The following is a 144,179-nucleotide window of genomic DNA, read 5'->3' as shown; positions in this document are numbered from 1 at the left end:
GCAGAAGGCTGTGGAGGCCAAGTCACTGAGTGTCTTTTAGACAGAGATAGATAGGTTCTTGATTAATAAGGGGATCAGGGGTTTGGGGAGAAGGCAGTAGAATGGGGATGGGAAACATATCAGCCATGATTGAAAGGTGGAGCAGATTCAATGGGCTGAATGGCCTAATTCTGTTCCGATGTTTTATGGTGATACATTTTCTACATTGCAACAGTGACTACACTTCGAAAGTATCAAATTGGTTGCAAAGTGACCTCCAATGTCCATGAAAGACACTATATAACTAAAGGTAAAGTCGCCATAGTCCCAAATGACTATCGGCTGCTTTCCCCTTTGAGGGGGAGAGCTGAGTGATGGTGATCACCACACCTCAGGTGAGAGGCAAGGTTGAGAAGGGGTGGCCTTTATGAATAACCTCTTAGGGCCGGTTTAGCTCACTTGGCTTGACAGCTGGTTCGTGATGCAGAGCAAGGCCCACAGTCCAAAGATGTGCGGGTTAGGTGGATTGGCCATGCTAAATTGCCCGTAGTGTAAGGTTAATGGGGGGATTGTTGGGTTACGGGTATACGGGTTACGTGGGTTTAAGTAGGGTGATCATTGCTCGGCACAACATCGAGGGCCGAAGGGCCTGTTCTGTGCTGTACTGTTCTAAATTTCTAAAGGCCAACAGCACAGATTCAATTCCTGTACCGGCTGAGGTTATTCATGAAGGTTATATAAACGCAATCCCTTTCCTTCTTGCTACCATAGCAGATTTGGAATACTCCTCAAGATTTATCTTTTCCACAATGTTTAATATCACTACGTTTCACACGTAGCCACCTCCTGCTGATTGGTCTTGAGATTATCCATTAACACCTACAGAACATAAATACTTTATTTCCATTTCAGTTATAAAGAGATGCGTGATCACAAACGGCATTGTACAGTTTTTATCTGACATCCTTCAAATTACCATTTCTATTTCTTGAGCAATATGGTGTTTCATTCTATTTTTACTTGTTAATTGTTATCACCCGGTGAGTAGGTTACTAACACCCCCATAATTCTCTCGCATTCTGCCTCAGCTAGACTGGCGATGTGCCTTCACCCACCTCACTGATTAACTGATAACACTTTGCGTCTCCTTTCACAGCACTGCAAGCTGCAGAAACCTCAGCTTTCGCCGGGTGATTCTTTTTTCCATTCTGTTGTTGGTGGGTGCTTAATCACAAGCCCCCACCCTTGCTTCGCCGCCACAAAGCCGCGCCTCTCCTCAGTGCCACGCTGTGACAACTGACCATGCAGCTCTTGCCAGGGGGGGGGTCACTCTTGATGTGGTTTGAGCTTCAGGTTCAAACGGAGAAATTGGGCTCCGATGCGCTGCTGAAGCCGGTTCTGCAGAAACGTGGGAGCCGATAAAATGGCGCGTGCGGCACCTCCAGCTTGGTACAGCCCGTGCAGCGAACCATACTCAGTGACTTGGCCTCCACAGCCTTCTGGGGCAAAGAGTTCCACAGATTCGCCACCCTCTGGCTGAAGAAATCCCTCCTCAACTCTGCTTTAAAGGATCGCCCCTTCAGTCTGAGGATGTGCCCTCGGGTTCTAGTTTCTCCTAATAGTGGAAAGATCCTCTCCACATCCACCCTAATCGGATTCTGCGAGGATACGAGCGCGGGCGCGCCAAAACATGGACTGGAAGTGTCAGGAGAGATCAGATGATTTCGCCCACCGTTTACAAGCTTGGATTACACTGGCCTAGCGAATGTCGGGCATAGTTATTGCCAGCTGAACAGGCTGCCTAAGGGACCCGGTCCAATGCTATTTAAAGGTCTGGCCTTGCGACTTCCATGTGATGTGCTTTTGACTTCTGCCGTTGCAAAGCTTGTGGGGTGTTTTTGGAAGTTCTGCGCTGAGTTGGTGCATCCACATGGAGACTTCCTCCCCTGTACACACCCGAGTCTTCAACAGGCTGCCGATGCAATGCCTCTGGGTCTGAAGCGCTACCCACAAATGGAACAAGGGTTGAAGAGACAGGAAGCTCTGCACAGAGGGAGGAGGCGGGCTCTCCACAGGAGACCCAACATGTGGTAAACACATGAGAAATGACGCTACAGAAGTCTATTTTAAAATCTGTGCACATTATCGCATGACAAATTTATTCCAAGATATTTCGTAAATGCACGAATTAACCCTCCCTGACCTTGAGATATTTGTTTCCAGGGAGAATACACCCCATATATGGACAATGCATGAGGATCTCTGATCCAAGAAGAAGGCAGTCACAGAGCTCAACCAACTCCAGCATCAGGACATTCCAACCTTACAGCAAAGCGAGGAAAGCTCTAACTGTCAAGGTAACTATCGCCCTGAAAATATACAAGATCTGAACATGGAGTTACCAGAATTATTATGGAGCAAACCATTGACATGGTTAAGCTATGGTTCCAATGCTTGGATGGTACTGGGGAGCCTTACAGGACTCTCCGAGAGCATGCATCGTAATTCATGATCGCAATGTTATGCTCAACGCAGCAGACTAACAAGAGGATGCAGCCAGTTCCACCCAGCATCCAGCAGCTATGTCAGGAGAAAGAGGAGGGAAGGATGAAGAGAAGGCATCCAGGTCTGTACACTCTGGGTGGGTTGTTCTTGAACCCTCATGGAGATTGTTCTCCCCTTAGCAGATCATCCCTTCATCTCCATGGTTCCACCTTCCCATCTATCTTAGAATCATAGAATTTACCGTGCAGAAGGAGGCCATTTGGCCCATCGAGTCTGCACCGGCTCTTGGAAAGAGCGCCCTACCCAAGGTCAACACCTCCACCCTATCCCCATAACCCAGCAACCCCACCCAACACTAAGGGCAATTTTGGACACTAAGGGCAATTTATCATGGCCAATCCACCTAACCTGCACATCTTTGTGACTGTGGGAGGAAACCGGAGCACCCGGAAGAAACCCACGCACACACGGGGAGGATGTGCAGACTCCGCACAGACAGTGACCCAAGCCGGAATCGAACCTGGGACCCTGGAGCTGTGAAGCGATTGTGCTATCCGCAATGCTACCGTGCTGCCCTATCTGAGACATCCCATCATAGCGTCCTCTTGGCTAAGGTTCTGCAATAAAAGATACCGCCAAAAACCTTTCCATGATATACTTATCCAATCACTATTCCAATTAAGCAAACGTTACTGAACTATTCACAATTGTCCATTCACTTTCGTGTCTATTTTATCGGCAGCTTTGCTTGTTCAGGCGCTCCGATGCAGTACCACCCCAGTTGCTGCATGGTTGATGGATGGGTGCAGACATACACTAGGGCAGACTGCAGATGGCCTTTTGGGGTTCTCTCGAGCAGCTCTGGTCCTTGAACATCCGGCTTCAGGTGGCACCACCTTGGCAAGGGTGGCAGCTGAGTGAGCTGTTTGCCTGAGAGGCACCAACAAGGTCAGTTACAGGGTTGCAGTGATGGGAGCATTGGATGGTATCATCCTGAGAAAGGACAGCAAGTTGCCACTTCACGGAGTCACTGTGACTGCCGTGGGCACGGCCACATCAACCTCTGTAACCTGTGGCAGGAAATCTGCCATTCTTCCCTGGTCTGGCCTACATATGGCAGTGAGATCCTGCAAGCCACTTTGGGTACTGCGATACGGGGCCCAGCGTAGATCTCATGACCGCAGTCTCAGGTTCCACAGCAATACCGGATGGCTTCTGCCTGGGCTGCAGTTGAAGCTGAGACCTGGTTAGCTGCACAAGACCAATCATCGAGTGGGCCTTATCAACAGCAAAGCTTGGGGAAATGAAATGCACAAGCAGCACAATATTTTTAATAATAGATCGTGTTATTTCTCTGACTCGCCTGTTCATTAGATTTGTTTTTACAGGAAACCTGACCATTGGCAGCAGTTCTAATGAAAGATGCACGCACAAGCATCGATAAACTGCCTTCTCTCTTTACATAAGCTGACTAAGCCCCTGAGTGTTTCCAGCATTTACAATTTTCTTCCGCTTTTGATTGCCGCTCACAGTTGAATTATTAGTTGATCTGTACATCCAATGAGGAACTGCCTCAATGAAGGAGAAAAGAACTGTTTATCTGAAGGGCCCATGCTCAAGGAATTTGAGTCCATTGTCGAGACTGGCAGGTGCAGTATTGAGGCAGTGCTGCACTATCAAAGGTGCCCATTTACTGTACTAAAACCCAGGGCTCGTCTGCCCTCTCAAGGTGCCGCATAAACTTGAAGGAGAGCAGATGTTTTCTCCGATGTCCTGGCCATTATATATCCCTCAACCAACGTCGCAGTAAACAGATTATCTGTCATTATCTCCTTGTAGATTGCAGAATCTTGTTGTGCATACTTTGGCTGCCACATCTCCTTACCACAGTCACTCCGCTTCAACAAAAGTAGCTCAATGGTTTTAAAGCACTTTCAGACGTCCTTAAGTTGTGAGACATCGCTGTGAAAACAAACATATTGCTCAGAAAATAGATATGTTGTCAAAGCTTTTCGCCTTGGACTCGTCAGGACAAATGAAAGAATGCCAAATTTCAAACAATCACAACTATTTATACTACAGGAGGAAAGGGTGCTGATTGGTTGGCTCTAGCTCCTCGATTCTTTCTCCATGGCAATGCCTCGGCCAATCAGAGTCAACGTGCCAATCAGACAACGCCCTTTTGTCCTGCAGTATAAATCGTCGTGATTGTTTAAAATTTGGCAGTCTTGCGCCCGTGCTGATGAGCATAAAATCTAAAGCTTCGGCAATATGTCTCTCCGCTATAAGTCTGATCCGCTACCGCTGTCAGCGAGGAGGGAGAATTTGACACTCAGCCAAATCTCCCATTCATTTCAGCGGGACCGTAGAATTCCGCTGCTATGAACGGACGGAGAATCCCACACTTAGGGCGCGATTCTCCCAAAACGGGAGAAATCGTAAGGCTGGTGTCAAACCCGAGCGGGTCTGACGCCAGCGCGCCCCTTCCCGACCGGGAACCGATTCTGGTCCCCGGTCGGGGCTAGCAGCCCGACGCCGTAAGCTCCGACATCACGGGCTTAACGAATTTCGTTAAGCCCGCTTGCCGGAGTTAACGCCGGCTGACGCGTCATATGACGTCAGCCGCGCATGCGCGGATTGGAAGACTCCAACCCGCGCATGCGCGGATGACGTCATCGCGTATTTGCGCGAAACCCGCGCATGCGCGGGCCAGGATGCCCCTCAGCCGCCCCGCGAATGGATACTGCGGGGCGGCGGAAGGAGAAATAGTGCGCGGGCATCGGGCCCGCTGCCCGCGATCGGTGCCCACCGATCGCGGGCCCATGGCACCCTTGGCACGGCCGTGGTACTGCCGTGCCAATCGGTGCCATGGTTATAAAAAGCGAGTTGTTCCCGCCGTTTTTACGAACGGCCAGACCAGGTCTGTTTGCCGTTCGTAAAAACAGCGTAAAGGGCTGGGACTTCGGCCCATCGAACAGCTGTGAATCGCTGCCGGCCGTAAAAAAACGGCGGCAGCGATTCATGTCGGGAGTTGGGCGGGGGGGGGGGGGAGAATAGCGGGAGGGCGGGAAAAATGTCGGGAAGGCCCTCCCGCTATTCTCCGACCCGTCGTGGGGGGCGGAGAATCGCGCCCCAAATCTTTTCTCTTCCACTTGCATGTTGACATCAGATCTGACCTGCCAAGAAGGTCACCTGCTTCGAATTGTTCTAACTTGAGGACGACACCGACCATTCCTATTGCAAAACTGGCTCAATGAGTACATTCCCAACAAACCCAATAGGGGCTGGTTTAGCACAGTGGGCTAAACAGCTAACTTGTAATGCAGAACAGGGCCAGCAGCGCGGGTTTAATTCCCATACCGGCCTCCTCGAACAGGCGCTAGAATGTGGCGACTAGGGGCTTTTCACGGTAACTTCATTGAAGCCTACTTGTGACAATAAGTGATTATTATTATTATTATTATTAAATAATAAGTTCCTTGGCACGGCTTTCTTCCGTCTCAGAGAATGCAGATTTCTGTTTCTTATAGAATCCCTACAGTGCAGAAGGAGGCCATTTGGCCCACCGAGTCTGCACTGACCCTCTGAAAGAGCACTCCACCCAGGCCCCATCCACTGCCCCACACCCATTCCCAGTCTTTGGACACTAAGGGGTAATTTAGCACGGCCAGTCCACCTAACCTGCACGTTTCTGGACTGTGGGAGGAAACCGGAGCACCCGGAGGAAACCCATGAACACACGGGGCGAACGTGCAGACTCCGCACAGTCACCCAAGGCCGGAACTAAACCCGGGTCCCTGGTGCTGTTAAGCAGCAGTGCTAACCACTGTGCCACCGTTCAGCCAGTCCTTAATTCCCACAATTCCATATCTGTGGATTTATGAATGGGAGCAGGTCAACTATTGATAACGGAACACGCAAGAAGGAATTCCATGAAGATATTTTGTTAGAAATGTGCATGCCCAACCATTTGTTTTAAACCCTCTGTGTATCAACATAGCGTAGATAATAGGTCCATGAATGAGTGTTATCAGAATTCAAACAGGACACTGTAGCTAATGGTCTATGCTTGAAAGATTGACAATCATTCTTTTCTGTTTACAGACCTGTTGCGTGTTTTCAACATCTTCTAGCCTTCACGCTGCTGGGAAGAGCAGCCAGCATTGAGGTGTATAAACAAAGATGCTCTCCTGAAGTTTGGAACACAGCATGAATTCAGAGGCCGGGTCAAACACCCATTCTCCACATAAACAAGTTCTGACAGGCAGTCAATCTTGTTGTTTGTTTTTCAAACTGACCAAGTCCTTTCTTTCTATCCAGACTAACATCGTCTGGCATTTGTTTTAATCCCCCAGCTTGGAAAACAGTCAGCTCTCAGTGCACCTCCATGTCAGGGGTCAGCAAGTTCTTTATGACTTGAAAAACAGACCTTCGGCATAGACAAGGCCTGTGTGAGACCTCCACCTGACTGTAAATAAGTTAACCTTCTAGCTACAGGCATTGCTGTGGAAAGGTTTCCAAAATAACTCGGTTTAAATTGGAAAAATATTAGTCGGAACATCAGACTGTGACAAACAGTATTCCTGTATTCGCCATTCAGAGTTTCATCGTCAATCTGAAGTTAGCGCTGTTACTTCACAGCCCCAGGGATCTGGGTTCGATTCCCGGCTTGGGTCACTGTCTGTGCAGCGTCTGCACGTTTTCCCCGTGTCTGCGTGGGTTTCCTCCGGGTACTCAGGTTTGCTCCCACAAGTACCGAAAGACGTGCTGTTAGGTGAATTGGACATTCTGAATTCTCCCTCCGTGTACCCGAACAGGCGCTGGAATGTGGCGACTCGGGGATTTTCACAGTAACTTCATCACAGTGTTAATGTAAGCCTTCTTGTGACACTACTAAAGATTATTATTATAAAATCTTTGTGGTGATTCACTGTGTCATTGTGTGTGTGCCTGTATTAAGGGATGTACAGTAGTAGCTATACTACAGGTTCGCCGGTAGCCCCTGCCGCCTAGCTCCGCCCACTAGGAGCCGTATAAATATGCATGAGTTCTCCTGATCAGCCATTCTACCAGCTGCAGCCGGAGGACAAACATCTAACTGTAATAAAGCCTCTCTTGTACCCATTCGAGTCTTTAGTACAATTGATAGCGCATCAATCTTATAGGCTCAAAGTCACAACTTAGATTTGTACAGCGCCTTTAATGGTATAAAACATCCTCAAGGCGCTTCACAGGCCCGCAAATCAGAGCCACTGTCAGAAGTATGTTCAAAGGGGTAGGTTTTTAAGTACGTCTGAAAGGGGGGAACCAAATTAGAGAGGTGGAGAGTTTAGTGGGGAATTCCAAAGCTGGGGGTCCAGGCAGCTGAAGGCACAGCCGGTAGAACGATTAAAATAAGGGATGCTCAAGGGGCTGCCAACAACACTAACTTGCATTTATGTAGAGCCTTTCATGTAATAGCTCCACAGGAGTGTCACTGTTGACCTGGCCATGTAAAGAGATAGTAGGCCAGAGCTGGGTTTGAGAGGAAGGTGCGAATGCCCTGAAGACGAGTCACTCGGATTTGAAACGTTAACTCTGGATGGAACTTTCCTGCTCCTTCCCGCCGTTGGCGACTCCCTGCGGCGGGGTTCCCCCATCGCGGAAGGTGTGAGACATGCAAAACCCCGGAGGCATCAGTGGGGCCTGAAGATCCTGTCAGCAGCTAATGGCAGGCTGCCTCCGCTCCGGGAAAACACACTTTGCTTTGGATCGACAAATCAATAGAGTAAATAAATTGTATACACATCCTCCACCCCCCCCCCCCTCCCATGTAAAGCAAAGAGTAACAACATATTACAAACAAGTAATAAAACACCCAATTAATTTGTTTTCCAATTAAGGAGCAATTTAGCGTGTCCAATCCACCTACCCTGCACATCTTTGGGTTGTGGTGGTGTGACCCACGCAGACACGGGGAGAACGTGCAAACTCCACACGGACAGTGACCTGGGGCTGGGATCGCACCCGGGTCCTCGACGCTGTGAGGCAGCAGTGCTAACCACTGCGCCATCGTGCCGCCCTTTGCATTTCGATTAATAACTTTCAGGGAGGATCCACATGTTAAATAATATGATCAGGTCTCAAAGTTACCAAGAGTTCCAAATGACGTGGCTTGAAGCTTTATTTATAAATTATTGATATCTTATAATCATCAAGAATGATCATTTCTAATAGTATGACTGATTCCTACTTGCCTCATAAACATGACAGATCCAATCCACATTGTACAAAAGGTCGGTCACCTTTCGATGTGGCTTGAGGTTTTTCACCTGTTTGGAACAGCAGCAGAGAATGAAGGAATTTCAACTGAAATGCCGTTTCTCGTGAATGAATTGACACAACACTTTCCCTCAACAAGCAAACACTCGCTACCTGTGACTAGTTGGCAGCGCTCTCACATGAGTCAAAAGGTCAAGTCCCATCCCAGGTACTGAGCACAAAATCTAGGCCAGCGCGTTAGTGCAGTACCCGAGGGGGGGAAACCACCTTTCAGCTGAAACTTTGAACGGGGGTCTTGTCTACACTCTTGGGTAGACGTGGGCAATCCGAAGGCACGATTTCAAAGATGAGCAAGGGACTATGTTCCCCCTGCGCACCTCCCTCCTCCCCCCCCCCCCCCCCAACCTATCCCCATTGTGACCCGACCAACGTTAATCCCTCAATCGACTTCACAAGAAACAGATGACCTGGCTGGTGATTGTCACATTGCCGTTTGTGGGAATGTGCTTCGTACGTATTGGTGATACATTCCTTACCTCACACCAGTGCTTCAAAGGTGCACCAATGACTGTAAAGTGCTTTGGGATACGGAAGTCGTGGAAAGTGCTCTATGAACGCAGGTCTTCTTGATTTAAGCACCTCTATAATTCTGACCAAGCAACCTGTCATTGATTTCATACAACTGAACTACAACCGAAATGTAACTATAGCACTATAACTGAATCACATTGGCCAATCAGTCAACTTGCCAACCAATCAACGCCCCTTTTCTCCTACAGTGTGAATTATTGTGATCATTTGACATTTGGTATTCTTGTGTTTGTTCTGATGAGTGCAAGATGAAAAGCTTCGGCAACATGTAAAATATTCACATTCTGTACACAAAGCAACTGTTTGAATCATAAATATACCCAAACAACGTAGTCAATTTGACTGGCCCCAGTTAATCAGACATACCATGGCAACTCACAGGCTGTTTTTGCAATGCCAGACTGGAGATAAATTGTCTTGCATTAAAAAAAATTTTTTAAATTAAAGTGCCCAATGTAGTCATATGGATGTATGAAGGTATATAAAGGGTTAATGATTACATCATAGTGTAAGACAACCACTAGATGGCAGTACTAGATTCATGTAGATATATGTGGACTCAAAGGATCTTGGGTCTCTTCGAACCAGGAGTGACTAGACAGCAGAGTGTTAGAGAGATAATAGTTAGCATGTGTAGTTAAATATAGTTAATACTTATTCTGAATTACTTTATCACCAGTTATAGTTCTGTAAGAGTAAACAAACTCAACTCAACATTATTTAATTAGTTATTCGTAAAACCTATTCCCTTTAAGTTGAAGATTGGCAGTTTCTTCTGAATCTCACCATCAGACCATTCTGGAAGTGTAAATCATAGAATTTATGGTACAGAAGGAGGCCATTCGGCCCATCGAGTCTGCACCAGCTCTTGGAAAGAGCACCCTACCCAAGATCAACACCTCCACCCTATCCCCATAACCCAGTAATAAGGGCAATTTTGGACACTAAGAGAAATTTATCATGGCCAATCCACCTAACCTGCACATCTTTGGACTGTGGGAGGAAACCGGAGCACCCGGAGGAAACCCACACACACACTGGGAGGATGTGCAGACTCCGCACAGACAGTGACCCAAGCCGGAATCGAACCTGGGACCCTGGAGCTGTGAAGCAATTGTGCTATCCACAATGCTACCGTGTAAAGCAAAGAGTAACAACATATTCCAAAAAAGTAATATGACACCCAATTAATTTGTTTGTCAATTAAGGAGCAATTTAGCGTGGCCAACCCACCTAACCTGCACATCTTTGGGTTCTGGGGATGAGACCCACGCAGACACGGGGAGGATGTGCAAACTCCACACTGACAGTGGCCTGGGGCTGGGATCGCACCCGGGCCCTCGACGCTGTGAGGCAGCAGTGCTAACCACTGTGCCACCGTGCCGCCCTTTGCATTTCGTTTAATAACTTTCAGTAGGGTGGTAGAAGTAACTCAGAAGCAGCAGATAGACACCAGCCCTTTCTCCTCTGGTGCCCGGGATTCAGACCAGTCTGAATTGATAAAGATAATCCTCTCCTTGCTGCTGCCTATAGAGAACAAAGAAAAGTAAGGACGACAACCAAATGCTGTGCTGAAGTATATTCGCATCTGGAACTATACAAGAGTACAGAAAAAATTAAATCCACTGCGATTTCATTTGAGCGCATGTCAATTATTCAAAAGAGTTCCTAACCAAAAAAAAAACAATCTCTTTGGAGTAGAAGAAACAAGATTTAAAAAAAAAAAAATTTTATTCAAGTTTTTCAGCAACGAATTTTCTCCCCACAGTTAAAGTAGACAAGGTGTGGTTCTACACCGAAACAAGAAAATAACTCCCCCCCCCCCCACCTCAAACAGAATAATAAATAATAACAAACAACAATACAAGTAAGAAGAAAATAACAAGCCCGCCGTCGCAAAAACAAACCCCCTTAACCAGCCCCGAACCACCCCCACCCCCGTACCTCCCCCCCCCCCCCCCCCTCCCCCGGTTGCTGCTGAGACTGACCACCCTCTACCCCATCGCCAGGAAATCAAGAAAGGGCTGCCACCGCCGAAAGAACCCTTGTACCGACCCCCTCAGGGCAAACGTAACCTTCTCCAGCTCGATGAACCCAGCCATGTCGTTGACCCAGGTCTCCGAACTCGGGGGCCGCGTATCCCTCCACTGTAACAGAATCCTGCGCCGGGCTACTAGAGACGCAAAGGCCAGGATGCCAGCCTCTCTCGCCTCCTGCACTCCCGGCTCCGAAGCTACCCCAAAGATCGCGAGCCCCCAGCCCGGCCTGACCCTAGACCCAACCACTTCAGAGAAAGTCCCCGCCACCCCCTTCCAAAACCCCTCCAAGGCCGGACATGCCCAAAACATATGGGTGTGGTTTGCTGGGCCTTCCGAACACCTCCCGCACCTGTCTTCCCCTCCAAAGAACCGGCTCATTCTGGGCCCTGTCATGTGCGCCCTTTGCAGCACCTTCAGCTGAGAAGAAACAACATTTTGAGGACCAAATAATCTTTATTTTTTGAGGTACAAGAATGAAAATTTTTCTTAAAGTGGATCTTGTCAGAATGGATAGGAACCATAATGGTCTGAATGTCTGTTCCCGGACTGTGGCCAAATCATCACATTTTAGGTACATTGTGAAAAAGTCGGTTAAAAACCTTTTTTTAAAAAAATCATTAAACAGAAAAAAAGACTTGTTTCTTTATTAAATGTTTTTTCAAATTTATTCATAGGGCATGGATGTGACTGACAAGGCCAACATTTATTGTCCATCCCTAGTTTCCCTTAAACTGAGTGACTTGCAAGGCTATTTCTGAGGGAGTCACTTGTAGGCCAGACGGGGCAAGGACAGCCATTTCCTTCCCTTTGAAGGGCAATTTAGCGTGGCCAATCCACCCCCACAACCCAAAGATGAGACCCACCCAGACACGGGGAGGATGTGCAAACTCCACACGGACCGTGACTTGGGGCCGGGATTGAACCCGGGTCCTCGGCGCCGCGAGGCAGCAGTGCTAACCACTGCCACCAAATTTCCTTCCCTAAAGGGCATCAGTGAACCAGATCAGGTTTTACATCAATCGCCAATGGTTTCATGATCGTCATTGGGCTTTTCATTCCAGGGGTGGGATTCTCCAACCCCCCGCCGGGTCGGAGAATAATCGGGGGCAGGCGTCAATCCCGCCCCCGCCGTGTCCCGAATTCTCCGGCACCGGAGATTCGGTTGGGGCGGGAATCGCTCCGCGCCGGTCGGCAACCCCCCCCCCCCCCCCCCCCCCCCCACCCCGCCCCCGGAGATGCGATTCTCCGGCCCGCATTGGACCGAAGTCCCGCCGCTCTCATGCTTCTCCCGCCGGCGTGGATCAAACCACCTACCTTACCGGCGGGAGCAGGCGGGCTCCGGGGTCCGGGGGGGGGGGGGGGGGGGGGCACAGGCCGATCTGGTCCTGGGAGGGGCGTGGGGCAATCTGGCCCCGGGGGGTGTCCCCACAGTGGCCAGGCCCGCGATCGGCGGTTGGGCCTGTGCCGTGGGGGCACTCTTTTCCTTCTGCCTTTGCCATAGTCTTCACCATGGCGTAGGCGGAAGTGACCCCCTCCCCTGCGCATGCGCGGGGATGACATCAGCAGCTGCTGAAGCTCCGGCGCATTCTCGGACTTCCGCCGGCCCGCAAAGTCCCTTCGGCCCCGGCTGGCGGGGCGCCAAAGGCCTTCCACGCCAGCCGGCGGAGCGCCAACCACTCCGGCGCGGGCCTAGCCCCTCAATGTTAGGGCTTGGCCCCTTTGGGGCGGCCCGACGCCGGAGTGGTTCACGCCACTCCATCAGGCCGGGACCCCCCGCCCCGTCGGGTAGGGGAGAATCCCGGCCCAGATGTTTATTATTGAATTCAAATTTCACCATCTGCCACGGTGGGATTTGAACCTGGGTCCCCAGAGCATTACTCTGGGTCGCTGGATTAGTAGTCCAGTGATACATGAATGAATGAAAATTATTGACGATAAATCCTCACTGGTGGAATGCATATTGTGTGAGGTCTCGGTTCCTTTGGTGATAAAAGGTGTGGATGAAGTAGACGTGGAGCAGATGCTTCCTCTTGTGGGGCATTCTGGAACAAGAGGTCATAGTTTTAGGATAAGAGGTAGCAAATTTAAAATGGAGATGAGGAGAAACTACTTCTCCCAAAGGGTTGGGAATCTGTGGAATTCGCTACCCCCGAGAGCAGTGGATGCTGGGACAGTGAGTAAATGTAAGGAAGGGGTTAGACAGATTTTTAATTGGTGATGGGTTGAAGGTTTATGGAGATCAGGCAGGACGGTGGAGTCAAGGCCAGAATGGGATCAGCCATGATCGTTTTTGACGGTGGAGTGGTTAATTGTTTACTCCTGCTCCTTGTTCATGTGTTCTAAGGAAGAACTAATCTGGCTTATTTCACCCTCCAGCTCTTTGGTCTGTTGTACTGTAGGTAACAGCACCCCAAGCACAAATATGGTCTTCATGATCAATAAGATGATTTCTAGATTAAAATGAAGAGGAGGGGTTACGGGGAAAAGGCAGGAGAATGGGCATGTGGAACAGACCAGCCATGATCGAATGGAGGAGCAGACTCGATAGGCCAAATGGCCTAATTCTGCTCCCATACCTTATGAACTTATAAGCTTAAATATCCCTGTGGGAGAACTAAATTCACCATATGGAGCTGACAAGCTGTCTCTGTCTGAACCAGATGTTAACCACTGGGTTGTTTTGTTTTGCATTCCAAGATGTCCCTCCTGATCGATGAGTATGTTAAAAATGGACAATTAGGTAGCTGCACTCCTGCATTCCCTCATACTGGACAGCAATTGTCCAAAGGAGATTGATCACAGCCATTTGCACTTTGGAATTATTGTACTGTTAGATAATGCATTCAGGAACAATGCTCCTCCTCCTTAGGCAGTCCCTCAGGATTGAGGGTGACTTGCTTCCACTCGGGTCGATGAGTTCTGAGATGGCTGAGCAGTCCAGTGTGTGATCTGCAGACTCTGCCACGTGCAGGGCAGGGTGTGACTGGAGAATCGGGTGGCTGAATTGTTGGAGGTTTGTGCGCCGTCTCCCATTCCTCGACCTCGCCTCAACGTGCATTTCCGACAAAGTCTCCCGTTGTATTCGGTGACTTCCCAAATGAATCTTCTCTATTTTAGTTCAACGCTGGCCAGGGTCCCCCCTGGAGAGGTGGAGATGTTTGACCACTTCCTTTGCCATCTTGAGGACAGCCCTAAAACAATGATGCTGTCCTCCTGGGAGCTTTTCCTGCCACAAGTGAGTTCTAAATGGAACAAAAGGGAAAATGCTGGAAAATCTCAGCACATCTGGCAGCATCTGTAGGGAGAGAAAAGAGCTAACGTTTCGAGTCCCATGACTCTTTGTCAAAGCTAACGACAGAGAGAGTGGGAAATATTTATACTGTGGAGTGAGAATGAAAGTTGAGTCACAGAAACCCAGGGAAACCGGGTGCTAATGGCCACAAATACAAAGGGGAAAGAGTGTTAATGGCAGTCCCCAGAGAGGACAAAAGATGTGAAAGGTCAAACAGCAGGGAAACTAACATCAGAGGATGAACTAACATCAGAAATGGAACATTTGCTTTGGGACTCTGGTGTCCAACCCTGTCCCACGAAGCTGGTTTTGAGTGATTAGCGCCTCAGTGCTAGTATATTTACGATAATGCACTACACGATCAACCTGTAGTACATTGGGTTAAAGGAAATGGATATGCTAATCCATAGGCACATACTATGCGGCATTGCTATCAGGTAATCATGTGCCAGGTTCTGTGGAGGGCAGACACCTCTTGAGGGGCGATGTGCCTTCCCGATAACTCACCGTGTACATACTTCAAATAGTGTAAATGAACTAGTTCTTAAGTACCCTGTTATGCCTGTGGATCCTGCTGGCTACAATCCTAGCACCTTCTACAACATGGTGGCAGCGATGGCGGCACCAATTTATTCCATTGTTGGTGCCACATGACCAATATCTGCGATCCCAAACCGTGGGCCTGCTTGGCCAAGATGCCTGGTCAACCCATCTCAGTGACACACCCACCATAGTGTTCGGAAACCAAAGGCTGTTTTAAGAGATTTATATTTGTATTGCTAAACATTAGAAATAAGATCTAGTTTTAGGTGGGTTTAATTTAATGTTTCTGTGCCTGGCAGGGACCCATAGTTAGATTCCTGCTGGACAAAGGTGGTTGTGTGTGTGTGTGTGTGTGTGTGTGGGGGGGGGGGGGGGGGGGGGGGGGGGGGTTGGTTTCAATTCCAATTGGATTCTATTATGATAGAGAGAGTTACAGCATAAAGAATAATAATAATCTTTTACATTGTCGAAAGTAGGCTTACATTAACACTGCAATGAAGTTACTGTGAAAAGCCCCTTGTCGCTTTTTCGGGTACACCGAGGGAGAATTCAGAATGTCCAATTTGCCTCACAGACACATCTTTCAGGACTTTTGGGGGGAAACCGGAGCGCCCGGAGGAAACCCACGCAGACACGGGGAGAACGTGCAGACTCCGCACAGGCAGTGACCCAAGCCGGGAATTAAACCCGGGATCCTGGAGCTATGTAGCAACAGTGCTAACCACGGTGCTACCGTGAATAAATATAGTTGCTAAGCAACTAGAGGCCCTTGTAAGAAAAAAAGCTTTCCTTTGTTCTTTAGTTTTAGCTGGTAGTTACAACAGTTGGAATGGAATTGCTCCGCTGTGGGAATCTGCTCCGCTGTGGGAATCCGCTCCGCTGTGGGAATCTGCTCCGCTGTAGGAATCTGCTCCGCTGTGGGAAACCACTCCGCTGTGGGAAACCACTCCGCTGTGGGAATCTGCTCCGCTGTGGGAATCTGCTCCGCTGTGGGAAACCACTCCGCTGTGGGAAACCACTCCGCTGTGGGAATCTGCTCCGCTGTGGGAATCTGCTCCGCTGTAGGAATCTGCTCCGCTGTGGGAATCAGCTCCGCTGTGGGAATCCGCTCTGCTGTGGGAAACCACTCCGCTGTGGGAAACCACTCCGCTGTGGGAAACCACTCCGCTGTGGGAATCTGCTCCGCTGTGGGAATCTGCTCCGCTGTGGGAATCTGCTCCGCTGTGGGAAACCACTCCGCTGTGGGAATCTGCTCCGCTGTGGGAATCTGCTCCGCTGTGGGAATCTGCTCCGCTGTGGGAATCAGCTCCGCTGTAGGAATCTGCTCCGCTGTGGGAATCTGCTCCGCTGTGGGAATCTGCTCCGCTGTGGGAATCTGCTCCGCTGTGGGAAACCACTCCGCTGTGGGAAACCACTCCGCTGTGGGAAACCACTCCGCTGTGGGAATCAGCTCCGCTGTGGGAATCTGCTCCGCTGTGGGAATCTGCTCCGCTGTGGGAATCAGCTCCGCTGTAGGAATCTGCTCCGCTGTGGGAATCCGCTCCGCTGTGGGAATCTGCTCCGCTGTGGGAATCTGCTCCGCTGTGGGAATCTGCTCCGCTGTGGGAATCTGCTCCGCTGTGGGAATCTGCTCCGCTGTGGGAATCAGCTCCGCTGTAGGAATCTGCTCCGCTGTGGGAATCTGCTCCGCTGTGGGAATCTACTCCGCTGTGGGAATCTGCTCCGCTGTGGGAATCTGCTCCGCTGTGGGAATCTGCTCCGCTGTGGGAATCAGCTCCGCTGTGGGAAACCGCTCCGCTGTGGGAATCAGCTCCGCTGTGGGAAACCACTCCGCTGTGGGAATCAGCTCCGCTGTGGGAATCTGCTCCGCTGTGGGAATCTGCTCCGCTGTGGGAAACCACTCCGCTGTGGGAATCTGCTCCGCTGTGGGAATCCGCTCCGCTGTGGGAATCTGCTCCGCTGTGGGAAACCACTCCGCTGTGGGAAACCACTCCGCTGTGGGAATCAGCTCCGCTGTGGGAATCTGCTCCGCTGTGGGAATCCGCTCCGCTGTGGGAATCTGCTCCGCTGTGGGAATCCGCTCCGCTGTGGGAATCTGCTCCGCTGTGGGAATCTGCTCCGCTGTGGGAATCAGCTCCGCTGTGGGACTCAGCTCCGCTGTGGGAATCCGCTCCGCTGTGGGAATCTGCTCCGCTGTGGGAAACCACTCCGCTGTAGGAATCTGCTCCGCTGTGGGAATCTGCTCCGCTGTGGGAATCAGCTCCGCTGTGGGAAACCGCTCCGCTGTGGGAATCAGCTCCGCTGTGGGAATCAGCTCCGCTGTGGGAATCAGTTCCGCTGTGGGAAACCGCTCCGCTGTGGGAATCAGCTCCGCTGTGGGAATCAGCTCCGCTGTGGGAATCTACTCCGCTGTGGGAATCTGCTCCGCTGTGGGAATCTACTCCGCTGTGGGAATCTGCTCCGCTGTGGGAATCAGCTCCGCTGTGGGAATCTGCTCCGCTGTGGGAATCCGCTCCGCTGTGGGAATCTGCTCCGCTGTGGGAAACCACTCCGCTGTGGGAATCAGCTCCGCTGTGGGAATCCGCTCCGCTGTGGGAATCTGCTCCGCTGTGGGAAACCACTCCGCTGTGGGAATCCGCTCCGCTGTGGGAATCAGCTCCGCTGTGGGAATCTGCTCCGCTGTGGGAAACCGCTCCGCTGTGGGAATCTGCTCCGCTGTGGGAATCTGCTCCGCTGCCATTTTGGAACGTTTGCCCTCACAGCACGAGTGGCAGGATTTCCCAGGGGGCACAGTGTTACGGATACAGCAGGGCGGTATGTTAGTCACGCTGCTCTGCTGTTTTGCTGCTCTGTTAGAGTCTCCAACAACAGGACAGATTACGATGCCACCAGCAATCACCACACTTCATAGGTGACGTTTACAAGCATTCCCAGGTCTTCTTGTCTGTCATTTTAGAGGTCAGAGTGTTCCCAACATGCATCCAACCTGACACAGGGACAGGGTATGTGTACTAGCTGACCTCGCATGGCACCGTATAATTCCCCTTCAGCATTGCACTATGAAACTCCAGGGGCCGGGTTGAACAAACTACATGTTATTGGTCAGCTCGCCGCCACACTGTGCCAGAAAAGTCGACAGATCACTGAAACCTTTTATGCCATCCACAACCAAGTCATCGCCCTGCTGAACAGGAACTCATGTGTACAGTTAAGCATCATGCAAAAAGTCAATGAGATTCTTCAATCTGACAACAGGCCCTCTTCCGTCAGGAATCTAGGTGGCTAATGGCCTTTAGCAATCAGGTCGATTTTGTTTTAGTTGCTTCCCTTCCAAAATTTCATTCACCCCAGAGATATTTCAACACATCATGTCACCAATCCTCGAGGACAAACAGGGGACTATCCGAAATATGAACATCATCCTCACACATGGTTCTACAAGAGCTGAACCTTGACATCCTCAAGGCATTCTAGCAAGCAGGTGTCAAGTGTGCGTTTGCCAGAGCCACAGAAAATTCCTCGGATGCATCACCCACTCGTCTGGCATTACAGTCGATCCAGAGAACATGAAGGACTGAATTCCGCCAACCGACGTGCATCACCTATACTCGCAACGTTTCCTGACGATGGTGAACCTGATGAGAAAGTTTATCCCTAACTTGGCCACACTCACAGGACCCTTGAGGGATCTCCTGCGGAAGGGCCAACAATAGTTCTGGGGTGTGGAACAAATCAAGCCCTTTCAACCCGGGGCAGCACGGTAGCATGGTGGTTAGCATAAATGCTTCACAGCTCCAGGGTCCCAGGTTCAGTTCCCGGCTGGGTCACTGTCTGTGCGGAGTCTGCACGTCCTCCCCGTGTGTGCGTGGGTTTCCTCCGGGTGCTCCGGTTTCCTCCCACAGTCCAAAGATGTGCGGGTTAGGTGGATTGGCCATGCTAAATTGCCCTTAGTGTCCTAAAAAATAAGCTTAATTGGGGGGAGGGGGGTTACTGGTATAGGGTGGATTCATTGGCTTCAGTAGGGTGATCATTGCTCGGCACAACATCGAGGGCCAAAGGGCCTGTTCTGTGCTGTACTGTTCTAAATCTAAATCTAAACCCATTAATGGCCAACTAGTGTCCTGGGATGTCCTGCTGCACTATGACCTCACGGACCTGTGCGGAGTCTGCACGCTCTCCCCGCGTTTGTGTGGGTTTCCTCCGGTTGCCTCCGGTCATCACTGCAGAGACTTCCTCTGAGGGCCTCAGGAATGTGCAAACCAACTATAAGAGAACGGTGAAAGACAACCTGCCAATTCCATTTTGAGAACTCCCACGGAAGCTGAACGAAGATATGGCAGTATTGGGAAAGTGGCACTGGGGGTTACATGGGCGGCTGAGCCCTTTTAAGATAACCCTATGGGGCTATTCTTCCATATGGAAACAGACTACACGCCCCTCATAAGACTCATCAATTCCAAGAAGGTTGTTAAGATGTCTATCCACATTCAACAATTTTGCCGCCAGTTGATGTGGTACCAATATGCAGCAGTCTATCCCAGGTGAGGCTCAAATCATGGTAAGTGCTCTCTCCAGAGCCCTGGCCGACCAGGCTGTCGCCCTTAATTCCACATTGGTGTCAGTAGTGAAAGCAGTTTTGAACATGCAAACTTGAGCATTAGGAGTAGGGCGCTGGGCCCCTCCAGCCTGCTCTGCCATTCAATAAGTGGGGCACGGTAGCAAATTGGTTAGCGCAGATGCTTCACAGCGCCAGGGTCCCAGGGTCGATTCCCGGCTTGGGTCACTGTCTGTGCGGAGTCTGCACGTTCTCCCCGCGTTTGTGTGGGTTTCCTCCGGGTGCTCCAGTTTCCTCCCACAATCCAAAGATGTGCAAGTTAGACAGATTGGCCATGCTAAATTGCCCTTAGTGTCCAAAAAACTTGTAGGTGGGGTTACTGAGTTACAGGGATAGGGTGGAGGTGTGGGCTTAGGTAGGATGCTCTTTCTAAGGGCCGGTGCAGACTCGATGGGCCGAATGGCCTCCTTCTGCACTGTGAATTCTATGATTCTATGATTATGGACGATCTGATTGTAACCTCAACCCCACACTCCTGCCTGCCCCCGATAACCTTTCACCCCTTGTTAATCAAGAAGCTATCTAGCTCTCCCTCAAACATATCCAAAGATATGCTTCATTGCCTTTTGAGGAAGAGAGTTCCAAAGACTCAAGGCCGTCTGAGAAAAAAATGTCCTCATTTCCGTCACTAAATGAGTGATCCGTTATTTTTAGACAGTGACCCCTCAAGTTCTCAATTTTCAGGCAAGAGAGAAATCATCTCCACATCCACCCTGTCAAGACCTCTTAACCTCTCCTGCCCACATCTGCATGAAGCTTCAGGATGTTTGATGCATCCAAAGCGAAGATATCAAACATGTTAAAGTGCAGGAGTTCGGTCTCCAAGGATGCCCAAATACAGCCACACCGATCACCTTACCTCCAAATAAGGCCGGGCATCACACAACTGGTCCAGGATTGTGTCCTATCCTGCCACCTTCTCCAATAACACTCCAGCACCAGTGGGACCCCAGTACCATCTGTCTTTCCTCACCGCCCATGGCAATAGTTAGGCCCCGATCTCATTGATTTCCACGGGAAGACGTGCCCCATGGTTATTATTATTCTTGAAAAATGTAAGATAATCGGGCTTCATACAACCACAAGTGGAGTTAGTCATCAACGCATTACCAACCATTTTTTACACCCTCAGGCCCTGCGATGAAATTATTCCAGATAATGGGTCTCAATTCTTCAACGGCCATTTACAGCAGTTCACCGTTCAGAATGACATCTCTTGGGCGGAATTCTTCCCCCCCCCCCCCCCCCCCCCCACGCCGGGTGGGAGAATCGCCGGGGCGCCGCACGAGTCCCGCCACGCCACCCCGGCACCCGCACGAGATTCTCCCACCCGCCCCCCTCCCCAAACCGGCGCGGCGAGATTTACGGCTGGCCGCTGGGAGGATCGCCGCTCGCCGTTTGTAACGGGCGAGCGGCGATTCTCCGGCACGGATAGGCCGAGCGGCCTGCCCAATACGACGGGTTCCCGCCGGCGCCATCCACACCTGGTCGCTGCCGGCGGGAACAGCGTGGGGACGCTGGGGGGGGTGGGGGCCTGTGGGGGGGGGGGGCCTGTGGGGGGTGGGATCCAGTACCGGGGAGGGCCTCAAAAGGAGTTTGGTCCGCGGTCAATGCCCACCGATCGGCGGGCCGGCCTCTCTGAAGGAGGAACTCTTTCCTCCGCCGCCCCGCAAGATCCATCTGACATTTCTTGCACGGCGGCCGCGGGGAGGACGGCAACTGCGCATGCGCGGGTGATGGCATTTCGCGTAATTTACACGGCGGCGCTTTTATGCGGCGCCAAGGCCCGGCGCGCATAAATGACGTGGCGCCGCTCCTAGCCCCCTGGGGGCGGGAGAATAGGGGGCGAGGAGCGGCCTCCGACACCGGAGTGAAACACTCCGGTTTTCACTCCGGCGTCGGGACTTAGTCTCCCGATGGGAGAATTTCGCCCCTTATGTCACAAGCTCTCTTCATCTACAAGCCAATGAGGAAGCAGAGTGAGCAGTCTGGACCAGTAAGGACCTGATATCTAAGAATTCGGGCAGACTTTCAGCTCTCAGGCTGGGCTACTCCCCTGGCCCATGGATTCCCTCCAGCCAGACACCTTATGGGTCATCGTTTAAAAATGCAGGTTCCAGTTTCTGGCAGGCGTTCGGCTGCATATCATGCTCACTGACCATAATGCAGTGAGGCTGATAGACTGAACCTCCAGGAGGAACATAGCCAATGGCACAGAGCAAAAACATGGCCACCTTTGACTCCAAGCCAGCAAAGTCTGAACCCAGGACCGAAAAGCTGAAAGCCTCACTCTCACTGGCACAGGGCGCCCGCACTTTTATTTCATCCAAACGCCATCTGCTACTACCCGAAGAAACAGAAAAGAGCCCTCATCACACTCATACCCCCAGTCCACAGGGTTCCGACTGCTATCACGTGTGGCCGAAAGAACCCCAGAAGATTCGAGATGCAAGAGTTAGTCCTCCAATCCTGTGCGACAATTGCCAGGAGAGTTAGAGTAGCGAAGGCTCCTCAGAGACTCAATCGGTTATTGAGATACCCGGGGGGAGTGGACATCAACGTAAATAGTTTGAAGACAAAGGTCATCTCAATCGTTTCATTTTGTTGCTAAACAGAAAGCATACTGGGAGGAGATGTAATATAAAGGGTTAACAGAATGGATATCCTGATCTATGGGGAACATGATGATGTGGCACTGGTGTGAGGCAGTCATGTGCTTATTTTCTGTAGGGAGCAGATGGGAAGCCCTGAAGGGCTATGTGGTAACTCACTGTGTACATACAGTGAGTAGTGTAAATAAGCTAGTTTTTAAGTAAATACCCTTGCGGCTATTCCTTGCTACAATCCTGTCCTACCGTCTTCGACAAAAAACCCACTCAAAATGCCACTCACTGGGATTACCATGTATTGTGGGTTAAAATTTCAACTCATTTGATCATTGTCCCTCAGAAACCTGAAGCACAGCTGGGGCATTTAGTGGGCAACTCAGCCCGTGTCTTTCAATCCATTGATGGGCAAATCTAGGTAGTTATAACAAGTTAGAAACTTATTACTGGATCAATCATGTGGGTTGGTAAATCCCAATAAATTGGGCTGCACAAGGCAGTGGTTGATTAAGTTTTGAATCTGTCTCTTTCCTGATTCTCCCGCCCACGCTTTTCTGAATAAAAACTCTTGACAGAAATATTGTTCACTCCCACACGGTTGCATGTGTTTCACTGATGCAGCTGTAGGGTTCTGGAAATAGAACTTTTTCACATACGCAGACTTTAGGGAGACAAAATAAAAAACGAAACGCCTGGTTTTCATCACACTGACACTGAAAATTAAAAGTGAGCAACTAAGTGCACCGGTGCATGCAGCCAACGTGATCATAACCCATGGACAAAAAATATCGTTATTTATGCCTCAGCAGATTTTCCGAAGTAAAATATGAAAAGAACTTGTATTTATCCATCGTCAGGATGCCCCTAGGCGATTTATAGCTGATTAAGTACTTTTGAAGTGTACAAAGCATGGCACAGCAAGATCCCCCAAATACCAATGTGGAAAGGGCGAGGTAATGGTCGCAATTGTCCGGCTGTTCGCTGGAGGTGGGTTTCTCTGGTCCCACTGGCTGAACACGCAGCTGGAGGACCGGAGAATTCAACCCAATATCTTTTTTCTTTTGGTGATGTTAGTTAATGGATAAATGATTTCAGGACATCGCGATGCAGAGGGGAGATGACCTGCTGCAGGAGGCGGAGGGAGAAGCCAGTGGCAGTGGTTCCAGCACAGAGGAGGAGGAGGAGGAGGAGGAGGAGAGGGAGGAGGAGGAGGCTGGTGGAGTGGCGGGCGCAGCACGCAGACACGACCCAGGTGCTGGTGATGTCTAGGAGGCGGCACGACAGACCCGGCGGGCACGCGACGCCTTGGTGGCAGCACGGTTCACGCATCGCATGTGACGTCCCCGCTGAACACCAAACCACCACCTGCATCGCTAGTCGTGCAGAGGGTCAACACACAACTTCCACCACAACCCCCCCCACCCCCTCTCAGTGTACCCTGCTCCACTTCGACATCACCCTTACCACTGGGTCCAGACGGTATGGCACAACATTGATGGCTGTGTCAGCGGGTGTGATCAGTGCCATGTGGAATGATGACAGCCTGCTCTGCGATGAGCTGTGAGCTCAGAATCGTTAGAGAAAGTCTGACCCATGGCAATAACTGAACCATCCACCTTGGTGGCCGCTGAGATCGTCACTGACACTCCATCATGTGCCCGCGTGGGCTAGCTGTGGGAGGGGTTGTTGGGGGGGGGGGGGGGGGGCCAGGGACTGCACACCCGGCACCGAAGTTTCACCACTCGTCAACCCCAGCGACACTCGGTCACCATCACAAATCCTGTGGCTGTGGAACAATCACACGGTATTACAAGTAAGGTGGAACAGTGCGTTTAATGTTAACAATTATTTACAGGTGCCCTAGCCCCTACAACTAAACTGTGCCCTTCACCCGTGCCAACTTACTCAGTGTCTATCTTAGTTGCCTTACGGGCCCTACCACTACGTCTAAGTGACTCCCCAGATGATACAGCAGGAGTGGAGGAGAATTGCTGCGAATCGCCCCCCTCGACTCGTTTCTCCTTGGCCAAGCGTTTCCTGGGGCAACCCGGCCTTGATGGGCCAGGCTGCTCTGCGGGCGTCTCGGGTGACGTTGTGCCACCCTGCTCTGCCCGCTGCCCACCCGAGGCACCAGGGATGGGACGGGGGGAGGCCGAGAATTCCGGGACGTCCCATGATGGGCTTAATGGGACAGGCCCCGAAACCTCCTCCTCCCTCGGGGAGCCCGGTGGCCCCCGGGCCTCACTTTGGGACAGAGGTGCGAGCGGGGAGGTGCCCCGTCGCACCACCGACACCTGGCGCTGCCAGTCCTGGAGGCCTGCAACGGTATCCACCAGGATCCGAAGGTTTGCAGAGACGGAGTCCAGGGAGTTAGACATTCCCGCCAGGGACTGTGCGATCTCAACCTGTGAGTGCACGACGCCATCCAGCACATGTGTCAGGCGGTTGATGCTCTCGGCGACTGACTGCTGCGACTGGCCAATGACCTGGTGAGACTGGGCCAAGGCCTGCAGGGCGCCGGCAATGTCGCGGCTGGAGGACCGGAGAATTCAACCCAATATCTTTTTTCCTTTGGTGATGTTAGTTAATGGATAAATGATTTCAGGACATCGGGGAGAACTCTCCTACTCTTCTTCAGATCCCCCTGAGATCTTCAGGTTCATGCTTCATCTGGAAGATCGCACCTCCGACAGTGCAGCGCTCCCTCACTGCTGGGCGTGTCAGCCTCGATTTTGCACTCGGGCCTCTGAATCAGAGGCAACGATGCTAGCAACTGAGCTGACATTCTGTGGGACTCGACACCAAAAGGGACAATCTGAAAGTCATGTAAATTGTTCTCAAGTGCATATTCAGGGACTTTGTAAATGCAATGGAGATTTTTGCCTCTACCACCGTTTCCGGCAGCTCATTCCAGAGTCTCACCTGCCTCCGGGTGCAAAGATTCTCAATTCCCTTGACAACTGAAGATGCTTCAGTTGCAGAAGGATCTTGGTGCACATGTGCATAATCTTAATCAGGATATGTTGGGATATGTAAAGCTTGCAGCATCCTGGAGTTTATTCATAGCAGCATAGAGTACAAAAGCAAGGAAGTTATATTAAACTTGTAATGAACACTGGTTCAGCCTCAACTGGAATATTGCATCGAGTTCTGGGTGCCACACTTTAGGAAAGGTGTGGAGGCATTGAGAGGATGCAGAAAAGATTGACGGGTTAGCCCTAGAGATGAGGAACTTCAGTTACGAAGATAGACTGGAAAGGTCAGAACTGTTATTTTGAAGAGAAGGTTGAGAGGAGATTTGATACAGGCATTCAAAATCATGGACAGAGTGGATAGGAAAGTAATTCTCTCTTTGGTAGAGCGATTGAGATCCATAAGGCACAGATTTAAGGTCGGGGGTAAAATGGGTTGATGATTGACTAGCTAACAGGAAACAGGATCTTTTTCTGGTGGGCAGGATGTGATGAGTACAATTTATGGGCGAAATTCTCCGACCCCCAGCAGGGTCGGAGAATCGCCTGGGGCCGCCGAAAATCCCGTCCCCCACCGTGGCAGAGATTCTCCGCCACCCGGGAAGTGGCGGTGGCGGGAATGTCGCCACTCTGATCGGCGAGGCCCCTGCGGTGATTCTCCGGCCCGGATGGGCCGAAGTCCCGCCGCTGGGAGGCCTCTCCCGCCGCCGAGGTTTGAACCACCTCTGGAACGGCGGGATCAGCGGCGCGAGCGGGCCCCAGGGTCCTGGGGGGGGCAGGGGGCGATTGAACCCCGGGGGGGTGTCCCCACGGTGGCCAGGCCCGCGATCGGGGCCCCCCGCTCAGACTCCGGGCCAGTGCCCTGGGGCACTCTTTCTCCTTCCGCGGCCGCCACGGCCTCCGCCATGGCGGAAGCGGAAGAGAAACCCACATTGCGCATGCGCCGGTGGTGACGTCAGCGGCCAGCTGCCGCTGGCGTCACTGCCGGCGCATGCGCCGACCGGCGAAAGCCTTTCGGCCAGCCCCGCTGCCGGGGGTGCCGGTTTTTTGCGCCAGTCTTCTGGTGCCAACCGCTCCGGCGTGGGGCTGGCCCCCAAAGGTGAGTAGTTGCCGCCACTCCCCTACGCCAGGGCCCTCCGTCACGCCGGGTAGGGGAGAATCCAGCCCTATATAAATGACTTGGATGAGGGACTGAAGGTATGGCTGCTAAATTTGCTGAGACACACAGATAGATAGGAAAGTAAATTGTGAAGAGGACGTAAGGGGGTTACAAAGGGACAGAGATAAGTTAAGTGAGTGGTCAAAAATCTGGCAAATGGAGTATAATGTGGGCAAATGTGAAATTGCCCATTTTTGGCAAAAATAAAAAAGAAGCTTATTGTCTCAATGGTGAGAGATTGCAGAGTTCCTGGGTGCAGAGGGATCTGGGCGTCCGAGCGTATGAATCACCAAAGGCTAGTATAAAGGTAGAGCAAGTAATTAGAAAATGCAAATCGAAATTTTATTGTTTATTGTGCAGGAAAATGATTGCAAATGTTAGGGAGGTTATGCTTCAGTTGTGTGCAGTACCAATCTCCTTATTTAAGGAAATATGTGAAAGTGGTAGAAACATTTCAGAGAAGGTTTATTAGGCTAATACCAGGAATAGGCAGGTTATCTTATGAGGAAAGGTTGGAGAGGTGAAGGTTTGTATTCACTAGAGTTTTGAAGAGTAAGAGGCAACTTGATCGAAACCTGTAAGATCCTGAGGGGTCTTGACAGGGTGGATGTAGACAGGATGTTTCCTCTTGTGGGAGAATCTAGAATTAGGGGGTCACTGTTTAAAAAACAAGGTTGCTCATTTCAGACAGAAATGAGGAGAAATCGATTCTCCCAGAGTGTTGTGAGTCTCTGGAACTCAAAAGGCAGTGGAAGCAGCAGCTTCAGGAAGTGAAAGGTTAGCGGACGTTAGGCAAGAACGTGAGGTTGGGGTGACAATCCGATCAGCCATGATCTTGTTGAACGGTGAAGCTGGCACGGTGGGCAGAGTGACCCCTCCTGCCCCTGCGTTCGTATGGTAATCGGCAAAAGAAGAAATGGCAAGATGAGGGGGGAAACCTTTTCAGACAGAGAGTGTGCGGGCGTGGCAGAAGGAGGTTCAATCGAGGCATTCAGGAGGGAACTGGGTTCGGGGGGACACGGCGGGGGGGGGGGGGGGGGGGGGGGGAGTGGCACTCGGTTGATTAATCCTTCGGAGGGCCAGCACTGATACGATGGGCTGAATGGCCTCCTGATGTACTGCAACCGTTCTGTGATTCCCCTCTAACGCTTCTACCAATTTATTTAAGTATGTCTCACCTGATTAATTAACTTTTTACAATGAAATTGTTCCGTCCTCTCCAGGCTCCTCATAATTTTATCCAGCTCAATTAAATCTGCCCTCAGCCTTCTGTGTTCCAAAATATACAACAACCGCCTGTCCAATCTTTCCTCAGAGCTGCCATTTATCAGTCCTGGCAACAAATGACTATTGATGTCAGTGAGTTCATGCTAACCTCCCTCTGCCCACTACTTTAACATGGTTATTTGTTCGAGGCAGAGGAATTTCAGACATGTTAAGCACCTATTATTATCACCAACAGTGTAAATAGTGCTAATCTGGGCATGAGTTCTTTATGTTCTAGTTTCTTTGTAAATGTTTTTGGTATACAGAGGAATACATTGTTATACATCCTCCTCAGAGTGACATTTCCAGCCTTTGCTCACCTTACCACATACCTCAGTGTCATATTTTGTTGTACAAAGCTCTCGTGGTGCAATTTTGGTCCGGGAAAGACGCTGTGAAAGACGCCATGAAAGTTCCTGTACCAGCCTCCCCGAACAGGCGCCGGAATGTGGCGACTAGGGGCTCTTCGGGGCCGGTTTAGCACACTGGGCTAAATCACTGGCTTTGAAAGCAGGCCAGCAGCACAGGTTCAATTCCCGTACCAGCCTCCCCGAACAGGAATGTGGCGACGAGGGGCTTTTCACAGTAACTTCATTTGAAGCCTACTTCTGACAATAAGCGATTTTCATTTCATTTGTATTTGCAGATATGCAAATCTTATTTGAAGGGGAATGAAGGGGGAGCCATGGGGGAAGAGCTCTTACAAAGAGCTGGCATAGGTACACTGGGCTGAAAGGCATCCCTCTGTGCTGTAAAATTCCATCATTCTTTATTGCGCAACTTCTGACACCAGAAACTGGTTAAACCTCATGTCTTTCCCATGTCACAATTAGAGATCAGGTTCCACAGCTATAAATTGGACTCTATTGTCTAAATATATTCTACCGTAAAACTGCACGCCCTGTTGCAAAGGTTTTAATCCTTTGTAAATCCCCACTCAGATGATGTCTCAGGGCTTTCTTGACCTTCCAAAAATGCAATACATGCAATACAGGGGCCTCTCAAAGGAGGGGAGGTAGTGAGGCAGGGAGGTTTACAACAACAACTTGTATTTGTGCGGCGCCTTCACGGACCAACTGTGCACCACGAGAGCATTACACAACAAAATATGACACCGAGGTGCATAAGGAGGTATGTGGTAAGGTGAGCAAAGGTTTGGTCAAAGAGGAAGGTTTTGAGGAGTGTTTTTGCAGAAGGAAAGCAAGCTGGAGAAGTGAAAGATTCGACAAGAACAAGAGCAGAAGAGAATAGGATCAAGAATAGCGTGTTGAGCCTGCTCCTCCATTCAGTACCACCATGGCTACCACTAGTGGATGGCACGGTGGCACAGTAATTAGCACTGCTGCCTCACAGCGCCAGGGACCCGGGTTCGATTACGACCTTGGGTGACTGTGTGGATTTTGCACATTCTCACGTGACTGCGTGGGTTTCTCCCGGGTTCCACAATTTCCTCCCACAGTCCAAAGATGTGCAAGTTAGGTGGATTGGCCGTGCTAAATTATCCACAAGTGTCCAAAGGTTAGGTGAGAATACGGGGATAATGATAATAATCTCTTTATTATTGTCAGAAGCAGGCTTACATTAACACTGCAATGAAGTTACTGTGAAAATCCCCTAGTTGCCACATTCCGGTGCCTGTTCGGGTACACAGAGGGAGAAATCAGAATGTCCAATCCACCTAACCGCACGTCTTTCGGGACGGCGGGGATTGGGCTTCTGTAGGATAGTCTTTCGACTGGTCGGTGATGACTCGATGGGCCGATTGGCCTCCTTCTGCACAGTAGGGATTCTACGATGGCTGATCATGGATTTCAACTCCACTTTCCTGCCCAGTCCTCATATTCCTTCAGTCCAAGAGACCAAAAAAGCTATTCCAACCTTGGACAAAGACAACAATGGGGCATCCACAACACTCCGGGGCAGAGAACTCCAAAGATTCATAACCCTTTGAGTGAAGATATTTCTCTTCATCTCAGTCCAAAATGACCGGCTCCTTATCTTGAGACTGTGTCCGTGTCCTAGGTTCCCCAACCAGTGGAAACAACCTATGCGGATGACATCTCATTCGCTAATTTTATAGGAAGGGTATTCCAGATCTTAGGACCTAGTCAGCTGAAGGCACGGCCAGTGGTGAAGCAATTATAACTTGAGTAGCTCAAAGGTCCTGAATTAGGGGAAACCGAGATCTGGAGATTGTGGGGCTGGAGGATATTGTCAAGGTAGAAGGTTAAGACTTTGAAGAGATTTGAAAACAAGAATGGGAATTTTAAAATCATGATGTTGCCTAGCCTGGAGCCAGTGTGGGTCAGAGAGCACAGGGGTCATTGTTCAACAAGACTTGGAGCACAGCAAAAAATGATCGGCAGAGTTTCAGGTGGCCTCAAGTTTAGGGAGGTTAGCCTGTGGGAGGACAGCCAGAAATGTTTTGAAATAGTTAAGTACAGAAGGAAAAAGGCGATGAGCAAAGCAACATTGAGCAGAGACAGGGGAGGAGGCCGGCGATGGATATTATAGATGGTCTTGATAATGGAGCAGATTATTATGTAACAGCCTGGTGATTTGTATATGTCCACGTCTTATCAAGTATTTCCTCCATCTGCCTTCTAAAGGTTTGAAACAACACTATGTGTCACAATCTCAAGGTGATGCATTATTATATCCACAGGCTACACTATCGTTTGTGATAGATGTTCCGGCATTGCGAGTCAATTCTGGCACATATTAGGTTTGTGATTCACTTATGGGAACAACTGACATCACTAAATCACTAAAGGCAAAATATTATACTGGCAACATAATACATTCAAATATTTTTAATTTTCCCCAGAGGATTTGTTTATCACTAGCTGTCTGGAAATGGCCTTCGAATTTTGAGGACTTCAAGTTACAATGCAAAATCTGGTACATTTCTTCTTCATTGTATCCAGTGTTGCACATTGATTGATATTGGGTGTGACCTTGAAATTTATATTAAGGATGTATCGCAGTATTTACAAATTTATCAGTGGCAACTTCGCTTCCCACTCTGCAAATGTTTAAGACTCCAGCTCCCTCTAATGGACGGTCCCGCAGACATTGGGAAGTGTGAAGCCATGAACACGAGCCTGCCAGTTTTAAGATTTGCTGGATTGGGAAGCAATGTAAATCAGGGGGCAGGGTTGAATGACTGCAAGTTAAAATCTGAGGGGTCTGTTAGAAGGGCTCAAGGGTGGAAGATGGGTAATTGGCCAAGAGAGTCAAGCCTCTTCGGAGGGATTCAGGGGCAGGTAGTCTAAGGAAGACGTAGAGATGGTTGATATTACAGAGATGGAAGTAGGTAGTATTGGTGATGCTGAGAGGATGTGGTTGGAAGTTCATTCCAGGGGCCTCAATAGTTGCCCGAAAGGGGCCTGGAGTCAGTTGTCCTTTTAATAGCTCAGTAAGTATATTCTGAGCAAAGCCATATCATACTGACCTCCCCCATTTCCACACTGCTTTCAACTGTTCACAATCTCATTTAATGTGCAATTTAAAAAAATAAATTGAGTATCCAATTATGTTTTTTCCAATTAAGGGGTAATTTAGAGTGGCCAACCCGCCTACTCTGCCGATCTTTGGGTTGTGGGGGTGAGACCCATGAAGGCATGAGGAGAATGCGCAAACTCCAAATGGACAGTGACCCTGGGCCAGCAACGAACCCGGGTCCTCAGCGCCATGAGGCAGCAGTGCTAAGCACTGCCCCACCAGTGTACCATCCTCCTTTAATGTGCAATAATGCTGATTTACATTGATGATAAAAGAAAAGACTGTGATGAATCTGTTCTATTCGTACCCGTTAAAATTCTTATTGTTCTGTTCAAATTTCACTGAGGCCTCATTGTCTCGACATCTGTAATCTCCTTCATCCCTAAACCCTGCTCCATCCTCCTGTTCTCCAGCTCTGGCCTTGTGCACATCCCTGAGTAAATGACTCTATCTCCCTCCCTAGCAGCTCTGACTGTGAATAAGAGCATTCGCAGCATTACCATCCCTGAGCTGAACTTCGAACTGGATATTCACACCTTCACCAAGACTGCTTACTTCCACCTCCGTATTATCACCTCTCTTTCCCTGGCCTCGACAACCCATCTGCTTCTGAAACCCTCACCCAAAACTCCGCTGGCTGGCTACCCATCATCGGCCCTCCATGAGGTTGAACTCTTCTAAAACTCTTTTTCCCATACCCTAACTCAGACCTATTCCGTTGTCACCCCTGCACCCCTACATTGTATCCCAGGCCAGAACATTTGTAAATTCTCATTAGAACATAGAACATAGAACAGTACAGCACAGAACAGGCCCTTCGGCCCTTGATGTTGTGCCGAGCAATGATCACCCCACTCATTCTCATGCTTAATTCCAACCACGACTACTCCCATCTCTGTAGCCACCTCCAGCACTCCAGCTTTCCCACAAATTTGACCTCTTGTGTTTTCCACATGTCCTTGTCCCCACCATTGCAGCCATGCAATCTACTGGCTATGCATTAAGTCCTGGAACTTACTTACTAAAGCTCCTGGCCCTTAATTCTTTAAGAAGCATTTTGGCCAAAGTTTTGGTCACTTGCACTAATGTCTCCTCTTTAAACTTGATGTCTATTCATGTCTGATTGAGGTCTGCAAAATGGCTTTGGACGTTTTGAAACTTGCAAAGCCACCAGGCCCAGGGAATTGGCCATAATTTGGATTGATATGCTAGTCCTATTATCTATTTTAATGGTGAGGCTGTGGGCAAATGTGAATGGTGGAGATGAAATCTAGATTTAGCCAACGTCTTGCTAAGACTACATTGAAATTTGTTATAATCCTTCAAAATGTTTGTTGTTGCTTTTATTAAGGATAATATTGATATGAACTCCCTAACAGCACTGTGGATGTACCTAGATCACAGAAACTGCAGCGGTCCAAGAAGGCAGCTTGCCTCCACCTTCTCTCAGGCAATTAGGGATGGGCAATAAATTCCGGCCTACTCAGCAATGCCCACATCTTGTCAATAATTTTTTTTTTAAATTAAAGGGACATCACTTGTGGGGTGAGCGAGGTTGGGGATATGCAAGCGGCCAAAATTGGCTCAACCGAAATCTTGGAGGATTCTAAGGCTGATGGAGGTTAAAGAGGTTCAGAAGAGTGAGAGGTTTGAAAATGTGGATGAAAATTTAAAATTTGAGACCTCCAAGGACTGGATGCCAATGTTGGTCAATGAGCACAGTAGCAAGAGTGAATCGGCTCCTCTTGCAATTTATGATACAGTTAGCAAAGCTTTGAATGAGCTCAGGTTTTATGGAGGTTAGAAGATGGGACTCCAGCCAGAGAGAATCGGAATAATGAGTGTGTCGTATCACAAGCCTGGACGAGGGTTCTAGCAACAGGCGGACTGAGGCATAAAGAACTTAAGATGCTCAGGGAAGGGCAGCACGGTGGCCTAGTGGTTAGCACAACGGCCTCACGGCGCTGAGGTCCCAGGTTCGATCCCGGCTCTGGGTCACTGTCTGTGTGGAGTTTGCACATTCTCCCCCTGTCTGCGTGGGTTTCGCCCCCCACAACCCAAAAATGTGCAGAGTAGGTGGATTGGCCACGCTAAATTGCCCCTTAATTGGAAAAAATAATTGGGTAATCTAAATTTATAAAAAAAAAAGATGCTCAGGGAAAGGTGAGTTAAGAAAACTCGGTGCAATTTACTGGCTGTTCATACCAGCGGGATATTCCGGTCCGACTGACGGTGCACGGATTTCCGGGCAACGAGGGGTGCAGTCAATGGGAAATCCCATTGATAACGGCGGGACCAGAAAATGGCTGTCTCCAAAATGGTTGTCTCCAAAATGGCTGTCTCCAAAATGGCTGTCTCCACCATCGATAAACACATGGCGGGTTGGTCAGTAAATCTCGCCCAGTCTTGCATAGGGCACAATTGCGATAATTGATCATTCATGCCTGCTTCAGAAAAATATGGAAGTATCTTAATTTGGGAACGTGGAACTTCTTTGAAAACATCTATTTCTGTGAAGGTGGATTGACTGCCTGTGGAAGTGGAACAGGCCTGCCTTTCGTTCAGTCATTCTGGCCATTTGGTAGGCACCGGACATGGGGATTTTCACAGTAACTTCATTGCAGTGTTATTATAAGCCGACTTGTGACACCAATAAAGATTATTATTATGTCATGCTCCATTAATTTTCACACGTCTGAGGCTACTTATGCTAATTGCTGTTCTGACTTCAGGATTCATTCACCAAATAGCACTTTCCAAACCACCAAGTCCTTGAAATTACAAACTATCCGAAAACGATTGAATAAAGAACATGAACACAAATGTAACTGTGTGACCTGGGCTCCAGGGCTCATTCCCATTAGTCACAGGCTGGAGCTGGAGACCCCCATTAGAGAAAGCTGCCTCCAGCTTCTTTGTGTAACTGCTGAATAGAAAATAGGTACTTGAAACCTTAATGTTGTCAAGTTCATTCACCCTCTTACAAGTAATTTGTTCTCATGCCTGCAGCCCCTCAATCATTATTTCCCTCTGAGGATGGGCTATTGTTGGAACTAAGTGAATAGAATCATAGAATTTACAGTGCAGAAGGAGGCCATTCAGCCCATCGAGTCTGCACCAGCTCTTGGAAAGAGCACCCTACCCAAGGTCAACAACTCCACCCTATCCCCATAACCCAGTAACCCTACCCACCACTAAGGGCAATTTTGGACACTAAGGGCAATTTATCATGGCCAATCCACCTAACCTGCACATCTTTGGACTGTGGGAGGAAACCCACGCACACACGGGGAGGATGTGCAGACTCCGCACAGACAGTGACCCAAGCCGGAATCGAACCTGGGACCCTGGATCTTTGAAGCGATTGTGCTATCCACAATGCTACCGTGCTGCCCCTTAACATGTTAATCATACCAGCCAGAATGTCACAAGTTGACACGTTTTCCACTTCCTCTGAAAAAGTGCCTTACCTCAACTTGACGTTTTCCTCAAAGTTGACCACGGTTAAAATCTTACTGTGTAAGGCAGCATGTTAAGGTGTAGTGTCTTGACTCAGCGTGTCACTTTGCTGTGCTTCGAAGGCCCTTAGGAATTTTTATTTATATTTGTTTGCCTCTGTCCCAACCATATCTGTAAACTGCAGAGATTAAGTCTCAGCTTGCTTGACATGTTCCACGGAGAAGACTGTTAATCAATGAGCTGTGGTGGTCAATTAGCTAGATGGCTAGAGGATGATGCAAAATGACGGCAATGAAGTGAGTTCAGTCCCTGCACTACCTGTGGTAGTTCTTGGATGCCAGCCTCTATGTCTAACTCTCCATGGCTTGCAGAGTGCTGTCCTTCAAGCTATATTTAACCAACTGTCTCTCTAATGGACAGCAGAACCTTTGGCCCTTTGCGAACTACTAATTAATGAGCTTGGATTGGATTGGATTGGATTTGTTTATTGTCACGTGTACCAAGGTACAGTGAAAAGTATTTTTCTGCGAGCAGCTCAACAGATCATTCAGTACATGGGAAGAAAAGGGAATAAAAGAAAATACATAATAGGGCAACACAAGGTATACAATGTAACTACATAAGCACCGGCATCGAGTGAAGCATACAGGGGCGTAGTGTGTTGCTCGTTTTACTGGAGTGTGATTAACACGCCTCCGTTTAAAGGCCGTGTGCTTAACACTACTATGGCTCTGTATGTGTAATTATGCTCGGAGTCGCCAGGTGCCGTATTGAGACACCGTCACAAGTATATCAAGGTCAGGTTCAAAGTAATAAATCCATACACCGATTAGTAAGTCCAAACGATTGGTGTTTATTATAACAAATATAATAAATACACATGCATACGCTAAAGAGACTAACTTACTTCTAATACTAAACAACTAAATACTTATCTAGACAGGAACAGGCAAGGTCAGGGAGCAAGGCCTTCGTCCCGTTCTTGGTCTGTAACTTTCTGATTGGCAAAGTTGTCAAGGGCTAGCAAGGTCTGGATCACGTAGCGATCGTTGTGTTGGCACTTACAGTTCGATGGCTGATGCTCAACGGCCGGTGATGAAACTGGAGTCAGGATGCGATGGAACAGATCTGGGCCGGAGTCTGGAAGCAACAGACCGAGTCATGTGCTTGACCTTCTCTTTATTGGTCCTAGAAGTCCGTGCCCCTTGGGGCGGGCTCTTTCACCTGCTAAGTATCGATTAGGTCTTTCCCAATCGATATCTTTCAAACTCCCCAATCCTAGGGTCGTTTCTCGATGTTTGGGGCGGTCCCTACGGCTCTTTGTTTTGGTTGCTTTGGCGCCATTCTGTCTGGGCCTCTATGGAAAAGTATCCATTGGTACTTAAATGTTTCTATTGTCCCTGGGCCTGGGCCGGGATCACCTCATTAATATGCAGATCTGTTTCCCATTTGCACCTTTGGCTGAAACTCTGCAACTCTTTGGAAACTGGTTTCTGTACGTACAAAATGCAAAACAGTCTTTTGCAAGCTGTGTGTCCTCACTATGACTGTTTTTCCCTGTGTTCCTTGCGGTTCTCCATTTTGTAGCCCAGTGTCCATCTTAGATGGCTACAAGTGTTAATGAGGTCAGTCCATAAGAGGGTCATTTAGGAGTCTGGTAACAGCGGGGAAGAAGCTGTTTTTGATCAGCGGCTGCAAGCTGCAGAGGCCTCCCAAGATATGAAAATGTCCCTGACCTCAGAAAATCAGTCACTCTTAACTCTCCTCTGAAATGGCCCGGTGAGCCATTTATTTCAAGGGCAGTTATGCCTTTCAAAAAACATGAATAGACAAATTACCATTTGCTTTTAAGATAGAGCTACATGCAAATTCACCCGACCCTTCAAGACTAGAAAGTCTCACTCCTGTAAACACAGAGGTCAATTAGAGGCAATGTTTTGCTCATTTGGGGGATTACAGATTGTGAGATGGTTATACTCCCAGGTTAAACTTTTAATTTTTTTTTATAACATCATTGAAGGTTAACGGATGTGTACTAGACACAAGACGATCTGCATCTGTTTTATCTTCCTTTCAGTTGAAAGCAATATCCACGGGATGCATACAGACTTCCTCTTCTGCCTTAGTTTTGGTTGTGGTGTCCGGCGGGCAAACCGTCTTTTAACTTGGGAGATATATCACAGCAACTAAGAAGCTAAACACAGTTGGGACCATTTGAATTCCTCCCACTTTACAGTAACCGGGAGGGTTGAGGGCACTAGAATAGGGCAGTGGGAATGGAGCAGTTTCTGGCATCCTGTCTGTATCTTAAAATCTGAACACTCAGTTCAAGGATTTAGGGTCCTTCAAATATGCAGATGAACTCTGATGGCATCATTGGGATGCAATGGCAATAAGAACATGAGAAATAGCAGCAGCGGACCATTCGGCCCCTAAAGCCTGCTCCACCATTCAATACGATCACGCCTGGTCACTGGCTTTAACTCTACATTCTACCATCTCCCATATCCCTTGATTCCCCCAGGGATCAAACAACTACCAATCTCAGTCTTATTATTGAATAAACTCAAGAATGGAGACTAGGATGTAGGGGAATGATGTTGACGTCCCCACGGGTGGCTGCATGATCAGAGCCAGCAGCACGTTAAACCTTACACAATGTTTTACTAAGGAGCCTTGAGATCTGGGAGGGGCAGAGTGGCTCCTTCGGACCCAGTGAGGAAATACTGGGCTTCCATGCCCTGGGCTCCCTTCCATCTTCACCAACAGTGAACAAGGTCAGATATCACCTCACCCCCCCCCCCCCCCCCCCCCCGAAAGTTTATCTTTGTGCCAGGGACCATCCCTCTGGTCTCCTGTCAGCTGATTTTATTGACCAAGGAGTCTCCTCCCAACAACTTCCAGATCATTTCCATCAGGAATACAGCGAAACGACCTGATCATTCAAATTTGCTGGGTCATGCCCTGCTGCCCCCAGACAGACTGGATGTTCACTAGGTTGCATTCCCATCGGGAGCTTAAAATTGTCCTCCGAGGCAAACCAGCTTTACACGTCAATAAAAACACAACAATCTGCATTTATATAGTGTCTTTGATGTTTCAAAATGTTCCAAGGCATTTCAGTGAAATCAGACCACATACAAAGCCACAAAAGTAGATATTAAGAGGGTGGAACGTGGCACAGTGGTTAGCACTGGGACTGTGGCGCTGAGGACCCGGGTTCGAATCCCGGCCCCTGTCCGTGTGGAGTTTGCACATTCTCCCCATGTCTCCGCGGGTTTCACCCCCACAACCCAAAGATGTGCAGAGTAGGTGGATTGGCCACGCTAAATTGCCCCTTAATTAGTAAAAAAGAAAAATAATTGGCTACTCCAAATTTTTTTTTGAAAGAAAGTAGATATTAAGAGAAGTAACCAAAGGTTTGTGAAAAGAGGCAGGTTTGAAGGAGCAGCTTAAAGGGGGAGAGAACGTTTGAGAGATGGAGAAGTTTCGGGGGTAGGGAAGGAAATTGGGGATGTGCAAGAAGTCAGAATTGGAGGAGTACAGAGGCCTGCCGACATGCGGCTCCAGACCCACGGCTATGTGGTTGACTCTTAAATTCCCTCTGAAATGGCCAAGCAAGCCACTCAGTTGTATTAAACCGCTACAAAAACACAAGGAACGTACCACCAGGCATCAACCCAGGCACCGAAAACGGCAAATGCAAACCCAATCCTGTCAACCCTGCAAAGTCCTACTTACTACCATCTGGGGGCTTGTGCCAAACTTGGGAGAGCTGTCTCACAGACTTGTCAAGCAACAGCCTGACATTGTCGTACTCACAGAATCATACCGTACAAAGTCCCAAACACCACCATCACCATTCCTGGGTATGTCCTGTCTCACCGGTACGACAGACCCAGCAGAGGAGGCGGCACAGTGGTGTACAGTAAAGAGGGAGTTGCCCTGGGAGTTCTCAACATCGACTCGGGACCCCATGAAGTCTCATGGCTTCAGGTTAAACATGGACAAGGAAATCTGCTGATTATCACGTAACGGCCACCATCAGCTGATGAATCGGTACCTCTCCATGTTGAACACCACTTGGAGGAAACACTGAGGGTGGCAACGGCGCAGCATATGCTCTGGATGGGGGACCTCAATGTCCATCACCAAGAGTGGCTTGGTAGTGCCACCTCAGACCAAGCTGGCCAGGTCCTAAAGGACATAGCTGGTAGGCTGGGACTGCAGCACATGGTGAGGGAACCAAGAGGGAAAAACATCCTTGACCTCCTCTTCATCAACCTGCCTGCTGCAGATGCATCTGTCCATGATAGTATTGGGAGAAGTGACCGCCCACAGTCCTTGTGGAGACAAAGTCCCGTCTTCACATTGAGGATACCTTTCATTGTGTTGTGTGGCATTGCTAACTGGAATAGAATTCAAACAGATCTAGAAACTCAAGGCACTGAGGGCCATCCATGAGGCACTGTGGGCCATCATCAGCATTCATCATCAGGTTGAATTATATTCAACCACAATCGGCAACCTCATAACCCCACTCTCCCATTACCACCAAGCCAGGGGATCAGCCCTGGTTCAATGAAGAGTGCAGGAGAGCATGCCAGGAGCAACTTCACGCATACAGAAAAAGCAAATGCAACCTTGTGAAGCTACAATACAGGACTACTTTTTAAAAATAAATTTAATTACCCAATTATTTTTTCCAATTAAGGGGCAATTTAGCGTGGCCAATCCACCTACTCTGCACATTTTTGGGTTGTTGGGGCGAAACCCACGCAGACACGGGGAGAATGTGCAAACTCCACACGGACAGTGACCCAGAGCCAGGATCGAACCTGGGACCTCAGCGCCGTGAGGCGTTTGTGCTAACCACTAGGCCACCGTGCTGCCCTACAATACAGGACTACTTGTGTGCAAACAACATAAGCAGCAAGTAATAAACGATTCCACAACAAACGCATCAGATCTAAGCTCTGTAGTTCTGCCACATCCAGTCATGAATGGTGGTGGACAATTAAATAACTCACTGTTGGAGGAAGCTCCAAAATGATCCCCATCCTCAATGATGGAGGAGCCCAGCACTTCTGTGCAGAATTCAAGGCTGAGGCATTCCCAACAAACTTCAGCCATAAGAGCCGAGTGGATGTCCAGCCTGGAGTCTCCTCTGGAGGTCTCCAGCATTACAAATGTCAGTCTTCAACCAGTACAATTCACTCCACGTGATATCAAGAAATGGCTGAAGGCACCGGATACTGCAAAGGCTATGGGCCTTGATAATATTCCGGCAATAGGACTTAACTCCAGAACTTGCCGCAAGCCTAGCCAAGCAGTTCCAGGCATCTGCCTGACAATGTGGAAAATTGCCCAGGTGTGTCCTGTACACAAGAAGCAAGACAAATCCAATTTGGGGCCTCACGGTAGCATGGTGGTTAGCATCAATGCTTCACAGCTCCAGGGTCCCAGGTTCGATTCCCGGCTGGGTCCCTGTCTGTGTGGAGTCTGCACGTCCTCCCCGTGTGTGCGTGGGTTTCCTCCGGGTGCTCCGGTTTCCTCCCACAGTCCAAAGATGTGCGGGTTAGGTGGATTGGCCATGCTAAATTGCCCGTAGTGTAAGGTTAATGGGGGGATTGATGGGTTACGGGTATGCGGGTTACGTGGGTTTAAGTGGGGTGATCATGGCTCGGCACAACATTGAGGGCCGAAGGGCCTGTTCTGTGCTGTACTGTTCTATGTTCTATCACACTATCAGTCTACGCTCCATCATCAGCAAAGTGATGGAAGGACGCATCAACAGTGCTATCAAGCAGCACTTAGTTAGCAATGAGTTGCTCAAGGAAGCTCAGTTTTGGTTCTGTCGAGTTACTCAGCTCCTGACCTCATTATAGCCTTGGTTCAAACATGGTCAAAGGAGCTGAATGCCAGAGGTGAGGTGAGAGTGACTGCCCTTGACATCAAGGCAGCATTTAACCCAGTATGGAATCAAGGAGTCCTAGCTAAACTGGAGTCAATGGGTATCAGGTTGGAGACATACCTGGCATAAAGGAAGATGGTGGTTGCAGGTCAATCATCTCAGCTCCAGGACTTCACTTCAAGAGTACCTCAAATAGTGACCTAGGTCCAACCATCTTCATCAATGACCTCCCTTCCATCATAAAGTCAGAAGTGGGGATGTTTGCGGATGACTGCACAATGTTCAGCACCATTCGCGACTCCTCAGATAATGAAGCAGTCGATGTCCAAATGTAGTAAGCCCTGGGCAATATCCAGGCTTAGGCTGGCAAGTTGCATTCGTGCCACATAAGTACCAGGCAATGGTATCTCCTACAAGAGAGGATCTAACCATCATCCCTTGACATTCACGGCATTTCCATCAATGGCTCCCCCACAATCAACATCCTGGGGGTTATCATTGACCAGAAACTGAACTGACCTAGCCATATTAATACTGTGGCTACCAGGGCAGATCAAAGAATAGGAATTCCACGGTGAGTAACTCACCTCCTGAACCCCCCCACAAAGCCTGTCCACCATCTACAAGACACAAATCAGTAGCGTAATGGAATACTCTCCACTTGCCTGGATGAGTGCAACTCCAACAACACTCAAGACGCTCGACACCATCCAGGACAAAGCAGCCGCTTGATTGCTCCCCTTCCACATTCAAACTCTCCACCACCGAACAGTGGCAGCCGTGTGTACCATCTACAAGATGCACTGCAGTAACTCGCCAAGGTTCCTGAGGCAGCACCTTCCAAGACCACAACCACCAGCATCTGGAAGGACAAGAGCAGCAGACACCTGGGGACTCCACCACCTGGAAGTTCTCCTCCAAGTCACTCACCACCGACTTGGAAATATATCAGTTTCTTCACTATCGCTGGGGCAACATCCTGGAACTCTCCCTAACAGCACAATGGATGCACCGATACCCCAGGGACTGCAGCCGTTCAAAAAGGCAACTCACCACCAGGTTCTGAAGGGCAATTATGTATGGGCAATAAATGCTGGCCTAGTCAGCAACGTTCGCATCCCATAAATAAATTAAAAAAGAGATCTGAGGGGTCAGAAGAGTGAGATTCTGTTCCTAATTCCTGACCCGTGTTTGGTTACATATCTTAAGACATGGTATCAATCCCCCTCCCCACACACCCCACATCCTGGAAGCTTTATCGTCTGACCAGACTTTGGTTAAAGTCTAAGCATTTCAAAGGATTCACAAAATCTATCTAAAATAAACAGTGGTAACCACACAGACTCTCATGCATTATTTTCCACCTGACCTATTTGTTTAAAGGCGCAGTTTCCCTTACGTTCCATTATGTGCCAGATAATCCTCCTGGAATTCTCTCTCCCATATTAATGCAGGAAGGAGACCCACAACGTGCTTTTAAATCTCCTCCACGACATATAGGAAATGCTGTGGTTGGTGGTTCGTCTTCATTGTGGATTTCAAACTTCGACAACACTGCACTATTCTTCTTACTGAGCACTTTTTTTATTCCTTGTGGAAAGTTCCAGAATCTTCTCTTTCCTTTACCCTTGTAAACAGGGTAAATTTGAATTCTGTTCCATTTAAAGCTTTATTGTACAAGTCGAAACTCTGTCACAGAGCAAAGATGCCAGCTTCAAACTGTGGGGCAGCACGGTAGCACAAGTGGATAGCACTGTGGCTTCACAGCGCCAGGGTCCCAGGTTCGATTCCCGGCTTGGGTCACTGTCTGTGCGGAGTCTGCACATTCTCCCCGTGTGTGCGTGGGTTTCCTCCGGGTGCTCCGGTTCCCTCCCACAGTCCAAAGACGTGCAGGTTAGGTGATTGGCCATGATAAATTGCCCTTAGTGACCAAAAAAGGTTAGGAGGGATTATTGTGTTAGAGATAGGATGGAAGTGAGGGCGGTTCCATTTAAAACTTTATTGTACAAGTCGAAACTCTGTCACAGAGCAAAGATGCCAGCTTCAAACTGTGGGCGCATTAAGTGGGTCGGTGCAGACTCGATGGGCTGAATGGCCTCCTTCTGCACTGTATGTTCTACGTTCAGATGAAACAGGGCTAGCAATTTTTGGGAGAGCATGCAACTTCTTGATATTGATGGATAATCAAATAGCAAAATCTCCTGCAACCTGGCAAGCAGAGTTCAGCTGGAGCACTGAAGGTTCTTGCTCGTTCAAGATTTAGGAAGAGGGGTGCAAGACTGAGACACTGCAGCACTGCTACAGAAAACAGGATGTAATTAAACCATGGTACTTTTTTAATAGGTAGTTCCTGTTACAAATATTTACATAGGATTTTGAAATAGAAAAACGTGACACAATTTACAACAAAACAAATAGGCTAAAATAGAATGCCCATGGCTGATGTTAACAGGATGCAGGCTAGGTGGTGAAGCAGAAACCAAGACAAAGAGCTTTTCTTTGTTGAGTTTATTGACTTGTTCAGTCTCACAGCTCTCCTCCCGCACAACTCAAGTGTCCCAGCTATCCCCCATTTCTCTGTTTAATAGTTAATGAAATAAACCAATAAACAATTAAGAGAGGTGATAGCCCTGATGGGGCAGTACAACAAAATTAAAACTTTTAAAAGGAAACTGAACTAATTATATCAAAATGGTGTTCCCAGGGCTTACGATGCACTCCAGCTTACTGGTCGTATTACCAGCGGACAGTGCATGCCCCATTTCCAGGGACACCCAACCTTGAACATCATTGCAGAAAGGCAGACAGTTCGGCGGGCCCTCTCGGTCGCCCGCTGCCTGGACCAGTTGATGGCCACCTTGGCAGGCCCAGGAGCAAGCTTAAGAAGAGGTCTTCCTCCGTCTTCACCCCCCCCCCCTTTAACGGGGTAACTGAAGATTAGGAGGGAGGGGGCGCTGAAGTGCAACCAGAAATTGGAGGGCAGCACCTACAAATAATGCAAAAGAGAGGGCGGCATGCTGTGCAATGGTTAGCACTGGGACTGCCGCACTGAAGACCCGGGTTCGAATCCCGGCCCTGGGTCACTGTCCATGTGGAGTTTCCACATTCTCCCCGTGTCTGCGTGGGTTTCACCCCCACAACAGAAGATGTGCAGGTTACGTGGATTGGCCACGCTAAATTGCCCCTTAATTGGAGAAAAAATAATTGGGTACTCTAAATTTAGAAACAAAAAGAAAATGAGATTGCAATTTCTGGCAATCTACCCAGACATGGAACACAGATTCCACAAGGCTACCATAAATACTAACAATCCCCTATTTATACTCTTTTGATTAGAACGAGAAAAAAAAATCAATGAATTAAAATGACAGGGAGTGGCAAACCCTGGTGGGGCAGTGACTAAGACAAAACGTCAAAAGGAGACAACTAATTAAACCAAAATATCATGTCGAGGATAATGATGCACCCCAGTCCCTGTGGCACCCACTGGTTGCGGAAGCCCTGATACATGCTCCCTCTCCAAGGCCATCTATCCACGAACGTTGCCGTAGTAGAGGGGCAGACAGTCGAGTTGAATGACCCCTCAACCATTCACTGCCTGACTTGTTAATGGCTGTCATAACCTCCACGAGGATCACAGGGAAACAATCATTGATTGTCCCATGGGACTCGTGGAGTACGAGCTCCCCAGGTAGGGGGCGGAGGCCAACCAACTGGGATTTGTTATGGGCAAGATATAAAAGCAGGCCCAACTCAAGGCCTGGTGCAACAAGTGCTCCCAGCTAGGATTGCATGGGGAGTGAGATGCTGCATTACGCAGACTATTAAATAAATCCTTCTTTATTTATGACAGCTTTCCTTTGAGTTATACTGGCGACGAGGATTAATGGTAGCTCCGTACCCGCCTGTTGATTCGCCTAGCCGCCGGAAGTTAGATTTCTTGGGAGTGGTGCATCGTATTGTTTAAAATGCTGTTGTTTGGAAAATTGGATGCATTTGCTGCAGGTCTGGATGAGTGGTCTCAATATGCTGAACATATGCAATACTTTTTCCAGGCCAACGGAATATTGGGGAAGACCGACAGAAAGGTCTCCTCCTGACTGCCTGCGAGGCTCGGACATTTGGAATCATCAAACGTTTGACGTACCCGGCTGCACCGGATTCCAGATCTTTTGATGAACTGGTAGCAATGATAACGAACCACTACAACCCCAAGCCGTCTGCGATTATGAAAAGGTATCGGTTTAACTATATAGAGCTCTACTGAACCTCTCTTTTCTTTATCAAGATCATCCACTATTCCATCCTCAATCAGAAAACATAATTAAACTGTTGTCCACCCAATTTCCCGAGGCTATGTTCAAAACCGCAAACAACAGTCCCTTCCCCAAAAAAGCCACCTTCAACTCCTTGTCCTTGCAAACCAATAACCCAACTCAAACCCTCTTTCTTGAACAAATTATTATTTTCCAAACCCATTCCCATATTTCCCATAACCCCCTATTAAAAGTTCTGAAATACATTTCCTCCCCACTTGTTAGCATCAACGGAGCCAAGGTGGAGATGGTTAGCAGTTTCAAATTCCTAGGGGTGCACATCACCAAAAATCTATCCTGGTCCACTCACGTCGACGCTATCACCAAGAAAGCACAACAGCGCCTATACTTCCTCAGGAAACTAAGGAAATTCGGCATGTCCACATTAACCCTTACCAACTTTTACAGATGCACCATAGAAAGCATCCTATCGGGCTGCATCACAGCCTGGTATGGCAACTGCTCGGCCCAGGACCGCAAGGATCTTCAGAGAGTCGTGAATACCGCCCAGTCCATCACACGAACCTGCCTCCCATCCATTGATTCGATCTACACCTCCCGCTGCCGGGGGAAAGTGGGCAGCATAATCAAGGATCCCTCCCACCCGGCTTACTCACTTTTCCAACTTCTTCCATCGGGCAGGAGATTCAGAAGTCTGAGAACACGCACGAACAGACTCAAAAACAGCTTCTTCCCCACTGTCACCAGACTCCTAAATGACCCTCTTATTGACTGACCTCATTAACACTACACCCTGTATGCTTCAACCGATGCCAATGCTTATGTAGTTACATTGTATATCTTATGTTGCCCTATTATGTAATCTCATGTATTTTCTTGAATTTTGTTTAATTCCCTTTTCTAATGATCTGTTGAGCGGCTTGCAGAAAAATACTTTTCACTGTACCTCGGTACACGTGACAATAAACAAATCCAATCCAATCCAATCCAATCCAACACATCACCGAGATGGCCCTGGAGAAAGATGCATGCCATGCGACATTGCATTATGCTCCGCTTTGCCTCATTGACGCGGGCTTTGCTGTCTCCATGTCTCTGATGGAAGGTGAAGAAAAGCTGAAACCAAAATCCAAAGGGATAACAATACAGTTTATTTCTCTTCATTGAAATAGTGCTCGGTATAATTATTTGTTAACTCAATTTTATTGAACCAAAGACCTCCTGATGTGCCAGCTGATATTCCTGGCTTGCCACCTTGCACCACTTTCACCGTTTAAGAGTGATGTGGGAGCTTTAAAAGCAAGCCCTTTGTTTAATTTCAATGGATTTGGCTATCAGCTTGGGAACCAAAATGTATTTCTCCCTGAGCAGCAGTAAAAGGATACATCGTAACCAGTCCACTTACGTTCTGCATTGATTGAACTGATCCTATCAGTTGGAAAATCTACCTTTTATTTCAGCTGTTATTTCTCGGACAACAGAAGGTGTCACATCACATACACAACTGCTTAAAGCAATTGTAAAATCAAGCACTAGTTTTAAGGTAATTCAAGATAGAATCACAGTGCGGCATGAACAAGTCTCTGATCTAACATTACACAGCGGATGATACACATTCACAACTGTTTTCTTAAATATTAATTATAAAGAAACACATTGCTATAATTTAGATTGAATATGCTATTATGTCATATGAAAGTGCTGACGGCCGCATCAAGTGGTATAAACCTGGATAATTATAATCAGGCATGGTCAAACTGTCCAACTGCCCAGGGGTGTGGAAGTTACGGTGCTGATCGCTGTAACATGAAAGCAGTTTGGTGAATGTATCTTTGAGTTTTGAAGCAAAACTGCTGAGCAGGGTGCCTGCAGAAGATTCATAGAAGCTGCTTGGTCTCAACAGCCTTCTCGCAAAATCACCGCTGAATTTTTCAACAGTGCGGGCAGTTTTCACCCAGCAGAAACTCTTTTACAACACTGCGGGTTAATCTTCAATTGTTTTGATTCCAGTAACAAACCAGGAATTAAATGCACTGCTCGATTAGGACTATGCTGCTTCCAATTTTGCCGTGTTTGACATAAAACATTACGGTTGAAGTTTTCCACAAAATGAAGCAAAATATTGTGGACTTTTCAAAGCTGGCCCTGGAGCCTACATTGGCAGTGCCAGCGGAGGCTGCTCCAGGCACTCGTTTACTTTTTCCACGATTGTTGATACCTCTGCCATTGCCCCAAAACCTAGAACAGAAACAAAACACAGCAGTTACACAAATATCCAGTTATATCCCTAACATGCAAACAAACAGCAACCTCACACATTATAGCCCAAATAAGAGTTTTTACGCAGAGTATCATATAAGAGCTGTGATAATGGGCAGAAGTTTCCGGGTTTGTTTTTTGGCGAAGTGCCGTTTTGGGCAAGAAAAGGAGGTGCAGCCCCCCGGAGGCACTGGGAGGCTTACCCGCCATATTTGTAGACACTGCATGGGTTTACTGCCATATCTGTGCTGGGCGGTCTCTGATTCGTCCCCAGGGACATCAACTGGGAATCACCAGACTCGATTGGCCGAATGACCTCCTTCTGCACTGTTGATTCGATGATTAGGAGTGAAGAATTGAAATATGAATTGGCATTTCAATGGAATCAGCAGCAGTCAGACAAACATGAAGTGTCAATGGGATGAGTTATGACCTGTTTAAAGCAAAACATGGGCATTTTCTGGTGATTGTGATAATTAAATGTTTTTATGCATTTCGTGCATTGAATGGTCGCCACACTACCAGAAGGATGTGGAAGCTTTGGAAAGGATGCAGAGAAGGTTTACCAGGATGCTGTCTGGTGTGGAATGTGTTAGCTATGCGGAGAGACTGAATAGACTAGGACTGTTTTCATTAGGGGTTGACCTGATACAGGTCTACAAGATTATGAAGGGCATGGATAGAGTGGATGGGCAGGCACTCTTTCCCAAGGTGGAGGGGTCAGTCACCAGGTGGCATAGGTTTAAGGTCTGTGCGGCAAAGTTCAGAGGAGATGAGCGAGGCAGGTTTTTTTACGCAGAGGGCGGTGAGTGCCTGGAATGTGTCAGGGGAGGTTGTGGAAGCAGATACATTAATTGCATTCAAAAGGCATCTTGACAAACACATGGATAGGATGAGTGTAGAGGGATACGGCACAAGGAAGTGCTGAGGGTATCATGCCAAGGTTGGTATCATGACCAGTGCAGGCTTGGAGGGCAGAAGGGCCTGTTCCTGTGCTGTACTGTTCTTTGATCGCTCACTGTGCTGAGGAGTTCCGGCGAGCTCCTCAGAGCACAAATCGAGGCTATTGACCGCATGTTCCAGGCCCCTTATCTTAAGCAAGTGCTGTTTTATAGTCACGCATTTCTCAGCGCTGGGAAACACTTGGCTAAATGTGCTCGCTATGGGACTTGGTTACCTTTTAGTTAAATCGCGCCTCTTGTTTAACCAGTTTATTGGTGTTCTTTGAAGGGGTCAAAGGTGCTATGGATTGAGGAGAACCTGTAGATGTACTGCACCTAGAGGGGGGCATGGTGGCACAATGGTTAGCACTGCTTCCTCATGGCACCGAGGACCTGGGTTCGATCCTGGCCCTGGGTCAATGTCCATGTGAAGTTTGTACATTCTCCCGTGTCCGAGTGGGTTTCACCCCCACAACCCAAAGATGAGCACGGTAGGTGGATTGGCCACACAAATTGCCCCTTAATTAGAATTTTTTTTAAAAGACGTACTGTTAGTAGATTGCAAGAAGGCATTTGATAAGGAGCCACATCAAATGTCATTGCAGAAAATATAAGCTCTTGGTGTAGGTGAGAATATATTGGCATGGGCAGAAGATTGATTAGCTATCAGGAAACAAATTGTAGCTATAAATTTGTCTTTTTCTTTTTCTTCATTCACAGATGTGGGGTCATTGGATAGGTAAGAGTTTATTGCACATTCCTAATTGCTCTTGAGAAGGTGGTGGTGAGCCGCCTTATTGAACTGCTGCAGTCAGTCCCTGGGGACTGCTGGCAGGAGTGGGAGGAGTTCAGTAAAGCGTGGTCCAGTTAGGCCTCTTTTGGCGCCGTACGTTCTGTGTAAGTCATTTTGCAACATTATTACCTGTAACGAAGTATAGCAGCATAAATGATCATGGTTCAAGTGGGATGGACTGACTTAACTTTTACTGAATTTTAATTCCATGGTTTCTTCAACCTGTAATTGTTGTCATGACACTGGTGTTGAACGAGGAGAATAAAGACGAAAGACGGGAGGAACGGCAGAAGCGGAGGTGAGCACGAGACGGCAGCGAGATCCGTCCAGGAGAAGCAAGCGACAACACCAATACCAAACCCATTCGAGTATTGCCCACTGTAATTATTTCTCCGGCACCCAAATGTATATTCACCTCCCCAGTCTCCACTCCTCTTCTCCCCCCCCACACACCACACCAACAGTCGCCCACTAATGTGTTGTAAATAATTTTGCCAGGTGTACAGAGTTGCTGCTGTTGAGCTGGTGCATAATACCTTACCAGTTATTCTATTTTATATTTTATTGTATTTTTTTTATTATTTACTATTTTCTTTTCTTTGGTATGTTTGGGTGTGCCCTTCTCTTATTTATATATATATATATATATATACACACACATATATAGATGTCTCTTATCCTGTGTACATAACGGTAAATATACTTTGTTCAAAAACCCAATTAAAAACATTTATTAAAAAAAAGACACTGGTGTTGAGTCATTGTGACTCGTTTCTTTAATTAGTTATGAGTTGTGCCTGAAACAATGACGTTCCACTGAATGTACATTGGTAACTTATGTTCAATTACCATGTATCTGAGTAATTTCAATGGAAATGAATTAAATTGACGGAAATTGCACACAAAGAATCATCGTGTGAATGAGATTTGATTGAAATGATAATTCTCATCACAAGATATTCATCATCTCAGAACGCTAAGATGCTGATTCAAATTGAACTCATTTTTTACAGGTTATATTTTACACCTCCTCCCCTCTCCCAATTTATAGTTTATGGCACTGTGTACCAAAGGGCAAATATGTTTGGGTTTTTTAGATTTCAGCCCACATACTGAAAAGTGGCAATATATCAAATGTTGCACAGTTGGTTACTGCACTGGTAAAAGCTATTGAAGATGTCCTGCGGCTGGAGTATTTAAACCAGTGTAACTTTAAGGCATGATTTAATATCATCCAGACACCCAAAGCAACATTTCAAAATGAGAAAATGTTGGGAACATAAAGCAGGCCAAAACAAATTAACATTTGAAGCAGACAGCTACTCCAGAGTCCCAGGTTCAATTCCGGCCTCTGGTGATTGTCTGTGCGGAGTCTGCACGTTCTCCCCGTGTCTGCGTGTGTTTCCTCCGGGCGCTCCGGTTTCCTCCCACAATCCAACGGTGTGCAGGTTAGGCGGATTGGCCATGGTAAATTGCCTTTAGTATCCAAAAGGTTAGCTGGGGTTACTGGGTTATGGGGATAGGGTGGAGGCATGGGCTTAAGTAGGGTGCTCTTTCCAAGGGCCGGTGCAGACTCGATGGGCCGAATGACCTCCTTCTGCAATGTTGATTCGATGATTAGGAGTGAAGAATTGAAATATGAATTGGCATTTCAATAGAATCAGCGGAAGAAAAACATGAAGTGTCAATGGGATGAGTTATAACCTTTTTAAAGCAAAACAAGGGCATTTTCTGATGATTGTGAAAATTAATTTTTTTTAATGCATTTCATATCTAAGAATACAAAGGAAAAACTTGCATTTTTATAGTGCCTGTCATCCCAAAGAACTTTATAGCCAATGAAGTATTTTTAAAGTGCAGTCACTGTTGCAATGTAGGAAACGTTACAGCTAAACTGCACGCAAGATATCCCCACAAATCACAATGTGGTACTGGTCAGGTAATCTGTTTTTAGTGATTGGCTAGGACATCGGGGAGAATCTGCCTTCTCTTGAAAACAGTGGCATAGGATCGCATCCATCCACTGAGGGGGCAGGTGGCATCTCAGTTTAACTTCTCCCACAGTGCAGCATTCACTCAGTACTGCGCCTAAGTATGATCCAGATTATGGGCTCAAACCTGTGTACTGGCCTTGGACCTACAGTTTTCTGACTCAAAGACAAAGTGTGCCATTCCTGAGGCAGTAAGGAATGGGCGAATAGCTGAGGCAATCTAACATTTCAATGTAGTGTGTCATGGGTTTCCCTGGTAACAGCAGTAAAACAAATCAAACAAGATATATTAGGATGTGGTTCGCCCAATCAGCAGCAGGTAGAAATCTGCCTAGCGACAGCAGTGGCCAGTATTCAAAAGGCCGGATGAGATGCGTTTTTCTCCAGTAACGAGATTAGCAGACATCAAGTTGGAATCAGGTTTGATGTGCCAATTAGCAGAAGCAGCTTACCTCGACTACTGGGAGATCAGTGAGGTATATACATGTCCATTAAGTCAAAGAATGTGAGAGGGGCAGACAACGAAAATACACAGAACGTAGAACCAAAGGGGAATAATGATATAGTTGCCAGCACCCTCAGAGGCAAGGAGATCAGTTTACATCCAGCAGCATGGAGGCTTGTTTTACATCAAACATCCGAGAGGGCCAGTTTTACATTTAACAGCCTCTAAGTCTTAAAGCCAAGGCAGTACAGAAAACTTCATAAGGAAGTTTACATGCTTTCGCTGGACCATGAAAAGATGTTTCCCAGCCTTGAACATCAACCCTTTTATTGCGTGGAAATTATTATATATTTTTATAAAATTTAACGTACCAATTTTTTCCCCCCCCAATTAAGGGGCAATTTAGTGTGGCTAATCCACCTACCCTGCACATCTTTGGGTTTTGGGGGTGAGACCCACGCTGGCACAGGGGAGAATGTGCAAACTCCACAGGGACAGTGACCAGGGCCGGGACTGAACCACTGCAACACTGTGCTGCCCTTTGCGTGGTGATTATAAGCTGGACTGGACTATAGATTTATTTACTTTGTATCTTGTTTGGGGAAAGGGGATGTCTTCAGGAGTTCAGGGATCAAAGATTTGGAACAAGGAGTACATTCTACTTAAACTGTGTGTGTTTAGTAGTTCATATATGTAGTACAGCGTAGTAGAGTCCAGTTAGCGTAGTAGAGTCCTATTTGCGTGAATCTCCCAGCATCAACATCTTGGGGCCTATCATTAACTAGAAACTGAACTGGATCAGTCATATCTGTTGCTGCAAGAGCAAGTTAAGAGGCTGGGAATTCTTCAGTGAATAACTCACCTCCCAACTCCCAAAAGCTTGTATACATCTACAAGGCAGAGGTCAGTAGTGTGATGGAATACTCTCTCCTTTCCAGGATGAGTACAGCTCCAACAAGAAGTTTGATATCATCCAGGACAAAGCAATCAGTTTGATTGGCACTCCATCTAACACTTCAACATTCATTTCCTGCACACCGACTTACACTGGCAGCAGAGTGTACCATCTACAAGGTGCACTGCACCAACTCACTAAGGCTCCTTACCAACACCTTCCAAACCTGTGACCTCTACCACCTAGAAGGGCAACAGATGCATAGGAACACCACTACTTGCAAGTCTCCCACTATTCTGACTTGGAACTATATCATCATCCTTTTACTGTCGCTGGGCCAAAATCCTGAAATTCCCTTCCTAACATCACTATGGGTGTTCCTATAGCATATGGACTGCAGCAGTCCAAGAATCATGTCATGTGTGGGTCCCTTTAAGAAATGGGTGTTTATCAAATAGCTGCAGTGATGTCATTGTGTGGGTGGAGCTGCAATGCGATTCTGTCTTTTACTTTTGTTTTGAGCTGGAAGCTGCTTTGTGTCTTGCTTTCGTTTTCAGTTGGGCAGCTGCATTCAAGCAAGAAGCTGTATTATGATTTCTCTCTCTGCCTACTAAAGAATGTCTCCAGATCACTTGATGATTTCAAAGTGATACCTGTTTCTATAAGGAATGCAAACCTACTGTCTTTGTTAAAAAGGGTTTTTTGACTTATGGATGTTGTTAGGAAAGTTATTAAGGGATACCTATAGAGTATTGTATCTGTGGGGATTATCAGTGTTGGTAGTTGATAAGATGTTTACAGTGTGTTTCTAAAATGTTATCTGGATTCATAGAATAAACATTATCTTTGCTTAAACATACTTTATGGCCCGGATTCTCCCCCAACCGGCAGGCGGGACGTACTGGCGCCAAAGGGTGGCGTGAACCAATCCTGCGCGGGCCACCCGGAAGTAGCGGAATCCTCCGCACCTCTGGGGGCTAGGCCAGTGCTGGAGTGGTTGGCGTGGCACCGAAGGGCCTCTGGTGACTGGCGCAAGTTGGCGCATGCGCGGGTGCGCCAGAGTGTTCTGGCGCATGCGCAGTACCGTTGGCGTGATCCCTGCGCATGCGCAGGGGGTTTCTTCTCCGCACCGGCCATGACGGAGCTTTACAGAGGCCGGAGTGGAGGGAAAGAGTGCCCCCACGGCACAGGCCCGCCCGCAGATCGGTGGGTCCCAACTGTGGGCCAGGCCACCGTGGGGGCCGGATCTCTCTCTCTTCCCCCCCCCCCCCCCTTTGAAAGTAAACCAATTTATAATGAAATCCTGATTTATCTTTCCAAACATTATTAAACTGTTCAATCAAAGCTTTCTGGTCAGCTAACAGCTATTTCTCATATTGATACAAAAATGGCTAGATGCATTTTGGCGGGCAAAATCAGTCACTGAGTTACAGAAGATGATATGGCATGTGATCAAAAACATGGTCAAATAGGTGGGTTTTAAGAAACGTTTTAAAGGAGAAGAGAGAGGGAGGCAGAGCAGTTACGGGAGGAGATTCCAGAGTCTATGGCCCAGGTAAACACCAATGAAGGAGGCAACTGATCTAAGCATCATTTTTGGTCTTAATACCGAGTAAAGGTTATGGGGCAAATAAATCAAGGAAAAATAGTGCTATTTAGTACAAAAACTGCTTTATATCTCACACAACCGCACTATTTAGATACACTGTTATAGGAGTTCCTGAAGTACGGTTGCTAATTCAAAACTAAATGAAGACTAGTGCTGGAAGGAAGACGCTCTCCTCCCAACAAAATACAATTATTTCAACCAAATAACAAAACAATTTATTGCAGTCCAAGCTGGTATAAAATTCTGAATTCTTATACAATCCACAAATTACACCACAGAAATGATCAGATTGTGGAAAAAAAACATTTCATTTGGAGCTTTGCGGCCTTACCTGCATCCGTAGCAACTAGACTCCTAACAATTTAGGGAGGCAGTGGCGTAGAGGTATTGTCGCTGGATTAGTAATCCAGAGACCCAGGGTAATGCTCTGGACATGGGTTCTAATCCCACCAGGGAAAATGGTGGAATTTGAATTAAATTTTTAAAAATCTGGACTCAAAAGTCTAAGATAACCACAAAACCATTGTTGTTTGTTGTAAACCTGTTAGTAACCCTGGTTCACTAATGTCCTTCAGGAAAGGAAATCTGCCATCCTTACCTGGTCTGGCCGACACCCACTCCAGACCCACAGCAATGTGATCGACTCTCAAATGCCCTCAGGGATGGGCCACAAATGCTGGCCCAGCCAGTAACGCCCACATCCCATGAACAAACAAGAAAAAAAAATTGACTGCTGTTTCAGGATTTTTTCACTACATGGAGGAATCTTTGAGATTAAATGTGACAGGAAAACAGAAGCAAATTTCAATAGCTGACTCTTCATCAAATCACTGTAAAATACCTTCAGTAGTGACGGAGGCACAGCTGAAAAATAGTAATCGAGAGCTTCACCATGCCTACACTCCTTTAAACCATAGAATCTTACAGTCTAGGACCAAAGAGAAAATGCTGTAAAATCTCAGCAGGTCTGGCAGCATTTGTAGGGCAAGAAAAGAGCTAACGTTGTGATTCCAGGTGACCCTTTGTCAAATCTTTCATACAGTCGAGGAGGCTCTTCTGCCCGTTGTTCTTTAAAACAACTTTCCAATTAGTCCCATTACCCTGCTCTTTCCCTTGAGCCTGGTCCTTTTACTTCCTTTGCAAATGCGTAGCCAATTCCCCCTTGAAAGCTTGCATTCTAGATTGTAATAACTCATTGCGTAAAAACTCTCCCCATCTCGCTGGGAACTAACCCTGTGCAGGTATTTAAGCGCAGTTAAAGATACTCATGAAATGTCCTGGCCTTCTACATAACTGAAGCATTAATCAAACTTAACAAATAGGTTCCTAATTCTGATGAACTAATGGGTCAAGAGGGTGGCACAGTGGCGCAGTGGTTAGCACTGCTGCCTTACGGCGCCGAGGACCCGGGTTCGATCCCGGCCCCGGGTCATTGCTCGTGTGGAGTTTGCATATTCTCCCCGTGTCTGCGTGGGTCTCACCCCCACAACCCAAAGATGTGTAGGGTAGATGAATTGGCCACGCTAAATTGCCCCTTAATTGGAAAAAATAATTGGGTACTCTCAATTTATATATTGAAAAATAAATAACTAATGGATCAAGGAAAACCAAGTTATCATATCCAGTGCACACAAACAGTTGACTCAGCCATTTAGACATCCATAGACTTTTCAGGCTCTGTTGAAGCCAATTTCTATTTTACATTTTCCTCACTTTTGTACACTTTAGTATGCCAAAACAGTGATGTCACAGCGAGGGAAGCATTTTCTTAGTATTTTTATTCAAATTTTTAGCACTTTTATGTTACACCCCCAATTACAATAACCCCTGCACCAACCCCCCGGCCCCCAACAGTTGACAGTAACTAGCAAAATAAATAAATCCCATCTCTTGTGGAACCCCTCGTTTGCCCCCCCAGAGGCAAATTTTACCTTCTCAAGATGGAAGAAGTCCATTCCATCCTCCAGAGGCACAGGTGGAGAAGCTGACCTCAACTCCCACAAAACCCACCTGCCAGCGATCAATAAGGCGGAGGCTAAAACATCAGTCTGCAACTCCGGCAGGTCCGACATCCTCAATATGGCCCTCGGGGGACCCGGCTCCAAATCCACATGCAGGATCGTTGACATGGTGCTGAAAACCCCCCAAAATTTCTCCAACTTCGGGCAAGACCAGAACATGTGCACATGATTAGCCAACACCTCCTAGCCCGATTGGCAGTATCCTCTACCTCCTCAACCTCCTTGATGAAGTGCAAAGTACCCTGAATTCATATCATTCGTTCGCGCACACACCATTAAATCCTTATACAACAATTTCATCCATGCCACAAACTTCGGCCCAACCCCAAACCCCTTCAACATTGCAGATAGCTCCACTCCATCCAAACAAACTCTTTTCTCTGCATTCATCGCCACCACCACCTCTCTTCTTTCTGTCAGAGAATGCACCACATTCAGTATTTGTCGCACATTCGACGACAACGGCCTACCCTTAATGAATCCCGTCTGATCCTCCCCAATCACTTCAGAAGACGCGCTTCAAACCTCAAAGCCAATACCTTAGTCAGTACCTTGGCATCCACATTCAACAGAGATATGGGCCTATATGACCCATGTCCCACCAGATCCTTATCCTTTTTACGCAACAACGAAATGGATGCCTGACCCATCGTTTCAGGCAATGTCCCCCCGAACAACAGTGGTGCCAACATATCCTTGAACTTTTTATAAAATTCCATGGGAAAACCATCCGGCCCCGGCGGATTACAAGATTGCATTTTTCCTACCTGCACTTCTTCCACCCCCATTGGTTTGTCCAATCCCACCTCTGGAACTCCAACCGCTCCAAAAACTCTCTCACATCAGACGCATCTTCTGGCAGCTCTGACCAATACAGGTCCCTATAAAACTCTTCAAAACTGTGTTCACCTGCGGAGCTGGCCCGCCAACATGCGTTTGGCCTTCTCTCCATGCTCATAAACGATCCCCCTTGCCCTTCTCTGCTGCCGAACCACCTTCCCCGTAGACAGAAAATTGAACCTCTTCTGTAACTCTTTTCTCCTCAGCAGGAGACCCGGATCTGGGCCCTCTGCATACCTCCCACCTACTTCCAAAATCTCCTTTACCAACCTTTGCCGTTCTTCCCTATCAACCTGTGCCTTAAACAAACTAACCTCACCCCTCACTACCACTTTCTCCAGGATAACATCTAGCTAAGGTGGAGCACGGTTCAACAGATCCCAATCGCCGAATACGTCGTCTTCCTCACTCCGGCTAACAGCGCATTTTCCATTACAAAAAAAGTGAATCCTCGAGTACACCTTGTGCACAGACGAAAAAAACAAGTATTCTGTGTCCCGCGGATGCAAGAACCTCAGTGGGTCCACCTCTCCCTTCTCCCTCATAAACCCAGACAACGCTTTCTCCCCTCCCAATGGGGTCAGCAAACGCAGCTGGGACCAGTCCACCTTTGGCACCAACACTGAGTTAGAGAAGAATTAGCTGGAATAAATAACTGTCAGAGTAAGGGTTGAAATGAAAAGATTTGGAACTCCTGCCACAGTCTAGGAATGTAACTACTGATGTATGGCAGACATGCAACTCCCTTGCACAGGCAAGTACTGCAACTCCTCCGAGCACTTTCCTGATAATATCATTGCCATTTAATTCAGTCACACACAGCAGGAATAAATCTAAAAGATTCCCTATGATTTGATTGCTGCTTCTGGACTTTTTTTCACTACCTGGAGGTTAAATCTGACAGCAAAACATAAGCAAATTTCAATAGCTGCCTCTTCATCAAATCCTTGTAAAATGCCTTCAGTAGTGACAGGCTCTGGCACAGTTGAAAAGTTATAATTGATGGCTTTCAGGTTAGTGCTTCACCATACCTACACTCCTTTAAATCACAAATCATACAATCCAGGAGGCCCTTCTGCCCAGTGTTCCTGTGCTGTCTTTAAAACAGCTTTCTAATTAGTGCCACTCACCTGCTATCTATCAAAGCCTTGCAAATGTTCTGCTTTTCAAGTATTTAGCTAATTCCCTTTTGTAAATCATTATTGAATCAGCTTCCACACAATTTTTAATCAGTGCATTCTATATTGTAATAACTCAGTTAAATAAAAGAAAAAAATCACAGGGAACTTACCCTGTGGAAGTATTCAAGCGTAAACACGCAACACAATGAAGTTGCTGCAGTCTTCATAATAATGTTAATATAACATTACATAGTGCGCGATTTAATGGGAACGTTTCTAAGTATGGTAGCTAGCAGGAACTGCCGTGAGCTTCCCAATGTTTGACCCTGCAAGGCCGTCACCGTATCAAATGTTAATCGGTCCACTTAACGAGGCCCCACGGGCTTTACGCTGCAAATGGTGGTCCCATCGGCTGATTCATCAGGGCTGCGCCCACCAGCTCCCCGTTAACAAGGTGGAGCAGCACTTAAACAGATCCTGCAGAGCAAACCCCACATAGCTTGCAGCCATGCCACCAAGGAGACCAGCCCCACGATTCAGGGAGGCCGATCTGGCCAGATTGTTGGACGCGGTTGAGACCAGGCGGGATGCCCTTTTCCCACAAGGGGCTCGGAGGAAGTGACAGCAACCGCCAGTTCGGGGAGTGTCACCAGGTGGACCAGCACCCAGTGCCGTAAGATCAATGACGTCCACCGGATTGCAGGGGTGGGTTGGCACCCCCCCCCCCCCCCCCCCCCCCCCACCGGCAGCCACCCGGCGCCCTACCCCCACATAAGCATGCGTCTGGCACTGCCCCCGGCCAGCACAGTACCGTATATCGGCCACCCCTGTCCAGCAGTGCCCCATTCGCCCACATACTCCCCATCTACTGCCCAAACTCCCCACCCCATGATGAACGAAGCGTGCGGCTCACGATGCCCCCTGTCCCCTCTGTGTCCCCTACAGACAAATTGGTCCATAACAGACAGTAAAGGGCCCAGATGGGTGGCAGGGCGCCGGACATTAGTGTCCTCACCTCCTACGAAGAACAGGCCCTGGAGATCGCGGGGGTGGTAAAGGACAGATTGAGCACCGACGTAGAGGTTGGCATTCGTCGCAGAGGTGAGGATCCACCGGCCCCCACCCAGATGAACTGTCACACGCGAGTTGCTAATGCCATACAGACTGACCCATGCCTCCCACTGACCATATATCCATTCTCCCACAGGATCTCTTTCCGACCGGTGCCGGCCCATCCGGGGTGGTCCCCCCTGCCTCCCATGAGAACACCTCGGAGGGGAGGTCCTAGGAGACCACCATATTTACGGCACAGCTGTCACCTCCACTTTCCACAAACGCAGAGACACACACTTCGGTGGGCGACAGCAGTGTTCAGGCTTCTGGGACACACTCTGGAAATACCACAGAGTTGCTGATGCACAGCAGGTGGAGGCAGGAACGCTCAGGTGAGACAGCAGTCGGAGGTCTGCTAGATCCCAGGACCCAGCTGGGTCTGAGTCAGCTGCTGAGCCTCTGGACCAGGTACCGGATTTACCCGGGTCAGTAGGAGTTATGGGTGGTCAGTGGGACAGACAGGCAACTAAAGCATCCGGGCCCCAACCCCCGCCGAACAGGAGCTCATTGCCTGTGAGAGAAGATGGCTGTTCAGCTCCTCGAGTCCCCGCAGCAACCATTCTGTCAGCTTCACGGTTTTAAAAAGGTGCACAAATCAGCGCCTGCATGACCACTTGCTGGAGAGCCGGTTAGATCATGGGAGGTCGTTGGATAGGGGGTCACTCCCGTTAATTATATAAGGATTGGCCTTAAGTGGTGATTATTGGTTTCTCGCCATGCCATGGCGGGGTCCTGATTTCGCCAACGGGAGCGGCCCGGTTAGATCGCAAACCAATCGTCGCCTGGCACGGTTCTCGATTTTGGTCTATCCTGCGATGTAACGGCTGCGCTGTAACGATGTAACGCTCTTGCTCAAGAGCGACCCAGCCATTAAATTGCGTCCATATTTTTAAATGTGTTACTGATAGGACTTAATGCTCCAAAACACACAAAGGTCATGAGTAGAAAAGTATTTGCTTTGCTAAGACTGCAAAGTACCTGCAGCAAACGATTCATGAGCCTGAACAGACAGGCCCAAGGCCCCAGAGATTTGGGACCCTGAGCTTATTTTAATAATCAGCATGCACTGCAGACACTTCCAGAGACAGCTTATCTAGGAGTCTACATCCAATGTGAGCCACTTGCCTCAGCACAGTTGCTCCAAGTTAAGTCCCACAGTGAGAGGGTTGGTGTGGAAATGAACTGACTGAGGGGGGAATGGGAGGGTAGCTGAGCAGAGGCTAGCCGCTCAGTTCTGCTAATTGTGGACAAACCTCAAGAGGGCACGAACAGAATTAGCATTTTCAACAGGGCCTAACAGGTGTCTCATGTAACTGCCGCAGACATACCTGAATAGTGTCCCAAAGCCAATATGGCATCAATGTATTTTGGAGTGCAAGGCGTAATCTCCCAAAACTGGTCCTTCTTTCTCATTTTTCACAACAAGTACCAATTCCTTAGGATGTATTTAAGAAGTTCTTCTGCCTCATCCAGAAATCCAACCCTAACTTTGGCATAGTTTCATTGAGGGAGGTGGGTACTGCCTGATAGCAATGAATAACCAAATGACAAATTCAAATGTGGTTTCAGATTATTGGTACAGTTCCATATAATCAAATAATGTACTGGCTTTAGAGTTTACTGTCAGAAAAGGAGAGATAGTAAGGTTGTGGTTATAATGTAGCTATTAGACAGGCTGTGAAAGCGTTGAGTTTTAAGTCGGTCCATCTTGTGTACAATATCTTAGTTATAATTCAGATACACTTATCCAGAAACCAATTCAGTGGTAAATTTTAAATGTACCGAGAATGTCGAGAAGAAGGATTTAAGGAAGTTAAATTTAGAGCTCCGAAAGATATGGACAAGGGTTTTCTGTGTTCTTAGGGAGTGGGTGTGGTGGGGAGGTAAGGGTGGAGGCTAGCAATATTGAGGAAGTGGAAGTAACTGGATGAGTTGGATATAGGATTAGAAACTCAGCTCTGGGTCAAATAGAATGGACTGTGTATTATTGGATCGGGAGATAGAATCAACCCATTGTGTTTTTGATGGGTTTGAAGCATTCGGTCTTCCATGCAGCACGGTAGCATAGTGGTTAGCACAATTGTTTTACAGCTCCAGGGTCCCAGGTTCGATTCCCGGCTTGGGTCACTGTCTGTGCGGAGTTTGCACGTTCTCCCCGTGGGTTTCCTCCAGGTGCTCCGGTTTCCACCCAGTCCAAAGACATGCAGGTTAGGTGGATTGGCCATGATAAATTGCCCTTAGTGTTGGGTGGGGTTGCTGGGTTATGGGGATAGGGTGGAGGTGTGGACTTGGGTAGGCTGCTCTTTCCAAGAGCCGGTGCAGACTCGATGGGCTGAATGGCCTCCTTATGCACTGTAAATTCTACGAAGTTCTATGTTTCTAGTGTAGGGAATTCCAGCTCCACAAACTATTGTCAAATAGGAAGCCTTGCAGCATTTTGCATGGTTTGCTAAACCATGTCGGGGACAATTAAGAGCCAGCTACATTGTTGGATATCTGGAGTCACATGTAGGCCAAATAAAGACTGTTGATTTCCTTTCCTAAAGGACATTAGTGGCTCGTCATACTACCATCAGTCCAATAGTACAAATTGTCATGGCATTAAGGAAAGTGGTGGAGAGCTAGAACTGGGCATTGGATACATCTGGAAGTTGTTCTCATGCCTGCAGATGATGTCACCAATGGGGTGCATGTAGGTCCACCAGGGTGGACGTACTAAGGGAGAAACCCGAGCGAGCATAGGAGGTGACCGCATGGGAGATAGAAATGTGCTGGTCATGCAGAGGAGTTTGACTGTTGACTGAGTGGATCACAGAGCAGAGGTGATAATATGATTTACCCTGGCAAGCACTGATGAAGTGCCATGGTTACAGACAGCATGACTGGGAACTATGACCAGGGCTGTTTCAATTCAGTAAACAGGTCATAAATCAGATGCAGAAGGGGAGCTGTGGGAGAGATGAGATGCAGCTGTTCAGTGCCTTGGACAAAGAGAGATGGCTACAGCATTGGCATCTGCAGGGAATGGATGGATCGAAGGTTGAGTTTTGAGGGAGGCGGTATAATGATAGTGGGTTTTGAAAGGAAGAGTGTCAGTGCCTGAAGAAAGAGTCAGTAACAATGCAATTGAGCACTGGTCATTAGTTACAACATTAGAACCATCATACAATCTCCCCAGAGCAAGACCACCTATACAATGCACATTGTTGCATGTCTGGAGTCACATAAAGGCCAGGTTAGGTAAGGACCGTAGACCCTTACAGATTACTAAGTTATTTGATCCATGAAATTATTAAACGGGGAGAAACCAATTTAAATTGTCTATAAATAATTAATGCAAAGTCTGCATGCAAATACATGAGAAATATCCACACCTGCAAATTTTCCTGTTCTAACTTATTTTTTTGTTCTCAAATTAGCTTAATCCTGCCCAGGCAGGACAGCAAATAAATCAATGTTTTAATGAAAAAGTATTCAATACCGACGATGAAAACAAGAGTCTTTTATCACATTTAGACTTGTTCCGTGTCACGAATCTTGATCAGTGTGTGCTTGGATAACAGCCAAGGTTTATGTTGCGCTCCTCGCTATTAGGAGAATGAGATAGCTACCATCGAACAAGCTGCCATCAGATGCCAAACTTCTGTAAAAATAATTAAAAGATGTGTGTATGACCTTGGTGTTAGTTGGTGGTATGGTTTGATCTAACGTGTTCTAAAAAGACAGATAAGCTGACAAATAGAATCAGTAAGAGTCTGAATTTTCACATCGAATGTGTACCCACAATAATGATCAATGCTTTAGTCATTGAGAATTTACTCCTTGCTTAATGACGAGCGCAGAAAGATATTCGGGATGGTATTATAACAGAATTTGGCAGGAGTCTTTTTTTTTAAATTTAGTGTACGCAATTAATTTTTTCCAATTAAGGGGCAATTTAGCGTGGCTAATTCACCTACTCTGCACATCTTTGGGTTGTGGGGCAAAACCCACACAAACTCCACACAGACAGTGACCCTGAGCCGGGATCAAACCTGGGATCTCGGCGCCGTGAGGCTGCAGGGCTAACCCACTGCGCCACCGTGCTGCCTTTTGGCAGGAGTCTTATTTACATTTCAGCTGTTGACAGCACTATCTATCGCCCCTGAGTCAGGAGGTTATGGGTTCAAGTTCTACTCCAGAGTCATGAGTATAAAATCTAGATTGATATTCAAAATAATTACTGAAGGAATGCTGCAATGTCAAGGCGCTGTCTTTCAGTTGAGACGTTAACCCGACATTTGCATTCTCAGGCAAATGATCCCACAGCCCTATTTGGAAAGTAGAGGAGTTCTGCCCAGTGTCTTTGCCAATACTTGTCCCTCAACTAAAATACCTAAAAACAGATATTCTGTTCATTTCTGTTAGTGGGAGCTTGCGGCTGTTGAATTCCTATAATACAATAGTGACTATACTTCAAAAGTAATATAATTACTTATCTTTCTTACTTTTAAGACAGCCTGTCAATTAATCATAGAGGATATCATTCATCTCAAACTTGGAACTCTGTTATCAGCTTTGTACTACAAACATTACTAACTCGACTGATTTAACATTTTCCCTCAGATGCCTCAGAATTAATTGCCCAGACTCAATGGAAAGTTACATTATCTTTTGCTATCAATATGCAACCAAGAGTACATGCATTCTGACGACAGTTTTAGATCATCACATCTATTCATGAGACATCAGAAATTTTATCTTCAGAATCAAATTTGCAAATATGTTTTCAGTTTGACTAACAGTTGGGGTGGGAGATGATATCCCCTGAATTGGGTGGCAGGGCTCCACTATTCTTGCGGCCAATTGTCCTTTATAATATATGTTAGCCTCAGCCATGGTCACTTGCCTCAGAATCATGATGGAGATCCATCTGCCCCTTTCAGGTGGGTGAGAAAGATCCCATGACACATTCGAACATGGGGATTAGGAGCAGGATTAGGCTCCTCAATCCTGCGAGCCTGTTTTGCCATTCAATGAGAACATAGCTGATCTGATTGTAACTTCAACTCCACATTCTCACCATGCCCGATAACATTTCACAGACTTGCTTATCAAGAATCTATCTATCACTGCCTTAAAAATATTCAAAGACAGGGCAGCACGGTGGCGCAGTGGGTTAGCCCTGCTGCCTCAACGGCGCCGAGGTTCCAGGTTCGATCCTGGCTCTGGGTCACTGTCCGTGTAGAGTTTGCACATTCTCCCTGTGTTTGCATGGGTTTCGCCCCCACAACCCAAAGATGTACAGGGTAGGTGAATTGGCCACTCTAAATTGCCCCTTAATTGGAAAAAATGAATTGGGTACTCTAAATTTATTTTTAAAAATATTGAAAGCCTGATTTCACAACCTTATAATGAAGAGAGATCCAAAGGCACACTATATTTGGAGAAACAATTTTTCATCTCTTCCTTAAATGGGCAACCTAATATTTTTAAATAGTGATTTCTAGTTCTAGATTCTCCCACAGGAGGAAACATCCTTCCCAATCTACTCTGTCAGGACCCCTCAGGAAAGACCCGGCAGCAAATAAATGGATGTTCCCGCCACCTTCAGGTCTTCTCGGTGCAGGTGGCATTTATGGCGGAGCAGATCTCTGGACAATCACAGCCTTGCCCTGCACTGCCTCGCCCTCATTTGTAGAAAGGAGATTTGAGAGTGATAGATCCTTGGGGTTTCCAGTCGTCTCCGCAGTCTGAGTTTCTGTTCTTCAGCCTCCTTCAGGTTCCCTCTAGCCTTGTCCCATGTGCGGTGCCTCCTGCTGGAGCGGCACGTGCAGACACCTTTCCCTCCTTCACCTCCAGCCTCAAATGAGGATTTGTATAAAAGCTCTCTGGACCACGGAACACATTCTCACTTTTCAGTCCTTTCTAAAACGTGACACTGAAGACCAGAATGGTAAAGGGTGCTGAGTACAAGGGAGGTGTGAACGACAGACCTATGGGAGAAACTGGGCAGCTAAGCCAAGGCACCTTAGATTGCATTGTTCCTCATGCTACTTTACCCCTGGTGCTCGAACACATGCATAGAGGTTAGCAGCATTCCATTCCACTGATGTGACATCTGGAGCCTTGTGGGGGGCGAGAACTTGTAATTTACATCGTTGACCCAACGACCTCCATTCATTGACTTGGCATAAGTATGAGCACTTGTTTGCTCACGGTAAATTAATGATGTCTGTTCTGCCACTGGTGAATGTCCTTAATTGTTAATCTGTGACTCCCCTTCTATGATGGGATGGCACAATTGATGCAGCTGTGCCACCCTCACTATAGCTTTCACTCTCTAAGACTGTCTTTCACAATGTAGCTTTTCCAATTTTGACATGCAGCTGTGGAGTTGTCTATCCCTTTAAAAATACTAGTTTAGAACTCTGGCTTATTGTTGCTACCAGGGTGATGGGGTATACGTCCTGTGTACCTGTTCACTATAGCGGCATCAACAATTGAGTGTGCATTCCATGAAGGAGCCCTAGTGCCCAGCTTGGCAGCCCTCCCACACTTCTCCTGACTATGAGGTCCACAAAACCCCTGGATTGCCTATCATCTATGACTCCTTCCCATTTCGCAGCAGGAATGTCTGCACTCAGTGACTGCTATGTGACAGGGTCTGAACTTAAAAGGGAGTCTTGATATAGTTCCCATTTCCAAAGAGAACTATGTAAAACAGTAACCTTCAGAACCACTGCAGACCTGACTTGTTCAATGTCTGTGAGCACCTCCCCTGATGTGCCACGCTAACATGCCCCCACCCCATAATCTACAGTCTATGCTAATCCCCGCCTCCACCCTATAATTTGCAGTATGTTCATCCCCTTCCAGTAATACATGTGCTAGCCACTTGAAACCTGTAGCTGAACAAAACTGCATGATGGGAAATTTGGTCAAGTAAAGGAATATTCGGATTCAACTACAATAAAAAGTGCACAATGTTGGAAACCACACGTGTCCAGACACAAGACCTAATGTGGTGAAGTAAAAGATAGCAACTTCGTAGCGAAGAGGGGGAAGAGACGTTGAAGTCAGACAACCACAGACATTTGCAGACTCTGAGCACGAGGGTCATCTAACCTTTGTGGTTGCAAAGGGATGTTAAGGTGGGAAACTGCATTGGGAATGTGAAACAGATGTGTCCTACTTCCCAGACTCAAGGGGAAGAAATGGCATAAAGGTATGGGAGATCAGAGCCTCAGGTACAACAACCCTGGAGCGAAACCTTGGGAACAACCATCACAGAAGACGACCCTGAGTCAGGTACTTGGAGACCAGTGTAACACCTCCGGGGAATATCGTGGCCAGCTGATTTGCCAGGGTGGTACTTGAGTTTGATTCATGAGTTGAGTAAGTTAATTCGTATATTGAATTAAAAAGAGTCTGTGAAACATTCATTGAGTTAAAGAGTTAAGTGGCATTCATTGAGTTAAAGAATCTGTGTGACAAAATAGTCTGTGGCATTTATCAAATTTAATGTCTGTGTGATATATTAGTACAAATAAAGAGTCTTTAAGTGAATACTATCAGTCTAGTGTAGTTTTTGGTGTGTCAGTTAAGAACTCTCAACAACCCCTCTATCTGCGTTTCATGCAGTCTAGTTGGGATCCAGCTTCCCTCCCCTCGGTCTTCACTCTGCCTTTCATAGTTCGACCTCGTCCCTAGGCTTGCTACGATGCTGGTCTCAGCAGGGTTCAGGTACAGGCCATCCCAGTTCTACCACACCAGTATTTCAGCAACGCATTCACTTATCTAACCTGATTTGCCCTTTGTCAAATTGAATGTGGCACAGATAATAATCTCAAGATTATTTCCTTTGAGGTTCTGCTTCTTAATTTGACTATGCAGAACCTTTTTCTTTGTCCTGGCTATGTCATTGGTATTTACTGCTCTAAATCCCAACATTAGCCTTTGCTATGTCAGATAACCTATTAGCACAGGACTGACCATGACAGGTCCCAGAATTTTGCTGAGTCAGCTGCTATTAGCAAGGTGGCCTATAATTGGCCTCTACTTCTTTGGATTACATAGCAGAACACGCTCGGATCCAAGCAAGGCTGCTGTATGCTCCATTGAGGTTATCCTTTGAATAAAGATGAGCTGGGAAAAGATAGTGAAGGCCATTTGGGTCTCCTGGAACAGTACCACAGCAAAGCTGCTTCAGATGTGCAAACAGAAATGTGGGTCGGAAATACAGACAGACAAATAACGCAAATCTTTTCCTTGTTGGTACACATTCATATCTGTTCATGAGGTGTTGGCATTGTCAAGTAGGATCTTTATTATAAAACCAAACCCATTCGTGTGTACTGTGAACATTTGCAATGAGATTTATTGCAGTGTCTAATGAGCTGTTGACATGGCATTGGCATATAGACTAGTCACCAGAACAAACAGTAGACATGGATCTCTGCACTAACTTTGCATATCTAGCTGATATAGTAACTTTGCATATCCAGTTAACACAGTAAACAACTATCCTTTAGTTGCAATAAGGCCACCTAAGCCTATTTGTTACAATAAGGCCACTTAAGCCTGTCCGTGACTTCGATTTATTACAACTTGCATTCTGATGTGACGATTTATTCACTAAAGACCACTGCCCATTTACTCTATTGTTATAGAACAGTACAGCACAGAACAGGCCCTTCGGCCCTCGATGTTGTGCCGAACAATGATCACCCTACTTAAACCCACGTAACCCGTATACCCATAACCCAACAATCCCCCCATTAACCTTACACTACAGGCAATTTAACATGGCCAATCCACCTAACCCGCACATCTTTGGACTGTGGGAGGAAACCGGAGCACCCGGAGGAAACCCACGCACACACGGGGAGGACGTGCAGACTCCACACAGACAGTGACCCAGCCGGGAATCGAACCTGGGACCCCTGGAGCTGTGAAGCATTGATGCTAACCACCATGCTACCGTGAGGCCCTCTAATGGGCCAGGGTTGAGAGAATCCCAAAGTGTATCATGGAGTTCATCTGACCCACAACTTTTAATAGATTGTGGTATGGGGAGCACACGGCCCACTCTACAGGTGTGGTACAGCAGAAATGGAAAAGTATTTTTTGAAGCAAAACAATGTTTATTCTATGAACTCAAGTTAACCTTTTTAAAACATACTGTGAAGATCTTAGTAACCATTAATTCAAATACAATCCCCAAAGAATACAACACTAAGTAATCCTTAATAACTTCCCAAACAACATCCAGAAGACAAAAAAAACACCTTTTAACAGAAGCACATCAGGTTTAAATTCACTACTGAAAACAGTTATAATTCTGAATTCACCAAATGATCAAGAGATAGTCTTTTCATTGCAGACAGATCAACAGTACACCTGCTTTGTCTGGCTTCAGCTCCAACACTGAAAACAAAACCAATAAAACAGACACACCCAAGCTTTTCTCAAAGTGAAACTAAAAAGCAGAACCAAAGCTCAGCTCCACCCACACTCTGACATCACTGCAGTAACATGAGCAGCCAAACATTTCTTAAAGCGACATTCTCATGACACTATGAGAATCTCAATAATTTCCATAAGTGTCCAGGTGAATGAGAAGTTAGTAATTTGCTTGTTTCCAGCTATAGGTCAATAACAACCTCTGTTAAGGGGATACTTTGCATCTGCAATCAACACCTAAAGGTGTGATATCTGCCCTATGATGCCCAAAGGAAATATAATAAGAGGGGTTAATTGGCAACTTCGTGCTTGAGGAAATAGGTGTCAGAGGTGTGGTATGAAACTGTAGCCCCAGTTCTCTGATTGACAATTACCCAATGGTTGAAGAGAATCACGCGAGTGAGAGAGAGAAAGGGAGATGGGGACGGAAGGGGTGTGAAGAGAAGGAAAAAGATGGAATACTGAAAAAAAGAGGGGCAAAGGGAGAGGGGTGAAAAGAGGGTAGAGGGAGAGAGAGGGGCGAGAGGCAAGAGAGAGGAGAAAAGGGAGAGGAGGAATGGAAAGTAAGAGAAGAGGGACTGGAAAGGGTGAGGCAAAGGTACAAAGAGAGAAAGAGAAGAAAAGGAGGGGGGGGGGCGAAGTGAGGAGCTATAGAGGGAGAAACACTGATTCTAGAAAGTATTAACAGAAACACATTATAAAGCAAACGTAAGGGGCTCGATTCAGCGGCCTCTTCTCACGTAACTTGGTGTCGGAACGAGGCTGTTGAATCTCGCCTGAGGCCGCAATCGGGAATTACAACGCTTGAAACTTTCACGATCAAATCAATCGAATCGAAAAATACATTAGTTAATAGTATTTGTAGCCAAAAATATCTGTGAGACCTTTGCAACATAAATGAACCTGTACCATGTGTTCACTAATGTAACTCATTTTACAAAAACAAAATACTACAGATGCTAGAAATGCAAATAAAAACAAAGTGTTGGAAATACTCAGCAGATCAGGTACCATCTGTGTGGTGAGAAACGGTTAACGTGCAAGTCAATGACTTCATCACAAAGCAAAGAATTTGTTCTGATGAAAGCTCAACAATCTGAAACATTAACTCTGTTTCACTCGTCACATGTACTGTCTAGCTTGCTGAAAGTTTCCAGCATTTCATGTTTATATGATAGATCACTGAACTGAATCAGAATGGATTGCTCAAAGATAGAAATTGAGAAGAACGCAAATGCATTTTTCCTGCTTCCAGAGGAGTTGAGGGCTTCTGCCTTTACAAAATTCTTTAATAATTGCTTTTAACTTGAATTTAAATGCTGACTTCAGCAACGAGAGTGGGCTCAATGACATCTGACAATTAAACTTCCAGCTAGAAGTTGAGCAAATTTGTGTAATGCTGTTTTATTCTAATCGAGGTATTCTACTAAAACAATGATTGAATATGTCTAACTAAATGTAGATATGTATAATGTTCAATATTTACACACAACTTATGAAAAATCTTAAGTCTGAATGCCCAAGTACAGTTATCCAAACCATCTAAGACGGCCGCCGTGTTGACTTTGAGTATGCAATGCCCCAAATCAACTGGTACGATAACATAAATGAGATTGTGTTTCTGTGTACAGCAATCTTGCTTCCTTTGCTCATTTTGATACTCTGTAATATTTCTGTCAAATACAGAAATTTAAGGACTGGGTGTAAATAGATCTTTATGTATACATAATCATTAATCCAGCTGTCAGTAAGAAAGACATGCATTTATGTAACACCACTGATGGCCTCAGGTTGTTCCAGCAGGCTTTATGACCAATGAAGTATTTTTGAAGTGTTCAGCACTTCTGTGAACTCGGCTTTTCCAAAGTATAAAATTCTTCCATATAAGGCCAGAAGATAAAAGAGCAGAATTAGGCCATTCTGTCCAATGTGTATGCTCCGCCATTCGATCAGAGCTGATATGTTCCTCATCCCCATTGTCCTGCCTTCTCCCCATAACCACTGATCCCCTTATTAATTAAGAACACCAATTTGTGCTTGAGGTGCTGTAACCTAGAGGATTACAGACCAAGAGCTAGAAGGTGGAATTAGACAGAATAGTTCTTTCTTAGAACATAAGAACTAGGAGCAGGGGTAAGCAATTTAGCCTCTCAAGCCTGCCATGATGAGACCCTGGCCTCAACTCCACCGTCCTGTCCGTTCTCGAAAAACCCTTCAACCCGTTACTAATTACAAATCTGTCTAACGCCTCCTTAAATTTACTCACTGCCCCAGCATCCATCACACTCTGGGGTAGTAGCAAATTCCACAGATTCACGACCCTTTAGAAGTAGTTTCTCCTCATCTCTGTTTTAACTTTGCTACCTCTTACCCTGAGACTGTGACCTCTCGTTTCTTTCCCACTACTTGATTGATCGTAACAGGTTTTAATGTAAATTATATAAGGATGAAGGTATTAATTCATTGTCTGTGCATACCCATACTTTGCTGATGTCAAAGTAACCAATCTGATATGCTTTCTTGAATAAACAAATGTTTAGCTAAAAATTCACTCAGGTAAAGGTATAAAGCTATTTAAAAAACGTAAACCCAATCACAACCTTAGTAACACTGTGCATGTGCACGCACACACACGCATGAGAGTTCACTGTTCGATTCCTCCGCTGGTACGTGGCTGAAGTACATTTCGTTCATGGTGATCTTCAAATTCCAGTGGAGTTGAAGCTAACCTAATCTGCAATTTCTGGGGACAGTTTTTTAAAAAATGAATCCGTCTTTTCAAGGTAAGTAATGCACCCTCTTTCAGGTCAAATAAATTTAACAAACCCCTCGTTTACTTATAAAACTTCTGTAAGCTTTAAAAGCCTTTTACTCTACTTTGAAATGTCACAGCTAAGAAAACAAAGACCCTCACTATCTCCTAATGCAAATTTATAAGCTTTGCTTATTTACTTAGAAAACAACTTGACCCGAGCTTCATTACAAATGCATGCATTTAGCACCTCCACACCTTTTTATGTCTCCACTCTCCAGCCAAGCTGTCTCCATGAACTTTCCCCCAGTTTAATTAAATAATTTACATACATGCAGTTCTTTTGGCAGAATAACATAATATTCCCCAAAACTATAAAATCCATCCTCACAGTACGAGGGAACATGTAGGGGTGGGTTTCTGGCATGAGGATATGTGCAGGGTGAAGGTTAGAGGACTTCATTTCTGGACAAAGTTCCAGAGCATTGAGACAGGCATTTTAAAGACACTGGCTGGGATTTTCTGATCCCGTGGCCAAGTTCTGACGCCGGTGTCAAAAGCAGCACAAGCCACGCCAGCGTCAACGGGCCTCCAAGCCCAGGTATTCACCCCTTCCTAGGGGGCTAGTACAGCGGCGGAGTGGTGTCTGCTGCTCTGGAGCTCGAAAGCCGACGCATGCGCACCATGGCTGGCGCGGGTTCGTGCATGCGGGCCATGACCGGTGCGGGTCCGCGCATGTGCCACTTTCAACGGCCCCCCAACCGGCGCAGCGGCGACCCCATGACTGCCGGAGAATCGGCGGCCCAGCGTCTGAGCGGCATGGTCCGATTTCCCCCCCCCCCCCCCCCCCCCCCGGCGATTCTCCGACACGGCACAGGATCAGGGAATCCCAGCCACCGACTCTGCATTTGGCAGGCCTGTTTCCTGGGACGGCAGAATCTAATACCATCCATTGATGCCCATAATCCCATTAATACCACCACCTCCCCAAAAAACAAAATCCGAAGATTCCGAGCACTTTCTCCCAAGTTAAGCTTGCAGAATTCAGACGTATCCTGACACTGCGCTCCCGAATTGGGAGCTAAAATCTGGTCTAGAGAGTTTGAAAAGGGACATAGATAGGTTAATATGGCAGAAGGAGTATAATGTGGGAAAACGTGAGCTTTCCCACTTTGGCATCAAGAGTAGAAAAGCAGAATATTATAAAATGTCTTTTAATAATCCAAGTACACCACCTCTATAGGTTTCCTTTTACTCACGTTATTTTGTTACTTCCTCAAAGGACTCTAATAAATTAGACCTTGCCTTATTGATTTAAAAATTTCCATGCTAAAACTTCCTTAATAATGGATTCTAGTAGTTTCCCTATGATAGGTGTCAGGCTAACTGGCCGGTAGTTTCTTGCTTTTTATCTCCCTCCTTTCTTGAATAGAGTTACCTTTGCTATTTCCAATTTACTGGAACATTTCCAGAATCTCTGAAATTAAAAAATGTTGTCTCATTTGGTTCCATGTTCTCAATATGGCTACCACCACAAGCATAATCTTCCGTTTGGAAATCTACATCTACTGCAAAGGTAAGAGATGAGGATACACATGCACACCCATAGGAACTGGATTGGGCTGAATTACTAATTCCATGTAGGAGATCCAAAACTCATTGTCATAGAACTGTGTGCTAGCCCACGGTTAACTCTACTTCATAATGTTCTGGCAGCAATAGAGTACTTCTATATCTGGGGCATGCCAGGGATTACTTTGGCACAAGGTGGGTCAGCTGTAGCTGTACAATTTGCTAAAGTATTAACGCATCCCGATACACAAGCGAGGGGGTCATACAGGTCAGAAATTTGCTCTTAAATTTTCATAAATCCTTAGATAACATTTGCATTTAATCATTTTCCTGAACATTTTCTGGTGGAGATGTTAAGCTGGGATGAAGGTCATAGAATCATAAACTTTATAGTGCAGAAGGAGGCCATTCAGCCCATCAAGTCTGCACTGGCCCTTGGAAAGAGCACCCCACCTAAGCACACACCTTCACTCCATCCCCATAACTTTACCCAACCCCACAGTTGCTTCACAGCTCCAGGATCCCAGGTTCGATTCCCAGCTTGGCTCACTGTCTGTGCAGAGTTTGCACGTTCTCCCCGTGTCTATGTGGGTTTCCTCTGGGTGCTCCGGTTTACTCCCACAGTCCAAAGATGTGCATGTTAGGTGGATCGGCCATGCTAAATTGCACTTAATGTCCAAAAAGTTTGGGTGAGGTTACTGGGTTACGGCGATGGGGTGGAGGTGTGGGCTTAGGTAGGGTGCTCGTTCCAAGGGCCAGTGCGGACTCGATGGGCCGAATGGCCTCTATCTGCACTATAAATTCTATGATTCTATGAAATTCTCACTGGTGCCCTGGTCAATATTTAATCCTTAACCAACATCACTAAAAAAGATTAATTAGTTATTGTCACATTGTTGTTCGATGAGATCTGGCTGTTGGCAGATTGGCTGCTACATTTCACATAATATGTTTCAAAAGGTTGGGAAATGTACTACAGTGTATAAATACAAGCTCAGACTTTATTACAGCAATATAAAGCAAACATAACGACAATGTAGAGCTTCACAAGAGGGAGAAGTTGTGGATTGCCTTACCTTTATCACCACAAATCAGCTCCTTTTCAATGCATGGAACTTCGATATAACCAAAGCTCTTTAGCGTTTGGACCTGTGTTGCTGTAATGGGATGCTCCCACATTACAGTGTTCATGGCGGGACAGAAGAGCAGTGGCTTCTTAAGATCCCAGGCTCGAACAATGCAGGTCTACAACAGATAGAAAATAAATAACTGACAAGTATAAAAAACAAAAAGCTGATTATCGGATAACCTCAAGGATAACATGAACCCCATAAAATTGCCTTACCCTCACAAGAATTGAACAAAGGATGTTTTTGTGTGATATGCTTGTACACCCACAACAGAAGATATTATTCATGTTATGATTTATTCTCAATTCTACTGTATTATCTTGACTTCCTCTTTGTGCATTTTATCTCTAGGACTGGAGCACAGGGTGCTTCTGTGGCTTAATGGATTCATCGTATGATACTCCATCACAAAAGATCAGGAAGATCCTACATCTTATTTCTAGTCCATAGTAAATCAGCCAGAGCAGGAGTAATTGGTCTTCGAGCAAGAAGCTTTCTTTTTAAAATTTTGCATGGGATATGAGCATCACTGGCACAGCTAGTATATCTTGCTCATCCCCAACTTCCTCTGAGAGGATGGTGGTGAGCTGCATTCTTGAACCACTGCAGTTTATCTTGGGCTGTTAGGAAGGGTGTTCCAGGTTTACGACCAGCTATATATTTCCAAGTTAGGATGGTGAGCAACTTGAAGGGGAATTCACAAGTGGTGTTCCCCTGCGTCTGCTACTCTTGTCCTTCTAGGTGGTGGATGTCAGGTATTTGGAAGGTGCTGGCAAAGGAGCCTTGGTGAGTTGCTGCAGTCCACCTTGTAGATTGTACACACAGTTGCCAAGAAGCACCGTGGTGGAGGGAGGGAATAATTAATACGGTGGATGCAGTGCCTATCAAGCTGGCTGCATTGCATAGTGTGGAATGTCTCGAGTGTTGTTGGAGCTGCACTCATCAGGCAAGTGGAGAGTATTCCATCACACTCTGGACTTGTGCCTTGTAGATAGTAGACCAGCCTTTGGGGAGTAAGGAGCTGAGCTAATTGCTGTACAATTTTCAGCCTCTGACCTGCTCTTGTAGCCTCAGTACGTATTATGGCTGGTCCACTTCAGTATCTGCTCAATGTTAACCACCAAGGATGTTAATGGTGGAAGATTCAATGATGGTAATGTCGTTGAATGTCATGGGAAATTGTTAGATTCTCTTGTTGGAGATAATCATTGCCTGGCCCTAGTGGGAATGTTGCTGCCTGTTTTTAATTGCATTCCCAATTTAGGAATAGTTAGTCCAGATGTATTGTCCTCTACATGGGTCCAGGTAAGACTAGCTCAGTACATACAGAATTGTTCCTGCTTTGTATGGTTTAATGACACATAGGAGTGGAACAAAAAACATTAAAATTCAATTGCATTCAATTGACAACCAAGTCAGCTTAAGTACAAAGGATGTTTATTCCAAACGCGCTGGCCTGTGAACGCTATAAATTAACACTGTCCAGTCTACCGACAAGACATTATTAAATATATTGATATCAATGATTCTGTATTCGACAGACGTTAATACATTGAACTCTATGCTTGACAGAAAAACACAGAAGCAAGTTATTAACTGGAGGTGGTATAACAGACTGCAAAGTATATTCCCTCTAAACTACACAAAAAGTTGGCAACAGTCGATTTTAACTTTCTTGTAATCTCAATAAACAACTCAAGATAGGACAAAGGAAAAAGTTAACTTCCAAACTTCCATCATGAGACATGTCATATTGGAGCCACCATGACCCCAAAGGAACCTGTTCATCACTCCCAGCGACTATTTGGTCCTTAGTCCAGGTATTTGTGCGTTCACAATGAAAATGCTGTTTCCAAAATCAAGACTTGGATATGTTGCGTTCAGAATGGCATGTTCAGGAGCAAAACTTCTTCTGAATTATAATATATGGTATGCTAAACATTCACGTGAACTAATCACATTCTCTAGTCTCTGTAAGGTGGAAAATGCAACGCTAATTGACCAATTTGAATTAGCTAAATCTAAGTTTTAGTTACAGGTTGAATAATACATAAGGGCTGTGAGATAGAACAAGCTGCTGAGAGTATTTACAAACACTAAATGTATAATTAGTTCATAAAGGGGTAAATAAAAATAAACATTTTTGCTGTCTCTGATATAGTTTGAAACATAAGGATGAAATACTTTGAAATACATCTTTTTTTTTAAAATAATTTTTATTGGAATTTTTTACAGAAAATATAAAAATATAACAACAAGTATAGCAACAAGCATTAATATGCAACTAACAGCCCCATAACACCCACAATTCCCCCCATGCCGTAACATCACATGTATCACACTCCCCCCACCCCCCCCCCCCCCCAACAAGAGAACTTAACCATAAATTAAAATTAAATAAATCAAATTTAAATAAAATAAGCAAACATAATCTGAAATACATCTTCATTGGACATGGATAGTACCAATTCCCTGAGAACAAATGCAGTTCAATCTTCCAGTCAGAACCAATTGCATGAGCTGTGATTTATGCCATGGGAAAGTTTTCACATACCTGTGGTCAATAAGCAAAACTGGGAGCACAGCACTTTTCATGTTATGATGTGGGATGGATTAATATCTGGATATTACCGCTTTACTACAGGCATTTCCTGAATCAAAACTTTTCCTGGTCATGTTCAGGCAATGCAGCATTGAACCACTTCAAACGCCTGATATCTGCCTTATTGAACCACACGCCCTCATATAGCCTCATCAAGAGATCCTCAAAATCAGCCTGCTGACCAGCACAACTTAAATTTAGCGACAAAACTTTCAGCCGATAATCACAATCCCAGACCAGATCCCCACAGTGGCTAGGATATGGGACAGAAACCCCATTATTTTATTTGCATTTTGTAAGACTATGAGGAAAGGATGCTTCGCTTCAGGAGTGATTGGACCAAGAAAGGGTGATATGGTATGTTTAATAAGGGGAGTCCACACCGAGTCAAATAAGAAACAAAGTTTTATTTACACAAACAATATGTACACTACCCAGTGGACCCCTATCGGGTTCCTCTCTAGACAGTGCTTTACTGGTGGACGTTTTACACATTTGTTAATTGTGAAGCCCCATCCCTAGCAGGAGCACAGGGAAACAGAGCATTCCCACCACATAGGTTCCATGCGGGATATCATATTCCACCCCCGGAGAGTCTGAAGACCCCCCTTGACAAGTGCTGAGACGGAGAAGGAGGAGCAGGCGGAGGACGTCGGTGTCTCCGGCTCCAGCAAGTCATCATGGAGTTGATGCACCAAATCAGTGGGTGTATACCTCGCTAGTGAATGTCGTCTGCGATAGGGACGACGTGGTGGACAATCGTCAGGTGGTGGCCGAATTACGGAGTCGGCGTCCGAGACCCGAGGTCTGCATCTCCATTTCGGAGTTGAAGGACATAACACGGGCATGTCCATATCGTGAGAGAGACTGGAGGCATTCCGGCAGGCTGGTTTGGCAATGAAGCTGGAGGATCCAGGACAGGTTTCTGCCAAGGCACTTCACAAGGGAGCAACCTCTGCGAGTGAATCTGATCCAGGTGCCATTTCATTAATTGCCCTCGGACCCGAACTTGGTAAGAGACAGATCCTGTTCGACAGACAACAATCCCGTTCGAGCCAGCGAGCACCGTCATTGAAGTTCTGAACGAACACCACGTCGTCAGGCGTGAAGTGTCGAAGAGGTTGATATCTAACTGGGCAACGATCTTGCAAATCGTGGTTACGGCGCAACTTTGCACTGACATCCAGTAGAAATCAAACTTAGTTGAGTACAAAGCCTATGACCCATTAACATCTCAGCAGGGGCCATCCCAGTTACATCGTGTGGCATGGTTCTGTACAAGAATAAAAATCTTGCCAATTTTGTGTCCATCGAGCCAGGCATCTGTTTCTTGAGCCTCTGTTTAACCATCTGTACGGCCCTCTCTGCCAAAGCAATCGATGCCAGACAGTATGGGGCGGTGCGGACATGCCGAATTCCATTGCTTTTCACAAAAACGGCAAACTCTTCACTCGTGAAAGTGGCCCTGTTATCGGTCACGAGTACTTCAGGGATTCCATAGGTGGAAAAAGAAACGAGCAATCGCTCAATGATCGCCTGTGAAGTGATTGATGCCATTTTGTGACCTCCAGCCACTTTGAGTGGACATCCTCCAGAATGGCAAACATCAAATCCAAGAAGGTTCCAGCAAAATCAATATTTACATGAGCCCAAGTGCACCCCAGACACTCCCAAGGGTGTAGGGGTGCCCCGCATGGAGCTTTTGGTGCTCTTGACAGATAAAGCACTGCTAGGCCAACATCTCGATATCAGTGTCCAAACCGGGCCACCAGTCATAGCTTCTCACTAGCATCTCCATTTTGGACACTCCAGTGTGTCCGTGGTGAAGGTCCTTCAACACGATAGCCCGCTCCTTCGCTGAGACAACAATCCTCGTGTCCCATAGGAGGATACCGTCTTCCATGGTCAGCTCTGACAATTTGGAGAAAGCGTTCAACTCCCCTGATAGCTGTCGCTGCTGTCCACCATCGGCAAGTACAAGGTCGGTTTGCATCCAGTCACGAACACATGAGTCAGTGGCGGGCAAAGAGTCCATGAGCCAACACCACCAAAGAGGACAACCGCCGCATCACCTTTTTAAAAGCTGCACCCAGAGGCTTACCCCAAGCCCAAGGCTGACTGGCACTTCTTCACGAACAAGTGGAGAGGGGCTAGGATGGTAGCCAAATTTGGAAGAAATCGCCCATGGTAATTTACTAGTCCCAGAAAAGAGCAAAGTTCTGTGCCGTCTCATTGAGGGGGGCCATTTTGATTGGTCGTATCTTCTTGGCGGCTGGGTATAAGCCATCTCGGTCCACCTGATATCCCAAATACATCACTTCCTTCATGTGAAACAAGTACTTCATGCGCGCAGGCGGACCCCATATTCGGAAAACCGCTTCAAGGTTCTGAAAATGTTCTTGTTCTGTGGCAAGTGACTAACACGTCATCTAAGTAAACTGCAATGCACGGCAAACCACACGGGATGTTCTCCATGAGGCGTGGAAGACTGTGCACGCCGAGGATAATTCAAATGGGAGCCGGGTGTACTCAGAGTCCCTTGTGTGTATTGTGATGAACTTGCATGAGGAATTATCGAGTTCCTGGTGTAGATAAGAGCAGCTCATATCCAATTTCTTGAATGTACAGTATCCTGCCAATGTTTGCCCTGTGCAGTGATTCGATCCAGAGTCCTCACCCTATCTCCCTGCCCAGTTCTTCCTCCCACTTCCTTCTTGTCTCGTCCAGGGGTGAACATACCTCTGCCAGCAGACGTCTGTACATGTCCGCAGGTTACCCTCTCCTACTTAGTGTACAGGCAGTAGCCCGCCCAGTAGTGTGCATCTCGGTATCTGGGGGAATGTTGTCATTTTGGACTTGGTTATATCGGAGTGTGTTCCCTTTCGGAGCCGGAATTTGTCCGTAAGCTCCTCCAGGGTCGCTACTCTGCCCTCTATATACATGTCTCTAACCATCAGTGCCCCCTCTTCTGTCTCCACATGCTTCTCTTGATTCCTTGACCCATCCCCATACCCTTTCTGCGATGGCCATCCAGTGATAAAACTGGAGGTTCGAAAGGGCCAGGCCTCCAATGTTTCTCCTTCTTTGTCAGACCTTCTTCCTGATCCTTGGGCTCTTCGACCCGCCATCTCCGGGCAAACAAACGCCATGATTAGTTTACTGTTGTGGTGAAAAAAGCTTCAAATCAGGAGGGATCTGGACAGGAACAAGAACCTGGACAGCACATTCATCTTGATCGTCTGCACTCTCCCTGCCAGGGAGAGCAGAAGCATGTCCTACCTCGGCAGATCCCTTTTAACTTCTTCCACCAGACTCATCAGGTTCCATTTGTGGATCCATGTGCAGACATGGGCTATTTGAATCCCCAGGTATCGGAATTTGGTCTGGGCCAGTTTGAACGGAAGTTTCTCCAGCTCTGCTCCTCATCCCTGTGAGTTTACAGGAAAGATTTTGCCCTTACTCAGGTTAAATTTGTAACCCGAGACGTTCGAACTCCTTCAGGAGTTTCACTATTCCTGCCATGCTAGCCAAGGGTTCGAGTTGTAGCGGAGCAGGTCATTCGCATAGAATAAAACTCTATGCTCTCCGTCTCCGCTTTGGATACCCCTCCACCCCATTGCCTCTCTGAGAGCGATCGTTAGTGGTTCAATTACCAGTGGCGGTGATAAAGGGCATCCCTGCCTCTGTCCAGCTGGAAGTATTCAAATCTGGTGGTATTTTTCTGTACGCTTGCCATGGGAATGCTGTTCAGTAGTTTCACCACGAGGTGAAACTGGGCCCAAACCATTCCAGTACCTCTGTGTGGTACTTCCATTCGACCCTGTCAAAGGCCTTTCCTGCATCCAGGGGGATGATCACCTCCGGTGTACTCATCCTGGATGGGATTATGATCACGTTCAGCAAGCGCCTGATGTTCACTGTTAATTGCCTGCTCTTGACAAAGCACTTCTGATCTCCCGCGGCTATCTCCGGTACGCTTCTCCATCCGCCTCGGCAGGGCGGGTGGACTCCTCCAGCTCGGTGTGGACTCCTCCAACAGGATCTTGGCATCAGTATTAAGGAGTGAGATGGGTATAGAGTAGTTTCCAGTACCTGGGTGGGAGAGGGGAAGGTATCAGATATTTACCAGGAGCTATCGGAGGTGGAGGAAACTCCGGTGGAGGAGCTTAAGGGCTAGTGCGAGGATGAGCTAGGAGGAGAGATAGAAGCGGGTCTATGGGCGGATGCCCTAAGCAGGGTTAATACCTCCTCATCATGTGCCAGGCGTAGCCTGATACAATTCAAGGTAGCCCACCGGGCACACATGACGGTGGCCCGGATGAGCAAGTTTTTCGGGGTCGAGGACAGGTGTGCGAGGTGCGCGGGAAGCTCAGCAAATCATGTCCATATGTTTTGGGCATGCCCGCAGCTTAGAGGGTTTTGCTAAGGCAATGTCCACGGTACTAAAAACATGGGTGGTGCCGAGTCCAGAGGTAGCGACCTTTGGAGTGTCAGAGGAAACGGGAGTTCAGGAAGTGAAAGAGGCAGACGTCCTGGCCTTTGCCTCCCTGGTAGCCCGGAGACGGATCTTATTAATATGGAAGGACTCAAAACCCCCCCGAGTGTAGAGACCTGGGTTAGTGACACGGCTGGGTTTCTCAGTCTTGAGAAAATAAAGTTTGTCTTAAGAGGGTCAATATTAGGGCTCTCCCAGAGGTGACAGCTATTCGTTGACTTTCTCGGGGAAAATTAAAAATGTCAGCAGATGCAGTATTCCAAAGGGGGGGGGGGGGGGGGGGGGGGTGGATTGTTGTGGTATGGTTGAGGTATGTAAAGATTGGGCTGGGGGGGGGGGAAATGTTTATTTTACCATGTTGATGTCATTGTTTTAGTTACTGTTATAAAAATATTCAAATACCTTAATAAAATTTTATTTAAAAAAAGAGTGAGATGGTCTGTCTGTCTGTTGTGTTTTTTGGGGATCAGTGATATTGAGCCTGAGCTAGTGGTAGTGGCAGGGTTCCCCTTGATAACAGTTCAGCAAACTTTTCCCGCAGCTGCAGGGCCACTGCTGGCGTGAATTGTTTTTAGAAGTCCACGGGAATCCGACTTACCCAGTCCGACCCCAAAGCCTCCCCCGCCTGCATGGAGTTGATGCTCTCCATGACTTCCCTCAGTTATAATGCCTCTTCCAGGCCCCGTCTCCCTTCCTCACCCACAACCGGTATGGCCAATCTGTCGAGTAACTGCTTCATCTGCAAATGGGGGCTTGGAGGTGTACAGCTCTCAGTAGAAGGTTGCAAAGGCTTCGGTCATCTCCTCTGGTACTGCGACTATCTAACGTTCCTATCCTTTCCCTTGTGACTGCCTGGTCCCTCAGCTGGTAAGCCAGCAGGTGGCTAGCCTTGGCGCTATGCTCGTAAAACATCCCCTGTCTGGCAGGGCTGGTGCAGCGCTTTCCCAGTCGATCCTTCTCCCTCACATGTGTCTCTTGGAGGAAAATTATGTCGGCCTTCAGGCTTTTCAGATAGGTGAAGACTCCGGATTGTTTCACCGGGCCATTAAGTCCCTGGTGTTCCAGGTAACTATCTTGATTGGGGGGGGTTTCTATTCCCCTCCCCCCAAAAAAGTCCATATTTACCTCAGTGTGCCCCTGCACTGCGGGGTTTTCCTTTGTTTGGAGGACAATCCAAGATGGCCAATTTTGATGCCCTTGTTCCTGCTGTCACCATGTGTCACCTGCTGTAATCAGCGTTCTGCCCACCCTCCTTAACTCCCCCCCCGCCCTCTTCTTCCCTCCCCCCCGATAGGTTACCCAGGGTTTGGCTGGGCACGGCACCCGAACCATACCTTTTGTACAAGGCTGCCTTGGCTGCGTTAAATTTGGCTCGGCAGTTGGCCAGGTCTGCCCCAATATCCTGATACACGTGGCTTGAGTGCCCTTCCCAGTTACAGGACCACGTGTGTCTTGTCCAGTTCAGAATCCATTCTCTATCTTGGTACCTGTGTAGCTCGGCAATAATGGCCCTTGGTTGCTTCCCTGCTTTTAGCCTGGGCCGGAGTGACCTGTGGGCCCTGTCTGTTTCTGGGAGCTTGGTCAAGTTTTCCCTCCCACCCAGCTTGCCAAGCTACGTACACTGTGGGGTTTCTGCTCTTAATGCCCTCTGGTGGGCCCACAATGCAGAGGTTCTGGCAGTGCAAACAGCTCTCCTGGTCCTCCAATCTTCCCTTGAGCATTCCCTGAGTCGCCACCAACCTTTAAACCTCCGCTTCTAATGTGGGATTCGGTCTTCTTGGTCAGTCACCGCCTCTTCGAGCTCTTGCGACATCGCTTACTGCGTCTCCATCAACGCTCAATTTTTTACCAGCGCCTCCCTGAAAGGGGCCAGGACATCTGCGACCGCTGCTTTCACCATCACTATCATTTCCAGCTTGATCGGGTCCCTGTGCTTCAGGAGCTCCTGCGTTAGGAGCTCCATCTACTGACTTATTGGCAGCAACCCGGCTCGGTCAGCTTTGTCCAGCTCAACCTCGCTCCACGTGTCCTCCGCCTCAGCTTTCCTCTCCTGGCTTCTGCTAGTTTTACCATCTCTTTGGCCCTTTGGCTGTTTTGAGGGCATCTCTACGTCTATGATGATCCTGGAGGAGGATGAGGGGATTTTTGCTAGCTTTGTGGCCTATTTTTGGGCTAAATGTGCCAAATTCCAAATTTCCAGAGGGAGAGCCACCTTTCCTGCATTCTCTGAGCACATCCCTGCCACCAGAAGTCAAGTCTGCTGTTTAAGCCATACGCAACGCAATTACCTACCAGCCTCTCTCTCTCTCTTCTCCCAGAATCCTACTCAGTTACTTCTCACTACCGTCCTCTGTTGGATGCTTCGCGATCCCCTTCTCAGTTGCGGTGAGCGAGCCAATTTATCCCAGAATCCTCCTCCTGAAAACTAATTAACTCTCCAGGGAACCCCTTCATTAAAACAAAATTGCATTAGCCCAAGCTTTTTACAATGGTGTAGCCATCTGAGGTGGCCACCTGCAGAGGACCATGGGAACTATGGCCAACCCAGGACTCAGACAGATCCAGAGCATATGTGTATCTGAAACACAGGTAACTAAGCCTGATCGAAACCCCTGCTCGTTTGCATTCCAATGGCCCATTTTCCCAGGACAATAGAACTCCAATCAAGCAACCGGTACAGCCCCAGACAGATCAGCGCCACTTCCCTTACTCAGAAAGCACAACTGCCAAGGTCAATGACCTCTAAAGACCCGCCCAGCTACCAAGGCACCCGCCCCTTTATTGGCCAAAATCGAAGGCAGTGATCGAAGCCTGTCGAATTATTGGGTCCAAGATTAAGGACCGCCCCAAAGAACGCGTAATCCCAGAGGGATAAAAGAGGACACGGCCACGCGTTCAGTCTCTTTTGAACCCGGCCTGTGCCATCCCAACTTCAGCATAACGACCAGATAGCCAAGTTCAAGACCAACGATCGCTACCTGACGGATGAGCCCAGCAGAGACAGAACCACTTCTTCAAACCAGCCACGTGATCAAGATAAAGGCCTTATCCACTTGCACAGTGCCGGTCGCCTGAAGTTAAGTGTAGGTTATTGTAGTTGATAGGTATAGTTTAACTTGTAGTATATTGTGCTTGCATGTCGAAGTAACCCTTGTGTGTAAATAAACCATCTCTGAACTTGAACTGACTAACTGGTTGTGTGGTCATTTGACCGATATACGGGAAAGCCTTGTGGTTCAGTAAGAGAAATAGAAACACCCACAGTATTGGCGACGCTGTTGGAACATAACATCATATCATAAAAAGAGCCTCCGTATCATATTGGCGACTCTAAAGAGCAACATTATTATAGTATCCCATTAAATTGGCAACAATGGTTAATTACACCCCTGGCCCCAAAAGCTTTGTTGCTTTTCAACCTAAGAATCTTTTAAAACATAATTTCAGCAGTCAAACTCACACCAACCCAGGTTTTTAAACCCTTACTTCACCAAATACTTAATACAATATATCTGAAAGTCCTACATTCATCACACGATATGGTGCATTCTTTTGCTAAACCTCTTGTCTTGCTGCATGTGTCCTGAACTTCAAAGCCTCTCTTGTTTAACTTTCTCCCTACTCTTCAAGAGTCAGCCGCTCAATGTAACACTCTTTCCTCGAGTCAGGATGCTCTGGGTTCAAGACAGAGATTGAAGTACAAAAATCTAGGTTATAATAATAATCTTTATTAGTGTCATGAGTAGTGTCATAAGGCTTATGTTAACACTGCAATGAAGGTATTGTGAAAATTCCCTAGTCGCCACACTCCGCAGCCTGTTCGGGTACAGTGTGGGAGAATTCAGAATGTCCAATTCATCTCACAAGCACGTCTTTCGGCACTTGTGGAAGGAAACCAGAACACCCAGGGGAAACCCACGTGCAGACTCTGCACAGACAGTGACCCAAGCCAGGAATCAAACCTGGCTCCCTGGTGCTGTGAAGCAACAGTGCTAACCACTTTGACGCTATCAGTGCAGTACTACCAGAGCAGCTATCAGGATGCTTCAGTTCACTCATGAACTGTTCTCTCGATCGAGGGCCTGTCTAGCTCAGTTAGCTAGATAGTGGGTTTGTGATGCAGAGCAAGGCCAACAGCATGGGTTCAATTGCCATACCAGCTGAGGTTATTTATGAAGGCCCACCTTCTCAACATTGTTCCTTGTGGTGATCCTCAGGCTAAATCACCACCAGTCAGCTCTCCCCCTCAAATGGCCATCTGGGACTATGGTGACTTTACCGTTACTCTCTATCAGATGTCTTCATCAAAAGGCATCATCAACTGATCTTCAGTACTCTTTGCAGCATCCTTTGAAATTCTTTGTAGTGGACTTTAAAAATATTTTTCTCTGTGTAGCAGTTGGCTGCATTGCTCACTCAAGCTGGATTCTCTATCAGAGCCTTCTTCATCAAAAATGGCTATTGTCTCTTCAGGTTTTTTCAGGGTGTCATCAGGTGATCTTCAGACGTGTCTGGGGATCTTTCTGGATGTTGGAAGGACTTTCTGGAGGACATATCCAAATTGTTTTTCAGGAATATTTGGAGGGCTATTGGGACTCTTTGGAACATCCTATGGTGTTCTTTGTAGTCAGGTTTTTCAATCATTTTCTAGGCAACTGCACATTTCTTTTTCTTCCCCCTGACGAGTATAAGTTGATTGCATTGTTAATGTTTCCATTCACACCTGAAGTGCTCTCTCAGGTTCCTCTTCATTGAAAATGGTAACTGAAGTGGTCCTACACCAGACTCTCAAGCAGAGAATTCCAGACCCTAACCACTCGCTGTGTGAAAAGGTTTTACGTCCTATCGCAACTGTTTCTTGGACATCCTGTTTCTCCAACACTGTAATGGTCTCCTTAATCAATATTGTCATCCCTCCTCGTTTTCTTCCTTTCCTACCTTTCCTGAACATCTTGTACCCAAGAATATTCAACACCCAGCCCTGCCCTTCTCTGTTATCACCACAACATCATACTTCTGCATGGCAACCTGTGCCCTGTAACGGACCAATCGTATTTACCACACTTGATGCATTTGCATGAATGCACAGTAACCCTGATTTGGAGGGTTTATTTAATCTGACTCCACTTAGTAACCCACTATTCTCTACCCTAGTGCTACATATCTTTCCCAATATTCTGTGCACCTTGGTATTCCTCTCTGATATTATCTCCTGGTTCCCACACCCCTGCCGAATTAGTTTAAAACTTCCGTAACAGCACTAGCAAAACTCCGCACAAGGAACTTAGTCCCTGCTCTGTTCAGGCACAACCCATCCGGCCTGTACATCTCCCCAGAGCCAGTCCCAATGTGCCAAGAATCTAACACCCTCCCTTCTGCACCTCACTCCAGCCACACTAACCTGTCTTATCTTCCCATTTCTTTACTCACTTGCACATGGCACTGGAGTAATCCAGAGATTACTACTTTTGAGGTGCTGCTTGCTAATTCTCATCCTAGATCCCTGAATTCTGAGTGCAGGACGACATCCCCCTTTCTACCCAGATCGTTGGTACTGAAACGGACTCCAACGACTGGCCTTTCACGAATCCCCAACCCACCCACCTCTTCAGGGTGGGTGCTCTTCAGCCATTCAGTGACAACCTTACCCAGGCACCAGGAAGGCAACAACCGTCCTGGATTCACGTGTTGCTGAATTTGATGTTCCATCCAAATGGTTAGCAGTCTTTCAACATCCATCATAATTCCACTCTGGGACAGCCTGGTGGCGCAGTGGTTAGCACTGCTGCCTCACGACACCGAGGTCCCAGGTTCGATCCCGGCTCTGGCTCACTGTCCCTGTGAAGTCTGCACATTCTCCCCGTGTTTGCGTAGGTTTCACCCCCACAACCCAAAGATGTGCAGGCTAGGTGGATTAGCCACACTAAATTGCCCCTTAATTGGAAAAAATGAATTGGGTACTCTAAATTTATAAAAAGAATAATTCCACTCTGACTTTTCTTTACTAGTTAGTTTAACAGCAGCCAAGGAAGTTATTAGCTTACCAAACTCTTTTATCCATGTTTTTAACAATTGTTTTCACCGTTGTTGCTAGTAAGTCGAGATTTCTAGTGATGTCCACTGTATGATCACCTATTTCAAAGCACTTTATAATATCTAAGTCCACTTGTTTTTGCTATCTTTTCTCAGCAGAATGCACTTCATGATCACTAGCTCAGTATGAATGAAATAATGAATAATACCACAATTCAAAAGAGCTAAGATGTCAAATGGGAAGGAATGTTTTTTCACATGCTTTACAAATGGTGAAAACACTCCACTGTCTTCAAGACAGTGACTCCTTAACTAGCGTTCTTTAAAATGACCACAGTAGACCACTACAATACCGTACTGTACAGTACACTGCAAACTGGGCACAGCACACAGTTCCTAAAGATTGTCCATTGCCTCCCAGTATTGCCTGCTTGCTTCCGGAATCCAGCTTCCAGAGCCACAAGGAAATTACGTTGGGAGCATCTCAAGTGTACAGCAATGTTAACATGAATCAGTGGCAATGCAACATGACTCCAGGTATTAATTTAAGAATTATGTTAACACGGAATGACCTTGCGAGAGATTATGGCCGGGATTCTCCGACCCAGCGCCAAGTCGGAGAATCCCCAGGGAGGAGACGCCGGCTTCCCCATTCTCCGGTGCCGATTTTCGGGCGCCAACGGAATCGCCGCCACGCCGGTCAGGGGCCGTTGGCAGCCCGCCGATTCTCCGGGCCCTGATGGGCCGAGTTGCCAACGAGTTTGGCTGAGTCCCGCCGGCGAGTTTGGCCGAGTCCCGCCGGCGTGGGTTACTCAGGTCCCACACGGTGGACCTGGAAGGTGAGTGCGCGGGGGCCGTCCTGGAGGGGGAGTGGGGAAGAGGCGATTCGACCCCGGAGGGGGGGCCTACCGATCGGCGGGCGAGCTGGTTCTGTGGGGGCCTACTTTACTCTGTGCCGGGTCCCTGTAGGGTTCCGCCATATTGCCCGTGGGCCGGCCCAGAGAAGGGAACCCCCGCGCATGTGCGAACGCGCGGGGGCCGTTCCGCGCCGGCTGGAGTGGCAGGGACCACTCCAGTGCCAACCTACCCCCCTAGGAAGGGGAGAATTCCTCACTTTCGGGGGCCGTTGGTACCTGAGTCGTTGACGCCGCTTTTCACGCTAGCGTGGGGACATAGCCCCATTATTAGAGAATCCCGTCCTATGTTCGCCATGGATACCTCTTATGAACTCACTGGAGCACACGAGGCTTTGTATAAAACAATTAGCATTCCGCTTTGTGAGAAGGATATATTATTCTGCAAGCCACTTTTCAACTTTGATTCCGCTGAAAAGTGTCTTTTCACAAGTTCTTATATACTTATAATCTGGGCTACCCATTTGGAAGTCTCACTTTGAGAATGAAGGGGAGTTTCAGACTTGAATTCCATTAACCCACTTCAAGGCAACATCTGCTTTTAAAGTCCAACTCCCACTTAAACAAGAATGCAGATTAATGTATCTGTACAATGTCCAAGCTGCTACTGCCAGATGCCGGCCAAGAAGCACTGGGAGATGATTTCTGTCAACAGATATCAAATTTAAGGCATGAAGGAGTATTTCCAACTTGCATCTGTGCACCTCATTTACACTGTTGCTGACTCTTTTTAATGCACTTATTTTAATGCCATTGCATGCAATAGTTTATTATTAAATTAAATAACTGTTCACTGCATTGCTTGTTGAATGCAGAATGGCCAGCATTCATCAGAGTGCGCCATAATAATTAATTATATGTGAAGAACTTTGAAAAATGCTGTAACATATTAATGCAAGTGTTTATAACTACATGGCTTTGTTGTATAACTACACTAATAGGTTAAAACAGTAAACTACAGTTGACTGGCACTGGAAGAATCCAGGCTTCACCTTGCCCTGTACAAGGATATTTTGTGCTGCTGCCTTATAGTCCATCAAACAGGCAAATCTTCAGAGCTCCAGTTTGATAAAAGGTAGACAACAACACTGCCTGCAAACCAGTTGGACTTGATACGCTTTGGCAAATGAGAAAATTCAGAGAAGCCTTTCTGTACCAAGTACGAAATGAAAAAGCTCAGACATTAGCTTGAGTGGATGAGAGATTCCAATCTGAACACGGAATTCTCAGATTTCTAGGGCTGGATTTTGAGTTGGGGGCGACAAGGACAACACTTCGGCATAATTTCAATGGGTTTCCTGGATAATTCGAATGAAGATGTTACTTCTGGCACTGTTACACCTGCTCTTATCCAGAGCCAGTTTGTGTGACTGAAATCACACTAACAAGCTATTCCATTGCTGAACAGCTTGTTCAGATGTTCTCTTTTTACAATGAATCAATGGCACATTTTCTGACTTGTGCAAATTAATGCAGTAAGTAATGGAATTGTATAAAGTTCCAGCACATTTCTATTTTTCTACACAATATAAAAAGACCCACTGTTCATGAGTAATTTGGATGCCAAGATATTACAGTGAAGAATGAAAGCAGCCACTGCAGAGTGCAGTTGCTAATGTTGCCGAAATCCTGCTCCCCATTCCTCATCCAGATTTTCTCATTAAGTAACTGTATCAACTGTGCAAAGCAGTTTCTTGATGAGCACTCACAAGATAGGTGACATTTATCATTCTGTTATGAAGCATGAACATATAGGGTTCCGCTTGCACCGAGCCAAAATCAGGCCCATTTTTTTTGTCACAATCATTTAGATTTTGGCACAGTGAAGCAATGGCGATATAGTTCCATGTCAGTACGGTGAGTGACTTGGAGGGAAACTTCCAGATAGTAGCGTTCTCACACGTTTGCTGGCCTTGTCCATCTAATTGGTGCAGTCACAGGATTGGAAGGTGCTGACAAAGAAACCTTGCTGCAGTGCAATCAAGATGGCAGCAAAGTGATAATTAATAAGTGTCCTTCATATTGCACAACTTTCCGCTGTAATGTTGAGCTTGATGACATTATCTCAGATTTGTCTAGGGTCTCAAATGTATGAAATTACACATTTCAAAAGATAAGCAAAATCCCACGATCACATCAAGCTTCATCACACTATAATAGCCACACCAAGGGGAGGGAAACATACACGTTGACATTTAAAGCGGAAGGCTGTCGATGTTGCTGTTTTCAATTGGTTGTTCTGCAAATATGCACAAGATAGTATGGACCAGCATCAAGTGGAAAATTGCATCACAATACACACCCAAATATTTTCATGCCATAAACCAGCATCTCTAAACAAGGAATTATTTTGCATTTGTGCATTTATGAGCATTACTACCAAGAATTTATCTTGACCCAGAATTATAATGGAAGGTGCTTTACGACTGTGTGAATTGTTAACATCACAAGATTATGGCTGCTATTCTGCATTATAGGCAGGTACCCCCAGGATTCAACAAGAAAAATACTCAAATTATACAGCATCTTTTTGCAGCCTTGGGACACCCCACAGTATTCCACAATGAATCACTTTTTGAATTGATGTTGTTTTATAGACAAATGCAGTTGACCATTTCCAATTAAAAGGCTCCCACAAACAGCAGGTGTACAAATCAGTAGTGAGTTCTTGGAACTAGTTTCTAAGGTAGAAATGGCTTCCAGTTGCTACTTGTTTTTTTTTGTTTTACATTATAAAGAATGCAAACAAATGTCATTACTGTCAATGTATAGTGTCACTAAGGATGCGAGAGAGAGAGATACATTCCGCTTGTTTCCATTCCATACTGCCAATTTGAAAGTTTATTTAGAAAGTCAATGACTTACAGATAGAAATTTAGATAAGAACGGCTGTTTTGGAGTCCACCAGTACAGCCCGATATTTAATTATCTGATAGAATAACCCCAGCATCTCCTTGTGGAGTTAGAGCTTACTGGTCAGTAAAAAAAAAAACTAATAGGGGGATTTTTAAAAAACAGGAGAAAAAGGGCTGGTTGTAAATATTGTAATTTTGGGGAAACCTTTGTCAAAAGTATATTGATGAAATTCGGAAAAGACTGATTCTGGAACTTAATGGTATGAAGAGAGACTCGAATTAGTGGATTCATGCTCCGTGAAGAAATATTGACTAGAGGTGAGATAATCCATATGTTTGGAATACTGAAAGGTGCATTTAATGTATGCATAAGCTAAATTTCCTTATAAGAACCAGAAGACACAGGATTTGAGCATAGGAGTAGGGCTGTATTGTTGCTGTTATACAGGGCCTTGGTGGGGCCTCACAAAGAACAAAGAAAAGTACAGCACAGGAACAGGCCCTTCGACCCTCCAAGCCTGCGCCGACCATGCTGCCTGTCTAAACTAAAATCTTCTACACTTCCGGGGTCCGTATCCCTCTATTCCCATCCTATTTGTGTATTTGTCAAGATGCCCCTTAAACGCCACTATCGTCCCTGCTTCCACCACCTCCTCCGGCAGCGAGTTCCAGGCATCCACTACCCTCGGAGTAAAAAACTTGTCTCGTACATCTCCTCTAAACCTTGCCCCTCGCACCTTAAACCTATGCCCCCTAGTACTTGACCCCTCTACCCTGGGAAAAAGCCTCTGACTATCCACTCTGTCTATGCCCCTCATAATTTTGCAGACCTCTATCAGGTCACCCCTCAACCTCCTTCGTTCCAGTGAGAACGAACCAATTTTATTCAACCTCTCCTCATAGCTAATACCCTCCATACCAGGCAACATCTTGGTATATCTCTTCTGCAGCCTCTCTAGAGCCGCCACATCCGTCTGGTAGTGTGGCGACCAGAATTGAACACTATACTTCAAGTGTGGTCTAACTAAGGTTCTATACAGCTGCAACATGACTTGCCAATTTTTATACTCAATGCCCCTGCCAATGAAGGCAAGCATGCCGTATGCCTGCTTCACTACCTTCTCCACCTGTGTTGCCCCTTTTAGTGACCTGTGGACCTGCACATCAAGATCTCTCTGACTGTCAATACTCTTGAGGGTTCTACCATTCACTGTATATTTCCTGTTAGAGGTGAAAATATTCACACGAAGGCCCGAGTATAAGTAAATAAAAGCAGTTTATGTCAGAATTCTGTGAGGGGAGGTCTCAGACTCCACAGCCTTTGACAGCAACTTTTCTCACTTGAGCTAAAGCTCACACAGGTTAATATACAGATTCAAGGCGCGGAATTAGTTTGTATTCTCATTTACATACAATCAATCAACTATATTCGCCTCACACTTATTACATGCAGACGATCAATTTTCCTAGCATCCCACTTATCACATATATGGTTCAAGTGGGTGTTGTCTTACCCGCCCCGAACTTCATACAGAAGTCATTCAAAACTAACATAATAATGTGTCCTGTCTACAGCGACAGGACCTTGAGTTTTATCAATGATGCAAGGACGTACTGGCGCTGGAGGGTGTGCAGAGGAGATTCACTAGGTTAATCCCAGAGCTGAAGGGGTTGGATTATGAGGAAAGGTTGAGTAGACTGGGACTGTACTCGTTGGAATTTAGAAGGATGAGGGGGGATCTTATAGAAACATTTAAAATTATGAAGGGAATAGATAGGATAGATGCGGGCAGGTTGTTTCCACTGGCGGGTGACAGCAGAACTAGGGGGCATAGCCTCAAAATAAGGGGAAGTAGATTTAGAACTGAGTTTAGGAGGAACTTCTTCACCCAAAGGGTTGTGAATCTATGGAATTCCTTGCCCAGTGAAGCAGTTGAGGCTCCTTCATTACATGTTTTTAAGGTAAAGATAGATAGTTTTTTGAAGAATAAAGGGATTAAGGGTTATGGTGTTCGGGCCGGAAAGTGGAGCTGAGTCCACAAAAGATCAGCCATGATCTCATTGAATGGCGGAGCAGGCTCGAGGGGCCAGATGGCCTACTCCTGCTCCTATTTCTTATGTTCTTATGTTCTTATATCTTGTTCTGTGAAGCTGTTATCAGTGGCTGTTGTGACACTCCCTATACATACCCACGCTTGGTCTCATGAGACAGTTTACAGGGAATGTGGCTTGTTGAGCCATTTTAAATCACAAAATAGCAAACAGCCATTTTGTGTCTTTTCGGATATTAACAGCATTGAGTATACACTATCTATTTATACAAATTGCCTCTTCTAAACAGGCATCTAAGCCAATGAGTACCTTTTGTTTCATCAGAACTATTCAAAAGTAATATAGGAGCACAAATGTATCACAAAATGCCCTCCAACATTCCCTACCTGTATTAGACCTTCCAAAATGCATTACCTCACATTTGTCTGGATTAAACTCTATCTGCCATCTCGCCGCCCAAGTCTCCAAACGATCTAAATCCTGCTGTATCCTCTGACAGTCCTCATCACTATCCACAATTCTACCAACCTTTGTGTCGTCCACAAACTTACTAATCAGACCAGTTACATTTTCCTCCAAATCATTTATATATACTATGAACAGCAAAGGTCCCAGCACTGATCCCTGCGGAACACCATTAGTCACAGCCCTCGAATCAGAAAAGCACCCTTCCATTGCTACTCTCTGTCTTCTATGGCCTAGACAGTTCTGTATCCATCTTGCCAGTTCACCTCTGATCCCGTGTGACTTCACCTTTTGTACCAGTCTGCCAGGAGGGACCTTGTCAAAGGCCTTACTGAAGTCCATATAGACAACATCCACTGCCCTACCTGCATCAATCATCTTTGTGATCTCCTCGAAAAACTCTTATCAAGTTAGTAAGACATGACCTCCCCTTCACAAAACCGTGCTGCCTCTCGCTAATACAACCCCTTGCTTCCAAATTGGAGTAGATCCTGTCTTGAAGAATTCTCTCCAGTAATTTCCCTACCACTGACGTAAGGCTCACCAGCCTGTAGTTCCCTGGAGTACCCTTGCTATCTTCTTAAACAAAGGAACAACATTGGCTATTCTCCAGTCCTCCGGGACATCACCTGAAGACAGTTAGGATCCAAGGATTTCTGTCAAGGCCTCAGCAATTTCATCTCTTGCCTCCTTCAGTTTTAGGGGCTGTTTAGCACACTGGGCTAAATCGCTGGCTTTGAAAGCAGACCAAGCAGGCCAGCAGCACGGTTCGATTCCCGTAACAGCCTCCCCAAATAGGTGCCGGAATGTGGCAACTAGGGGCTTTTCACAGTAACTTCATTTGAAGCCTACTCGTGACAATAAGCAATTTTCATTTCATTTTCATTTCATTTCAGTATTCTGGGGTAGATCCCATCAGGCCCTAGGGACTTATCCACCTTAATATTTTTCAAGACGCCCAACACCTCGTCTTTTTGGATCTTAATATGACCCAGGCTATCTCCAGACTCAAATCCACCAATTCCTTCTCTTTGGTGAATACTGATGCAAAGTATTCATTTAGCACATGCATTCCAGATCCTAACCACTAACTGCGTAGAATCATTTCCTCTCGCCTCCATTGCTTCTTTTGCCAATCACCTTAAATTGGTGCCCTCTAGCTCTTAATCCTTCCACCAATGGGAATAGGTTCTCCCTATTTGGTGCATCCAGACCACTCATGATTTTGAAAACCTCTATAAAATCTCCTCCTAATTGTCTCTTCTCCATGGAGAATATACAAAGCGTCTCCAATCTACATGACTAAAGGTCCTCATCCCTGGAACAACTGTCATGATTTGTTCTGCTCCCTCTCTAACACTATCACATCCTCCCAGAAATGGAGCGGCCTGAACCAGGCTTTTCTACAGGTTCATTGTAACGTAAAGATGTGCAGGCCACGTTAAATTGCCCCTTAATTGGAAGAAATGTTTGAATTTTTAAAAAAAAATCCATGCTGCTGATGTGACTTCATGCGTTTTTGCTGCTGAATGATGATGAACCATTGGAAACTGATCATTTTGACCTCTGAACAATCTTGATCTTCTGTCTTAAAACTGTACTGTTTTCCTCCATAAAATAGCTACTCCAACTGGCTGTTAATCTGAAATCTCCATTTGATTTGGCCCACTTAGGTGCATGTATATGCACTGCATTTCAGGTGATGGTGTAACCATTCTTTTTTGTAATTTAGTAAAAATTTCAAGTATCCAATCCTCTTTTTTTTTCCAATGTGAGAACTCCACACGGACAGTGATTCAAGACCGGGGTCAAACCCGGGTCCTCGGCTCCGTGAGGCAGTAGTGCTAACCACTGTGCCACCGTGACGCCCCATGATGTAACAATTCTGGCGGTTTTTGAAGACACGTCCAATATCTTCCTCAGTATCAGGCCAGTGTCTGGTTCCTGTTCTGATTGTACATTTGATCTTAGGCATCTTCAAGGCGGATTCCTCCTTCTTCCATTCTCCCACCAGTTTTCCATTCAGACCGTATTCCCTTGCTGCAGCACAGTTATGTGACAAGTTGGCAAATGTTATGGCTTTTAGCTTGAAAGCAGTTTCACATTTAATTATTTTTGCTGGAGGACATTTCTCTCAATCATTCACCATGCCATACATGATTTTCTCTGTGTGGGTGTGTCTTAAACTCCTGCGCATCTTCTTACAACACAGCCCATATCGCCATCTTAGAACATAGAACATAGAACATAGAACAGTACAGCACAGAACAGGCCCTTCGGCCCTCGATGTTGTGCCGAACAATGATCACCCTACTTAAACCCACGTAACCCGTATACCCATAACCCAACAATTCCCCCATTAACCTGACACTACGGGCAATTTAGCATGGCCAATCCACCTAACCCGCACATCTTTGGACTGTGGGAGGAAACCGGAGCACCCGGAGGAAACCCACGCACACACGGGGAGGACGTGCAGACTCCACACAGACAGTGACCCAGCCGGGAATCGAACCTGGGACCCTGGAGCTGTGAAGCATTGATGCTAACCACCATGCTACCGTGAGGCCCCTAAATGATCCACTGTGCCGACTTCCGGCACAAGGTCAGTAAAACTTGCATTTCTGGTCAACTACCAATACATTTAATAACAGAAAAGGGGAGGTTGGCATTATGTTTGGTGCTGAAAAGATGGGGTTGTCTTATATGGGTGTCCTACAGCAGTGCTGAGGTGAGAGTCACTACCCTTTTTTTTTTTTATAAATGTTTTTATTCAGTTTTCATATTTTATATTGAACAAATTACAAATTGTTAGGAGAAAGAAAAAAGAAAAAAAACAAACACGCAAAAATTAACATACATATTTACAGGTAAGCATCTTCGTAGTAGTAACTGCGCCCCCCCCCCCCCCCCCCCCTCAACATGTTTATTTAGTTTGGTTTTGGGCCTTAGCTAGCCATCGAACCCCCGTAACGAACCTGTAGCCCCCCCCCTCCCACTACCTTCCCCCGACTATTCTTCCTCTTGTACATTGGCCACAAATAGGTCCCGGAACAGTTGCATGAATGGCTCCCACGTTCTGTGGAAGCCGTCGTCCGACCCTCGGATGGCAAATTTGATTTTCTCCATTTGGAGAGATTCCGAGAGGTCGGACAGCCAGTCCGCAGCTCTGGGCGGTGCTGCTGACCGCCAGCCAAACAGGATTCTACGGCGGGCGATCAGGGAGGCAAAGGCAAGGGCGTCTGCCCTCCTCCCCAGGAATAGATCTGGCTGTTCTGAAACCCCGAAGACCGCCACTATCGGGCATGGCTCCACCCTCACTCCCACCACTTTGGACATTACCTCGAAGAAGGCTGTCCAGTACTCCACGAGTCTGGGGCAAGACCAGAACATGTGGGCGTGGTTGGCCGGGCCTCTTTGGCACCGTTCACATCTGTCTTCCACCTCCGGGAAGAACCTACTCATACGGGTTCTTGTTAAGTGGGCTCTATGTACCACTTTTAGTTGCGTCAGGCTGAGCCTTGCGCACGTGGAGGTGGAGTTGACCCTATGCAGTGCTTCGCTCCAGAGTCCCCACCCGATCTCCATCCCCAGGTCGTCCTCCCATTTCCTCCTTGTTGCGTCCAGTACGGTGTCGTCCCTATCTACCAGTCGGTCATACATGTCACTACAGTTCCCTTTCTCTAGGATACTTGCGTCCAGTAGGTCTTCCAGTAGTGTCTGTCGTGGCGGTTGTGGGTACGTCCTTGTCTCCTTTCGTAGGAAGTTTTTGAGCTGCAGGTACCGTAGCTCGTTCCCCCCAGCTAGCTGAAATTTCTCTGTCAGTTCGTCCAGTGTTGCGATCCTGTCGTCCGTGAGTCACTACCCTTGACATCAAGGCAGCATTTGACCAAGTGAGTCATCGAGGAGCCATAGCAAAACTGGAGTCAATGGCAATCAGTGGAAACTCCTCTCTGCTTGGAGTCCTATCTAGCACAAAGACGATGGTTCCGATTGTTGGCGGTCAATCATCTCAGTTCCAGGAAATCACTGCAGGAGGTCCTCAGGGTAGTTGAGCTTTAGGCTCAACTATCTTCAGCTGCTTCATCAATGACCTTCCTTCCATCATAAGGTCATTGCACCATATTCAGCACTGTTCTCGATTCCTCCGATATTGAAGCAGCCCATGTCCAAATGCAACAATGTCCAGGCTTGGACTGACAAGTGGCAAGTAACATTCATACCACACAAGTGCGAGGCAATGATCATCTACAACAAGAGATGCTCCTGGGAGATTTCTACACCAGGATGCTGACAGCTTCAGGGGTTTTTGGTGTGATTTTAATGTGGTATTACAGGTCAGCTATAGCAGCGGGGTCTTTTCATTTGGAGTCAGCTCTAGGTTAATAACTGACTCAGGGGTCTCAACCACAAAAGGAATTGTTCCACCCGCCACTTCTCTTTCATTTGCCAGTACTTTCCTGCATATAATAACACACATTGGCTTTGCTTCCTAATTTGCACTGGCACAATTGACAAAACCATACCTCAAGAAATCATCTTTATACTGCTTTGTTCCCAAGTTAAGTTTCTTTGCAGGATGTTAACCAGAGGCTCTGGAGCTCTGTACAGAGCTAACAGTAAGCACTGCTCTCTCCTGCCCTGGGCAACTCTCGCCATCAGATTCTATTGTGAGATCCTGTCTTATAGGTAAATGGCTTATTTGAGTCTCTGACCTTCTCTTACTTTTAAGAAAACCATTCATCTTCACAGTTCACTTGACTTGCTTGCCAGCAGCTGGAAAATGGTAGCAATGCTGCTCCGTGATTTGGTACCAAAAATACATATCTAGAGGGCGCTTGACGTCAAGTGTGCATGCAGGGAGAGGATGGAAATGTGATCCTTTGGGCAGCACGGTGGAGCAGTGGTTAGCATTGCTGCCTCACGGCGCCGAGATGCCAGGTTCGATCCCGGCTCCGGATTATAATAATAATAATCACTTATTGTCGCAAGTAGGCTTCAATTAAGTTACTGTGAAAAGCCCCTAGTCGCAACATTCCGGCGCCTGTTCGGGGAGGCTGGTACAGGAATTGAACCCGTGCTGCTGCCTTGTTCTGCATTACACACTAGCTATTTAGCCCAGTGTGTTAAACCAGCCCCCACGGATCACTGTCCGTGTGGAGTTTGCACATTCTCCCCTTGTTTGCGTGGGTTTCACCACCAAAGCCCAAAAGATGTGCATAAAGGACTAAATTGCCCTTTAATTGGGAAAAAAAATGAATTGGGTACACTAAATTTATTTTTTAAATGTGTGCATGCAGAGAACGTGACCTGCTCTCTATTTCCACTTCTGGCCGGAAGACTCCATACAGCCTCATTTATTTCCATTTAAAAGGTGGCAGCAGCCGCCATTCGTGATGTAAAAGCCGTTAGCAGCTGTTGGGTGCTTCTCCCGCGATCCCAATTAAAGGACCACTTCCCACGAACGGCGCAGCCAATCGTTAAGCGATGCTCCTGACAACCGCCCACTACTCACCCACGGGTCACTACCCACACTTCGCAAAACCCTGGTCTAATGGTTTGTCAAAAAGAGTTCCCCCAAAACAGTTCACTGTAGGCCCAATTATTCTGTCTCTGTAAAATAAGACTGGATAAATAAATGTTAGAACCAACATTAATAAGATTGTATAGGGAAAAACGAATCAAACATTCCATTAACAAGGGCAGTGATCTCTGCCTTCTATGGAAAGCAGAACAATATGAGATGTAATATTAAATGGTGGTACGATGGCATAGTGGTTAGCATTGCTGCCTCACAGCGCCAAGGACATGGGTTCAACCCCAGCCCCGGGTCACTGTCTGTGGAGTTTGCACATTCTCCCCATGTCTGCGTGGGTCTCACCCCCACAAACCAGAAGATGTGCAGCATTGGTAGATCGGCCACACTAAATTGCCCCTTAATTGGAAAACAAATGAATTGGGTAAGAAAAAGAAAAAAAAGATCTTACGATAGATGGATAACCTCGAGCTTTGCCAAATTACCCTGTGAGCTGGGAAGAAATTTCACAGGATATGATCCTCCGAGTAGACTTAGTCATCATTCAGAAGTTTGGTTTTAGTGGCTCTAAGCCAGACAGTGGGGAGTGGGGGTGGAGGACAGGTAAGTCAGGCTTCACGATTGTGTTTTAGTCAATTAACAACTGAAGTTGATGTTCAAGACCAAATATTTTAAAGGGCCTTGTCAATTAGTGAATCACCGAAGTGAATATAACTTCTGGATGAAAAATGTTCAGAAAAATGTAGTTGCAAATTTGCACAGAATATAATAGATGACCTGGGGGCTGGGAGCGTGTTGCACAAGGTACACATAGTTCTGCCAAGTATCCCCACAGTGTGTGGGAGTCTACTTTTTTCCCATGATTTAATGGAAACAAATGGCTCCACCCTTAGACTTCATGATTAACTGCTGTATAAATATCTTCACACCTTGCCAGTGTTGTTGATCAGCAGTCACTGTGTCCAATCATTATTCAGGCACAAGCACATACTTAAACACCCCAAACAAGATGATTAATACAAACTCATGACCATTTGGTAATTCCATGATTTATTTAAAAAGGATCTGTTACAAACCAGACAAGCAGGTATGAGGAAGGGCATGATTGATTGATTTGTCACATATACTAAAGTACAGTGAACAGTATTTTTCTGCAGCCAAGGGAAAGTACACAGTGCATACACAGTAGACAAAAAGAATAATCAACAAAGTACATCGATAAATACAAGAGATAAAAGAAAAGGTTCTAGGTGAGAGAGAGCTCGTAGAGTCGCCATCTTGAATAATATGTGCTAATTTCAAGGACATAGATTCTGTGAGATGTGCAAATATGTACGGATAGTTTGAAAAGGTGCACTAAATGAATAATATATATACTAAGAGGGCTTTTCAAAGGACTAAAACAAGAGGGTGAGGTTATTGCAGAACCTAGAGTAATCCAAAAGCAAATTTCATTAATCTACGCAGGTTTACGTGTGTTTTGTTTCTTGTTTCACTTATGACTTATGAAAGGCCCATCAAGCAATGCATGATTGCTAATTTGGTTAATATACAAATCTTGCTCAATGTGCAAGTTCTGCTGGAATATGTAAAAGCAAAAGGAATGTTGAGGTTAGGGGAGTTGCTGACCTTTGTCTGATCAAGTTTGGAAAGATCTGCTTAGCATGAAGGATCAGACATAAACAGGAGCATGGCACAAATCTTCCAGAAGCAGAGTTAAGTAAGCAATATTGGTTAAAAATGTGACCTTTGAGATTCTTGAGAAAGGCTGTAAAACCAGTTTAAATCTACATCCTAAGACTTCATGGACCGGCAAGAAAGGCCATGTTTACTCAGCAGTTTGTAGTTTAGTCACATTTAATGATTGGGTGATCAATGTATTTTAATCAATTAACCTAATCTTATATTCTGTGCAATTATAGTCAATGTAGGACACAATTACACCAAAAGAACCTTCTTGACTGAGATCTTCTTATCTGACAAGTGAAATACACCACACGACCCTAGGTTAGTTCAAAGCTGTAGTGCCTTGAAGAAAAATGGTTACTTTATTTCAAAATATATCACAGATGTGTGCACCTTTTTGTTCCATGAGTTTATGAGCTGAATTCTGCAATCACTTTTTGTAGCTATTGTTATGGGCCAGGGTTTAGAGAACCCTAAAGTGTATCATGAAGTTCACCTGACCCACAACCTTTAATAGATTGTGGTATGGGGAGCACAAGGGCCCACTTTACAGGAATGATGCAACAGAGATCTAAAGTACTTTTAAAACAAAACCATATTTATTTATGAATCCAGTTAACACTTTATAAACCCCCAATAAACATCTTAACAACTATCAACACCAATAATCCCCACAGATACAATATTCTATAAGTAACCATTCATAACTTTCCGAACATCCATAAGTCCAAAAGACCCTTTTTACAGAAAGACAGGTTTAAATTCTCTACAGAAACAGGTATAACTTTAAAATCACCCAAACAAACATTCTTTAGCTTGTAGAGATACCCATACACATCTGCTTGCTTTCACTGCAGCTCTTCGCTCTGAAAACAAAACTAAAACACAGACACCAGCTTTTTGCTCAAAGCGAAAGTAAGAGCAGTGACAGCTCAGCTCCACCCACACACTGACATCACTGCAGCTATTTGATAAACATCATTTCTTAAAGGTACTTTCACATGACACTATGTAGTTCTTTTAACTTTCATTATTTATGAATGTACATTGTGCTGTATCTTAGTACCTCAGCTTTAACAATGGTTATCCACTTATGTACATATATAGATATATATTGTATAGATTTTAGGTATGAAGTGACTCTGTAATCTTTGAATTAGGTGAAAACTGTGTACCATGTTATATCTTTTGAATTAGCTTTATTCCAAGCCCCAACAGTCACTATGAGCTAGCAACATACTGATAAGCGCCAGTCTTAATGGATATTCTACAGGTTTCTAATACACCAATTAAGCATTTGGGATTATGGGCCAGATGTTAATCATTCATACATTGGCATCACATGCTCTCTTGAGCTGTGGACAACACCAAAGGTAACATTCATTGCTTGCCCTGGGGACACTAAGAGTCAACCATGTTGAGAGTCTGATCTACCGTGATTGATGAAAGTAAGGAAGAATTACTTCGCCAGTTCAGCCTTTCCAGTAGTATACACTCTCCATTCTACTATGTAATCTGGGATACGGAAGGAAAATTTATGTTCTTGGACAACACTGAATGCACTTGGAACTCTCCTCATAGTGGAGCTGTCTGCGAGAGAACGGAATGTTTGGATGAGTTGGATCCTTTTGAATGGCTACCCTTACAAACTCTCTGACTTGCATCATTACACTCCCTAAAGTTCAGTGACTAGGCAGATAAAAGAGCTTGAAAAGATGCACATCAGAACTATACATCTTGAATATCACCCACGCATTGAAACATGTTTCAAATGTCTGAGGGGCGGTTAACAACCTGCCAGGTAATAATTCCTACAGCACTGTTCCAAGTAGAAATTAGTTCTCACACTATTAATATAATGTTAAGTGGTTCAAACCAAAACCGATACATTGAGGAAGAACTACATTACATATTTGTTCCCTTTAATGTATTGCACTGGGACAGGAAATAGAGCTAACCTTTATAACTGCTTAGAGGTTCTGGCATTCCAGACCGGCACTGCCTTAATGCGCAAGGTGAAATTCTGTAAAACTAGGAATCCACCAAAGAATAACTTCAAGCAGTATTCAAGATACATTTTACAGATCTGACTGAATACAGGGGATTACTTGAGCCACTATGTTAAAACTCATAAATTTGGCTCTAATGGGGCATCAGGATCCACTTAGCCAGTTTACAAGTCAGACAAATTGACAGAACAGCATACATTTAAGATGGGAAGTAATATATTGTTTACTGACAGCACAAGAGTGGGAGATACACAAGTGCTCACAAATAAGATATTTGTTTACAGTTCCTGCTGTGAGGGCCCTAGGACCTCACACTCTTGTTTCTATAAAATATATATAGATATCCTCATGGCTAATTTCTAAAATTTTTAAAACTGGAAAAAGACCCTTCCTAAAATAGTCAAAGCTATGTCTGTCTGAGACCCTCAAAACAATAAGAGCTAAAATGTCAGGTTCACAGAAACTGGCACCTCGTTAGCTCTGAAGAGATCCCAATAACCCCCTGTGAGGTGTAGAGAACCAATTTCAAAGGGACATTTCATAAACCAGGCCTGGCCAATGGAGCCCATTCAACTGCTCGGACCCCACAACCTCCCTTCAAGACATAATGGTTCAAACATTAACAATCTCAGGGACCCAAAGGGATACACACATTTTGTCAAAGCCAAAGCGGAAAGGTAGTTGTCATGTGACATGATCTCCTAGCTGGTAGAATCAGTAATATTACCTTTTTTAAAAAAATATTTTTATTAGAGTATTTGCAAGATTTTATAATAATAATAACAGCGACATGAACATGGTACACTGAGCATTTCCACCCCAATCCCAATCTTCACACACCCCTAACAATAGGAAGAAAAAGAAAGTCTGCCCCCCCCCCCCCCCCCCCCCCCCCCCCTTTTGGAATTCTGCTTCTGCTGACATTTTAAATTTCCCTGAGAAAGTCGACGAACGGCTGCAAGCTCCGGGTGAACCCAACCATTGACCCTCTTAAGGCTAACTTTATTTTCTGGAGACTGGGAAACCCAGCCATGCCACTAGCCCAGGTCTCTACACTCGGGGGCTTTGAGTCCCTCCACATTAATAAGATCCGTCACCGGCCTACCTGGCAGGCAAAGGCCAGGACGTCGGCCTCTTTCCACTGGCGGGTGACAGCAGAACTAGGGGGCATAGCCTCAAAATAAGGGGAAGTAGATTTAGAACTGAGTTTAGGAGGAACTTCTTCACCCAAAGGGTTGTGAATCTATGGAATTCCTTGCCCAGTGAAGCAGTTGAGGCTCCTTCATTACATGTTTTTAAGGTAAAGATAGATAGTTTTTTGAAGAATAAAGGGATTAAGGGTTATGGTGTTCGGGCCGGAAAGTGGAGCTGAGTCCACAAAAGATCAGCCATGATCTCATTGAATGGCGGAGCAGGCTCGAGGGGCCAGATGGCCTACTCCTGCTCCTAGTTCTTATGTTCTTATGTTCTTTCGCCCCCTGAACTCTCGGCTCTTCCGATACTCCAAAGATCGCCACTTCCGGACTCAGCACCAACCGTCTTTTGAGTAATATGGACATTGCCTTAGCGAAACCCTGCCAAAATACTCTGAGCTTCGGGCCTGCCCAAATCATGTGGACGTGATTTGCTGCACTTCCCGTGCACCTCGCACACCTGTCCTCTACCCCAAAAAACTTGCTCATCCGGGCCACCGTCATGTGTGCCCGGTGAACTACCTTGAATTGTATCAGGCTAAGCCTGGCACATGATGAGGGTGTATTAACCCTGCCTAGGGCATCCACCCACAGACCTGCCTCTATTTCTCCTCCCTGCTCATGCTCCCACTTGCCCTTAAGCTCTTCCACCGGAGTTTCCTCTGATTCGAAAAGTTCCTGGTCAATATCTGATACTTACCCCTCTCCCACCCAGGTATTGGAGACTACTCTGTCCTGTGTCCCCCGTGGCGGCAGCAGCGGGAAGGCCGGAACCTGCCTTCACAAGAAGTCTTGCACCTGCAGATACCTAAACCCATTCCCTGCTGGCAATTCAAATTTATCCTCCAAGGCTTTCAAGCTGGGAAAGATCCAGTCTATAAATAGATCCCCCATCCTTCTAATTCCGCCCAGTAGTAATTGCAAAGGTTTGGCAGCACTAACCCACCCTATCCCCCCCGACTGTGCTCCAGCAACACTTTCTTCACTCGCGGGGTTTTACCCGCCCACACAAAACCCGAAATAACCTTATTCACCCGCTTGAAAAAGGCCCTCAGGATGAATACGGTGAGGCACTGAAAGACAAACAGAAATCTGGGGAGGACCGCCATTTTCACAGTCTGTACCCTCCCCGCCAGTGATAGCGGGAGCATGTCCCATCTCTTAAACCCCCTTTTTTTGTTCTACCAGCGGGATAGGTTTAACTTATGCAGAGCCTCCCATTCCCACGCCACCTGGATTCCCAGATATCGAAAGCTCCTTCCTACCATTCTAAACGGCAGCTCTCCCAGTCTCTTCTACTGCCCTCTTGCCTGGATCATGAACATCTCGCTTTGACCCATTTTCAATTTATACCCCGAAAAATTACCAAATTCCCCGAGGATCCGCATAACTTCCCCCATCCCCTCCAGCGGGTCTGAAATATACAAGAGCAGGTCATCTGCGTAAAGCAAGACCCGGTGCTCCTCCACCCCCCCCCCCCCCCCACCCCACCCGTACCAGGCCTTTCCAGTTTCTAGAGGCTCTTAACGCCATGGCTAATGGCTCTATGGCCAGAGCAAACAGTAGCGGGGAGAGGGGGAACCCTTGACTCGTCCCTCGGTGTAGTTTAATATATCCCGACCTCAGCCGCTTCGTACACACACACGCTGCTGGTGCCTGATAGAACAACCGCACCCAGTCAATGAAGCCCTCACGAAACCCAAACCTTCCCAGCACAGGTAATCCCACTCCACCCAATCAAAAGCCTTCTCCACATCCATCGCTACCACCACCTTCCCTCCTTCTGACGGCATCATAATAACATTTAAAAGCCTTCGAACATTGGACGTTAGTTGCCTGCTGATGTGACCATCAATTCACAAGACACATGGTTGGAAGTGAACAGTGGTTTTAATAATCTCACAACGGAGCCTGCCTGCGACGAGATGAACTGGCAGGCAGACTCAGACTGCCAAGCTTTATACAACCAGTTGGTGGGAGGAGCCATGGGCGGAGCCAAGGGTGGAGCCCAGTACAAACTCCCGTACACTCCCAGTACATCTCCCCCTAGGGGCAGAGCCGCGCAATTGCTCGTGTGCCGAGCTTACACAGACATAGTACATCATATGTAATAACAGTGTGATTTACGCTACTGTGATTCACCACACCTGCCTTTTACAAATCCCGTCTGGTCTTCCCCTATCACCCCCAGGACACAATCCTCTATTATTGTGGCTAGTATCTTAGCCAGCAGTTTGGTGTCCATATTAAGTAGAGAAATTGGCCTGTATGACCCGCATTGCTTCGTATCCTTCTCCCCTTTCAGGATCAATGAAAACGAGGCCTGCAAAATTGTTGGGGGAGGACTCCCTTCTCTCTTGCTTCGTTAAATGTCCTCACCAGTAGTAGGCTCAATATCTCTGAAAACATCTTACAGAATTCCACTGGGTAGCCATCCGGTCCCGGGACTTTGCCCAACTGCATGCCCTCCAGCCCCTCAATTATTTCCTCAATTTCAATTGAGGCTCCCAGCCCTCGTCCACCCTCGGGAACCTCAACTGACCCAAAAACTGCCTCATCCCCTCCACCCCAGCCGGGTGACTCATATAATTTGCTGTAAAAGTCCTTAAACACCTCATTCACCCCCCGCTGGGTCCAGGACAGTATTCCCGTATCTACTCTTTACTCTCCCTATCTCCCTGGCCGCCTCCCTTTTTCTGAGCTGGTGTGCTAACATTCTGCTTGCCTTTTTCCCCATACTCATAAATCTCCCCTTTCTCAGCTGTTCCACCTCTTTCCCTATAGTCAACAGCCCAAACTCCACCTGTAACCTCTGCCACACCCTCATTAGCCCCACGTCCGGGGCCTTCGAGTATCTCCTGTCCACCTGGAGTACCTCCTCAACTAACCTATCCCTCTCAGCCCGTTCCGCCTTTTCTCTGTGGGCCCGTATCGAGATTAATTCCCCTCTGACCACTGCCTTCAGACCTTCCCAAACCATCACTGCGAGACCTCCTCCGTATCATTTGTTTCCAGGTAGTTTTGGATGGACTTGTTCACCCGCCCACAGATCGCTTCATCCGCTAGCAACCCCACATCCAGTCTCCACAGCGGGCATTGCCCTCTCTCCAAACTAACCCGTAGATCCACCCAATGTGGGTCACGATCCAACACTGCGATTACCGAGTACTCAGTATCCACCACCCCCGGTATTAGAGCCCTGCTCAGAACAAAAAAGTCGATGCGAGAGTATACCTTGTGGACATGGGGAAAAAAGAAAACCCTTCGCCCTTGGCCGTGCAAATCTCCATGGGTCTACTCCCCCCATCTGTTCCATAAACCCCTTCAGTTCCTTTGCCGCGGCTGGCACCTCCCTGTCCTGGATTTTGACCAGTCCAATTCCGGATCAATGACTGTGTTAAAATCTCCCCCCATGATCAAGTTATGTGACACTAAGTCTGGGATTTTACCTAACACCCGCCTCATAAATTCCATATTGTCCCAATTCGGAGCATATATGTTCACGAGTACCCCCACCCGCACCCCCTCCAGCTTCCCACCCACCATTATGTACCTACCCCCCCCCCACCCCCTCCAGCTTCCCACTCACCATTATGTACCTACCCCCCCCCCCCCCCCCCCCGTGTGTCTGACACGATTCTCCCTGCTTCGAATGCCACCCGTTTATTGATCAAGTGGGCTCTGTGCACTCTATCCATTTCCAGGGGCCGAGGGAACGCCTCATCCCCCATCAACTTCTCCAGCATGTTCGTCGCATCCGATCCCTCACTGCCTTCAGGGAGGTCGACAATTCTCAGGATCTGCCTCCTGGACCTGTTCTCCAGGTCCTCTAACTTCTCCTGTTCTTTTCTGGAGGTTGTTCATCATCTCCAGCTTGGTCTCCAGCACGGTTAGGTATCCCTCGTCCTTCGACACCTTTTCTCCACCTCCTGGATCGCACGTCCGTGGGTTTCTTGATTCTGCACCACCTGATCAATCGGAGCCCTGATCAGGCCCAACGTGTCCTTAAGTTTGGCGAAGCAATCTTCAAAAAACTTCACCAGCTGCTCCGTCGACCACTGTGCCGTTTCCTTGCGGCCCTGCTTCTCCGCCATGTTGTCCCGTGTTGCCAGTTCTGCTTGCGTCTTCCTTGTAGAACTTTGTCTTCTCACGGCCACTTCTGGTCCAATACTCAATACACTGGAGGGAGATTTCGCCTCACCGTCTCACTCTTCACCGATTCATCCAATAAAATCCAGGGGAAAATGGGAGAAAAAGGCCCAAAAGTCCATCACAAGCGGGAGCTATCAAATGTGCGACCTACTCCTCCATGGCCGCCCCCAGGAGTCCAGTAACATTTTTAAAATATAAATTTAGAGTACCCAATTATTTTTTCCAATTAAGGGGCAATTTAGAGTGGCCAATCTACCTATCCTGCACAATTTTGGGTTGTGGGGTGAAACCCACGCAGACATGGGGAGAATGTGCAAACTCCACACAGATAGTGACCCAGGGCCGGGATTCGAACCCGGGTCCTCAGCGCCTTAGGCAGCAATGCTAACCACTGTGCCACCGTGCTGCCCAAAGTCCAGTAATATTACCTTATGGTACTAAGATTTCTCAGTCTACCGTTTTTACCATATACAAGTAGCAGCATAGAAAATGGGCTTTGTCTGGAATTGAATGCCATTTTTAATGTTTCAACTGGAACTTCTGTACCATCACCCACAAGACTGATTCATCACTGTGTGTCTTTCTCACCATGAAAGTCAACTCTTCTGAAAAAGTGGGTTATCCAGCATCACTTCACCCGCCGACCACTTGTGTAGGAATACATCACAGGACTTTGGTCTGGATTCCGGGCTCAGTAACTCTTTTCCCTGTGGTATTATCCCTGTTCATCTTTTTTATCTTTATACCTCTTTTAGTGTATGAGTGCACAGGCGGCAATGTAGCGATCCTCCTCCTGCGTTTTGATTGTCCATGTTTTGGAGTGTAAGTGTTAGGAAAACAAAGGTAGTTTATATTTGTTTTGGTAAACATTAGAAAGGTATAGTTTTAAGTGGGTTTAATTTAATGTCTCTGTGCCTGGAAGAATAAAACCTATAGTTAAATTCATGCTGGACAACGGTGGTTGTATGTTTGGGGGTTGGTTAAGTTCCAATTGTGCTTAGAGGGTTGTGGCATGAAAAATAAATAATAGCAGGGCCATTGCTCAGCAAAGGAGGCCTCCTTTCTTTGTTCCAAGTTTTATTAATAATAATAATAATAATAATCGCTTATTGTCACAAGTAGGCTTCAATGAAGTTATTGTGAAAAGCCCGTAGTCGCCACATATTCTGGCACCTGTTCGGAGAGGCCGGTACGGGAATTCAACCCGCGATGCTGCCATTGTTCTGCATTGCAAGCCAGCTATTTAGCACACTGTGCTAAACCAACCCCTTTGGAAGCCAGAGTTGGAACCAGGTCACTGAGAAACAGCTCTCAAATCTGCCAGGAAAAGTTAAGGCAGTTGCAAAAATGCAGACTTCCTAAGGAACAAGATTCAGTACAGATAACCAGGGAATTGGGGCAGAAAGAGTGTTTAAGATGGCTGGAGTTAAGTGGCCATAGAATAAGGTATTGTTTAGAAGAATTCAAGGAAGAGTAAACAAAGTGTTCTGTTTTAAAGAGACAATCGCAATAACTCAATTTAAAGTGGGTTAGCAGACTTCAGAGGTAGAGGAAATATTTAACTTCATTTTAATACAGTCTGGGAATCGAAAGTTCAAGAAATTGTGAGCAGTTTGCACAGTAGTCAAGATCAAAAAATCCTAAAGGGGTTGATGTAAAATCCTGGACTCATGCGGAGCGGAAGCTTTGTTTGAAAGTGTTCTTTGTAAAACCTGGTCTGGATTTCAGAATACGAATAAATAAAGGGAAAGCCTTATTATGAGAGAAGAATTTAAAGCGTGTTTTTGGGAGTGGAGTTTGGATACTCTCATGTGGCAATCATCTGGGAGGGATTCTGAGGAGAGATCATAGACACTAACTTGGGTTCAGAATTGAGCGTGTACTTGACCACACAGTCACCTTGTGTGCTTAAAAGGGACTTTTTGTGTTAATTAAGCCATTGTAGTGTAAGATGTACTTTGTAATCCATATTAAATTTTAAATTTGCATATATTTGTTAAACTAAGAGGGGAGTAAAGGAGGATTGCACAATTATCCAATTTTTCATGTTTAATAATTTTTTTTGTTGTGAAAACTAATTAGCAGTCCTGTGACTCTGTTCCTCCACATTTTATAAAAACAAGATAAAAGTTATGGTGGGATTCTCCGACCCGGCAATTCTCCGGACCGCGATGGGCCAAAGTCCTGCTGGTTCTTTGCCAGTCCCGCCGGCGTAGATGAGACTAGGTCCCTTACCGGCGGGACCTGGCGGCGGGGGGGGGGGGCTCCAGGGTCCTGCGGGGGACACGGGCCGATCTGGCCCCGAAGTGGTGCCCCCGCGGTGGCCTGGCCCACGATCGGGGCCCACCGATCTGCAGGCGGGCCTGTGCCGTGGGGGCACGCTTTTCCTACACGTTGGCCGTGTCAGCCTCCACGATGGCCGACGCTTAGGTGAACCCCCCACCCCCACGCATGCGCGGGGATGACACCAGCAGCTGATGACACTCCCGCGCATGCGCGGACTCGCGCCGGCCGGCGAAGTCCCTTCAGCCCCGGCTGGTGTGGCGCCAAAGGCCTTCCACGCCAGCCGGCGGGATGCAAACCACTCCGGCGCCGGCCTAGACCCTGAAGGTGAAGAGGATTCCGCACCTTTGGGGCGGGCCGACGCCGGAGTGGTTCACTCCGCCCCGCCGGGTATGGGAGAATCCCGCCCATGGTCTTTTGAACCAAGGATCCATTCTGGAATCTTTCTGTCCCTTTATAACATCAACTGAGATCGTAACGGTAAGCAAACTGCAGATAAGGTTATCCAGCAGCTATTCAGATTCAAATAAATGTTAAAAACTCTATCAATCTCAGTGACTCCCTCTGTTCTTGGATTGGAACAAATGGGGAATCAGATATTCACCAGTTTGACACTTTCCTATTATGTAGTTGGTTGTGTCAAGTGTCTTATGAACCAGATATCATTTGAAGAGATAAATGATTTTGGGTGTATGTACTCCCAAATGTGCACCTGCTACACTAAAGATCTTATTTAGTTTACAACACCTTGGCTTTAACTGGCTGGAATATATTGTGGTTGTACAACTTACTCATTCTTGGTGCTTTTCCATTGTGACACAAATGCTATTACACTGCAAGCCCAATTACTTTCAAAGGTATTTGCAGGACCATGGGACAAATTGGTAATTAATTCAGAGAACTGGCACAGGCATGAGGGCCAAATTGGCTGCTTCTTTTCTGTATTATTTCATGATTTCAGATGCCTGCACTTGAACAGTTAACCTTCCTTAAAAAAAATATTTATCACTTAGCTGCATTTAAGCCAGAGAAGGCCACACAAATTGAGTACATCACAGAAGTAAGATGATTAATAAGTTCAGGAAGCATGTTTAGGGACTGATGTGATTGTGTGGTTTGACTGGCACAGGCAGTATAGTGCCAAAAGGGCCAAGCTCTAAAATTAGGCAAGCGTACCCAGTCAACAGAAAGAGTTGCGAGTTAATATCAAAGAGAGACTGGCCTCTCCAGGCAGAAATTTATCACAATAGGCTTCCAAGCAGTTTAATCATTTAAAAGGTTTTGCTCAGAGATTTCAGGTCAAGACTTTCAGCAGCTCTATCATCTTTACCCCCCTCACCCCCACCCCAACATCAGAGCCTTGAAATCTCATATTTTTGAAAATATTAATGTGTTCAACCTAATTCTTTATTTCTACAGGTGAAATGGTTACTGTTTCAGTCAGGATGTGCACTATGCCAGTTACGTTTGGGCAGACTGACGTCAAGGGGGCATTTGCCTGACAGCCGTGGAGTTGGTCTTGCCAAGGCTATAATTATAATGTTAATATGGCCTTAATCCAAGCTGACACCAAAGCAAAGACTTCCAGAAATGAGATGTCTCGCTCCACTTCACTTTGCACCTTGTTACGCACTTTGCACTACATAGGGACATTTTCCTCAATGGGTGCCAGGCTGGTGTGCAGCACCTTTAAGGATATAGGGCACGATTTAACCAAAACATTCCTAAGTGACATTTTGGGCAAGATATTTTTCTTTAAGTATTTTCATTCCACAATTTCCAACAGCCCCACAAACCCCCTAACCTACCAAGATCCCCATTCCCTCCCAACAATCAGCAGTAACCAACTCCCCAAAATGCAAAATACACAAACCCCAACAATTGTAGAACCCCTCACTCGCCCCCTCAGTGCAAATTTCACTTTTTCGGGGTAAAAACTACAGCAGGTCCCCCCGCCAGTCAGGAGAAGCTGATCTCAAATCCAACAAGACCCGCTTGCGAGCAATCAGCGAGATGAAGGCTAAAACATCTGCCCCTGCACCCGCCTGAAGCTCCGGCCGGTCCAACACCCCAAATATGGCTTCTAGGGGACCAGGCTCCACTTCCACATGCAAAACTGAACACTGTCCTCCAAAACCTTTCCAGCTCTGGGAGGACCAAAACATATGCACGTGATTCGCAGGGCTCCTCACGGTTTGCTCACAAACATCCTCCACCCCCTCGAACAGCCGGCTCATCCTAGACTTTGTAAGGTGCACTATCTTCAGCTACATCAGTCTCTTCCTTACGTTGGCCTCTTGTGAGAATTAACGGCCTCGTCACGTTACCAAATCAGGCGCGAGGAGACAGTTCGAATACGCCCATAGTTTCCCTCTGTCTTTTTTTGCTCCTTCAATACTGGCATGGTAACTGCAATGTTGATGTGAAATAAGCAGCCTTCACATCAGCTCTACAATAACAACGGATCCTGAACTTCATTCTGTGAGAACGTAACTGCAGCTCTATTCATCTTTTTTCAAAACTCATCGCTTCTTGGGCTTTTGGCTAAGATCAAGCCCAAGATGATGTGCAATGCCTTTTTTTGTCAGCTTGGATCTTGATCCCTCTAGTGGAGACCATGAATTTAAATTGTTTTTTGGAGCAAGTGTCGTGGTTCCCCAGGACGACAATTTGTTTGTACCTATTCAAATATTAAAACACAGAGAGTCTGAGGAGCGATCTTCCAAGCAGTGAACTTTATTTTCCTTAGCATGAGAAAAACAAAGCTGAGATTGTCCGGAGCAATCTAAAAAAGCTTCAGGGCTTACCGCCTTTTATGTACATTTTAACTCCATGATTCAAACTCTTATCTTAATTTACAGCCCTCTTATCTTGCTTTCCTTACTTTGGCCACCACTGTTTATAGTGAGCCTCTATCTGTCTCAGTCAAGACTGGTCGTTTCTCTCTCTGCTTCGTCAACCATGGTAGCCATAAGTCAGTCCTTATCTCGTCTCTGTAAACTTTCCTGCTTGTGTCGTGGTTTTTGCTGACCAAGGCCGAATGTATACAAAAACAGGCTTCCTTCATTCCTGTCTTTTTATGGCCCTTATTTATGGCCAACCATTTTAGTTAAGCCCTGAGCCGTGTTCATTGTTTTCCCAAGTGACTGTTGTATTTTAAATGTTAGGTAAAGCTATACTCTTTTTCTGGGTCTTCTGCTTTAATCATATTAACTATACTTGATTACATTAGCTATACTTGATTACCTTAGGTCACACAAAGTTACCCTGGGTTACACACTCATCTCAATACTCACCTAAATCTACTTTATCATTTCACTAAAACCTATGATTCTAAACTTGGTACCTAACTCATACAATATCCAGTACAAATTCCCTTACACAAGCAATGAGATGGATTAAGGGTATGACCTGTCCACTCTGTGCATTGGCCTTGTAAATAAGGATGGGCTAAAAAAATGCTTTTAAATCTTTATTTAAAACTCAACCATTTGATCTACAGAAATCAATACTTAGATTTGCAGGTTGAAAATGTCAAGGCATGAAGTCAGGGTTTTATTGGTCTCAGGCATCTGGTCAGCTCTGGGTAGGCCATGAGGCTGAGAAAATGTCTGGAAACTTGAGCACCAGTGCTGGCTTCAGAGCTGCAGCTGCACTCCTGGCTGCTGTGATAGGGGCTGCGAAAGCATCTAGCCTACAGAGCATCCTGGGGAAATCAGGAATGGAAAAGAACCACAAATTCTTTGCCTACCTTCAGCAACAGGCTCTTCGGCTGGCAAGGTTGCAGGGCAAGCCATTGCAGCAGGGTGTAACAGGGATTCCTGTACTGAGGAGCAAGTCTCCCTAAAAATGAAACAGGAGGGTCATTGAAATACCAAAGTTGGGCCTGTGCCTCCTACTGCAGATGGAGGCCCAGTTCCATAACTAAGGGAAGCCCAAACATGCTATGGGGGAGCGTCGGTAGGGCAGAGGTTTGAGGTCCAGGGTCTCCACCTCTTCTTTTTCTGCCAGCCTAGGGAATCCCATTGGCACAGTGTAAACCGAAATCTACACTAATATATCTATCATCAAAGTAAAAAACAACACTTAAACCTGTAAAGGAGGAAGTAACTTATTTATACATTCACACAATACCTTTCAAGATCTCAAGTCATCCCATAAGATTTAATGTAAGAAAGGTTGCAGCTGATTAGTGTGCAGCAAGGTCTCACGATCAGCAGTGTAATAATGACTAAATAATCTGCTTCAGTGGTGTTGGTTATGGGGTAAATATTAAAATTTACAGTGCAGAAGGAGGCCATTCGGCCCATCGAGCCTGCACCGCCCCTTGGAAAGAGCACCCTACTTAAGCCCAAGTCTCTACCCTATTTAGCACGGTAGCATTGTGGATAGCACAATCGCTTCACAGCTCCAGGGTCCCAGGTTCGATTCTGGCTTGGGTCACTGTCTGTGCGGAGTCTGCACGTCCTCCCCGTGTGTGCGTGGGTTTCCTCCGGGTGCTCCGGTTTCCTCCCACAGTCCAAAGATGTGCAGGTTAGGTGGATTGGCCATGATAAATTGCCCTTAGTGTCCAAAATTGCCCTTAGTGTTGGGTGGGATTACTGGGTTATGGTTGACCTTGGGTGGGGTGCTCTTTCCAAGAGCTGGTGCAGACTCGATGGGCCGAATGGCCTCCTTCTGCACTGTAAATTCTGTGATAATCTATCTTCATAACCCAGTAACCCCACCAAACCTTACACTAAGGGCAATTTTGGACACTAAGGGCAATTTATCATGGCCAATCCACCTAACCTGAACATCTTTGGACTGTGGGAAGAAACTGAAGCACCTGGAGGAAACCCACACAGGGAGAATGTGCAGACTCCGCACAGTCAGTGACCCAAGCCAGGAATCGAATCTGGGACCCTGGCGCTGTGACGCAATAGTGACAATCACTGTGCTACCGTGCTGCCAATATTGGCCAGGACACCAGCAAGAATTCCCCTACTCTTCTTGAAATACAGCTATAGAATCTCACATCCACCCGAGAGAGTAGTCAGGGTTTAACTGAGTGCCATACCGTCTTATGGCAAATGGTGACAACTTACAAAAAATTAAAGCCATGGCCGTTCTGATGGGAACATCTTACTCATTTAAAAAGAATAACCTCTCTCACACTGTCCCGCTGCCGGTGGTCCCCAGCCTTCTGCTGCCTGACTGTCTATCTAGGTCTGTGCTCGGTTTTGCAAAAAGCCTCCCAAGCAAATCAATAAATTAAGAGTTCATCAAGATCAAGATGCAAAATATCCTGAATAAAAAAATTATAGAGAAGGTTCTGCACAGAAACAGTCCATACTCAATAGCAAAGTCTTCTTTCAATTGTATAGAACTTTGGTTAGGCCTTACCTGGAGTAGTGTGTGCCGTTTTGGTCCCCTTACATTAGAATAGGATATTATTGCCATAGAGGGAGTACAATGAAAGTTCACCAGACTTGTTCCTGGGACGGCAAGATTTTCCTCTGAAGAGAGATTGGGGAAACTGGACCTGCATTCTCTAGATTGAAGTGCATGATCAGCCATGATTGTATTCAAATACAGAGCAGGCTCGATGGGCTGAGTGGCCAGCTATGTTCCTTATTTGGACCAACTAGTTCATGTTTCTAAATGAGCCCCCTCCCATCCCACTTTATCTAATATAAGCATATCCTTCTATTCTTTTCCCCCAACGTGTTTATGTAGCTTCCTTGTGAATCCATCTATATTATTTACCTCAAACACAGCCTGCGGTAGTGAGTTCTAGATACTAACCACTCTCTGAGTAAACAAACTCATCTGAATTCTTAATGATAAGAAATTCAGAGCAATTCATGGTTTTCTTTTCATTTTCATTCATCAACTGCTTTTCTCTGCCATCTCCTCACTGACATTTCCTTTCTCCTTACATTTCCCCATTTACTGTCACCATTACATTCTGCTCATCTCAATGCCTTGCTTTCTTCTCTCCTGCTGGTTTAGCACAGTGCTAAATAGTTGGCTTTTAAAGCAGACCAAGGCAGGCCAGCAGCGCCGGTTCAATTCCCGCACCAGCCTCAATTAACAGGCGACCACACAAGAATGTGGCGGCTTTTCACAGTAACTTAATTTGAAGCCTACTTGTGATAATAAGCGATTTTCATTTCATTTCCTCCCTTTGCCATATGTGCTCCCCACTTGCTTCCACTTCCGACCCAAGTCTAATGATGATTGTCCCAGGCATCCCTTCTCTTAACAGTCCACTGGAGGTGTCATTTCCAGGTCCCATATGCAGAGATGGCAATCAACAATGGGCATAGCAACTGATCCAAGCAATTTGGATTTATTGGATTTGTTTATTGTCACGTGTACCGAGGTACAGTGAAAAGTATTTTTCTGCAAGCAGCTCAACAGATCATTAGAAAAGGGAATTAAACAAAATTCAAGAAAATACATGAGAATACATAATAGGGCAACACAAGATATACAATGTAACTACAAAAGCATTGGCATCGGCTGAAGCAATGAGGTCAGTAAATAAGAGGGTCATTTAGGAGTCTGGTGACAGTGGGGAAGAAGCTGTTTTTGAGTCTTTTTGTTCGTGCGTGTTCTCAGACTTCTGTATCTCCTGCCCGATGGAAGAAGTTGGAAAAGTGAGTAAGCCGGGTGGGAGAGATCCTTGATTATGCTGCCCGCTTTCCCCCGGCAGCGGGAGGTGTAGATGGAATCAATGGATGGGAGGCAGGTTCGTGTGATGGACTGGGTGGTATTCACGACTCTCTGAAGTTCCTTGCGGTCCTGGGCCGAGCAGTTGCCATACCAGGCTGTGATGTAGCCCGATAGGATGCTTTCTATAGTGCATGGTTGGTAAGGGTTAATGTGGACATGCCGAATTTCCTTAGTTTCCTGTGGAAGTATAGGCGCTGTTGTGCTTTCTTGGTGATAGCGTCGACGTGAGTGGACCAGGATAGACTTTTGGTGATGTGCACCCCTAGGAATTTGAAACTGCTACCCATCTCCACCTCGTCTCCGTTGATGCTGACAGTGGTGTGTACAGTACTTTGCTTCCTGAAGTCGATGACCAGTTCTTTAGTTTTGCTGGCATTGAGGGAGAGATTGTTGTCATTACACCACTCCACTAGGTTCTCTATCTCCCTCCTGTATTCGGACTCGTCGTTATTCGAAATCCGGCCCACTATGGTCGTATCGTCAGCAAACTTGTAGATGGAGTTGGAACCAAGTTTTGCCACGCAGTCGTGTGTGTACAGGAAGTAGAGTAGGGGGCTAAGTACGCAGCCTTGCGGGGCACCGGTATTGAGGACTATTGTGGAGGAGGTGTTGGTGTTCATTCTTACTGACTGTGGTCTGTTGGTCAGAAAGTCAAGGATCCAGTTGCAGAGTGGAGAGCCAAGTCCTAGGTTTTGGAGCTTTGATATGAGCTTGGCTGGGATTATGGTGTTGAAAGCGGAGCTGAAGTCAATAAATAGGAGTCTGATGTAGGAGTCCTTGTTTTCGAGATGCTCTAGGGATGAGTGTAGGGCCAGGGAAATGGCGTCTGATGTGGACCGGTTGCGACGGTATGCGAATTGAAGTGGGTCAAGGCGTTCCGGGAGTATGGAGGTGATGCGCTTCATGATCAGCCTCTCGAAGCACTTCATTACAACTGACGTCAGGGCCACCGGGCGGTAGTCATTGAGGCATGTTGCCTGGTTCTTCTTTGGTACCGGTATGATGGTGGTCTTCTTGAAGCAGGTGGGGACCTCGGAGTGGAGTAGGGATAGGTTAAAGATGTCTGTGAATACCTCTGCCAGCTGGTATGTGCAGGCTCTGAGTGCACGACCAGGGATCCCGTCCGGGCCCAGCGCCTTCCGTGGGTTCACTTTCAGGAAGGCCGATCTGACTTCGGAAACTGTGATGGTCATTGGGCTGAGGAGCAAGATGGTTGTATTGTTCTGCTCATTTCTAATCACAGGTACAAACAATGTCCACAGAAATGTCTGACAAAGCTGACGTCTGTGCGGAATGCAGGTTATAGAATCATGAAAAGAATCTGCATTCCTTTAACATACGTCACAGCCTCAGAAGTCCCAAAGCACCCTATAGCCAATGAAGTGCAGACACCACTGCAACTAAGGAAACAGAACAGCCAATCTATGTACCGCAAGCTCCCACAAACAGCATAATCGGACAACAGGTATTAAGGAACCGACAGTTACTAAAACATCTTCCCGATGTATACTGTTCATCTGTCTAGATGCACAACTTAGACAGGGCCATTTCGGTGGTTTCCTTATTAAAACATACTTTAACATAGCTCATGCCCAAGCTACTTTCTGTGGAAAAAATGGACAAAGAATTTAAAACTAGAGTGGAACAACACATTAAGTTAGGAAAATACAAGAGCATAAGGAAAGCAGTCCAGTAGGATCAGTTTTGTATTGTTCAAACAAAAAAAACAGACATAAAAAGCCAAATGGGCTCTTTCTGTGTATAATCTTTGCATTAAGGTCCAAGGCTACAAAAGACATTGAGTGAAGGGCTATTTAATGTTAAAGTCTCTGATACAACACGCTCCTCAGCAACAACTTGTATTTTATAGCATGCAGAAATATGAAGGAAAAGAGATGGAAGAGAAATGAACAATAATACTGTATATAAAAGCAAATTACTGTGGATGCTGGAATCTGAAAACAAAACAGAAAATACTGGACAATTGACAGAGAGTCATACAGACTCGAAACATTAGCTCCCTTTTCTCTCCACAGATGCTGTCAGACCTGCTGATATTGTTCAGTATTTTCTGTTAATAACAATGTACAAGCGGCCGAGGAAGCTGAGTTGAAAAGAAGGGTTTTGAGAAGGCTTTTGAAGAAGGAATGGAGAGCCAGAGGAGTTTAGGGAGGGAGAGCTGGCTGACAGCTCTACACCAAAGGTGAGGCAAAGGGAAGAAGGATGCACAAAAGGCCAAGGTTGGAGAGGTAAAGAACGTGGAAAACATAAAGCTGGATGAGGTTACACATTTTAGGTGGAGCTCTGAAGATGATGGAACAGGGAACCAATGTGGCTCCACAAGGGCAGGTGGAATAGGGCACAAAGAATAGAACGTCTTGAACTATTTGGCATTCTAATCGGGTGAAGGGTGGGATGTTACTGTGGCAGACAGTGGGAAAATCTTACATTGAGACATCTTGGACTTGGACTTTACATCTTAATGATGGATGAGAATATGGTTGCTAAGCTCAGCTGTGGGGTGAACAAGATACCAATGTGTTGTATTTTTCAACCTAGGGCAGCACGGTAGCACATGTGGCTAGCACTGTGGCTTCACAGCGCCAGGGTCCCAGGTTTGATTCACTGCTGGGTCACTGTCTGTGCAGACTCTGCACGTTCTCCCCGTGTCTGCGTGGGTTTCCTCCGGGTGCTCCGGTTTCCTCCCACAGTCCAAAGACATGATGTGGAGATTCTGCCGTTGGACTGGGGTGAGCACAATAAGAAGTCTTACAACACCAGGTTAAAGTCCAACAGGTTTGTTTCAAATCACGAGCTTTCGGAGCACTGCTCCTTCCTCAGGTGAATCTGTATTGGTATGTGGTGGTACAGTGGTTAGCACTGCTGCCTCACAGCGTCAGGGTCCCAGTTTCAATTCCCCGCTGGGTCACTGTCTGTGCGGAATCTGCACGTTCTCCCCATGTCTGCATGGGTTTCCTCTGGGTGCTCCAGTTTCCTCCAACAGCCCAAAGACATGCAGGTTAGGTGGATTGGCCATGATCAATTGCCCTTTGTGGCCAAAAAGGTTAGGAGGGGTTGTTGGGTTACAGGGATAGGGTGGAAGTGAGGGTTTAAGTGGGTCGGTGCAGACTCCATGGGCTGAATAGCCTCCTTCTGCATTGTATGTTTTATCTTCTAACCAGTGGTTAGCAAAGGGGTGGGTTAGAAATAAGGGAGTGAAACTGATAATGGGACCTGCAAGCTGTGATAGTGGTCTTCCCAATGTTAACTTAATGGAAACTTAATTCATCCATAGTTATGTAAAAGGGTATTCTGAAGGCATAGAAATGATCATGGTGTCGAGGTGCTGGATGGATGGTGCCAATATACATATGGAAATTAACCTGTGTCTGCAAATGCCGTCACTGATGGGCACTTATATGCGGAAGTAGAGCAAGCAAATGGTCCTTCGGAGCACTTTAGAAGAAAACAATGCAGGATTGGAAGAGGGATGGAAATACTGTTGAACGAATTGAAATGGTTTTCCATGAAGACAGTGCGACAAGCTGGACAGATGGTAAAAGAGATTGATACCATTAACCACATCAAATTTGTCAGGGAGTTGAAGAAGGAGTACTAAAGTCATCTTTGTTATTTTCCATATTGGGGATAGGCTATAAACGCTTAGTTTCAACAGCCTATGTCATAAACAAAGTAAAATGAAACAGACAAGAAAACATGCCACAGTAATGGCAGGAAGGAAGACTAAAAAAAGAGAACTGAAATGAGTAATAAGCAAAACTAGAAAATGACACTGCAAAAAAAAAGGAAGGCATGCAGAAAAAAAGCAAATTAAGCCAAAGAAATACAAGAAGTTAGCAAAAAGTAATGAGAACTGAAATGGGGAAGGAAGCAGTAAAATAAATGGGAATACAAAAGGTAGTTAGATGTTATCAAAAGTCTATGCCATTATTTTAGATCACAATCTGACAGGCTGCGAATGGTGAAACCCAAGGGCTGGTTTAGCACAGTGGGCTAAATAGCTGGCTTTTGAAGCAGACCAGGGCAGGCCAGCATTGCGTGTTCAATTCCTGTACCAGCCTCCCCGAACAGGTGCCGCAATGTGGCGACTAGGGGCTTTTCACAGTAACTTCATTTGAAGCATACTTGTGACAATAAGCGATTTTCATTTCATTTTCATCTCTTAGTATCTTTGCAAAGTGGGCAAGTCATTTTTTTACTTATTCTTTTACGGGATGTGGGCATCACTAGCTAAGCCAGATATTTTTTTGCTTCAGACCAGCAAGTGGCATTCCTCCGGTGACCTTTGTGTAGAAAATATCCCACGGCTTTTTTTGGTGGGAATCAAACAATAAATGAAGGTGGTCATTTTGGAGTGTGCGTTCTTCATATCCACTAAATAAATTCAGTTCCTCAGTGCAAAATATTGGGAAAAGGGACAGAAACCAGTTGCACTGGCTTTCCACCACTTTACAGAGCTTTCCTGTGGACCCCTTCAAGACAAGCATTTAAATTGGTTTAACGGGCCTTCAGATCATTTTCCTGCAGCTGCTCTGAGCAGGCACTGACTTGGAAGTCTGTCCAGTAGAAGCCGATAGTCAGCCTTGCGTCTGACAATAGGAGGAGCTGAGAGGAGCAGGCAGCATGTCATGGGGAAGCCAAGAATGGAAGCGAGCCACATCTTCCTCCTCTGCTGTCAGTTTCTGTCCTTGAAACCTTCTGCCGACTGATTTTGGATGAAATCTAGATGACCCCAAAGCCACTGGCTATTAATGCTTCAGGCGTAACAGGCTGGGTGTCTGCCCCAATGTTAGACCCAAAGTTCAGGTACACCCAAGCAAAGGAAAGAAAGACAATATTATCTTTGTGTTAACAAAGAAAGCCTTTCATTGATCTCAAATGCCCAAGCTTCTAGATAAGGGCAGCACGGTAGCATGGTGGTTAGCGTAAATGCTTCACAGCTCCAGGATCCCAGGTTCGGTTCCCGGCTGGGTCACTGTCTGTGCGGAGTCTGCACGTCCTCCCTGTGTCTGCGTGGGTTTTCTCCTGGTGCTCCGGTTTCCTCCCACAGTCCAAAGATGTGCGGGTTAGGTGGATTGGCCATGCTAAATTGCCCGTAGTGTCCTAAAAAGTAAGGTTAAGGGGTGGTTGTTTGGGTTACGGGTATAGGGTGGATACGTGGGTTTGAGTAGGGGGATCATTGCTCGGCACAACATCGAGGGCCGAAGGGCCTGTTCTGTGCTGTACTGTTCTATGTTCATAACAAGAATGCAATTTGCTATCAGACAGAACACCAAGGCACATCTGGAATTGAGTCGCAAGGACAGATAAAATACATTCTACCTCAGTACAACAAAAGCAGTGGTTAGTCCCCCTTGTCTAGAGACAAGGAAGTACAAGTCAAATAGATTAACAGTAGTGCAGACACTAATATAGAATACAGTTTCAACACCTAACTTTCGCAATTCTTCAGAAAAGTCAGTTGCTTACATTTGGCAACATTTCCATCTGCATATTGTAATATTTCGCAAACTTAAAGGACAAAATGGTTTAGCGCACTCCTCTAATTCTTTCCTTCCGTTGGAAGAATTACATTTTGTGGAATTCTTTAAAGTTAAAAGTGACTTGGTTTGGGCAATAAAAACAAAGATTGAATCAAAAATCTCATTATCTGAAACTTTAATATATAAAAGCAAAGACTATTTAGGGATAAAGTGTTTACTGAAGTCTCCAAAAAACCTAGGGCGTGATTGAATGGCCTCGTCATGTCTGACCCAGTGACTCGACGAAGCCATTAAATCGATATTGGCGACGCCTGTGCCTGGGAAACCTCGCCATGGTGCCGTTTAGCATTGCTCCACCCAAATGGGGGTCTCCCAGGCCATCGGAGGTCCCCAAATGTTCGGTCTTGGGGCAGGATAGTACCCAGGCACTCCTGCTAGCACCCGGGAAGCTTGGCGCTACCAGCCTGGCACCTTGGCATGCCATCCAGGCAGTGCCACCCAGGCATCCTGGCAGGACGCCCAGATGGCTCTGGCAGGCTGGCAGGGGCACTGCCAGGGTGCAGGCTGGCAGCGTCAAGGTGCCAGGTTGCCCGTGCCAGGGATCAGGTCCAGAGGTGCCCTGCCCTTAAGAGGTGGGGTGAGGGGGGTTCGAGAACCCCATAATAGATAGGTTGGGGCAGTGGGTGTCCAAGGGGTTCGTGAGATCTGGGTGGCATTGACAATCCTGCATTGCCGAGGAGACCAGTTTAATAGCACGGTTATTCTCACCACTGCAGGTCCCGAGAAAATCCCGCTGTACACTCCCATACGGGGCTTGTTTTTTGCACAATAAATCGCGACTGTGGAGTGGTTCAAGTTGCTCAACTTGTTCCCAGAAGCAAAATTTGAGTCATTTATTTTCAAGGAACTGGTCAGCGGGGAGGAAATAAAATTGCAATAAGCTCATGCAACATCTATTATACTGTCAAGAAAATTTATTGCTTCTCGCACAACCACTTTTGAAATGCAATCTGAATTGACAGGATGCTATTGCAAAATCCAGTGTGTCAGTTACACTTTGAGATATTAAACCGAAGATCATTCTAAGATCTTGTTGCGCAGTTTTCAAGATGAGCAAAGGAGCTATCACCATGTCCTGGCTAATATTTCTCCTTACATCAACGTCAAAAGTGCAAATTAGCTGGTCATTATTACATTGCTGTCAGTGGAATTTTGCTATGCACAAATTGGCTGCTGTGTTTCCCACACTTCAAAAGTACTTCACTGACCATGAAACTTTTTGTGCTGTCCTGAGGTCGATAAAAACACTTTCTAAATGCAAGCCTTTCTTTCTTTAAATGTGGAAAGGAAACTTATTAACCAGGTTCATAATCCATTTCCAATTGGGAAAAATTGAATTGGTCAACTCACCAATAAATTGTCACAGATTCCACTGGCTATTTTTCCTAGGGTATTGGCATCCAATGGTGCTATAACCATTAGATCTGCCCACCTCCTCAGATCTATGTGCAGGACAGGATCTGACCTTTGCTTCCACATCTAAAGAGAACAAAACATATTACAAATGACAGCAGTACTGTATGATAGATGCTATAGAACAAGATAAAGCTATGTGACATTCATTTTTACAATGGTCTTGCACAGAATGAGATCACAGCCAAGAAAAGACACATTGAGTATGAGGATCTGCACACTATAATTTGGGGCCCAGGAGATATACGAGTGAACTAGAACTGCATAGAAATTTCACGCTGCTGGCTCCATCTTGAATTAAAGTATTAGTGATGATATATAAGGGGGACTCATCTTTCATACCCATCAACATCTCTCTCAATTGAAAAGTAACAAACAGGAACCAAAATTATGAAAATAATTCTAATTATTCACATTTATGTGCAGGAAACTAGAATGGATAAAGAGGCACTCATTTGTCCATTTTTAATATTTTAAAGTCAGAGTTTAAGAAGTCTTTTGGCACCAGAGACAGCCATGGACCCCATAAGAAATCTTCTTCAGCCACTGTGTGAGCAGTTCTCATGGGGCTAACTAGATTGGCACTCAAACTTGTATACATTCAAGTCAATATGTGCAAAACGTGGTTACCTACACAAGTTCCATGTTAAATAAAAGCCCAAAATGTAGCCAAGATTGAAGTGGGAGGAAGAACAGGACCAGGCAGGCAATTTTTATTACCAACCCAATGCTCAACCCGTCCAGCAATGTGAACATTCAGGAACATAGATGAGGCGCTGCCCAACCTTTCGAGTTATTATTGGGCGGTCAATGTGTCAATGGTGCGTAATTGGGTGATGGAGGGGGGGGGGCATGGAAAAGGATGGAGATGGCGTCCTGTGGAGGCACGAGCCTGGGGGCCCTGGTAACGGCGCCGTTGCCGCTCCCTCCCACGAGGTATACCACGAGCCCGGTGGTGGCGGCGACCCTAAAAATATGGGGGCAGTGGAGGCGGCACAGGGGGGAAGTGTAGGGCTCGGTGAGGCTCCATTAAGGGGGAATCATCGGTTCGTCCCGGGGAACATCAACGGGGGATTTAGGGGGTGGTACAGGGTGGGCATTAGGAAGTTGGGGGACCTGTTTATGGGCGGGAGGTTTGCGATCCTGGGGGAATTGGAAGAGAAATTCGGGCTCCCCCCAGGGAACACGTTCAGGTACTTGCAGGTAAAGGCGTTTGCTAGGCGGCAGGTGGAGAGATTTCCTTTGCTGCCCTCGCGGGGGGAAAGGGACAGGGTGCTTTCGGGGGTGTGGGTCAGGGATGGGAAGGTGTCTGACATTTATAAGGTAATGCAGGACGGGGAGGAGGCGTCAGTGTTTGGGGAGTCCTGCGAACCATGCCCATATGTTCTGGGCATGCTCGGCACTGGAGGAATTTTGGAAGGGGGTTGCGAGGACGGTGTAGAGGGTGGTTGGATCCAGGGTCAAACCGGGCTGGGGACTCGCGATCTTTGGGGTTGCGGCGGAGCCGGGAGTGCAGGAGGCGAAAGAGGCCGGTGTTTTGGCCTTTGCGTCCCTAGTAGCCCGGCGGCGGATCTTGCTGCAGTGGAAGAATGCGAGGCCCCCAAGCGTGGAGACCTGGATCAGTGACATGGCGGGGTTTATCAAACTGGAAAGGGTCAAATTCACCCTGAAAGGATCAGTACAAGGATTCTATAAACGGTGGCAGCCTTTCTTGGACTTTCTGGCTCAGAGATAAGGAAATGGGTCAATAGCAGCAGCAACCCGGGGGGGTGTTATCTATTTGTTCAATTTAATATGTTGTTAATTTAATTTGTTGTTGGTCATTGGGGTTGGGGGGGGTGGGGGGGGGGGGGGGTTCGGTGTACGAGCTGTTACGGTTCTGAGGGTGTTATGACTGTTATTGTTAGAGACCGTGGCTATTTTCATTACTGTTTGTTGTTGTATAAATACAAAATTTTTCAATAAAAATTATTTTTTTTTAAAAAAGGAACATAGATGAGGAATGAATGTCACTCTCCATATACCACGGGCTAGTCAGCTGACCCACTGTGGATAAGGGAATTGTTACGAGTGTTCCTCAGCTTCAGTTGCTAGACAAGGTCTATTCTAATTTTTGACTGAACAAGGGACATTTCTGTGCTTCTTGCTTTTTTGCAGATTCCCTCGAGTGGATTTTTTGAAGGTTAGGCAACAGAAAAAAATCAACTTGAGGCAATATACTAAAATGACCAAGCTTTGTGAAGAAAGATGTTCATATTTTCTTTTACTTCACTGGGTAGTTTAATAAAATATGTACATTTGATCGCAGAGGGGAAACAATGGGAGAGGTTTTTCATTTCATTATTGATGCTCCTCATAATATAGAGACCTGGGGTGGGATTCTACCCCCCCCCCCTCTTCTTCTCCCCCCCCCCCTTCTCCCCCCCCCTCTTCTTCCTCCCCCCTCTTCTTCTTCCTTCCTCCCCCCCTCCTTCTTCCTCCCCCCTCTTTTCCCCCCTTCCTTCTTCCTTCCTCCCCCCTCTTCTTCCTTCCCCCTCTTCTTCTTCCTCCCCCCCCTCTTTTTCCCCCCTTCCTCTCTTCCCCCCCTCCTCTTCCTTCCCCCCCCCTCTTGCAAATACAATGGGGGATTGTCTGCGTGCTGTGTTTCTGGGGAGGGGGGGGGGAAGAGGAGCGCCATTGGCTGGCAGCTGGATCTTTTGGTCCCGCACTGTCCCATTGAATCCACCTCCCGCCGCCAGGAAACCTGTGGCGCGGGTTCACCGTCGGCGGGACCGAAATATCCGGCTGCCGTGTAACGGCCGGAAAGGAGTGTGAATAATTGCTTGAATTTCAAATTATCTTTCAACGTTGCCAGAGCACTGGTTTGGACACTCCATATGATGGCTAGTTTCCAACTTCAAGCCCTGTTGTCTTATAAGTTTAACTTCTTGAGAGCTCAACTTTGCTCAACAGTGCTACTGTATTGAACATATTACACCGAGGGCCCCATTGCTAGTATCATCTGAGATTTCAAATTATGACAAGGAACTACTTGAGAACATATAATAGGATTGTATTACATGCAGATTTCTATTCATATATTGACATAAGTATTTTTTTAAGATAAAATGTAATTGGAATAAAATAATGAGCTTTTTAAATAGAATACAGTTGGCTATACAGTGGAGGGGCTGTTCTGCTCATTTTCTTAACATAATTTCTTAAATAATGAATAAAGAATAATTACCTCCCACTCATCTGAGTCACTATATATTTTCGCAGGGACATCTTTGGAGTCATAAAAGTGCTTTGCATGCTCTGTGGTCACCACTATTACTTCAACCTTCAGAAAAGGAAGACAGTAAAAGAGAATTTATAAATGTGGTGTTGCATACCAATCGGAAAGAAAGGGCAGAAGAGAATTGTTTCTCGGATAAATAACAGGGTTTTCATTTCAAGAACAATGGCAGCAGATGTGACATCGCTCTGGCTGGTACAAGCAAACTTCTGCTTCATAAGTGGTTTTTCACAGGAAAACACACATTGACCATGTCATACGCATCTGAAACTTTAACTGTTTCTCTCTCCACAGATGCTGTCAGACCTGCTGAGTTTTTCCAGCATTTTCTGTTTTTATTACATATCTACTATGCTTCTAATTTACTTCACCTACGGTTAATCACATTCTCAATCACTAGCATGGAGTTGGGATTGACATACTTGGTCTCCATGTAACCGCAGTACCGTCAGAAACAGAAGTAAATTTACATTGTAAAAAAAATAAATGTTTCACTTCAGCAACAAGTGAAAGTTGCATAGGGGTTATGATACTGTTACTAATAATCCAGAGGCAAGGAACTAAACATCTAGTGACGTGAGTTCAAATCTCACTGAGGTAGTTGGGGAAATTTGAATTCAGTTCACTAAAACATAAATCTGGAACAAAAAGTTAGTGTTAGACATGATGATCATGAAACTACTAGATTGCTATAAAAATCCAACAAGTTGACTAATGTCCTCTAGGGAAACCAATCGGCCGTCCTTACCTGGTTTGGTCATCCGCACTTTGAAATAGTCTAACATGCCACTAGGTTGTCTCAATTATTTGATTTGATTTATTGTCACATGTGCCGAAGTACAGTGAAAAGTATTTTTCTGCAACCGAGGAACGTACACAGTACGTACATAGTAGAGGCAAGAATAATCAACAGGGATCAATGACAAATGGTACATCGACAAAACATTGATTGATTATAGTGGAACAAGGGGCCGAACAAAGCAAATACATGAGCAAGAGCAGCATAGGACGTCGCGAATAGAATTCTTACAGGGAACAGATCAGTCCAAGGGGGAGTCGTTGAGGAATCGTGTAGCTGTGGAGAAGAAGCTGTTCCTACGTCTGGATGTGCAAGTCTTCAGACTTCTGTACCTTCTGCCTGATGGAAGGGTCAGGAAGAAGGCAATCCCTGGGTGGGAGAGGTCTCTGATAATGCTGTCTGCCTTCCTGAGGCAGCAAGAGGTGTAGAAAAAAAGAGGTACAGAATCAATATGGGGGTGGCAAGTTTGTGTGATGCATTGGGCTGAGTTCACCACAGTCTGCAGTTTCTTGCGATCTTGGACTGAGCAGTTTCCATACCAAGCTGTGATGCATTCGGATAGGATGCGCTCTATCGCAATTAGGGGTGGCTAATAAATGTTGAGCTTGCCAGAAGCATCCAGACCCCATAAATGAATAAAACCAACATAACCCTTTATGAGCCATAGTCAGCTGAAGACAATTTAAATAGCTAGAGATCACAAATTTTATTTTTGAAGTGCAGTCACTGTTTATGAAAGCAAAATTAGGTAGATGATTCACGCAAAGTAAGTTAGCATACACACAGAATGGATTATTGAGCAAATAAGATTTCTGATTGTGTTGGCTGAGGGAGGCATGTTGACCAGGACATCAGAAGTCTTCTTTGAATGAGATATTTTAAATCCAATTGAGAAAGTCATTGTGACTGTGATTGCACTTGAAAGGGTGCAGGGGATAGACTCACAGGATGTAGCTGGGCTGGAGAATTTCAGTCATGAAGAGAGTCTGGATAGGTGGAGTTGTTCTCCTTAGAACAGAGAAGTCTGAGGACCTAACTGAGGTGTACAAAATTATGAAGGACATAGGTAGGGTAGATAGGAAGAAACTTTTCCCTTAGTTGAGGGGTGGATTTAGAGGGGATTTGAGGAAAAACTTTTCACCTTGAGGGTGATGGGAATTTGGAACTCACTGCCTGAAAGGGTGGTAGAGGTGGGAACATTTAAGAAGCCACAGCATGCAAGGCTACAGACTAAGTGCCAGAAAATGGGATTAAAATAAATAGTTGCTTGATGGCTGGAACAGACATGATGGGCAGAAGGGCCACTTTCTGTGCTGCAAAATTCTATGGCTCTATAAAGGAAATGGCATTTAAGGGGAAAAACAGCAAAATTCTTATGTGCAACACTCCATTAAGCATGTCACAAGAATGCAAGGTGGCATGGGAAGATGAATATATTCCCCAAGAAATATTGCCAGAGTCGAACGTGCACAATAACCAAATTCATCTTTGTGTGGGGAAAAGAAAATCACCTTGAGGTTCATCAGTTAGTCTGCATACAATACATGATTCTTTAAGGTTCATTTTTCCAATGTAAAAGTAGTCCATGCTATAAATAAAAAGTTGTATTAAATTTCTGGATCTGAGGTAGCTGAATAAAACGAGAAAGTAACTGCTTTCTCATAGACCATAGCCTTCCTCCCCCTGCCACACAGTCTTTTTCCCACAGCTATTATCTTACTGATCTCCAGGTGTCATGAAACGTTACGAGAGTTTTTCTTTAACACCACTGCATTGAAAAAAACACTTCCATTTTATAACTGATCGCAGCTCAAGCACATTTCTAATTTTACTGTAACTGTAAGAAATTTGCCACATGCAAAGGGCCTTTCCTACACTTCACAACACTTGCCCAATGGCTTTTTCGGAACGTGTGTTAAATTATGTCATTTTTAATTATTTAGATACAATTGTCTCGGGATCAGCCTGTGCCTCAATCGTGGAGTTGGGGAAGGGATGGGATTAACGATGGGAAAGAAAGTGTTTCACTCACAGGAAGGATCATCTAATCGGTCGATATAAGTCTATTAATTCTCCAACTGACACTATAAATGAAGTAACGTGAGGATGGAGATGTTTTGGTCTCAGTTTTGGTCTCCTTACTTGAGAAAGGACGTACTGGCGCTGGAGGGTGTGCAGAGGAGATTCACTAGGTTAATCCCAGAGCTGAAGGGGTTGGATTATGAGGAGAGGTTGAGTACACTGGGACTGTACTCGTTGGAATTTAGAAGGATGAGGGGGGATCTTATAGAAACATTTAAAATTATGAAGGGAATAGATAGGATAGATGCGGGCAGGTTGTTTCCACTGGCGGGTGAAAGCAGAACTAGGGGACGTAGCCTCAAAATAAGGGGAAGTAGATTTAGGACTGAGTTTAGGAGGAACTTCTTCACCCAAAGGGTTGTGAATCTATGGAATTCCTTGCCCAGTGAAGCAGTTGAGGCTCCTTCATTACATGTTTTTAAGGTAAAGATAGATAGTTTTTTGAAGAATAAAGGGATTAAGGGTTATGGTGTTCGGGCCGGAAAGTGGAGCTGAGTCCACAAAAGATCAGCCATGATCTAATTGAATGGCGGAGCAGGCTCGAGGGGTCAGATGGCCTACTCCTGCTCCTAGTTCTTATGTTGGCCAACTAAAGGCAAGAGTGTGGGGGTGGGCAGCGGGAGGTCATGTAATGACAGCTGCAGGAATGCGCCCAAGCAAACTTCGCAACCCTAGCCCTATTCCAGAAGTTTAAACTTACAAAATATGACGAGCACAGTACTGATGAATTTTCACCTTATCAAAAAGTGGGGCTCCTTGAACACGATAGAAAATAAAGTTCCAATCTCACTCTTCCTGTTTCCCAGTGTATATTGAACATCTTATTTAAACAGCGTGGGAGACTTCCTTGCAAATGCTTCCCTGAACCAAAATCAGGTCAACTGTTCGTTCACCTCATTGCTGTGGGTAAGGGTTGCTTTTGAGCTGAGGTGAAAAAAAGGGTAGAATTTTCATCAGTCTTTCAAACCCAGTCAGTCTTCCTGTAACTGTATAGGTTTGAAATTAAAGAGGAAAACAGTAAGATCATCTGTGAAAGGTGGAGAAAAAAGCCTGACAGGAAAATTACATCAGCTGCTAGGCTATGATTTGGTTAAAAATACTCGTTTGATTTACCATAGTTGTTGAAATCAAAAGAGTGCCCTATTATTTTAAACTGCAGTGTCAAAAAACTTATAAAAATGCATCAGTAAAGTTCAAAGAAACAGTCTTCATGTGCATATATTGCAAAGAGGAATTTAATGGCTTCATCCAATTGTAAGGATGCAAAAATTCTAATTTGAACATAAAGCACATAACAGAGTGACTGCTACAAATTCTAACACATTTTACCCTATAAATCATACAGCACAGGAGGCCATTCGGCTTACTGTGCTTACGCTAGCTCCTTGAAAGGCCTATCAATTGGTCTCACACCCCTACCTTTTCCCCATAGTATACATTTTCACTTCATGTTTATTCAATTACCTGTCAAAAGTTATTATTGCATCTGTTTCCAGTGCTCTTTCAGATGATATATTCCAGATCACAACTCTCTGCACAGTAAAATTCTCATCTCTGGTTCTTTTGCCAGTCACCTTAAATCTGTGTCCTCCGGTTGTCAACTATTTTTTAAAAAATTTCATTCATATGGGCATTATTGGCTAGGATGGCATTTATTGTCCATCTTTAAGGCAGTGATAAGCTGCCTTCTTGGACCACTGCAGCCCATGTGCCAAGTTCATTCCTTTTTCAGAGGGCATTCAAGAGTCAACCACACTGCTGAGGATCTGGAGTCACTTGTAGGCCAGACCAGGCAGGATATTAATCAACGAGATAGGTTTTTAATAACCATCGTTGAATTGTTCATCGTTAGATAATCGACATCGACAGACTTCTAATCCCAGATTTCTCTTGATCTGCCATGGTGGAATTTAAACCAGGTCCCAGAGCATTACCGTGTCTCTGGATTACTAGTCCAGCGACAATAACACTACGCCACCACCTTTTCTATTCTGTTACTGGAAACAGCATCTCCTTACTTAGTTAGTCTATCAAAGCCTTCAAAATTTTGAGCACCTCTGTTAAATTTCCCATTACCTTCTGTTCCCTCAGGAAAATAACTTCTCTTGTCTCCATGCAACTGAAGTCCCTCATCCCTGTAACTATTCTAATCAATATCTGCATTCCCTTCAAAGTCTTGACATCTAAGGTGGGTGCCCAAAGCTGAAGAGAATACGCCAGATGGGACCGAATATCAGTGATTTATAAAGATTGAGCTATCTTGCTTTTGTACCCCATCCCTCTGTTTATTGAGCTAAGAATTCCATACATTAACAGCCTTATTAACTTGTCATGTGTCTGATTTGGTTAGTCATGAAACAACTAGTTCAGAGATGATTAAAAGGCATCAGATTTTTTTTTCTTCAATTCAGTTGTTTCAATATTTTCCTGGAATAATTGCTTTAAGAAGGCATGGGGAACACAATATGGACCTTATATGGATCATGAGACAAATCAACTTCATACTCCCAGAACACCTTGATCCACTGCAATTTGCATACCACCACAACCGGTCCACAGCAGACGCTAGCTCCCTGGCCCTACACTTATCCCTGGAGCATTTCGACAACAAGGACTCCGAAGTAGGACTCCTATTCATTCACTACACCTTCAACACCATAATCCCAGCCAAGCTCATATCAAAACTCCAAAACCGAGGACTTGGCGCCTCCCTCTGCAACTGGATCTTCAACTTCCTGATCCATAGACTACAATAAGTAAGAATGAACAACACCTCCTCCACCATAGTCCTCAATACCGGGGTCCCGCAAGGCTTCTTCCCCGCTGTTACCAGACTCCTGAATGACCTTCTTATGGACTGAACTGATCTCTCCACGCATCTTCTCTACTGAGCAGTACTACACGCCGTATGCTTCACCCGATGTCTGTTAATTTACTTTGTGTATTTATTGTATGTCCTATGTTTTTCACGTATGGAACGATCTGTCTGGGCGCAGAACAATACTTTTCACTGTACCTCCGTACACGTGACAATAAATCCAAATCCAAACTAAAGATGGACTATAAATGCTGGCTAGTCTGCCGTTTGTGGGAATTTGCTGCACTTGCGACATTCAATAGTGAATATACTACTAAAGTACTCCCTAACTGTTATGCGCTTCGGGACATTGAAGTTGTGAAAGATGCCAGATAAATGCAAATCTTTCTTCCTTTCTTATAGAGATGCTGTTAGGGGTGGAGTTGCAAATCCAACTGTAATTAAACTAAAATAGGAACAGAACAGATGTGTAATAGTAATCTGTATCCGGCCAGGGGTTGAGTTCTCTGAACTGGATTTCTAACCACATGGGTGGAAGTTCATTAGGCAGATGAAACCAGAGAGTTGCCTGCCAGATATGGGGACATTCCTCCCCAAAAAAACCTAAGATTTTAAAATTATTGGCATAATACATCTTTAGATGTGCAAACACATTTGTTCGGCTGGTTAGACTTTCCAAAGAGGGACAGTATGTACAAATAAGCCTACATTCTATTTGATAAATGGTCCACTGAAGTTGGGAGTATCTCACAGGAGAGGCAGCAGCAAAGGTGGACCCTCTCCCCCTTGAGGTTTAAAAACAGGGAGAAATGGGTGGCAGCCACCAGCTGGAGACAGATTGGATGGCATTCATTTGTCAACCTTTCTCTTAAGTCACAATCAACCAAAAGGATGGGCAGGAGAACCATAATCTTAAGCAGATGTCTTCCACTATGCACACATCTGGTTTTAATTTTCTTCTTTGGGAAAATAATTGCACTGAGAGAGAAAAGGTCCCCAGAGGGCACTTAAGGACATTGAATAAGAGTCAGTGCTTTGAGGGGAATGAAAGACCCAAATTAAATTTTCTTTCAAAGTCCTTGTGATAAAGTTATGTTACTGAATGAGTTTGGTTTTTTATGTCAATAAAAAATGTTGTTTATTCCAAATGTATTAAGAACAGCAACTTACATTGAGATAGCATTATGGTTAAAAAAAAACATGAGTGTCATCAAATATGACTTGATGCTGAGCTACAGATTTTGGGAAAGGTGATCAGAGAGATAGGTTCTCGGCAATGTCTTGAAGCAGAAAAGAGAAGTGCAAATAATTAGGTCGGGACTGCTGAAGGCAAACCCACCAACAAGTGCTGATAATTGGGGGTGCTCAAGATGCCAATGTTGAAAAGAAATTAGCTACCATTCATATTTTTTCTTTTTCTATTAGACAAAGAGATTTTTAAAAAGCAGATTTCAAAGCAGATTTAATGCGAAACGTAGTTAACTACAGAATATGTATCATCTGTTTGTATATAGCACCCTCTAGTGATCTTTCTGTTCATTTCCTCGCTGGAAAAAAGACAGAATCACAGAGCAGGTCAGTCCTGGGCTCAGGGACAATGCACGATGCCATGGAGTTGTCAGTGTCACCTATCTCCTCCAGACCTTCATCCACTTCCAGGTGGCAGGCCGACACAAGCCCCATCATTGAACAGTCCTCATTGCAATGTACACAAGAGGGTTGCGATCCATGATAATAACTGCATTTATCTCCAAGGTAAAGAAAATGAAAGACTTGCATTTCGATAGTGCCTTTCACAATCTCAGGACTTCCCTGAGCACTTTTTAAAAATAAATTTAGAGTACCCAATTATTTTTTCCAATTAAGGGACAATTTAGAGTGGCCAATCTACCTACCCTGCACATCTTTGGGTTGTGGGGGTGAAACCCACGCAGACACGGGGAGAATGTGCAAACTCTACACGGTGGCCCGGGGCCGGGATTCGAACCCGGGTCCTCAGCGCCGTAGACAGCAATGCTAACCACTGTGCCACCGTGCTGCCCCCCCCCCCCCCGAGCACTTTTTGAAGTTTAGTCACTGCTATATTGTAGGAAATGTGGCACTTGATTTTGCACACAGCAAGCTCCCACAAGCAGATAATGGCTAGATTTAGTAATGTCGGTTAGAAGATAAATATTGGTTAGAATACTCGGAAGAACTCGCCTGCTTTGTCTAAAAATAGCACCATTGGATCTTTTATGTCTGCGTGGGCAGAAGAGGCCTTAGTTTAACGTCTCATCTGAAAGACAGAACTTCGACAGTGCAGTATTTCCTCAAGCAGCATCACCCTCGATTTTGTGCTCAGCTCCTTGAAATGGAACCCACAACTTTCTGCCTCAATGACGGGAGTGCTCAAAAGTGAGTCCTGGTTGACACTATAATCACGTTGTTCAAGTCCTGAGATATGTGAAAACACCATGCATATGAAAAGCAATAGATAGTAGCAGTAATCATACAAGTCTCCAAAGATACTTTAGTAACTTGAGGAAGCCAGCAGAAGTGGAACAAGTATTGATTGAACTATGTATAATACTCTGCCCACTCTGGAACTCCCCCAATCCAGTCCTTGTTGGGACAGCCAACAGCTCCTGGCCCTGTTTGGACTGGCTTTTACATGGAGATCTTTAACAAGCTCCAGCTGGGTGGCCTCCGTCCCCTGGGAAGCTCATACTCCACGGGTCGCATAGGGAGATCGGCAATGGTTTCCTCATGGGGGTTATGACTGATACAAAGAAGCATCTTTTCTTTGCTCCAATAAATTTTGAAAAGAGTGGAAGATTGCCAAATCCTACTCGCCTGACGAAGAAAACCAGATAAACTAATAAATTCTGATTCTTACAAGTCTCTGAATCCCATAAGACAGCATGAACCATTTAAATTGAATAAGCTAATTAGGGACTGTCAGCATGGAACTGTAAAAGGCAAGGAATGATTGACAAATTTAATTGAATTTTTTCAGCAAATCAGACTCTTAAGAGGTTATTTGGTTCTTTGAAAGACTGTCCATTTAGAATCCGAGAATAAAATCATAGAATTCCTAGTGCAGAAAGAGACCATTGAGTCTGCACCAACCCTGCAAAAGCCCACCCAACTTAAACCCAATCCACTGCCCTATCCTCGTAACCCCACCTAACGTTTGGACACTTAGGGGCAATTTAGCATGGCCACTCCACCTAACCTGCACATCTTGGGACCATGGGAAGAAACCGAAGCGTCCAGAGGAAACCCACGCAGACATGTGGAGAATGTGCAAACTCCCGTCACCGAGGTTGGAATCAAACCCGGGTCCCTGGCGCTGTGAGGCATCAGTGCTAACCACTGTGTCGCCCCACTTCCTTGTTCTTTCCCCATAGCCTTGCAATGTTCTTCTTGTAAAGTTCCAGGTGAGCCACCATACGGAAGCGATGACTGTAAGCGGATGACACTTGGACCGGGGTATTTATGTCCCATGGGGCCCTTGGCTTAAGGGTGTGATTTTGTCCCCTCATCTGGGGAGACATTCAGGTGAGGCCACAGGGACTCTGATGCTCCTGACCTCGTGACCTCCAGTCTGGTTACAACACTTCCCTTCAAGTATTTACCATATATACACACACACACACACACACGAGTAATGGTCGATCTTGTGTAAAAGTCACCCTCCCCTCCGACCTTTGGCTAAAAGTAAATACATTTTTCATATATCTCGCATATAAGAGAACCCCTGACTTTTAGCCAGGAAATCCAAATGTTTACAACCTGCTCACCATTGATGTCAAACTCTCCCCAGTGCAAACTCACACAATGAATAGCACACCACTGAGGTTCAGCTCCTCATATCTGTGCAACATCAAAATGCGGTCTCAAGGTTATCACCTCACTGGTGTGCGCTGCGGTCCTTTGTGATGCTTTTGGGGCAGGATTGGCAGAAAAGTCTCTGATCTTGCAACTCTGCAAAAGCGAGACAATGGGAGAGTGTGGATTACAACACCTCGAAATTAAAACTCATGTAAAAATCGACTCCTAATTTTAGACTAAAAATGTAGTCTTAGAAACTCGGCTTTTACACAAGTCTATTGTAATGTAGGAATGGAATATAGCCCTATTGATGTAGAGGTGACTAGGAGACAAAACGTCATGATAATGGTTCTTTTCCAGATTGGTAGATGTGGGCAGTGATGAATCCATAAGACATAGAAGCAAAATTAGGCCATTCGGCCCATTGAGTCTGCTCTGCCATTCAATCATGGCTGATATTTTTCTCATCCTCCATTCTCCTGCCTTCTCCCCATAACCCCTGATCCCCTTATTAATCAAGAACCTATCTATCTGTCTCAAAGACACTCAGTGATTTGGCCTCCACAGTCTTCTGCAGCCAAGAGTTCCACAGATTCACCACCCTCTGGCTGAAGAAATTCCTCCTCATCGCTGTTTTAAAGGAGCGTCCCATCAGTCTGAGATTGTGTCCTCTGGTTCTAGTTTTTCCTACAAGTGGAAACATCCTCTCCACGTCCACTCTATCCAGGCCTCGCAGTGTCCTGTAAGTTTCAATAAGATCCCCCCTCATCCTTCTAAACTCCAATGAGTAGAGTCCTCAACCGACAAGCTGTTCATTCCAGGGATCATTCTTGTGAACCTCCTTTGGACCCTTTCCAAGGCCAGCCCTCTTTCCTTAGATACGGAGCCAAAGACTGCTCACAATACTCCAAATAGGGTCTGACCAGAGCCTTATACAGCCTCAGAAGTACATCCCCCTTGTATTCTAGCCCTCTTGACATGAATGCTAACATTGCATTTGCCTTCCTAACTGCTGACTGAATCTGCACGCAACCTTAAGAGAATCGTGAACAAGGATTCACAAGTCCCTTTGTGCTACTGATTTCCTGAGCGTTGCCCCATTAAAAAAAGTCTATGCAAAATCCCTCCTTCCAAAGTGCATAACCTCACACTCCACATTGTATTTCATCTGCCACTTTATTGCCCACTCTCCTAACCTGTCCAAGTCCTTCGGCAGCCCCCTTGCTTCCTCAATACTACCTGTCCCTCTACAGATCTTTGTATCATCTGCAAACTTAGCAACAGTGCCTTCAGTTCCTTCTTCCAGATCATTAATATATATTAATGTATAATGCGTATCCGCGCTGACACTTCGATTTGAACCGAGGCAGGAGGAACATGACACTGGAACCTGGTGACTATATCAGATTACAGGGCACGGCAGGCTGAGGAAGAGCGAGCAAGACTGCAGGGGACAGAAGTGAGTGAATTGGACAGATAGGCGGCAAACAGAGTTAAATGCAAATAAATAGGATGCAGTTCCTATTGACAGAAAAATACCAAACTGAAATACAATCTCAAACAGGTTAATTGTGGGTAGAAAAGTAAACTTGAGGGAAAACTATCAAGTTTGTATCCATTTGGCATGCGTGCAAGGTCTTTATGAGTGAGAAGCACACTTAAAAATATTTGAGCCGCATTTCACTGCAGTATCAAGGGAGTGCCAAATTGTCACAGGTGCAGTTTTGTTCAGATAACCTTAAATCAAGGTCCCATCCTCCCTGTTGCTCCTCTGACAGTGCAGCACACCCTCAGTCCTGACCCTCTGACAGTGTGGCACTCACTCAGTACTGACCGTCTGACAGTGCGGCACTCCCTCAGTACTGACCCTCTGACAGTGCGGCACTCCCTCAGTACTGACCCTCTGACAGTGCAACGCTCCCTCAGTACTGACCCTCTGACAGTGCAGCGCTCCCTCAGTACTGACCCTCTGACAGTGCGGCACTCCCTCAGTACTGACCCTCTGACAGTGCGGCACTCCCTCAGTACTGACCCTCTGACAGGTCAGCACTCCCTCAGTACTGACCCTCTGACAGTGCAGCGCTCCCTCAGTACGGACCCTCTGCCAGTGCGGCGCTCCCTCAGTACAGTAGTCCCCCGTTATACTGCGCTCCGCAATACCGCGGTTCGCGATATACCGCGGGGGGGCTTATGGACCCCAACTGTCAGTTGTGTCAATTTCAGCGGCCGGCTCACTTTGATCCGGAGAAGGAAGCTGCTCTCATTGAAACAATCAGCCGGCCGCTGAAATTGACACTGCCGGCTGCTCTCTCTCTCTCCAATCAGAAACATTAAAACTTAAAAGTTGGATTGGAGGGAGAGAGCAGCCGGCAGTGTCAATTTCAGCGGCCGGCTGATTATTTCACTGAGAGCAGCTTCCCTCTCCGGATCAAAGTGAGCCGGCCGCTGAAATTTTAATTGGATCCACGATGGGGGTTTTAAATTTATTTAAAAATCTATGCTAGCGCTTCCCATTGTGAGTCTACGGGGGTCTGACCTCTCCCCCCGACCCCCGTAGACTCACAATGGGAAGCGCTAGCATAGATTTTTAAATAAATTTAAAACCCCCATCATGGATATCCGCGGCTCGGATACAACGCGGGTTGGGGTCTTGGACCCCAACACCCGCGTTATAAAGGGGGACTACTGTACTGACCCTCTGACAGTGCGGCGCTCCCTCAGGACTGACCCTCTGACAGTGCAGGGCTCCCTCAGCACTGACCCTCTAACAGTGCGGCACTCCCTCAGTACTGACCCTCTGACAGTGCAGCACTCCCTCAATACTGACCCTCTGACAGTGCGGCACTCCCTCAGTACTGACCCTCTGACAGTGCGGCACTCCCTCTGTACTGACCCTCTGACAGTGCGGCGCTCCCTCAGTACTGACCCTCTGACAGTGCAGCACTCCCTCAGTACTGACCCTCTGACAGTGCAGCACTTCCTCAGTACTGACCCTCTGACAGTGCAGCACTCCCTCAGTACTGACCCTCTGACAGTGCGGCGCTCCCTCAGTACTGACCCTCTTACAATACGGCACTCCCTCAGTACTGACCCTCTGACAGTGCAGCACTCCCTCAGTACTGACCCTCTGACAGTGCAGCACTCCCTCAGTACTGACCCTCTGACAGTGCAGCGCTCCCTCAGCACTGACCCACCTGCGCCAGGCCGCCAATAGCCGCCGCCAGCTGCGGCAGTTTAACGGCCGCCACGCTCCCGCTGGCCGCCAGCAGCACGCGCCGCATGTCCGCCCGGCTCCAACCATTCACCCCGCACCCGCTCACTGACATGGTGAGAGCCGGTGGGGGGGAGGCTGCATCCCTGACCCAGCACCCTCTCACACTCCCCATCGCCTCCACTCCATTCTTGGCTCAATCCCTATGTTTATTAAATGTATAGCCAATCAGTTCAAACTCCCATCGCAGTGAGGGCGACTGAGACTCATTCCTTTGAATCAGTAAGACTGAGACCACCCTCCCCTTTCGCAATTGGTATGGACGTCCCATGGCCCCCCGGGACATGTAGTCCCAAGGCCCGCCGGCGGTGACTACAACACCCGGGATGCACCGCGCGGCGCGACGGAGGAGTCACGTGGGAAGCCTGTCGTCTTCCCTTCCTCTTCCCCTCCCCGTCACCCGGCTTCACAAAAGAGTTGAAGCAGTTGTGCGAAACAGGGCAGGGTGGAGTGCGCGGATTTCTTCCTTTGGGTGTGGCCGGGGGGGGGGAAGAGTCATCGTCTCTCCTGTCAGGATGGTGCCGGTAGCCTCTGCCACCTCCGCCCCCGCGGCGGGTCAGGGAAGGTTGGGCAATGGCGCTCCCCTCTATCCCAGCGTGCATTGCGCCTTGTGAAAGCCCTCTATTAAAATGACTGGGCAGCTGTCTCATTGGAGAGGCTTTGACTGGGCCTGTGGAAGCCAAGGTGCTGCTGCCCACACAACAACACAAGCAACTCAAATCACACAGGCTCTGTGCAAAGATAGGGGGAGGGAGGGGAATGAAAATGAAATCAAGAGTAATTGAGAACAGAAAATGCTGGATAAACTCAGCTCGTCGAGCAACATCTGTGGAGAGAGAAACAGCTAACGTTTCGAGTCCGCAAACCCCTTCTACAGAAGTGAAAAGGGATAGTATACATGATGAATTGTATACCGGTGTAGCAGACTGGAAAGCCAGTGAAAGGTTGGAGCTAAGGAGAGATTGGCAAAGATGTCACAGACATGAGACGAAGGGGCTGTTAATCTAATCTTATCATCTGTATTAGTGTCACAAGTAGGCTTACATTAACACTGCGATAAAGTTACTGTGAAAATCCCCTAGTCACCACATTCCGGCACCTGTTCGGGTACACTGAGGGAGAATTCAGAACATCCAATTCACCTAACAAGCACGTCTTGTGGGAGGGAACCGGAGCACCCGGAGGAAACCCACGCAGATATGGGGAGAACGTGCAAACTCCACACAGACAGTGACCCAAGCTGTAATTCGAACCCTTTGTTGAATGTATACCTTTTTTTTTACAGACGGGTGGTAAGTGGAGAAATCAGGGCAGTAAATTAGAAATGAAAGACATGACCATTGTAAATAAGGAAACGTGACCACAGGGACTAGGGTCAAATATGTTGTGACAACCTGTAAATTATATAGTTTCAATTGTTGTTTTGCTTTTTTTCTCTGCTTGTGTTACGTTTGATATTGTGTTAAAACTCCAATAAAAATAATTTAAAAGTAAGAAATTAAGGACAGAATATATATATCATAGAAGAATCCTTAGAGTGCAGGAGGAGGCCACTCAGCGCATCGAGAATGCACCAACCCACCAACCTTGGTGGGCAGCAGGGTAGCATGGTGGTTAGCATAAATGCTTCACAGCTCCAGGGTCCCAGGTTCGATTCCCGGCTGGGTCACTGTCTGTGTGGAGTCTGCACGTCCTCCCCCTGTGTGCGTGGGTTTCCTCCGGGTGCTCCGGTTTCCTCCCACAACCCAAAGATGTGCGGGTTAGGTGGATTGGCCATGCTAAATTGCCCGTAGTGTCCTAATAAAAGTAAGGTTAAGGGGGGGGGGTTGTTGGGTTACGGGTATAGGGTGGATACGTGGGTTGAGTAGGGTGATCATGGCTCGGCACAACATTGAGGGCCGAAGGGCCTGTTCTGTGCTGTACTGTTCTATGTTCTATGTTCTATAGTGGTTAGCACAATTGCTTCACATGTCCCAGGTTCGATTCCCGGCTTGGGTCACTGTGCGGAGTCTGCACGTTCTCCCCTTGTGTGCATGGGTTTGCTCCGGTTTCCTCCCACAGCCCAAAGATTACATAGAATTTACAGTGCAGAAGGAGGCCATTCGGCCCATCGAGTCTGCACCGGCTCTTGGAAAGAGCACCCTACCCCCTACCCAAGGTCAACACCTCCACCCTATCCCCATAACTCAGTAACCCCACCCAACACTACGGGCAATTTTGGACACTAAGGGCAATTTACCATGGCCAATCCACCTAACCCGCACATCTTTGGACTGTGGGAGGAAACCGGAGCACCCGGAGGAAACCCATTAGGTGGATTGGCCATAATAAATTGCCCTTAGTGTCTAAAATTGCTCTTAGTGTTGGGTTACTGGGTTATCGGGATAGGGTGGAGGTGTGGGCTTGGGTAGGGTGCTCTTTCAAAGAGCCGGTGCAGACTCGATGGGCCGAATGGCCTCCTTCTGCACTGTAAATTCTATGAATGAGGACCCTACCTCGGCCCCCCTCCCTCCCTTCTATCCTCATAACCCCACCTAACCTTTTGGGCACCAAGGGGCAATTTATCATGGCAATTCCACCTAACCTGCACATCTTTGGACTGTGGGAGGAAACCAGAGCACCCGGAGGAAACCCACGCAGACACGGGGAGAATGTGCAAATTCCACACAGACAGTCGCCCGAGGTTAGAATTCAATCTGGGTACCTGGTGCTGTGAGGCAGCAGTGCTAACCACTGTGCCACTGTGCTGCACTCGAGTGATTACCCCATGAGTGATGACTCTGACCTATAGATACAGTTTATGTTAAAACAAACTTTAAATTTTTTTTTTTTTTTTTTTTTTTTTTTTTTTTTTTTTTTAAAATTTAGATTACCCAATTATTTTTTCCAATTAAGGGGCAATTTAGCGTGGCCAATCCACCTACTCTGCACATTTTTGGGTTGTGGGGGCGAAACCCACGCAGACACGGGGAGAATGTGCAAACTCCACACGGACAGTGACCCAGAGCCGGGATCGAACCTGGGACCTCAGCGCCGTGAGGCGGTTGTGCTAACCACTAGGCCACCGTGCTGCCCTCCAAACTTTAAATTTAAACACAGAACTAACCCCATTAACATCAACTAAAATATATTTACAATTATCAGTTAAACAGTTCTTAAACACAAGGGAAAACTTAAACTTACTATCTATACATACTACTAACTCCAATTAAGCAACCCAGTACAGTTCAAATGCCACTTATCAATAAAGTTAACAGAACAGGTTTACTTTTTTTACCTATCCAGACTTTAGGAAAGAGTGAGGCCCGTTCAGGAACAACCTGAAAATCCTTCATCTTCCCAGATTCTTCTGCTCAACCTGACAGCATTTGGCAAAACTGTTGTTCAACTTAAAAACTTCGAGCAGACTGCAAAACTATAGGCATACCTGGCTCCTCCCATTAATTACATAATCTGTATCCCACTATGATGTTCCATCACCTGCTTAGCTTGGGCTAGATACAGACCTTCATAAATTATCTACTCTCCAGGGAATCTCCAGCAATCATAACAATGATTCGTAAGCCATCTCTCTGTTAACAGGTAAATGCTTCAAATTAATAATTGCCTCGCCTTTTATGACCTATTAATTGCAGCTTTAGGAGACGCACAGACTGGAGCCGTTAACCTAGTATGATGAATGTAAGAATTTCAGATGCATTATAGTTTTTTGTGCAGTAAGGGTTAAAAGTCTCAGCTAATTGTGAGCTGGAAGAAGCTGTGACAAGAAATCAAACAGTTTGCTTTCAGCAGTTCAGTTAAAAGATATGTCTGTAGACAGAAGAGCAGTGTGGTTGGAAAGGTGAACAAACCCGAAACAGATTCTTAAAAAGATAGAACATAGAACATAGAACAGTACAGCACAGAACAGGCCCTTCGGCCCTCAATGTTGTGCCGAGCCATGATCACCCTACTCAAACCCACATATCCACCCTATACCCGTAACCCAACAACCCCCCCCCCCCCCTTAACCTTACTTTTATTAGGACACTACGGGCAATTTAGCATGGCCAATCCACCTAACCCGCACATCTTTGGACTGTGGGAGGAAACCGGAGCACCCGGAGGAAACCCACGCACACAGGGGGAGGACGTGCAGACTCCACACAGACAGTGACCCAGCCGGGAATCGAACCTGGGACCCTGGAGCTGTGAAGTATTTATGCTAACCACCATGCTACCCTGCTGCCCCTAATG

The 144,179-nt window shown here is 46.4% G+C and overlaps 1 protein-coding gene across 2 annotated transcripts; it reads right to left on the bottom strand.

The window, feature by feature from the left end:
* Positions 1-46,114: 46,114 nt before the first annotated feature.
* Positions 46,115-140,003, bottom strand: ppcdc (phosphopantothenoylcysteine decarboxylase). Of its 2 annotated transcripts, XM_038784329.1 has the most exons (6): positions 139,867-140,003; positions 127,107-127,202; positions 123,818-123,946; positions 73,855-74,023; positions 47,445-47,568; positions 46,115-47,220 (listed from the first exon to the last, which is right to left on the bottom strand). In XM_038784329.1, exons 1-6 carry the CDS (start codon positions 139,996-139,998, stop codon positions 47,007-47,009), a joined length of 864 nt encoding a protein of 287 aa, XP_038640257.1. In that variant the 5' UTR covers positions 139,999-140,003; the 3' UTR covers positions 46,115-47,006. The 2 variants fall into 2 exon arrangements, with proteins under 2 accessions (XP_038640257.1, XP_038640258.1); XM_038784330.1 differs by lacking the exon at positions 47,445-47,568 and having other exon boundaries at positions 139,867-140,002.
* Positions 140,004-144,179: the final 4,176 nt, after the last annotated feature.

Source organism: Scyliorhinus canicula, chromosome 24 (assembly GCF_902713615.1).
Source record: "Scyliorhinus canicula chromosome 24, sScyCan1.1, whole genome shotgun sequence".
NCBI lineage: Eukaryota > Metazoa > Chordata > Chondrichthyes > Carcharhiniformes > Scyliorhinidae > Scyliorhinus > Scyliorhinus canicula.
Note: the sequence above shows the minus strand (reverse complement) of the source record. Positions and strands in the feature narration are given on the sequence as shown.

What these genes read in the sequence shown, in the direction of transcription:
- ppcdc (XM_038784329.1), bottom strand. Translation starts at nt 139,998, where the DNA reads ATGTCAGTGAGCGGGTGCGGGGTGAATGGTTGGAGCCGGGCGGACATG. An exon ending in CTATTGGCGGCCTGGCGCAG is followed by an intron (nt 127,203 to 139,866) that starts GTGGGTCAGTGC and finishes CCTTTTCTGAAG; the next exon opens with GTTGAAGTAATAGTGGTGAC. An exon ending in AGTGTCTACAAATATGGCGG is followed by an intron (nt 47,221 to 47,444) that starts GTAAGCCTCCCA and finishes TTTCTGTTCTAG; the next exon opens with GTTTTGGGGCAATGGCAGAG.